This window comes from Magallana gigas, chromosome 3 (assembly GCF_963853765.1).
Source record: "Magallana gigas chromosome 3, xbMagGiga1.1, whole genome shotgun sequence".
Lineage (NCBI taxonomy): Eukaryota > Metazoa > Mollusca > Bivalvia > Ostreida > Ostreidae > Magallana > Magallana gigas.
Genome location: NC_088855.1, coordinates 32,837,170 through 32,955,066, shown reverse-complemented (window position 1 = coordinate 32,955,066; position 117,897 = coordinate 32,837,170). Strand labels below are relative to the sequence as shown.

The 117,897-nt window shown below is 32.5% G+C and overlaps 8 protein-coding genes, 1 long non-coding RNA gene and 1 other non-coding gene across 19 annotated transcripts; 7 read left to right on the top strand and 3 right to left on the bottom strand.

Moving 5' to 3' along the window:
• The first annotated feature begins 2,664 nt into the window (after positions 1-2,664).
• On the top strand, positions 2,665-9,597 carry LOC105337293 (uncharacterized). 3 transcript variants are annotated; one of them, XM_011441946.4, is made up of 8 exons: positions 2,665-2,820; positions 3,362-3,589; positions 4,429-4,506; positions 5,651-5,797; positions 5,973-6,071; positions 6,191-6,310; positions 8,587-8,692; positions 9,200-9,597. In XM_011441946.4, exons 1-8 carry the CDS (start codon positions 2,736-2,738, stop codon positions 9,297-9,299), a joined length of 963 nt encoding a protein of 320 aa, XP_011440248.3. In that variant the 5' UTR covers positions 2,665-2,735; the 3' UTR covers positions 9,300-9,597. The 3 variants fall into 3 exon arrangements, with proteins under 3 accessions (XP_011440248.3, XP_065933859.1, XP_065933861.1); XM_066077787.1 differs by lacking the exon at positions 4,429-4,506; XM_066077789.1 differs by lacking the exon at positions 6,191-6,310.
• A 2,128-nt stretch (positions 9,598-11,725) lies between these two features.
• On the bottom strand, positions 11,726-14,312 carry LOC105337296 (leydig cell tumor 10 kDa protein homolog). Its single transcript, XM_011441958.4, has 3 exons — positions 14,159-14,312; positions 13,955-14,010; positions 11,726-12,355 (listed from the first exon to the last, which is right to left on the bottom strand). The coding sequence occupies exons 1-3, from the start codon at positions 14,253-14,255 to the stop codon at positions 12,206-12,208; spliced, it is 303 nt and encodes a 100-aa protein (XP_011440260.2). The 5' UTR covers positions 14,256-14,312; the 3' UTR covers positions 11,726-12,205.
• Positions 13,029-29,683, top strand: LOC105337295 (NAD(+) hydrolase SARM1). 5 transcript variants are annotated; one of them, XM_066079356.1, is made up of 11 exons: positions 14,497-14,527; positions 14,630-14,674; positions 15,298-16,872; positions 17,079-17,255; positions 17,519-17,643; positions 17,783-18,015; positions 19,495-19,530; positions 20,944-21,067; positions 21,620-21,809; positions 22,177-22,298; positions 25,788-29,683. In XM_066079356.1, the coding sequence occupies exons 3-11, from the start codon at positions 15,346-15,348 to the stop codon at positions 25,993-25,995; spliced, it is 2,742 nt and encodes a 913-aa protein (XP_065935428.1). In that variant the 5' UTR covers positions 14,497-14,527; positions 14,630-14,674; positions 15,298-15,345; the 3' UTR covers positions 25,996-29,683. The 5 variants fall into 5 exon arrangements, with proteins under 5 accessions (XP_034338494.2, XP_011440259.3, XP_011440256.3 ...); XM_034482603.2 differs by lacking the exons at positions 14,497-14,527; positions 14,630-14,674 and adding an exon at positions 13,029-13,431; XM_011441954.4 differs by lacking the exon at positions 14,630-14,674 and having other exon boundaries at positions 14,400-14,527.
• Positions 29,684-32,339: 2,656 nt separating this feature from the next.
• Positions 32,340-34,729, top strand: LOC117692925 (proton channel OtopLc). Its single transcript, XM_034482498.2, has 2 exons — positions 32,340-32,565; positions 32,700-34,729. Exon 2 carries the CDS (start codon positions 32,702-32,704, stop codon positions 34,295-34,297), a length of 1,596 nt encoding a protein of 531 aa, XP_034338389.2. The 5' UTR covers positions 32,340-32,565; positions 32,700-32,701; the 3' UTR covers positions 34,298-34,729.
• A 1,183-nt stretch (positions 34,730-35,912) lies between these two features.
• On the top strand, positions 35,913-44,393 carry LOC105337297 (protein GUCD1). The gene is made up of 9 exons (XM_011441960.4): positions 35,913-36,059; positions 36,324-36,432; positions 38,646-38,711; positions 39,175-39,274; positions 39,616-39,707; positions 39,959-40,061; positions 43,106-43,154; positions 43,409-43,483; positions 44,143-44,393. The coding sequence occupies exons 1-9, from the start codon at positions 36,044-36,046 to the stop codon at positions 44,241-44,243; spliced, it is 711 nt and encodes a 236-aa protein (XP_011440262.3). The 5' UTR covers positions 35,913-36,043; the 3' UTR covers positions 44,244-44,393.
• Positions 44,394-48,083: 3,690 nt separating this feature from the next.
• Positions 48,084-82,572, top strand: LOC105337300 (putative cysteine protease YraA). The gene is made up of 5 exons (XM_011441963.4): positions 48,084-48,210; positions 49,383-49,520; positions 49,840-49,936; positions 81,147-81,261; positions 81,663-82,572. Exons 1-5 carry the CDS (start codon positions 48,157-48,159, stop codon positions 81,772-81,774), a joined length of 516 nt encoding a protein of 171 aa, XP_011440265.1. The 5' UTR covers positions 48,084-48,156; the 3' UTR covers positions 81,775-82,572.
• Positions 59,243-60,676, bottom strand: LOC105337299 (uncharacterized). Its single transcript, XM_011441962.4, has 3 exons — positions 60,156-60,676; positions 59,901-60,009; positions 59,243-59,777 (listed from the first exon to the last, which is right to left on the bottom strand). Exons 1-3 carry the CDS (start codon positions 60,391-60,393, stop codon positions 59,462-59,464), a joined length of 663 nt encoding a protein of 220 aa, XP_011440264.3. The 5' UTR covers positions 60,394-60,676; the 3' UTR covers positions 59,243-59,461.
• Positions 73,799-77,392, bottom strand: LOC105337298 (uncharacterized). The gene is made up of 3 exons (XR_010712049.1): positions 76,975-77,392; positions 74,392-74,500; positions 73,799-74,275 (listed from the first exon to the last, which is right to left on the bottom strand). It is a non-coding gene; the product is annotated as an uncharacterized protein (transcript).
• Positions 82,573-88,681: 6,109 nt separating the features above from the next.
• LOC105337301 (protein unc-93 homolog A) lies at positions 88,682-102,166 on the top strand. 4 transcript variants are annotated; one of them, XM_011441964.4, is made up of 6 exons: positions 88,682-88,828; positions 92,673-92,864; positions 94,891-96,053; positions 97,514-97,649; positions 99,125-99,256; positions 100,693-102,166. In XM_011441964.4, exons 3-6 carry the CDS (start codon positions 94,920-94,922, stop codon positions 100,917-100,919), a joined length of 1,629 nt encoding a protein of 542 aa, XP_011440266.2. In that variant the 5' UTR covers positions 88,682-88,828; positions 92,673-92,864; positions 94,891-94,919; the 3' UTR covers positions 100,920-102,166. The 4 variants fall into 4 exon arrangements, with proteins under 4 accessions (XP_011440266.2, XP_019926608.2, XP_065935426.1 ...); XM_020071049.3 differs by lacking the exon at positions 94,891-96,053 and having other exon boundaries at positions 88,685-88,828; XM_066079354.1 differs by lacking the exon at positions 88,682-88,828 and having other exon boundaries at positions 92,572-92,864.
• Positions 102,167-112,691: 10,525 nt separating this feature from the next.
• Positions 112,692-116,434, top strand: LOC105337302 (uncharacterized). Its single transcript, XR_010712047.1, has 3 exons — positions 112,692-112,848; positions 113,093-113,161; positions 115,131-116,434. It is a non-coding gene; the product is annotated as an uncharacterized lncRNA (long non-coding RNA).
• Positions 116,435-117,897: the final 1,463 nt, after the last annotated feature.

Genomic DNA, 117,897 nt, shown 5'->3' with positions numbered 1-117,897 from the left:
TATTATTAAGCAGCCAATATGTGCATAAAAACTTAATAATAACATATTTACGATATATATTAAAGTAAAATTGCATATTAATTCATATCTGTTAATTAATTTTCAAAAATTTACAAAGCAAAATTCTTTTTTTGGAATGTATTACGGTCTAGCTGTAGACATATGTCCCCTCCCCCCCCCCCCCCCCCCCCCCCCGTGAAACAATAAACCCTTTGGTAAAAATATGCTAAATAACAATAATTAAATCCCCTCAAAAGGAATTTTTGTATCACGGGGGGGGGGGGGGGGAAGATGTTCAAAGACATTTCCGTTTTCCGTTATTTTCTATTATGAAATGAGCTATTTTAACCCAAAATACAAAGTTATCTCTCTTTGTTTGACCAAATCATTTATATTAAATGAAAATATACATAAATGTTTGCATTATTATAAAAAAAATAAACTTTAATCAGACAACTTTCAAAAAATGACTTTTAGTTAGGCGGCTAGGCAATGCTATCGTTCGCAGTCCTTTAGAATTTACAATAGGACAAATATATGCTTAGACTCGAGTATTTACACAATTTATATTAGTTACATTTAATATCTTTGATTTATGGTAAGAATCCCTTAGTTGATAAGACAATCACTTAGCAAACGGGTATACATGTACACATAAAAAATTAAAACTGGAGAGGGGATCTTACAGAAGAAACATTAATTAAGAAAAACGGTTTATTTCCTTAACAAGCCCTTACGCTTGATATGAAATGAAGAACCGTAGAAAGTTGTTACCAGTTACGGCCAAAGAAACAAGTGCACCATAGCTTAAGGAGTGTGACTAACTTAAGACCTAAATTTTACAAAAATGAACATTCTGATTCACAAATAAAAGGCAACAAACAAAATTATTGTACATTTTAATAAACTAAACATCTGTTTTAAAGATTTTTTAGTTAAAATTCTTACACGTCGATCAAAGTAATCGTTATTGCCAACCTCATCGTTACTTCTTCGGCTATAACTTCGGGTTTTTTAATGCTTGTGGCTCAAAATGTACGACTAAATGATAAAATTCTTTTGATTTAGTCAACATTGAAATTAACTTTGTCCTTGGCGAATAAATGTCAAAGATTTAAAGAAGATAATGCTAATCCTACTATCTGTTTTTCAATCAGCTGATCAAAGAAGGTCGCATGTGACGTCACCGTACCTCGTGACACACTATCTAATTAGTGAATTGCTTTTAGGAAAGGTGCTATGAATTAAATTGATAATTTTTTTTGGTTAATTAACGCTTTTTACACCAAACAAACTGTTGGAAGTAATTACAGTAACTACAAACACAGGAGGGAAGGCAAAAAAAATGTCAAATGTTCCTTAATTTAGGAACGTGCGATAACTCCTCTAACATAAGATTCAGCCAAGCCCCCCCCCCCCCTTTTTTTCGGGAGTTCATTTTGAAATCAACACTCCTTTGTAGTTACTCTGGCAAAACAGAAGTCAAACAGTGTTTGGACCTAAGCACAAATCATCACCACTGACTTAGTACCGAAAGAAAATCGATTAAATTCAGAAGCATTATTTTTCAAGGAAACGTATTAATAAATACCCTGAAAATAGTCAAATTTTAAATGGTGCGAACAATTTAGATATTTTTGTTGTCGTATGTACTAGTATTCCTATGCCAGAGTTCGAATAAGTAAGCGCTGTTTCTACAGCGATAGCGTTTGGAATCAAGAGTAGATTACTAGTATCTAATCTAAAGCTAGAACTGGCGTACTATACTCGGCTTTATTTGTTATTACTTGTTTTTTTTAAAAATTGCTTGGATATAAAATTATTCAGAAATTTTTCGATAACTGATACATAATGCATCGTAGGTAGACTTTGATATATGGTGTTAATTCATTACACAACATGATTCATATGGAGTTTCCGTCTATAGCTCGGAATCTTTATTTTGGAAGACCCCGAGAATTCAATCAATTCATATTAGAAAAAAATATGCGAAATTATTCAAATACGGCTAAAAATCTTTTTGTCATGAAAAATTACACATATCGTTCATTTTGAAATAAATAATAAGAAGAGCATGTTTTGCCTACAAAGAGTCATTAAAATCAACTCCCGTCACTACTTCAGTACTTTGATTTTTATCAGCAGCTCAAGGATAGTCTTTTCTTCCGCAATGGTTTTTCTTATTTGTGTCCAAAAATGTGGACATGTGGTTTCGAAACTTCCTGCTGTGTACCTAATTATGTTTAAAATTACTGCTTTGTTTACTAGTACCACAAGTATTAATAACGAGGGGTAAATATCTGTTTGTATTGACCTTCATAAAAGCTCATACATTCCATCAAAAGCTCTTATACTTTCATTAAAAAACTCGTGTAGGGGAAATTAACAGGGATAACATTAATTCTTGTAGAATAACAATGCGGAAGTGTTAATTCATGTTCAAAAATTTCAAACCAATGAAAATGAAAATAAACAAACTTTTATATATACATGTATATATATATATATATATATATATATATATATATATATATATATATATATATATATATATATATATATATATATATATATATATATATATATATATATATATATATATATATATATATATAATGATTGCATACTTCCGATGCCCCTTAACAACATATTTTGAGATTTCACCAAAACGATACTTTTCCTGCTTTGAATTAAAATCGAGACTGAGTGAAATCTTCCTTTATGGTTTTAATTATATGTATCGTACCGTACATGTATTTTTCGGAAGGAACATGTTGGATATAAATTTGCTGTTAACGTTATGTTTATTTGCAGAGTGCGGTAGGTATATATGAGGTTAGAAGTGTCTTATACTTTTTCAATGCAAAGTCGGTTGTCGAAACTACTTTTTTTCCCCTTTTTTTTAAACCTTAGAATGTCTTGGAACCTTTATTTGTTATAAGTATACTATTTAAGATGAATGTAACGATTATAAGATCCAGTTTTACTGACAAGGGAAAAAATGTATGAAGATATACTAGTAGCTGAAAACAAAAGATAATTATTTACTTTACTTTGTTGTTTACTTGAATTATTTTTACACCGAACACAAATTTTAAAAAAATTAAGGATTGCTGATTGCGTTACTACGTGTGAATTTTTGTTTAAGTTATATAAATAAAGTTGCAGTCATTTGACGACGGTCAAAATACCGATAAATTAACGCGAAGAGAATTTGTACGATAAAACAAAATTAAGAGAGAGAGAGAGAGAGAGAGAGAGAGAGAGAGAGAGAGAGAGAGAGATATTCATCAATTTCTAAAATTGAGTTTTATCATCGTATTACTTAACATATATTTGTTTCTCTTGTTTGATATATTAGGATTAGTAACCGAAGGATTATCTTTCACTCAGCATTTTGTTTCGGATGATGTAATGTCATGGTATGAGGCAGACAGAGCGTGTCCTATCTTGTTTCATCCTGGTGACGGCACCATACACATGGCGGCGAATTTGACCTCTCAACCACAGCATATACAAGTGTTGAGATTCCTCAACGAGCAAGAGAGTGTTTGGCTCGACGGTTACCGTTTCCATCTTGGTTGTAACGGTAATGACAGAATATCATGAAAAATGAGACACTGCTAAATGTTTTTATTTCTTAAAAGTAACAAGTACATGCATGATATAAAACTATAAACACTAGTGTTTAAATTCAAGTATTTCAAAATTCCAGTACTTTACGAAATGTTTATAAATAATAATTATATTTGCATTTTTGTACTTTTTAAAAAATATTTTGATTGACGCATTAGTAATTGATGCAAAAGTTACGGACTCGTTTATTGGTACTTATGTTAATAAAGTTAACTTTATGTATACGTATTTATTTACATCTACCAAGTATTATTCCCTCTATATCTTACGAAAACTTATAGTTAATTCATAGCTCTATAGAAACAGCCAGACTGAAATATACATGCCCCATTTATTGATTGGTCGAGATCTACAGCGGCTGAAACTGAGAAGATATTGACAGGTCTGAAATTGACACGCCCTGTTTATCGATTGGTCTAAACCTTCAGCAACCTCCAAAATATCACGGACTGCACGAAGTAATCATGATGATTTCAGAATCAAAGTCTCACAGGAGACGATTTGGCTGTTTCTTCTAGCTAACGTACTTATGTACATTAACAGTAGTGATTTTTACTTATTTTTCATAATCAATTTATTAATTAGTTAAAAGAGAGATGTTAATATAAACAATAAAATGCTTTCTTTGATGATTCATGCGGGTTATGAAGGTAGCGATCATTGCAGGAAAAAATTACATAACCCGCTATCGCGGGTTGTGTATTTTTTCTGCAATGTCGCTACCTTAATATCCCCAATGAATCCCCATGAAAGCATTTTATTGTTTAAATATTTACCTTTTCTTTATACTAGACACAATGAAAACCTGCGAATATATCACTACCCAACATATAGCCACTAATCAAGAGCTGAAATCTATATGCATATCGGGTAAGAAAATGTGATTATTTTATGTATATAGAGGAAAGAACTCTTTACAATTCTTTTTAACAATATACATATGTAAATATATATTTTTAAAATGATTGAAAAATGATATGAATAATATAAATGTAAAGGATATCTGGTTAAATCGTTCATATCCCCCGGCCCGACATTGTAATTAACCATCTGATTTACATTTTGTAAAGACAGGGTGTATCACAGATACTTATGTAGTATGCATATTTTTTTTATAAGTTGAGGTGTTATGGAATCATCGTGTAGATCTCTCTCGCTCTCTCGCTCTCTCTCTCTCTCTCTCTCTCTCTCTCTCTCTCTCTCTCTCTCTCTCTCTCTCTCTCTCTCTCTCTCTCTCTCTCTGGGGCCGTCCGTTCGTTTGTTTGCCTCCCTTTATGACTCGCAAAAGATTAAATAAGAGACCACGTTTAGATTGCTCACGATCTGAGGTCATTTTTAACAAAGGTCAAGGTCAGGTCTTAGGTCATCATCATCATTTAGAATTAAGGAGGTGTGAGTCCTTTTTTGGATAACTGTATATCGTTTGTACTTGAAAATCCAAAAATACACGGCTTTTATGAATAACATAAAACGCTGTATCTTTCTATATCCTATATCACAAATCTATTCCTATGAATTCTGCAACATCACAATCCAAATTGTTCAAATGCTTAAAATTGTATGAAAATAGATATTATAAGACTAACTTATCACGAATAACGACCCAATAACATGATAACATAGGCCTATAAATGTTTATCAATTGCATTTAAGTGTAAAAATCATGATACATACATGTACATACAAGGAAACAAACCGCTTACACAAATAAAATCACTGTCCTTCTGACACATTTTAATTCTAATTATGAAATATGCCTTAAAGTAGTCATATTGCATATTTTTATTGTTATATTATCGTTAAATTCACATTATACTTGAAAAAAGTATTTTAAATAAGACAAAAGAAATCTTTCTTATGAATTATATATATATATATATATATATATATATATATATATATATATATATATATATATATATATATATTACATGGCATTGTGATTCCATCAAACATTCACACTGTACTTATCATATACGTAAATATATTGAAATAAAACTATATTGTATATTAGGTGATAATATAACGGCAGAATTTGACTGTAAAGGGTCCGGGAAGCACGTGTTCAACTTGACCAGCATAGCTGACCACCCTAATCTACTCAACCTTCCAGAATATGTCGGTGGAGAAGACCTCAAAGTAAACGAAGTGCACCTAAATGGTCAATATATATGTATAAGTATATTTTGGTCAATTCCTATGTGTATTTCATCAGGATGAATTGCGAAAAAACTTCGTTTTCACCCTATTTGTTTTTTTCTCTACTTTCTAATACCCATCCTCGCCCCAAAAGTTCGTAAATGTAACTTATATATGTAACTTTATCTTGAAAACAGGAATTATTACACACTGTCGGCTGGCCACAAAAACACCAGAAGGATTCAAGATCGGTTATGAAAACTGTGGTCAGAAACTCAAAGTTCTTTGTCAGAAGCGTGAGTAGAGTTTGATTTGAGTATCAGAGATAGCTGAAATTTGAAAAATCATTTCATAAATGAATTAATAAAAAATATTTCATTAACTTGATATATGATTAATTTCATGCCTTTTAAAGAGTACAACACATCTCTGATGATCGTGACAACTCTCACATATCAGCGCATTAAAGATGGAGATTCTGAAGATATTATATTGATCAAAGGTGATCCGAAAACAGATGACATTCAAAGCTTGAGTACGGGTTCTGATTGTGTTATTTGTGTCAGATTTTATATTTCATAATTTAATTTTAGTATACCCTACACAACGAGTTGTATATATTCTGTATGGCCTGTCTTTCAGTCCTTTATTTTTCAACTTTTCTTTTTAATACGACATGATAAAGCCGTTCTATAAAAACTTACAGGTTTCAATTCGTAATGTTTTGGAAGTTTTGCTCTTTACCAACTTGCCACCAAAGCCAAAGTTGAATACCGGGCATGGCACTGAAACAGACTGTTATCTAGAGCAACTTCTCTTATAATCCGCATTGAAATTTGATAAAATATCTTAGTTATTAAGGACTGCATACATGTATGTACAAGTTTGATTCATTTTTTTTTAATTTTGTTGAAAAGCATGTCCCATTTATTATGGTGTCCGGATAGGGCCATTTGCGTTAGCGCGACATCGCGTTCAGATAAACGAGACATCGCGCTAACACACAACACGCCGTCGCGCGAACGCAACTTTGCACAACACGCCGTCGCGCTAACACACAACACGCCGTCGCGCTAACACAACTTTGCACAACATGCCGTCGCGCTAACACACAATACACTATCGCGTTAACACACAACACGCCGTCCCGCTAACACAACTTTGCAAGTTTCACAGTCTAGTAGGAAGTCGTGTCCGGAAATATTAGACTGCGCATGCTGAAATTTGTAGGCCTGCATGCAAGCATGGATGAAAAATAAATAAAATGTACTTTGAAATACATATATTACATTCAATTATTATCAATACATATTTAAAAAAATTAAAATTACTAGTATGTCACTGTATAAGGATATGCTAGAGTGCATATAAATTATTAATAAATCTACCAATTGATAAATTTACCTTAAATATTTGATGTAATTAATTAATTCAGCAATGATATATTTTTAACATGTACATGTCACAAATTCATATTAGGTGCTCTGTATATTACCAAAGCAAAGAAATTTTAAAATGTAAAATTACAGGTATATTACATGTCACACTGGCGTCGGAAGCAAATTGAAAGTGGGGGGCTAGATTGATCCTCAGAAATATTGAGAGAAAAAAACCTAATTCCCAAAATCATGAAAATCCTAATCAGTGGGGGGTGGGGGGTTATGCCTTTTACTCAAACTTCTAAATCTTTCAAACGTACATTACGGAACAATTATGTTTCCTGCGAAAAAAAGTGTTTGGGGGTGGGGGGGGGGGGGCTGAACCCTCTATTCTGCTATGTTCCTAATGGTTAGGTATAACTTAGCAAAAAAAAAGAGGAGGGGGGGGGGGGGTAAACCCCCCCCCGGTTGCGACGCCTATGTGTCATGAATATATTATTGTTGATTTAATGAATTTTATTAAATATTTAAGGTAAATGTATCAATTGGTAGATTTTATAATAATGCATATCCTTATACAGTGACACACTAGTAACTATATTTTTATTCATATGCATTGATGATAAATGAAAATAATATATTATATTTCAAAGTACATTTTATTTATTTTTCATCCATGCTTGCGTGCATGCCTACATATTTAAGCATGCGCAATCTGAAATTTCCGGACACGACTTCCTACTAGACTGTGAAACTTGCAAAGTTGCGTTAGCGCGACGGCGTGTTGTGCAAAGTTGTGTTAGCTCGACGGCGTGTTGTGTGTTAGCGCGACGGCGTGCTGTGCAAAGTTGTGTTAGCGCGACGGCGTGTTGTGTGTTAGCGCGACGGCGTGTTGTGCAAAGTTGTGTTAGCTTGACGGCGTGTTGTGTGTTAGCGCGACGGCGTGTTGTGCAAAGTTGTGTTAGCGTGACGGCGTGTTGTGTGTTAGCGCGACGGCGTGTTGTGCAAAGTTGCGTTAGCGCGACGGCTTGTTGTGCAAAGTTGCGTTAGTGCGACGGCGTGTTGTGCAAAGTTGCGTTAGCGCGACGGCGTGTTATGTGTTAGCGCGATGTCTCGTTTATCTGAACGCGATGTCGCGCTAACGCAAATGGCCCTATCAGGACACCATAATTTGTATAGAATAATATATATGTATTGTTTCAAAAGCATTTTTCTCTGCAAAGTTAAGTCCAGTTGTACGGATAACAACAAATATTTTGAAAAGATGCTTATCAACAAGCATTATTGTGCCCAAGCATTACGTCTTCAAATTCTATATTGTTGTATACTACATGTATTTCAGCTGGGTGGGATAAAACTATAATATAAGTGTCTGAATGTAATACTATCTCAATAAACAGGCTATGAAAAATTCTCTAAATTTTCATTACAGATTTCTTAGACAGTATCTTGGAACCTAAATGGCTCATTACTATGTCTTTATCCGGAGTATCGTTTATTTTTAGCATCTCCATTTGCATCTGTTTGTGTTTTAAAAGGTAGGTGTTACGATAAACGTTAAATCAAAGATTTCTAAACTTACAGTTTTATATACGTTTAGAAATCTTTGATTTTAAACTGTTAACGAAACATAAGTTAACCAAAATATGAATTGGGCGATTTGTAAGTGGGTTTGTACTAATATCATCAGAATGTAGAATGTTCTTTTTTAAAATTAAATGGTAAGACGCAAACTACATATCTATTACTTCTCGCTCGCTAGATCCATCTCTCCTTTACAATTTTCTAAAAAAGAAAAGGCAGATCTCTCTCTCTCTCTCTCTCTCTCTCTCTCTCTCTCTCTCTCTCTCGCTCTCTCTCTCTCTCTCTCTCTCTCTCTCTCTCTCTCTCTCTCTCTCTCTCTCTCTCTCTCTCTCTCTCTCTCTCTCTCTCTCTCTCTCTCTCTCTCTCTCTCATACAAGTATTTTTGAAAAGAAATGTGATCATAATCTTTTTGAAAGTCTGAATCATGTTGATAATAAACAACTTTTGAATTTAATTGACAGGAAAAAAGGAACGCCAACTGGAGCCAGTCGGCGATCAAACGGCTTCGAGAGTCTGCGACATCAAGCGTTCGAAGAGAGCGTCCTGGGTTCTTCCTTATAGTTAATCGAAATTTATTTTTCAGCGCATCATTGGTTATTCAAATGATGTATGCAAAAAAACAACTTTAACGGAGGTTTGGTGGCTGCAAGCCAACATGTGAATTAAAGTAATTGAAATATTGCTAGTGACCAGATCTTGAAGAAACAAGGGGGAGCCTATCCTGGGATGTACTTAATACACATTTATTTTAAAGCTTACTTGATATTTCGAAGGGGAAAAAAACCATAATATCTTTTCATCTTTATCTAAGGTGCATAAGAGTTGATGAAACACACAGAAAAAAAAGACTATATATATATATATATATATATATATATATATATATATATATATATATATATATATACACACACACACACACACACACACACACAGGATAATGACACAAGGGTGCAAATGTCAAAAGAGAGAGAGAGAGAGAGAGAGAGAGAGAGAGAGAGAGAGAGAGAGAGAGAGAGAGATTTATGAAGGTGGATGATAGCTCGAAGAACGATAAATGCGAAATGTTTACAATAAATCTTTTTTTCTACACAATGTACGATAGAGTAATCTAACTTGATTTTGTTATGAATTTTAGCCGATGAAGTCATGAAAATTTATTTTTATCCTTACATCTAATTTTGACTGCACGCTTGTCGGATCCCTATCAAGCTTTCTGATGCATGCCTCCAGCCAATTCATTCTGGCTCAGTGCTTACCGATATTAGCTTTCTTAATGTTCATCACTATCAATGAGTTAGATTATTATCTTGTGCATCTTATCATGTAAATTCGTTATAGAAACGTTTGAAATAGCATTTGCTCAGTCAAGTCAACGGTAAGATTTTTTTATCGAATCCATCTTAACGTGATTTTTTTCTATGTACATGTTTATCGAATTTTCAGAAGATTTGATAATAAGCTGGTATATGTCTATATAGTTGTGATATTGAATAAAAAAATCGAATATAATTATCATTCAGTATTCTTCGGGTGTCTATATATTCTGTGCGATATAATAATTCGCAAAAAACCACAAGAGATTGTAGACACCCCCCCCCCCCCCCCTAGATTCACGCATGGACTTAGCAATTGAATATCTGCCTTATTCAATGCAACGCAGAGCAGAGGTCACTGTATCTGTACATATGTACATGTAACTTTAATTTCAAATTTTACTCTTAATTTCCAAAAAGTGGGTGGTGGGCAACTCCATGTTAATTCTCTTTTTTATATTGTCAATTAAGAAAAAATGTTCGCTACGAGAAAATTGTTGAGGGGGGGGGGGGGGGCTCCAGATTCTATGTGCCTGTTTTATATACTACACTGTACTAGTACATTTTCAAACAAGTTACCATGTGCGGATCGATAATTTTTTCCCCGGGCCGGGAGGGGGGAAGGTCATAAGCTATATTTATTTGCCGGTTGGGGGCATCCAAGGCGTCTTTTTTGGTAATTTTACTACATGTATGTGAATTCAATAAGCTTGGATTGTTTTAGGGCCTACCTGGGATCTAATCCTCTCTAGGTCCGAACATGAGTTACTGCAAATTTATCACAAGATATTATTAATTTCATGTTAAACCATTTCACTATGACAGAAAGTGGATTCTATGCCTTTTAAAACACTTTGGGATAGTAGCAGTATAATGTGTTGCTACTCGTAATTTGCTGTAGCTAACATGTACGTAAAATTGCATCAGTGTTGTGTCTATGTTTGATGTAGATTTAGTTGGGCTTGTAAAATAAATATCAGGACACCTAAAATGGTTCTTCTGTTAAACGTCTTTATAATACATTATAATATAATGTCAGTATGTCATTGTAAATGCTACATGTAAGTAAATTGTCATAAATTACATGTCATTTATTCTTTGTAAATACTAATATAGTCCGTTACAGTTTGTGACCAATTAGATTGAGTTTGTGACATGGTAAACATCATTATGTATGCCAGAAGGTCAACCTAAATTAGAGTAAATAAATGCATTGGCACATCTCCTCTCTGTAATAGCAAGATTGCATAAAAATTTACGTCAGTGAGGCACCATACAACATCGATTAATACGTAAATATGTCCGACTAAAACTTCAACGTCAGTAAATATGATACTCGAGATACTTGCATTTCAGTACCGACTTAGACTTAGTATATTTTTCATACTCAGATCTGAGCCAGGATTTTTTCCGAGGGAAGGGGTGGGGGTGAATATGGTTACCTTTCATCCCTACCGTTTGTTTTACCTAACTTTTACATGACAGCATACCATCTTACAATACACATATTTCTGAATGTCTTAAATTATGTCCAGCAAAATATGATGGAACATTTCAATCTATGCGTTTGGAAGCCATCTTTGAATATTATTCTGACATAAAAAAAATCCTTTCAGATACATGTCATATATACTGAATATATCTTTTTTAATAAAAATACTAAACAATATACTAAGTATAGAAAATTTGTTTATTGCATCTTCATAATTTTTCTAAATACACATACCGGTAACAATAATTTCATAGGGATTTTCCCTTTTCAAGTACATGCTGAAGAACTTACTCATTTTCACCACTTAATATGTTAAAAGACCTTTTCCTGCTTTTGATATACCGGTACATGAATACACTGAAATGTAAACCTTCCCAATGCAGAGTGTTCCGACATATATAGAGCTACCAGTATGACATTTAAAACAAAAGCCAACAGTCAAATATCCTATATAAACAGGTAATTACAATTACATTTTAGAAGTAGTTACCGTAGCTTTTTTTCCAGATATAACCTTTATGAGTAATCTTTTAAGTCATTACAGCATAAAAAGAGCTGAGGAAACTAGTTTTCATTGGAATATAAATCTATTAAAAATTGTTTGTAACATCACAGAACAGAAAAAAATCCTAACTTTTTATATACATGTATATCCCCAATTATTTCTTTTTGACATTGTTTCCTTTGTCTGTGGTGCTGGAAGAGGATGCTGCTGATGATTTGACGACTCTGAAATGTTTGGGTTCCACAGACTGGGCTTTCATTGCAGTTTCATGTTCAATGTTTGCTTTGATACTCCTCTCCAGTCCCTAAAATTGAACAAAAATATAATGATGTTCAGGGTCATTTTAGATACTGTAGATTCCTTATTTTATGTGTATTTGATTCCTTGACTCCTCCATTTTGTATAAAATTGCAAGACTAAAAAATCGTGACCACTGAATTTTTATACTTATTTCTCACAGGTCTCAACTCTCATAACATAAAAGCGAGATTTTAAAATCTGCAAGGGGTGCTTCTCGCAATTATACATGGATATTGATTCCTCGCATTTATTTAGGAATCTACAGTATGTCAGATTATTTTATTTACCAAATATATTATCATACATAAAATAAGGGTTCTTTCCATTCATATGAGATTTATGATGCACGAATAAATATGACAGTTTTATAGTACATGTAGCTCTTTAACTTTTTGTTTTTCTTCGATTTCAATTTTAAAATATTTGCACTTCTTTTCATAATTATTTATAAAAGTCATATCATAAACACACCATTTTAAAGGACATTGACGTTTAATGAAACTGTAATGGGAAGTGAAATACATGTACAATTATAACAAGTCTTTTAACTGATACTCCTTTTTTTAAAATGCTAATTACATGCCTTTTTTATGCCAACATATCACTGAGGCATAGCATATAGTGTTTCTTATATCCATCCATCCTTAATTAAGTCGTGCTTCACAATCAAACCATGTTACTATGTTATTGTAACAATGTAATTTTCTTAACTTCCTAAAGCATCTTTTTTGATGTGTAACAGGATGAAAGAAATAATGACGAACTACATCAGAATTTGAACCCAAGCCCCCTGAATCTCTAGTCAGGTGGTCCATTCACTGAACTATCTGGAGCCAGTATTCGAACTGGTCGGACCATCACTTTCCTCCACCCTTAAATGATTATTGCCCTTTGTATACAAAACTCATTTCCTGGCAGGAGTGAAACTGTCAGTTTCCGGGATTTGCACAGCACCAAATGAAACAGGATGGAAGATATAATGAGGGACCAGACAAAGAATCAAACCCAGGCCCCCTGAATCTCTAGTCAGGTGCTCTATCTATAGGAAGAATAATCTTACTGTGACCAGGCTATGCTTAGGTGAGTCAAGTCACAGTTATGAATAAGAATTAATCTAGCTGTCCCATACACAAGCAGCATAACAGTCACGAAGCAGATCTGCTTCACATTGATTTAATTAAAGTCTGCTAAAAATAATCAGCAAGGGAAAGATGCATATTCTAATGTTAAAACAGATCCACATGTCACCTGTCATTTTGACGTTAGAACATTTTATCTCCTCTATTTGAACCAGACGTCTGTCAATCAGAGATGACAGATGCTGAACTGAATAAAAAATTCTGATTATGACTTTCTGTGGCTCATCTTCACTAGTCAAGGGTGTATGATCTGCTCCAGAGGAGATATATATCATGAACCATAAGCATAAGCTGCATGTCTTATTATTTGTCTTTAATGATTCTATGATTTAAAATGTTAACATATAATAATTATAACTTCAGCAATAATTGCTTTCATAATAATTAACTTCAGCAATAATTGCTTTCATGCCGATTCCGGCTACAATTGTTGGCCACTGGGTTGATTTATAAACTCGACATACCTTTTTTATTTTATTTGCTTCTATTTGTTTTGTCTTTTTCGGGGCAATCACTCGAGCTTAAATAAAGAAAAATATTAATACAAAACACATGGCTTGGAAATTTGATCGGGTTTGAAATACCGACATTAATAATATGAAAATTATCGAAATAAAAAAGTAGGGTTGTTTAAAACATTGTAAATTACTAATTATTAAATATTTCACCTCCTCTCTTTGGTCCTGAGTTCTTATTTTTATGACTTTGTTTTCCTTTGACCCCTTTCGGAAGACTTCCCTTGGACTTGAATTTTCCTTGCGCCATGTTTACAGGGCGATTCCAAAGTTAAGGGTGTTTCTCGTTGAAAAATTTCGACGAAATAAAGATTCAAATCCCTTATTGATCGATATTTGTAAGAAATTAAGTATTAAAAGTAGCTTTGTGTTAAATTATTTTGATTATGGTGTATCTAAAGCATTGTTTGATAGTTTGTCAGTCAACACCTCCTTAAACCTAATACCCCCTTTCGTAAAATGAGTCAGTCCAAATTCAGGAAAAATAAGATGGAAACAGAATTGTGAATGACAGATGCTTTGGTAAGTATTTTCCTTGGATATAGTGCAACAAATTTAGAAGAGTGATTTATCGGAAGTAATAAATTAGTAAATGTCTTGCTCGACAGTTTTTTTTTGTTTCAGTATAGTGGAATGTTCGTTTGTCCTTTACTCAGCATCAAGGGATAGGTTAGATGTGTATTTCATTATTTGATTTTATATCGACTTATTGCTCAGCTACTGCAATTTAAGTATATATACTGTGATCGAATATAACGTATAATTTATGAGTTTTGTACATCTATGTAAGCAACTCAACCAAAACTGATTGATACTTGATTTTAAAATAAAATGTTAACACCTTAAAGAACATCTTAAATTAAGCTCATTGTCGACACCCAAGGGTTTTCTATCCGTAACACTATAACTGTACAGTGTAACGGATAGAAAACTCGTGGGTTCAGACGATGAATTAAGCTATATAACGTCATATCTATGAAATGTTTTATCTATATGATAACATAAGAGCTAACCTACATGTACAAATATATGAATTTAAATGCCAATTAACATTCACGGTTGAGAATAAAAGGAAATCAACCATTACATTAAAATCAGTGGATGCCAATGAAACATTTTGATTTCAGAAAGATCTGTTCGATCATTCAAATTTGATAGCGTTATATAGCATTGAATTTAACTGCTTGTAAGTCACTGCTGTATAGTTTTATGGTGTTTCTTTGTTGTATTTGTATATTTCTGTACAAATATGTGATGCAGCTTTAACACATATTTTCTTATTCTATTTCAAGATTTTAAAGCCTGTAATGTGAAAAGGTGGTAGAAGAAGAGGAAACGATATGGCAGAGACTAAAGAAACCATAGTTGTTAATGGATCCATGGAGCAGAAGACAACAGTGAGACGCATGCAGTCAGCAGGAACATTCGCCAGTTCATGTATGTCCAAACCTGGAGATGCACCTCAATTTGACCCATACAAAACTCTGGAAAGGTCCCAGTCAGAAGCAGCTCTGCTAAAGAACAGACACAAGGATGTAACAGAGGAGGAAGGATTCGGGGAAATATACTCAGAGCAAGAGATGGGAGCTGAAGGGTTGGACCTTGGGGCTCATAATGTGTCTGAATGTTCGAAGGTGTACCTTGATTTGTCCACAGCTGAAGCTTATGAAAATGCCAATGAACATATTCTTTATCCTACTTCACTTTTTCGTACTGGCTCAGGACGTCTGCTAGAGACAATTCCCCAGGATGAGGAATTGCAGACAGACGATGTTCGATTTAGTCTAATGGGAGAAAGGTCTGTCTCTACTGAAAGTAATTCCAGCGCAAGTAGTTTGGAAGAAAGGACCTCTAAGTCGCATATTAAATCGCTGACAATCAAAGAGGAATCTAGTCGATGTGTCGTTTCTAGTTCTTACTCTAAAGTGGGCAAAAGGTCACCTGATTACACCACTAAAGCCAAAACTAACATGAAGTCTACTTTTCAGGCCTTCTCTTTGAATATAAAACAGAAGATCAAGCAACTTCAGATGGGATCCGTTCAGGAGCAGATACAGTCGATGAGGGAGATAAGTGTCATTATAGATCAGGCTTGGGCCATTCCAAGCTTTGGGCGTGATCTAGCCTATGGCTTATGTGACATTCTGAAGAATGAAAAAGCACTTGATATCATTGTTAAAAACTGTGCATCACAATCCAGTGATTTGATGAGAGCCTCTGCTAAATTGCTGGACAAGGTTCTGACCACTGGGAACAGAAAGCGGGTAGCAGAGATTGGTCTAGAAATTGTGGTGAAAATGGCCATTTCATCTAAAGGAGAGACTGAAATGGCTAGAGTTGTCACAGGTATATTAGAAAGTCTCTTCAAGATATCTGAGGATGTCTGCGCAAAGCTGATATCCCTGGGAGGACTAGATGTCATAGTGTACTGGTGTAGATGCAACGACCAATCAACGCTTCGACACTGCTCTATGGCAGTAGCCAACATGGCATTGTATGGGGGCAAAGAGAACCAGGAAGAGATGACCAAGCATAAAGTCCCAGAGTGGCTCTTCCCTTTAGCCTTCAATGATGATGACGGTGTCAGGTACTATGCGTGCCTGGCCATCTCCATTTTGGTGGCCAACAAAGAGATTGAGACAGTGGTGAAGAACTCAGGTACGCTAGAGGTGGTGCTGCCCTTTCTTACCAGTCACACCCCAAGCCAGTTTGCTCGCATGGAACTGTCCCACCAGCAGGGCCGCTCCAAGGACTGGCTGAAGCGACTTGTGTCCCTGCTGTCCAGCAAGAGAGAGGAGGCACAGGCCTTGGCTGCATTCCACTTTGCCATGGAGGCTGGAATCAAGATGGAGCAAGGCAAAAAGGATGTAAGCAATTGTATACAAGTGTCCTTATACATGTTGCTTGCTCCTCATTACTTGTGCTATAAATTATCTGAAGAGTGTAACCTTTAATGAATGATTAAGTGTAACAGAAGCTGTTCATTGTTTTGTTTTTTTAAGAAAAAAATGTCTTTCAATACAAAGATAAGACTGTTGGAAAATCACAATAAAAATTTTAAGTTGAATTGTAGGTATTCTATGAAATTGGAGCCATCGAACCATTGAAGCGCCTTGCAAGCAATCCAAACCCTACAACTTCCAAGCTAGCTTCTGAGGCTCTGAAGACAATTGGTGAGGAGCTTCCTCACAAGCTATCCCAGCAGGTGCCTATCTGGACTGTTGAAGATGTAGTCTTTTGGGTAAACAGGGTAAGTTTGAAAGGAAAACCTCCTGTATTTCTTTTCATCTCTGTATGCAGGTAACAACTTTCTTTATTAAAATTGTTCAACTTTGAATGAGTGGATGTAAAAAAAATTTTGAAGCATTTGCGTAAAATATAATATGTGGTACCTCATCTTTTTGTAACTACCAAGGCTTATGCAGGAATGCAATATTTTGTTAAACAAATTTTAAAATTATGATAACCATTCACATATCAAATGTTTAAAATCTGAATTATTGTAAATTGTAGACGGGGTATGAGGAATTTGCCGAGTGCTTCTCCAAGTGTAAGGTGGATGGGGATCTATTACTGACGTTGAATGAAGATGACCTTGCCTGCAGTGTTGGAATGAAATGCAAGATCACTCAGAAAAGGTTTGAATAAAATGAGACATTGTTATATTCACTTACTTTGTACTAGTTTTATCTTACTAACGGTCATATTTGCCAACTTTCTGGGCCTTAAATTTAGTCACTTGTTCCCTGAAATAACTTCGGTGTTTGTGATCTGTAGATTTCAAAGGGATGTCAAAGACTTGAAGATTAAGGCTGACTACACATCATGTGATCCAACTGGGCTCAGTGATTGGCTGCAGGAAATTGCTTCTGAGTATAGACAATATACCTACTGTCTCGTTAAAAATGACATTGACAGAAATTTCCTGATGCTGATGACTGACCAAGATCTAAAGGATTGTGGCATAGTCAATAGCATACACAGAAAGAAAATCTGCCAAAAGATTTCAGGTAGTGTTGCAGTTGTATACTTCACCATTTTACAAGTATATTTTCTTTTAACATTGATTAAGAGAAAAGCATGTTAAAGCTTTGCTAATTTCTTTGTTCATTTTCTTTCGATGGGTTTAATAGTAAAAAATAGTCAGATTTATTATGTTTGTTTTTTTTGTTAAAATTGCAGGTAATTTATAACCTTTTCTTTCTTGTGTGAATGATGTTTTATTTTTATGGTGTATCTAAAGTTTTCCTCACACGGTGACTTTGTGACAATTTTTCTTTGATTTGCTTGATTTATATGTATTTATTTAGGGCCTAACTACATTCATCTAATTGAAGCAGAGGTATTGATGTGATTCTTTAACTGTTACACTCTGGTGGTAGAGGTCAAAGGTTTAATGCTACTGTAACAAATGAAAGGCAATCAAATCGAGAGGAGGGTAACACCATTACTGTTTTTTAAAGTGCTAACATTGTTCATAATTAACAAATTTTTTTCTCCAACATTTAAGAATTAGGTGTACATGTAGCCTAAGCCAAATATACATGTATTTTGCCAGAAAAAAATTACATGCTTTAATTTGGGGAGTAACAATTAATTTCAACATTATGTTGAATACTGGTAGGTCAAAAACTAAAATATAGTTACAGTATTATTCTTAAAAATCATTTATTATGATGTCACAAAAGCTGACTCTTTAACAGTAAAACCATAAGATATGCAAAAATTGCAAACTTATCAATTGAAAAAACCTTATTTTTGACATTAAATACCAACAGAAAGTGGCATAACCTTAAGAATTAATTTTGTTGGAAAGATGTTTTCTATATTCTAATAATTTTGCAAATCCTCTCTAGTACTAGTATAATCATGTAGTTTTGAAAATGGATGAAATTCAGGCCAATTTACCGGGTTACGCTACTCTTAAGGGTAGTGTTTTTTGTGTACCAATAAACAAAAATGATGTTAATCTTTTAATATGCTGAATGTTTACTGCTCAAATATTGCCTTGTTATGCCAGGTCATACCTATTGCACTAGGGAAACTGTAACTCATTGGATATGGACTGGTAAATATCTTCTTCCCACCAAGCTCCTCTACACTTCATTAGATAATTTTTCACAGAACTGTAGTTGTTTTTAGAATTTCGATCGAGGTTCATGTCATTGCTAAAAGCACAAATTTTAAGATTCTCAAAAACTATTAAAATATACATGCAACTATTTGAACAGTTTAAAGGAAATAAGTGTTATTGAGAACAATAACTTCTTTACAAGTGCAAAAATGACCAGCATTATTCATGTACCGGTAATGCTTCACAAAATTTTAACTTGCACAAACGTTGATCAACTCCCTATTTATAGTATTACTAGTTTCTACTGCTAAGGATTTCCATGATCCGTCTGGATTTGATTGCCTTTTTACGTTGATCGTATTAACACGCTCTTGGTCAGTGTGATGTTTCTTCTCTTTCCTATGCTTTCACGCAGAAGACTCCCCATACAATGTACAACTAACTGAACAAGGTAAAAGCACTGAATGTCATTATTATGAACAATTTTCCCTTTTTAAATCACTGGCAGATATCAATCAGGGTGTTAATTAGAGAGAAGAACACCTTAATGGGATTCATTCTCCTAATGACTTATGATTGATGTAATATTCAAAATTTGCATGATGGCTTCTTTTTGTTGTATATTACGTAAATTGAGTTTTAATGTGATGCTGTGAAACTTTAAGTATCGAACCTTTTCCTTTCTTTCAGAACCTTCTGGTTTTAGTTTCTGTCTTGACGTTTTGTTTGTGGTGACACTATGCCTTATAAAATATAGAACTTTCCCAGTTACATGTTGATAATCATAAAGTGTTAAAACATATGGTTTCAATTAACATGATTTAATGAAAAATTATTCATGTTATTTCATTTTACAATGATTTTATTTTTATTTAAAAAAAATAAGAGGGGGGGGGGGCAACTGTTTTTCCTCTATGATGAAAAAGTCTTGCTACCTTGAAATAGTTTGATGGAATTTACCTTATTCTCTTTTGAGAAGTGGACAGGCATAGCCTACATCCACATGTGGATGTAGGCTATGCCTGTCCACTTCTCAAAGGAGAATAGAATTACCTTTAATATGAACAGGTTGTACATTGTAAATGGAGTTTGTTAATGTCACTGCAATTTTATGACTAATTGTATAATCAGAGAAACTTAAATACATGTTTTACATACAAATATATCTCACAAATGAAGATAACATATGTTTATAATCCAATACCTGACCCATACCTGTGTATGTCTCCCCAGTTCCTGGAGTTCAATGTTATACATGTATAATATGATAATTATCTTCATTATACAAGACTGTAAAGCTACAACATTCAGTATCAAATAATTTACTGTTATCTAATCATACCATCTTCCATTTTTGTATTTATATTTAAGTTAACTTTATATTTTGGTTGCGGGTATATTGTCTTCAGTTTCAATGTTTTTATGTATAATATTATTTTGATAAGGAAACCATATATGTAGAGATCTCTATTTAATGTCAAGTACTTCTTCATTTAGTCTAATTACCAGTTCATTATTGTATATTATATTTTCATAAACATTTGCATTGTACAAGTACATGCATTATTAAAAAATATATATATTATGAAATTTCAAGTGTGATACTGAATTTCTGAAATCTGTTACCATCTTTAACATGCAGACTTGGAAAAAGAAGTGGTGAAGAGGGGTGTATATAGAATAAAAGCAAAGATATTGAATTCTGTGACTGTAACTAATAAGAAATACTTAATAAATGCTTTGAGAAAAACAGAAGAGAAATACAACTGTAAATGTTACAATGATATTTCATTTACGTGTATGAAAGATCTTTAATTTTAAAGCTATCGAGAGTAAATGACAGCTAGGTATCGATTGATTACAGACACTAGATCCTCTGAGAGTAGCAATGAGAGTGTGGAGTCTATGGACGGGTCGAGTGCTGCCGTCACACGACCTATTGATGTCTTCATCAGCTACCGCCGAGTTAATGGCTCTCAACTGGCCAGGTCAGTACAACTAGGTTCCTAGTCCTTACCTGGACAGGCCGATATATTGATTGAAGTTAATTAATCAGCTGTACTCTCAGACTCTGCAATGTTAAATTAAGGGCCAGTCTTTTTTTTTGGTTCTCCGTTACAGTGTAGCCTATAAAGCTATCATGTTTATGTTTCCCATTTTATCAGGTTTCATATCATAAAGTTTTGCGTTTGTTTTCATTAAATAATGTTATGACTTTATGCCTTTGACTTTCTTATTTAAAAATGAGTCACTACATGTAGTAGATTATTAAAAAATTGTGTTGAGATGAACTTACCACTTATTAATTCACAGTGTCATATTCAGTAAAGGATGTTGTAGAAATTCTTCTTTTAGTTAATCAACAATCAGTCACTATGCTCAATGACAATAAATTGGAAATCATTTGTATGTAATGCAAAGGTCTTTGATTCATTAATTGAACAAAGGTACCAGGTAATATCATAACAAATATTTATTACAGTCTGTATGTATGTTTTACAACTATATGATAGTAACAGTATGTATGTTGTCTTTTGCAGTTTGCTGAAGGTCCACCTCCAGTTACGCGGGTTCTCAGTCTTCCTGGATATTGAGAAACTGAAAGCGGGAAAGTTTGACGAGAATCTCCTCAGTAGTGTAAAGCTGGCCAAGAACTTCATCCTGGTCCTGACCCCTAATGCCTTGGATCGGTGTATGGGGGACGATGAACAAAATGACTGGGTGCACAAGGTATGTTAATGTATAACGTCTTAATGTAAAGTACTTTTGCGGATACATTTCATATAGTTCATGTTAAAATTCCACTAAATATTGGAAAGTTATTTTTCCTTGCATTGAAATGGAATTTTATTTTTTGTAATGAAAATTATGGAGAACTTAGAGTTAATACCATATGATTTTTTTTTATCCTGGAACAAAATATACAAACTTTTTATAAATCAGTTTTCTGCTCGTAAATTGATTTTCTTATTTGATATGTTTATTTCTTGTTAATTTCTTTTTTTTCAAAAAGTAAATGCAGATCTTTTCTCCTTTGAGTTATTGTTAAAGAGCAGAATTTCATTTCATTCCTTGTTGTATGTCGGTGTTTGTACAGGAGATAGTTGCTGCCATGGAATGCGGCTGTAACATTATTCCACTCCTCGACAATTTCCACTGGCCACAGTCTGAAAAACTTCCTGAAGACATGAGACAAATCACATTCTTTAACGGAATTAGGCAAGTTGTTTTGATTTCACTTTCTTAAGATACTATAGTATTTTCATTAAGAAACTTTTTCCAGCCAGTGTTATATAAATGTACGAAAGACGAATAGTGCCACATAAAAAATATTTTTATCTCGTTATTACGAGAAAAGATCTCGTTATTACGAGTTAATTTTCTCGTAATTACGAGAAAAGATCTCGTTATTACAAATTAATTATCTCGCTAAACAAGAAAAGATCTCGTTATTAAGAGTTAATTTTCTCGTAATTACGAGAAAAGATCTCGTAATTACGAGTTAATTATCTAGTAATTATGAGAAAAGATCTCGTTATTACGAGTTATTTATTTGTAATTACAAGAAAAGATATCGTTATTACGAGTTAATTTTCTCGTAATTACGAGAAAAGATCTTTTCAAAATGGCGCGTTTCATTATTCTATTCTTTTTATGTCAAGTGTATGAACTACTGCAATGTCTTTTATTATACACATACTTAGCATAATCATCGCTTAGTAGCATAAACAGAATTTGATATAAAATCGGACCAATCAGTTTTAACGAAATTTCAGAAGAAGGACCAAAGCAGGTTGATTGATGAATTGATTATTGATTAGAGGGATACATGTAATTTGTTTTCAGACTCCAAAATGTTGATATAAAAAATCAATTATTTTCAATATACATATAGGTTGTGTATGAACACAATTCAGGTAAAGCCTGTATATCAATGATCGAAACTACATAGTCATTAAAGTCAACTGTAACAATATAATTGTGTTTTTACAACAAGCCACCTGGTATTTACTTCGGAGTGGGATTATAATATATAAGATGAAAAGAGAATTACATGAAGTTCTTTCCACTTACTCATATAAGTTACATGTCAAATCTGATCATTTTATTTAAAAATTAATGAATAATGTCCGTTGTTATTTTAAAGGACAGGTGACACAATCACAAAAACATTGACCAACAAGTTGAATTGTGAGTGGGATACAATTTCTGCAAAATTTTCCTTGCTACTCCCATCTGTTTCACAGCTACTGCTGAATTACTGAGCTGATAAGAAGCGTGACCTCAATATGCATATCTGAAGCCTCTGAGATCGGAAACCTTCGGTGTGACGCAATAGCCAACACACTGCCCATTCGCTGTATCTTTCAACCATAGGGATTTCTGAATTGCTCTTATCTAAAATCTGAAGTCATTAACTTTTGCTCATTGCTATTAAAAGTTTGAGAACCCAGTACATAAACAGAGTTATTCTAAGCTTAGAAACCCCATTTCTGTTTCCTCAGCAATTATGAATAGGAGTAAAAATTGTGACCTGTACTGTTAACTTTTCATTGATCTATATACTTCATGCTGGAAAAAATATGTCAGATGTTGGATTTGTAAAAGATAAAAATCATCAAAACCATGGAATCATTATTTCTGATGAAAGGATTTTGTTTTGTCAACACATAGGAAGTGATAATGTATAGAGACTTTTCGTAACCAGGAATTTCACTGGATCTTAAACCCTAAATAAACCTTAAATAAGTTAATTGGACTTAATAAAGGATTTTTTGATTTAAGAAGTATTATCAGAAATCCTGGTACCTGTAAGCAAATATGTTTGTAAATTTTTTAGTTCCACAAAATCAGGGGTCTACCCTAATCCCAATACTAATAACCGAAACATCTTTTAATTTCATTTTTAGTATGGTATTTGATCATGTTTGTTTTTTGAAATTTAATTAAAAGAACTATATATATATATACCAATTTTCATAATCGGTAAAGACTGAAACAGTAGTTTTTTAACATAGTATTCAGGTTTTAAAAACGTATTAATCTCAGACTCCTTGAATTTTATCCAAATGTAATTTGATCTTTCTTTTAATAGTTTATGAAGATCATTTTTTGGTAGTACTTCTGAGTTGTGTATAATTTATTCTCTATTGATCAAACCTAAAAAAGAAACCCTCCCCCCCCCCCCAAAACGAGCTGTTATGCACACTGTTTACTTCTTATATACTGACATTGGATTCAGATGGACAATGAATTATTATTTTAACAGCAACACCAATTGTTACAAATAGTACTAGGCGATATAATAAAAATCTAACTCATCGTGCTCCCAGTTGAGTTTTTTTAAAGAAAAAAAATATTTAGATTAATATCAACTTATTCAAATCAATGTTTTGGATCTGCAAGATTGGATTAATATGCATATTCAAACAATATATTTCAAACTTAACTGAATACTGACAATCTGAACAAGTGGTTGCCTGTCTGGCTGACAAGATGATAATCTGCAATAAATGATTATTAATCACAGAATCTTCAGATTCATTCTAATTTAATTACTTTTTTCAATTCCTATTACCATTATCTTATGTACACAAAATTTCTCAAAAACTCCATTTATCAATAACACAACATGTAATCTTGTACATTCTATAATCTTACTACTTTGTTTTCAGGAGAGGGTTCATACACTAAACTTTTCAATAAAATATGCTTTTAATAAATTCACTTTAATCTGATAGTGCTTTATTTCAAAATCATCATTTGCAACACAGATACACTATCCTGTACGTGTAAATAAACCCTCGTCCATTGCTCTGTTTACTATGTAGCTGATAGCTGACTATGTCATCTTTGACGAATAACGCACAGGAGTTTCTTATCTCATTAAAGATCGGCAAAACTCGGAGATCTGCTGCAGCTGGGATTTTCAGCACACTTAATTGAGCTGTGTGTTCTTATCTGATTCTAGTCAAATGGAAAAATTGTTATAAACTGATTTATATTTATCAAAGAAAATGTTTTTAGAAGAAAATGATTTTGTGTCACCTGTACTTTAACAATAATCAGAATTGAATTAATGTTTATGGAAAGAGTTAAGTTGACTTGGAGGTGTTTTCAGAAATGCACCATTTATATAAATCTTTTTTCGTAATAACAAGATCTTTTCTCGTAATTACGAGATCTTTTCTCGTTATTACGAGATCTTTTCTCGTAATTATGAGATAATTAACTCGTAATAACGAGATCTTTTCTCGTTATAACAAGATAATTAACTTGTAATAACAAGATCTTTTCTCGTAATAACGAGATCTTTTCTCGTAATTACGAGATAATTAACTCGTAATAATTAGATCTTTTCTCGTTGTAAGGAGATAATTAACTCATAATAACGAGATCATTTCTCGTAATTACGAGATAAAAATATTTTTTTAAGTGGCCCTATTCGTCTTTTGTATAAATGGAACAAACTTGATTCATATTTATTGATATTATTCTTGTGAATTGAGATCATGTTGATTTATGATACTTATTTGACATTCAAATGAATAAAATATATTAGACCCAAGCGCAGAGACACAGAATCATCTCTCAGAATGAAATTATAAGATTCTTAACTGTTTTGAACAAATTCTTAGGGAAAAGTTTATATGCACGTTTCTGAATCAATTTGTGGTGAAATGAATATTGTTGTGTCCACAATTGCAGATGGATCCATGATTACCAAGATGCATGTGTCGACAAACTAGAAAAGTTTCTACGTGGAGAAATTAACACCAAACACAAAAGAGCAGCCCTCTTCCAGATGGGTTCCTCATCGGAGGGTCTGGTAGAAGGTGGAAAGTACACATCCAGTGGAGAGAGTAGTCCCAGCGTGGATGTATCGCCCAATCGCGATGTCTCTTACAGTAGTTGATGGCTTTGTGGCGACCTGTTGCCGATATGGGCACACCGATACACTGTTTCTTCACCAAACATTTACAGTGTGCATGTAGCATGTGTCTACCAACATCACTAATCTTTAACAAGGCTTGACAAGAATGATTTTTTTCCTTTCGCTCACTGAATGAAAATCAACTCCATGTACTAAAAAAAACAACTCCAAATACCGATGCATTTTTATACAGTCCATCTTGTTTGTAAAAAAATTTCCACAATTTTGACCGAAAATACTCCCTCTCATATGTACCGGTAATGTACAGACATGCAGTGTGCTGTAGAAGTTATTGACAATCAGAGCTGCAATGTATAGATTCCAATATTACATGCAGTTCTTTGCTTCAACTAAACGAGTTTATCGTAAAAACATTCATTTAAAATAATCTAAAACACATTTTACACAATTCTGTCTGATTCACCCAATGTTTACATGTTTACATTGTAGTATTTTGCATTAAGTGACCCACTTATTGTACATGCACATGTGATTGCATTTTACATGTAGAACAGAAACAAACTGCTTCTTGAATATGATATGTTACTCACTCTGCATAAAAGTTCACAGTAAATTCACATGTATCATGTCGCAGGATGAAATATTCATACTTTTGTTCAGATAATGTTGCTGAATACAATATACATGATGAGTTATGAGAAACATTCTTTACATATACTTATTACTTATGCATATAAGTCCAGGAAATTGTCTAGATGAAACTGCAAAAGGGTTGCAATCCAGAAAAATTGGCACCCACGAAATGTGTAATGAATACCGGTACACAGAAATCAGCACAACTGTGTCATGGGGAAAATATTTCAATGTTCACTTTTTTCTTGAAAATTTTTATTTTTTTGTTGTGTATCATGCATAATACTGATAGTTTCACCAAAGATTTTCAGTCCATGCAAATTAATTGTTAGGGTCTTCCGTCTTCACCGGAAGGAAAGATAAAAAATCTGTTTTTTCAACTCTTTGCTTTTTATATATTTTTCTAATTGGTTGATAGAGACTCTTTTACTGATTCAGAATATGTAATTTGTTTTGAAATCAATTGATGTATTCCCGAGATATTAAGCATCAAAGACCTAAAGCGAGAGTCCGAGTAGATCAGTCGTTAGAGTCGTGGACATGTGCCCAGGCCACCCGGGTTCAAGCTTCGGGTGCCGACATTTTGTTCCCTAATTTTTTGAGTTGATTATCAATTTGGTCTTAAAAGTGAAGGATTTTATCTCATTTACTCAAAAATCGGACGGAAGACCCACTCGTTGCTTGCAACGAGAACGATCTAGTTCTTTATATTATTGTTACACTGCTCCATAGGCTCAGCCAATTATAACAGGGGAGATCACTGATGAATCAGTATAATGAGGTTATTAATGTTTACAATTTTTATATGTGTTAGCATTTACTGAAAATAGGAAAAAATAATAGGTGTAGCTTTCTTACAATAAATAGGTCTAAAAAGGAATTTTAGATGAATCCTTGGTCAATCCTATTAAAATCAGATCCTTGATCTGCTCCTTATTGTTTATTGGTGCTTCACAAAAATCACCTTGTGTAGCGACATTAAAAAATAATAGAATTTTTGTTAAGATTTTTTTTTTTTTAGTTTTGATAATCACTATCAATTGTTGAAGCATTTTATTGAAACAAACTATACTGTGATACATGAGCTGTATGTATTTTTAATGTGATACAATTGATTATACAATCTCAAGTTTTATTTCTGTGTGTTCTTGAATGTGTAGTTAAACACAATCTGAAGTTTTGTGGAAAGGTCTGTAGATTTCATGCTTTCTTCAATTCATCTTTAAAACCTACATGCGCATGTAAAATGTATGATTTTATGAAACACAGACACATAAACTTGCCTGTATCAGAAAGGTGGAAAGTTTGATAGAATGGAATTAAAGCTACTAAATGAATAATATTTCAGTGACTGTGTATATAACATGTACCAATAAACATGTCCCAAAATTTTGTAGATGCAAAGAAAAATTATACAAAATTACACCAGGTACTGACACTAACCTTTGTCATTATACCCTTTGTTTTTGTATAAAGTGTGCAATATAAAATGTGAATATGTCCTCAGAATAAATTTGATTGAATCTCCAAGTAATCTGAGCTGTTGTAATAGACATTGATTTCTTTTCTAATTTTAATTTTTTTTTTACTTCTGAAGAAAGACAAAAATTATTTATTTATTTATCCTTGAGTTAGAATGAGATTTTTGTATTTTGTTTCAAATTTTGTGAATCAGGTTGAATTTGAGTAAGAGATGGAAAGATGTCAGATTGATTTTCCAACTCTGCAATATACAATTGCAAGTAACTCTTTTGATTGACAAAAGCATTACATTGTAATGTATTGAAATTAGCCTCAGCATATTATGTTTATTTTATGTTTTCTGATTTTTTTTGTTTTATGAAATAATTATGTTAACCATTATGAAGATTATGTTCAGGTATATCTCAAGATTCCTTGCAAAATGGTTACCGGTATATTTTACTTTGATTATTTTAATCAATGTTTTTTTTATTTGAGATTATTTTTTTTTATTTATATCATAGCATTGACGTGTTTCATCATACATTACTTGATATTATTTTTGGCAGTAGAAGATTAGATATTAATTCAATTTTTTGTTAATTGATTTTACTTAAAAGAACTGTGTTCGTTTTTTTTGGTTTTGTAAATGCAGAATTTTTTTATTGTTTTGTTGTTCATATGAATGCACTTAATTTTTCACAGTTTTCGAGAAATTTTCCGCATGCATTTATGTGAACCACTTACATATTTAAGTGCCGTAATTTGAAACAAATCTACATTTTATATTTTTTGTTTTCTTTTTTGTAATATGCTTATTTTGACTTGAGTTTTATGGTCATCTTTTATGACCCTGGACCATTTACACACTAGTTTTGAACAGAGTACTGAACTAAACATTTTGAGAGGACGAGCCATTTATTTTATTTCATAATGACATATATTGTCCAACCAATATTGTGGGAGTATTTTATTGAAGGTCAATATCACCATTAAAATGCATACAGTACCTGGCCATAATGCGTAAAATTAACGACTTGCAAATTTACTGGTTTAAAGGTTGTCAGATTTTATGACAATTTAAACTTTAGGTAATGTTTGTGCAATATCTTGAAAGCACTTTGCTTTAAATTATAAAACATTTTACAATAACCGCTTCGGTTGATTTTAAGTGTCAGAAATGACGTTCTTTGATCTTGGTTGAAGATTTAACAAGGTGATCGCTATGTGCACAATTTCGGCATTGCAAATCCACTCAATACCTTGAGAATTCATTGCTTTAGGTAATGTTTATGCAATATCTTGAGAGCTTTTAGCTTTATATTACAAAAAAGAAATATCATACAAGTATAACCTTAGATTGATTTTAAGCGTCAGAATATGACGTTCTTTGATCTTGAATAAAAAAGTAAGATTTACAAGGCTCCTGCTTTGTACATGTACATCCATTCAGTACCTTGAGAATTCATTGCATCATAATTTATCATTCTACTCAGGTCAGCTAATATAAGCAGATAATACTTTGGGGGTTTTGGTATATATATCAATTGGCAAGTCCACAGGGTTTGAAGTAAATGTAATGAATTTTTTATATCAAATAAAATGCTAAACTGAGTTCATGTTTAAATACAGCATTTACATGTATCTTATGCATTAATGTTTTCTCTGCTCGCCTCTTTTTATATATATATATATATATATATATATATATATATATATATATATATATATATATATATATATATATATATATATATATAATTTTTTTTTTTTTGGGGGGGGGGGGCTTTTATCCTCGTCCTAAGTTAATATCTATCACAACTTAATTTTAAATAGTAAAGATCACTTCGTTCAAATAAGACCAACTGGCAGTGGAAAACACAGAACATCTTAATCGATGATAAGGAAACAATTGAATAGTGTAAAGGTTTCTTGTCCAAACTAGTTGTTACTAATTTTACCTCTATTCAGTAAAACTAGTAAACAAATAGATATCATTGCCATATTTGATATGGAGCCATTTGGCAATAAGTCTGAAAATACAAAAATAAGGTTGAAAGTTCACTTTTAAATTGTAACATTGCTTCATTTTATTTCGTATTTTTGGCATTTCGACAATTAATAAAATAATGTTTCAACGGTTTCTCTCTCTCTCTCTCTCTTCCTCCCTCTCTCTCTCTCTCTCTCTCTCTCTCTCTCTCATTGCTTTTATTTTATTTTACTGTTATGAAAAAACCGGGTCTTCTAGATAGAGTTTTAAATTCCTGCTTCCTCATGCATATTTCGTTACTTAGAAGACAGGATCATGTTGAGATCGCGGAAATTTATACATGTACTAACCAAGATATTGCATGCGTGAATTGATTACATTAACTACATGTATTGCACAGCAGTAAAGGTGTTTTTAAATAAGGAATAAGGAATCATTCTTTGAGTATTATGAGGTGATAATTTTGGTCGGGACGTGATCATGCCCCGACCGAAATTATCACCTCATAATATTCAAATAATGATTCCTTATTACTTATATTTATATAATTTTAAACCACCGTACGATTATATATTAAGTATAAATAAGCAAACCCCGCTGGCGCCTCAATTTGCCTTTATGAGTGATATAGTACAAAATCGATACGTAGTGTTATCAAAGGCAAAGACACTAGAAAATGTAAATATATACTTTTACTAACTTATATTAATGAGGTTACTTAAGTTACTATATTTACAGATGTTTAATCTTGAAGGTACGCAGGATTTATTTATTGAATTATTTATGTTAAGTTACATGTATTAACATTTATATTATATACAATTGCTAGAAAACAAATAAATTTGTGTTGATTTTAATAATATTTTTTTTTTCTGACGGGGTTTAAGAAAACGCGTTTCCTGTCCTCTTTCGCAAAAGAAGGGGAGCATTTAACGACCCCTTTTTAAATGTTTAAAGGAAAACTAGAAGAATTTTGGTTGATTTTTTTTTTATAATAATCATTTTAAGGTGGAATAACATATCATCACTTAGCATGGCTGACCTCTGATCGAAACGGCATTTCGTTTTATTAAAAGGATATTATAGACGGCAACATATTACTAACTCCATTACCGAGTGGATAAAGTCTCGGGCTTGTGGTCCGTATGTAACGAGTTCGAATCCCGCAGGGACTTTTTTTTGTTACTTACTGAATTGAATTTTTTAGATATTATTTTATTCCCAAACTGCAAATATTTCGCTTATTTGATATACAATGTATGTAAAATGTATTTATCATTATATCTTTCATAATCAAATAATTTGCTGTTAATTTGAGTAATTTTTTCAGGTGTGTTATTCCACCTTACAAATTTGTAACTTTTGCTCCTGTTCTACTGGTATCACAAACTACGCGGCCATGTTAAGGCTGCCCGATTAATTTCACAGCGATATGTCTGTACTTCATAAGATATGACGTCATAGTTAACTTTGACGTCACGATCTGCATTCCTTACGATCGTTCTTAGGGAATGTATCGTAACGTAATAAGTGATATTCATTGTGCATAATAAAAACCGCTTCATTCCTTTACATAGACACTGTTGTAAATACTAGTGATACTAAATTCAATATCACCGATATGGATATAAAAAAATCAACAGTTTTAAAGCTTCGTAATAGGTAAATAACTATTCATAAACTAATGGTTTTGAGACTCCCCCTGCTACGTGTAATCTAATGAATGGTGATATGTATGTGCATATAAAAAACGGCTTGGCACAAGTGAAAGATAAAAACAATCTTAGTATATTTTACGTGAAATCGGGAGAGAAAATATGTACCACTGTGAATCTTGCTGGGGGAAACCTACCGATTGACCCGATTTTGTGTAAATCGAGCCTAAAAGGTAAAAATGTGCCTAATTTCGATGGCGGTGCGAAATGTTTTGACAATATTTCAAATAAACGAAATATTTATATGAACCCCCAGCAATAACTGCTAAATACATTACTTATCGAAGGATTTTTCATAAAAATATTTTTGATTTAATGTCATTATTCACTTGTGCCGATGCGATTTTTATAGATTATTTACCGTGTTAGAATACACCCGTCACGTGCTTAAGAAAAATATATGACGTCACAAAAATACATCAAATATAGTGTTGGATGCCACTGTTAACTTATGTAATAAAAGTTTAAAGAAACTCACTCGGTTAAAGCATTTTTTGATAATTAAAATAGTATCATTTTTCGATATTCATTTAGCTTCGGACAGCCTTAACATAGCTGCGTAATAAACTGAAGGCAAATGGATATTGAGCAGGAAGTAAGAACTGTTGAAGTTTCATTCAGGCCCAACTCTTAAAAAAATTCTTCCTCATTAATTAACATTGGTAAAACGGCTTTTCGCTTTATAAAATAGCTGAGACGTTACGCAACTTTTTGGATAAACTGAGTTAGAATAAACCTCGGATATCAAGGAAATCATTTTAGATATCGTAGATAAGATCATTGACAGAAAAGGTAGGGCGAACATTCTCTCTCTCTCTCTCTCTCTCTCTCTCTCTCTCTCTCTCTCTCTCTTATGATAGCTACAAAAGTTTACCCTCGAAAATTGAGAAAATACCGTCGATAATTAATTTCTTACATTCTTTCAGACATGAAGCAATACCAGGAAGTACTGTATGCTTTGTTCGCCGTGCCGTTTACGGCTGGGAATGGAATGCGGACCCCCGAGGGGTTACGTATCCACGACGGCAGTATCTCCACCGTCGCCATTGCCGTGTTCCTCGTCGCCATTGCCTGCGTCTCCATCTTTGTTTCCTCTTCGCCCATCCACACCGACCCGGACAACGCCATTCGATACGTTCTCATGACAATAGTTGCCGTCGGTATAGCCGCTCTTTCACTACTTTGGCACAAGTTCCGAAGACAGATACGCGAAAATGATAACACTGTGACCTATGCGACCAACGCAAAACCGACTGGTCTTAGACTGAAGTTTCTTTGGCTGTTCTGCATGGGGTTGATTGTTCGAACTGCGCTTAGTGTGGCTCGTAGGTTCCACAACATCAGCGTATCTCGTCATCTGGCTAGGTCGTACGTCAGCATCTTTTGGAACATTTCACTTTTCGCATTTGCTTGTCTGCAGACGGCATTTATTAGTTATTTTCGCAACACTGAAATCGTAGGATCGCTTCGTGTTCACTATGGAATGATTTTCATTATAGTTGCCAACATTTCCATCTGGTTTGACTCCATATTGTTACAGGAAAAGCGTTTCGTACTTTTTCACAATGAAACAACGCAAAACAACGGGGTGGAATCCTTCAACTGCACCAAAGAACCTTCAGTCGTATGTCTTGCCGAAAACGCTTTTCCATTTGTATTGCCTATCGTGGCAGAGTTCTGCCTAGTGTCCATCGGATTTCTTTTCCGGATTTGGTCGACCGCAAGAAAAACCATGATCAGAACTTTTCTTATGAATCTTACCGACCCACGGGAAGAACTAACGCCTCTCATGAACCAAAGCGAATACGTTGAAATCGACCAGCAGACACAGTTTCCGTATGGATCTCGCCGTAAATCGGCCCTGTTGTATCTGAGCGCCGCTGTTGGAGCAGTGTTTGTGATCGTTCTTGTCATCATCGTGATGGCAATTTTGACCGAAAAAGGCGAATTTAAACAACTAGATCTCTACAAGTCACTGAAAATCTATCGTCTGCTGTACACCATTGTCATGATTGGTCTCGTGTTTTTGGGGTTCGGGCTTTTGTACGGCCAGTGTGTACCCATTAATAATTCCCGCTCAATTTCGGCTGGAGAAAACATCCTGTTATTCAGTTTGCTGGGAACGGTCATGTATCTACTGTTTAGAGTGGTTGCCAGCATTCATTTTGAGTCCATTGGCTCTTTAAACATCGCGGATGACATTCTAAGCCTAATTCACATCTATTTCCAGACAGTGCTGATGCTGCAGTCCTACCGGTACCGTCGCTACAGACGACTAGAATTTCTGTCCATCAAGAACGTGTTCATGCTGCTATTTGTGATGAACCTTGGTCTTTGGTTCAACGACAGTTTTCTTCAGAACAGAACGCCGTTCATCAACACGGTCAACTACAAGATGTACAGTCAACAGACCTGGGACTTTGTCAACGGCACGCTATTTCCGGTTGTCGTTTTCTTCCAGTTCAATTGCTCAATGATTTTGTATGAGCTTCATCATAATTTCCGTTCTTTTGATGAAAGATAACGCCCATACGAAGACAATTAATAAAATTTATATCTAGATATGCATACTATATAAATTATTTGTTTTGACTTTATAGAGACATTCGACTTTTCCGGTGGTGTGTAATGAAAGTGGTATTTTTAATTTTAGATGTTATGGATCAGATTGTATACATATATGATGACAAAAAATTATGTATTTTCTATAAACTGGCATTTGCAGTGGAATTGACTTATATGCTCGCTCATATATGATACATGCGTACACTACATGTGTTTCCGTATAACGAAAGAAGTTGTTGGGTATATATATACCATAGACATTTAACGGTATATACATACATGTGATTCGTGTCAATTTAAAAAAAAGAATTCAAGTTGATCTTTTCAATTTTAAAGTACTATCATGAGTACATTTGTACGTGTTACAAAGATTTTCTTCAATAAAATGAAAAAGATAAATTCGCATACATCGTTTCTTTTTGTTTTTTGGGGTTTTTTGTTTTTGAGAGAGAGAATGGACGTCAAATCATTTGCTGGCAGTCAATCTGTCCAACCGTCATCTTTGTTTTTCACTTTCTCGACCATTTACTGGACTCTTTTTCAACCAAACTTCCTGCTTCTACGGTAATATTTTGTAGTAAAGATTATAGGTAAAGGAGAATTTGATGTGTTTTAAAGGCCTTTGTCGAACGAACTCGGAATTTTGAATTCGAGAACAATTTCCAAACTTTTGCATTAGCATTAGCAAAAAAAATCCCGTGTTCAGTTGTAATTTCCAAATCTCTTAGGGCATTGAATATCAAAATGTAGGATGATAGTGCACAATTTGAATTCATCAGCATTACAAAAAATAGAATATCATGTAGGTACGTAGGATCCCTACTACTGAAGAAGGAAATGTACGTCTTTGTTTAGCCAATGTACATTTATAAAAACATTTACTTTCTCTAGAATTAAAGATAGTCTCTCTTAAATGTACAACCCTTTGTGTACAGAAGATCGACAATAATCGGTCAACTGAGGGATGAGGATAAATGGAAGAAGAAAAAGAAGAAAAATGCAAGCCTGTTACCATGTTTACTAATTTTAACGTTATATATTCCAAATTACATGTATATAAAAAGCTGCAGCCGGCGCATTATTCCCTCAGATTGATTTGCCTAGTATTTTACCATTTTATTTGCATTCAAATACTATAATACAGGCACGTAGCATCAGGGGGGGGGGGAGCAGGGGGGCCTCCCCCCCCCCCCCCTCCACTTCTTCTCGCAGCAGCTAATTTTTTTAAATTTACATATAAAAAATTTAATGATCATGGAGTTGGCCCCCCCCCCCACTTTTTTGGGAGCATGTAAAAAATTGATTTGAAAATAAGGAAATAAGGATTGAAAACGAAGTTATATACTACACCAGCCCCCCCCCTCCCCCCCGGATTTTGGGAAAGTCATAAATTCCTTCCTTTTTTTTTTCTTTTTTTTTTTTTTTTGCTTGTCAAGATTTTTTGGATGAGTCTGCCCCCCCCCCCCCCCCACTTTCAGAAAGGATGCTACGTGCCTGATATATGAAAGTTATGAATCATGTTCAACGTCAATTTACAGCCTAACAAATTGTTTTCATATGGCTATCCTGAGGTGACGAAATATAAATTAGATCGGGCTCGATATTCAAAAAACAATTGGAAACGCAATTTGACAAGTTGAGAAAATTCGTTTACAAACAAAACTTCATAGATTTTATCAGACGACAATGACTTATTCAACAAAAAATGGCTGAGGGTAGAGGTGAATATATTTTTCACACTGTTTTGTAATCATTAATTGCTATATAATGCATATCCCGCTTCATTAAAAAACATACAAACAGGCGAAATATTGAGCATTCGTAGTAAAACCGTAAAAGTTAACGTTTCCAAAACTTTAAATTATGTTATCCATATTAATGGCTTCTGTCTTATTCAGATTGACAGTTGTTTCATTCACGATTTTGTGAACTTGGATATAAAATGGCTGTAATAAGAGAAATACGTGATTTTGATTAATTTTTAGATCAAATCCAAAAAGTTCCCCAGAACGAAAGACTAGTGTTAAAGTTGGATACATGTATTCAGACATACACATGGGACTGTGGGCTTGCTTGCTGTTGTATGGTGCTAAGGTGAACAACTTTAAAAAGAAGAATGCATTTAACTGCATGATTACCTTGAAATGAATATAATCCACTCAAGACTTTTGAAAGAAAAACAAATTGAACACGAAGTGATTTAGAATAGTACAGTATGTGGAGTCTTGGTAAAATGGGTAGGCAAACCCGGGCCGGGGCAAAATAAAAGCCGGGGCAGATCAATATTTTTCAAATTTCTTTGTTAATGATAAACCAATCTTATTGAAATTTTCAAGATATGTTCCCAATGGATATAACTGTGTTCGCTGTAAATATTTCTGCACAACATTGTATATTAAGAAATTTATCGACGATTGTTGATTTTCAAGTTGGTAAAATGGGTAGGCAAACCCAGGTCGACATTTTTCGGTTTTGTGGACTTATTTAAGTAAAAACTGAACATTTCATGTTTAATTCCGGTAAAACATATGAAATACTGATAAGAAATAGGCTTTTGTTGAACGGAAAATAATTATTCTTCGATTAATAACAGTTTTTAAGAAAAACCGGGTCACTAAAACCGGATCCGATCACCCGAGACAAACTTAAAAATTCCGAAATAGTTGCGTGTCTATGTTATCCCACGTGATTTTATTTATGTTAAGTTTTATAATGTTACTTTGTAATAAAGATCATAGATCATCATCATCATCATTTTATTTATTAAGGTGACATGTGTTACATCTTTTACAACTAAGTAGTATAAAATTACATATATCAAACACCCGGGCCATTGGACCTATAAGTCACTGTTAAACACTAAGTAATAATTTTAATACATGCGCGAGAATTTACTTTGTCTTAATTTAAATGCAGAATGTATAAAATTAGCAGTTTGTCTGGGAAAATTGCAAATGAGAGTTTGAAATAGATGTCTTGAGATAAATATGAATTATTCGAAAAATTAACACTTTTATAAAGTTCACTTCTGAGGTTGTTATATAGAGCACATTTTAGGAGAAAGTGGAATTCGTCTTCTATTTCGTCCAAGATACAGAATTTACACGTGCGCTCAGTGGCAGGTTCCCCCCGAAATCGTCCGGTCTCTATCCTCAGCGGTAATACCCCACACCGAAACTGTGCCATTGCTGACCTAATATGTTTAGGAATATTCATTGAAATATAATTTTCTAGGCAGAAATGTTCCTTTAAAAGTTTGTATGTTCTTAATTTAGGAGTTTTATGGATATCTATTTGCCATCTGAGTTCCTGATCTGACTGCTGTTTGCTGATAAAATAGGTTATGTGTAACACCAAACATTACTTACCTTTTCAATTTAATAAATTAGGCTCTAATGAGGATACCTCCTTGTGGTTAGAGCTGAGCAATGTCACAATATTTGTGAAAGCTAACATCCTCATAATATCGGAATTTTTAAGTTTGTCCCGGGTGATCGGATCCGGTTTTAGTGACCCGTTTTTTTTTAAAAACTGTTATTAATTGAAGAATTTTTACTTTCCGTTCAATAAATGACTATTTTTTATTAGTATATTATATGGTTTACCAGAATTAAACGTGGAATGTTCACTTTTTTCTTAAATAAGTCCAAAAAACTGTAAAATGTCGACCCGGGTTTGCCTACCCATTTTACCAACTTGAAAATCAATAATCGTCGATAAATTTCTTAATATACATTGTTTTGCAGAAATATTTACAGCGAATATACTTATACTAATTGTTGACATGTCCTGAAAATTTCAATGAGATTGGTTGAGTATTAACAAAGAAAATTGAAAAATATCGATCTGCCCCGGCTTTTATTTTGCCCCGGCCCGGGTTTGCCTACCCATTTTACCATTAAACGTGGAATGTTCACTTTTTTCTTAAATAAGGCCAAAAAACCGTAAAATGTCGACCCAGGTTTGCCTACCCATTTTACCAACTTGAAAATCAATAATCGTCGATAAATTTCCTTATATACATTGTTTTGCAGAAATATTTACAGCGAATATACTTATACTAATTGTTGACATGTCCTGAAAATTTCAATGAGATTGGTTGAGTATTAACAAAGAAAATTGAAAAATATCGATCTGCCCCAGCTTTTATTTTGCCCCGGCCCGGGTTTGCCTACCCATTTTACCAAGACTCCAGTATGTGACCATGTCATTATTCTTTTACAAGATAACATATGACAGGATTAGCTCATGATACAAATCGTAATGAACTGAATCAAAAGGAAAGTTTTATAAATTTCACTTTCTAGGTACTTGGGTAAAGACGATTCCTGTGTGTACACCAGTGATCTGGAGGAACTTCAATGTGGACAGAGGTATGATAGAACTAATGTATTTGTTTAGCAAGACCAAAGTAAACCATGTTACTGAAAAGTATAAGATTAGATAAATTACTGTAAATCCTCCCCAAAAAGAAATGAGAGGTAATTTATGTAGCAATGCACTCAGGCCCCCCCCCCCCCCCCCAAGGTAATATTTGTCGCAGCACATACATTTTTTTTAATAAAAAAAAATGCAATTAATTTCTCAGCTACATGTATTTCCAGGCATTACTATGTATAGCAATAACTTCAAAGTGGCACTAGGCTGCTATCACTAAAAAAAATTCAGAGTACACGTTTGTTTTTTAACAAAAAAATTTGCAGTTACGCATGATAAGCATAATTTAATTTCCTTTTGACATTGATGTTCTTGGATTCAGTTCATACAACTTATTTTCAAAATTAAAGATCCGTTTCAGTTATGCCTTATTAATGCTTAAATATTTTTACTTTTTAGCATATGGACAATTGATTTGGGATACCTTCTTCTGAAATATAAAGTGAAAGTAGAGTTCACCACTGTCACACTTGGAGTTGATGATCAGTATGCCAAAAAGGTACTAGTAAATCAAAACAAATTAAAAGCATGTGCAAAAGATGAGCATCTTTAACATGTATACACTATGAAAATGTTAAGCATACTGTATATCCGGTAATTTTCGCGATAATCTATTTTTTGCATTTTCGCAATCTCTTTAAAATCTCGAATTATTGAGTAAATTTTTTGACTCGCATCCCCTCCCCTCCGGGATTTATACAGTATTTGGAGTCCCTATTTATTAATGCATGCAGATATGATAAAGTATTGGCAGCTGCATTGCAAACTTTAAGGTTCAATAGATCTAGGTGAAATAATAAAAATAGTATGAGTCCTAGACAGTTGCTCATTCCATTTCAGCCATTTTACATGCAAAACTTTGACAAAGATGCAGACAGGGTTGGCAGAAAGTTTGCTGAAGCCTCTCAGGCTGGACTGGAAGTCTCCAAAAGGTACAATGTGTTCAGTCAGCACTTGTTTAAGAATGAATTTTTAATCAACGTGTAATTATGAAGCAAATGTTTGGTATCAAAATCAATATATATATCTTTTATTTCAACAAATATACCTATGTGCTAACTTTAAAATTTTCTTTTATGAAAATTGATATACACAAATAAATGATAAAAGTATCGTATTATGACAGAACAATACAGATAATTTGAGGTATTTTTTGACTATTTGATGTCATTATTTTTACCAGGTCACTAACTATGAGTGATATTGTTAATCACCTATCTGAAGGCAACCTGATGATATGTCTGGTGGACTGGAGCCTGCTAGAGTGCATTTGGTGTGACAGGGTGGTAAGTGGGTCATATTTATTAATTTAATTATTATTTAATTATTTATTATTTCAGACTTAAGCCAGAGTACAATGATGCTGTACTTTATGTATGAGTTTAGGTGGCTAAATGGTGATCAACAGACTGAAAGCGATGGTGTTTTATTTTGTCATTAGGTTATATAGCTACAGGGTTTTTACAAATTCCTAGATCTGTGGGAAATTATACATGTATATTACACTTTTTTATTAGCTCACCTGAGCTGAAAGCTCAAGTGAGCTATTCTGATCACATTTTGTCTGTCTTCCGTCTGTCCGTCTGTCTGTCTGTCCGTAAACTTTTCACATTTTCAACATCTTCTCAAGAACTACTAGGCCAATTTCAACCAAACTTGGCACAAATCATCCTTAGACAAAGGGGATTCAAAGTTGTGAAAATTAAGGGCCACACCCGTTTAAAAGGGGAGATAATTAGAAAATAATGAAAAATTTCGAGAAATTTTCAAAAATCTTCTTCTCAAGAACCAGAAAGCCAGGAAAGCTGAAACTTGTGTGGAAGCATCCTCAGGTAGTGTAGATTCAAAGTTGTGAAATTCATGACCCCCGGGGGTAGGGTGGGGCCACAATGGGGGGGGGGGTCGAAGTTTTACATAGGAATATATAGAGTAAATCTTTAAAAATCTTCTTCTCAGAAACTAATCAGCCAGGAAAGCTGAAACTTGTGTGGAAGCATCCTCAGGTAGTGTTGATTTAAAGTTGTGAAATTCATGACCCCCGGGGTAGGGTGGGCCCACAATGGGGGGTCGAAATTTTACATAGAAATATATAGAGTAAATCTTTAAAAATCTTCTTCTCAGAAATTAAACAGCCAGGAAAGCTGAAACTTGTGTGGAAGCATCCTCAGGTAGTGTAGATTCAAAGCTGTGAAATTCATGACCCCCGGGGGTAGGGTGGGGCCACAATGGGGGGTCTAAGTTTTACATAGGAACATATAGAGTAATTCTTTAAAAATCTTCTTCTCAGAAACTAAACAGCCAGGAAAGCTGAAACTTGTGTGGAAGCATCCTCAGGTAGTGTAGATTCAAAGTTGTGAAAATCATGATCCCCGGGGGTAGGGTGGGGCCACAATGGGGGGGGGGGTCGAAGTTTTACATAGGAATATATAGAGTAAATCTTTAAAAATCTTCTTCTCAGAAACTAATCAGCCAGGAAAGCTGAAACTTGTGTGGAAGCATCCTCAGGTAGTGTAGATTCAAAGTTGTGAAAATCATGATCCCCGGGGGTAGGGTGGGGCCTCAATGGGGGGTCGAAATTTTACATAGGAATATATAGAGTAAATCTTTAAAAATCTTCTTCTCAGAAACTAATCAGCCAGGAAAGCTGAAACTTGTGTGGAAGCATCCTCAGGTAGTGTAGATTCAAAGTTGTGAAAATCATGATCCCCGGGGGTAGGGTGGGGCCACAATGGGGGGTCGAAGTTTTACATAGGAATATATAGAGTAAATCTTTTAAAATCTTCTTCTCAGAAACTAATAAGCCAGGAAAGCTGAAACTTGTGTGGAAGCATCCTCAGGTAGTGTAGATTCAAAGTTGTAAAAATCATGATCCCTGGGGGTAGGGTGAGGCCACATTGGGGGGGGGATGTTAACATTTTACATAGAAATATATAGAGTTAATCTTTAAAAATCTTCTTCTCAGAAACTAATCAGCCAGGAAAGCTGAAACTTGTGTGGAAGTATCCTCAGGTAGTGTAGATTCAAAGTTGTGAAAATCATGATCCCTGGGGGTAGGGTGACATGGGGGGGGGTGTTAAAGTTTTACATAGGAATATATAGAGTAAATCTTTAAAAATCTTCTTCTCAGAAACTAATCAGCAAGATTCTTTATAATTGTTAAAACTTTGGCTCCAGGACAATTCTTCGGCCTCACAAGAAGGTTCAGAGTTTAATGTAGCTAAATATCCCATATATAAGCAATTGTAAAGGATTTTTTTGAGAACTGCAATACTCAACATGTGATGTGACTATAAGATTGAAGCAGGCAGCTATTTTTTCATTAGAATCTTTTTGTATTACTGTATTGAGTTGTTGCCCTTGATTTATTGATTCTTGATTATTTTAATTAATGCATCCACTGTTAACCAATTATTGTGATGATTATTTTTATACAATAATAAATATTCAATGTATATAAGTTGTTCTGCATAAGAAGTTTTGGGTAAGGCCGGATTCGTTTGTTTATTTTTGATTTCCAATTTTTAGATACTATGAATTATTTTAGGCCGGCACATATATAGGGACAGTGTCTATTGCATTACGATGAGTGACTGTTTGGGTTAAACTTGAACAGGTATGGGTAGATTGAGTGTGTGAACATCCGTGTTTTCTAGTCTTCGATACAAAGTGTGCGGTCATTCCTGCTCTATATCGCATTAATACAAGTGTACAGTCATACCTGCTTGTATTGGTGGTGGTTGAGGCGGAGCACTAGTGTATGGTCATCCCTGCAGGTGTTCAGACTTTCTAGCGCAAATGTGCGGCACCCCCTGCTTGCGTTAGGTTGAGCTGTTGGTGGAAACGTTGGTACCTGTTGAGTTTCGTAGGTGTGCGGTCATCCCTGCCTGCGTAACGTTGAGTTCCTATATATGTGCAGGAGCAGTGATTAAAGTCTGCTCTTGTAAATATTGGCAGCAATCAGGGCTATCCGAGTTCCAAGGGGGAAAATGGATTTTATTTATACAGGATCTACGTGTATTATTGTACATTGTCCAGATTGTTTGTATTATGACTCCATTAAGCTGACTTTATCATACCTATTGTTCCTCAGGTGAGCGATGTGGCCCATGGGCCTCTTGTTATCATTGGTATGAGCTTATACATAGTGACTGTGTTTGACTAAGTCTTGTACATTTACAGGTGAACTTTGGTACATGTATTTGTATACCATGCAATATACATGTACAAATGTATATGAAAGTAGGTTGGGAGTCCATATACACCGTAACTCCACATATTTATGCTAATTTATACAAATCTTGAATATCTCAATTTTTTGTTTCTATTTCAGAAACAGCAGTGTTTAAATTGGTGTGGACATTGTTGCAAATCCTACCAAGGTACATCTATATGTATTGCAGTTTATTATTATTTAATGAGATTTTGATCAGGCTATGATGTACATGTAGAATTATTAACAGTCTATTGTTATGTCTTACAAATGAAATAGATAAGCTTATAAGGGCATGACAAGACCCCATTCCTTCCTTTCAGTAGTGTTTTCATTTTATGGAAATGTTTTTCTTGCTTTTAGGTCACTATGTGGTGTTTTTCTTGCTTTTAGGTCTTTATGTGGTCTTTTTCTTGCTTTTAGGTCATTATGTTGTGGTTTGCGGTCATGATTTGAAAAAGAAGAAAATATTTTACAAGAATCCTTCCTATGATGAAGGTAAACATTTCTTATGTCAAAATAATTGTAAAGGTTCTGTGATTCCCATCCTGCAAAATTTCAAAGTACAGTGCATTGTTATCATCCCAAGTCAAAGATTTTATTCATAATTCATTCATCATAGATTATGTGTAAATTCAAATTCATGCTATGCAGGTGTATATCAAAAATGAAAGCATATTTGTCAAGTTGAGTTGTAATGGAATTGTATGGAAATTGAGATTGAATTAAGTTAAACTTTTGAACTGCCTATCGAAGGATAAACCCACATTCTTCAGGGTTCAGACAATTGTCCTTCCTGAAACCACCTCTCCAAAATCACTAAACTTAACGTTTACATTAACTGATTAGAGACAGCAGATGGTTATCACACATTTTTCAAGCATTAAAGTTATAAATGTGCTATGGGCTAAAAAATAAACAGACATTTAAGAGTTATCTAACATTATGAGGAGCAAATGCATATTATCTACGTTGCCGTAGTTTCTAAATGATACATTTTAGGGTTTCATCAAGATATTTTTACTCATGTCTAATTTAAAGAATTCATACCATAAAATTGCGATTATACATCTATGTACACTTAAAAAGGAGCTATTATTGAGTAGTGGAATTCGATTGATGTGTATAGAGTTGATTGGATGGTGGTGATTTTACAGAGGTTTGCTGCTCCAGAATGGATCGGTTTGACAAAGCCCGCAAAAGTCACGGCACAGACGAAGATGTCCTCCTGATATATACACAGAGTGGGGAGAAATAGGCGTGCCCAGCCTCTAGCTAGTCACTTTACCTTTGGATATTTGAGTATAGATGCTTTTGTACCAGAGGTGTTCATTTTCACAGTTATGAGTACATGTAATTATTATTAATATTTATATACATGTAATTGTCATTTGAGTTGTTTTTTTTTTTCAAAACCAATTTCCAGGTTTTAATTGGAATTTTAATTTAGTCAGGGAAACATTTTTTTTTTTTACAGTAGAATTCTATTCTAAGAGTCCTTCAGTCTTAATTGCATATAGTGCATTGATCAAATCTCATAAAAAAAATATTGATATGTTGAATTGAGAACTGCAAAATGAAATTGAACACTTAAAGGCTAACAAGTTTACCGGTATACACAAAACCACATAAACCTGTTACCATGAAAATATAGACATTATATTATATATTATAAGGTTTCTGATAGTTCATACCAGTAATGCTTAAATATATAAAACAGATTAGTAAGGTTTGGTCTACTTACATACTGTGAACCAACTTTTATTCGGTGATAGAAAGTTAACAAGAATGATGTGGTGGCTAATATTTCTCATGGTGGACCAGTTTATGCCTGAATTTGTCTATACAATTTCAAACATCAATGTTTTTGAATAAAACTTGGATTACAGTATGTTTGTGTACATTCAATGTTTATGTAAAGGTGACCATTTAATGCCATTGATCCATTATACCTTATAAGGAAAAATATTTCTTCAGTCTGCTGATGGATTCGTTTACATGTTGTATTCTTTTCATTAAAACCATTGTTTAGATGTTGTAAACTGTTATCTATTTATATGTACATGTATAATTATTATGTATTTTTAATAATAATGTAAATGACTCTTGGAAATTGGTATGCAATTGAAAATTAAGGAACAAAGTCAAAATTGAAATGATCCTTGGGAAATGCCTCCAAATTAATTTGCAAGTACTTCTACCATCAATAGCAAAGTGAAAAAAATTTCGAAACATTTGCATCAGGTAGTGGCAAATGTCAGCTTTATTTACAGTGTTCAGTCTTAAATACTTAACAAAATTGGGGATTGTAGATTCATTTTCAAATTCACTATGTAGCTAATATATTCATGGACCTTGCTTCAAAGTGTTAGCAATGAAATGATCCACTGTGACACTATGTATTTTAACTATGCTTGCATCAATATATATCTTTAGATGCGGGATTTTATTGATTAAGGTGCAAAACAAATAGTCATAATACATGTACTTCTATATTATTTTGATTCGAATATAGAATCTATTTTGTAATGTCTAGTAAACAATGTTTTCTTATTCAGCTACTGTAGACACAAGTGCCTAAAAAAAATTAATTTTAGCTGTATTTGCCAAAAATATTTCTGTTAGTTTCATTAGAAGCTTTGGGACAGTCTTGTCTCATTACACTGTATGAGGTTTCTGACACAAGTTTTTTCTTACAGTTATCTGTGAATTACTGGTATTTCTGTAAAAATCTTGACATTCTTTTTCTATGGTTTGTTGAATTAGAATTTTGAAATTGTACTAAAATATTTGTTACGGTACACTGACCCTTGGAAAATAGAGGCAACTATGTCTGTGGGATAAATTACGGTATGATTATTAAATATTGATTGGTTCAAAATTGAAGGTACGTAAAATAATCCCAAGGTACATGAAATAATCTATAGCTATTCTAAAAAATGCACAAATATAACATTGTGTTCAATTATAATTATGTTTTTTGTTAAAATCCATATTGCTGTTCATATATTTATATTTTGATATACATTGTATTATTGAGGATTATTGAAGTTCTTTTATATATTGTGACAGTTTTGTCATTGCAGGCACCCCACCCTCTTTCTACCCCCCTCCCCCCATAAAAAAAAAAAGTAATTAGAGTCTATCACCCGTCTCATTTTCTTCCCTTAAGCTCAAATTTTAAAGTTTGGTTGTTAAGATTTTCACATTTAAGTGATTCGTACATTGTACATGATGCATATATAATCAGTAAAAATGTGATTGATAAATATTAATGAAATATTGACATCTGAAGAAGAAAAAGATTAAGGTACCTCACTACACCCAACTTATACTTTTTAAGACACTACATCACAAGATGGCAATTTAAATGTTTTGTTAAATTGTTTATATCATTCAGTTCAGTTGTATATCGCTGTAGCTCATTGGTTAATGTAGTGGGCTTCTGAACAGCAGATCATGAGTTTGAATCCACCTGGAGCTTTTGTTCATGTTAACTGAATTAAATTTTCGAATATGTAATTTTTTATCCAAAATTGCAAATTATTTGCCTATTTGACTCGAATACTTCTTATCCATTATGATATCTATCAAAATCAAGTAATTTTCTTCTGATTTGAGAAAATATTTCAAGGTGTAGTGAGCCACCTTAAGAATTGGTTTAATTTTTGTAATTTGGTTTTTTTTGCCTCCTCTCTCTTTCTGTTGTTAATATTAACATAATGTAGTACATGTATCTTCAAACAGGGTATGTCTCGTTCTAAAATGTTTATTAAGAAACCTTAAATAGTATCAATTCTTCTGTATTCAATTATTCTAAGATAGTTTTTATGCCATCTGAGCTCAATCTTTAACATGTATATGCACCAGCAATTGATTAGAGACATTTAATTGTTGTAGGAAATGTATCCTCAAACCTTTTTTTATATTTCATCATTATTTACTGGTACATATTTATTAATTAAAGTGCTTGCTTTGCCAAAACTTCAAACAGATTAAGGAAAGGAAATTGCTTCTTCTTATGCAATTTTGGTTGTGATGTTAAAAAGAAATGAGATATATTTTTGTATATTCTGTTAAAACACATTGGTAATAAATTATTTGCTAAACTTCACTTCAATGTTAGTTTATTTGGTTGCTTTTTTCTTAGTTTTGTCTCTTAAGAGAACATTTGTGTAAATTACATTCAAACTTCGTATCTCAAACTTGATGGGACTGTTTAAAAACTTCGAGATATCCGAGTATTCGAGATATTGATGGTAAAATACTTAAAAAATAAGGGGTTGGGACTTACAAATCACTTTGACATATCCATTGTATTCGAGATACATGTATCAGTGTTAATATCGAAGTTTAACTCTATTAATTTTTCTTTTATCAGAAATAAAATCCGAAAGGTATTTGGTCAGAATAGTTTTGTGACCTTAACCAGTTAACATTAGACCAAACAATTATGATATTATTAATTAAAATTTTCATGAAGAACATGGGTGAATAAGGCATATAACATGCCAGTATTAGGATGGATAAGATATAGTTCAGGATACTGAAAATGAAAATATCAGCATATCTTATCATTCCTTATTCTGTTCCACACGTTGCATATTTAACGGAACATCGATTTTAACACTTAAATAATTAGTTCAGTACATGGAGTATATTAATTCAAACTGGTTTGCATTCCAAAATATTCAAATAGTGTCATATCTTAGAACTTTAAAAGACCCCCCCCCCCCTAAAAAAGAAAATGTGATGGTTTAGGAAAAAAACTATAAAAGTGCATGCACATTTGGCACGTCTAAAAGGGTACGCATCTCAGCGCGAAACAGAATAAGTGCGAACCATCTCAGCGCGAAACATGTTTAGGTGCTAAACATCCGGTTCGCACCGCAAAGTTTCGCATCGAATACATTCTTAACAATGGATGATTTATGAAACATGTACGTCTAAAAAACCTTGAAAAAATATATAATGCAAAACTACTGTATGAAAACCTTACTTTAAATTGCTTTGTGTGAATTTTGTAAATTGTTAACATTGTTGTAAATTTTACTGATTGTTTCTAATTCGATTAGGGTACACATATGATTAATTCTAGAAAAAACTGAAAATACTTTAAAAGTTAAAAAAACAAGAGTTATTTCCCGTTGACCTTTTCTGACTACACAAACATGACAACGAAGAGAGTGGGTATTTTGGCGGAATTCAATTATGAAGACCTCGAGGTAAGAATTCAACTATATAACGTGTAATTGCAATCACATTTTCCTTCGCATTTTATCATGCAGAAATCTATTGTGCAGCGGAATTACCCTATTACCGTTGTTAGACTGCATGGTCAAAGTATGCACTGTACTTTCATTTTTGCCAGTTAGCATTGGACCCAGTGTGATATTGAATAAGAAAACCATACAATATATAGATACCATACAGTATATTTGAAACAAAAACAATGATGTACACGTTCCAAGGGGGAAAAATCCATATTTTAATACTAGAATCCATATTTCTAGTTTCGATCTTGATAACTACGGTAGCTTAAAGGGATCACAATTGGATATAAAATTATTACACTATACTACAACATTATTTTTGCAAATATAAATGAAGTACTGTTAGCAAGGTTTAAAAGAATTCAGCCAATTTGAAGAAAATCTTACTGATCTTGACTGATGATATAGTTATACGTATACTATTTATTAAAATGTATACATTTAGGCATATAGTTTATTTTCACTGTACGACATTTCTCCAATATTTCTTAAGTATAAACCTACATGTATTGTAATTCACAGCGCTGTAGAAACTATTATAAAATGGTTGAATTGTAAATGATCGAGTTACTACCAGTTTATCGTATTGGTCGAAATCTTCAGCAACCTGATGAAAATTAAAAAAATGCACGGTTAGAATATTCATTATGATATCCGACTTCAAATCCCATATACGAACACATGACTATTTCTTTTATCGAATGTACTATGAACAATTTTCATCTTTGATAACACAGGTTTTGCAATTATTTTCTGCAATAATACGCTACCTTCAAGAATCACTAAAGAAAGCATAAATGATTGTTTTATTTAAATGTTTGCAAACTCGCTTTAAATTGCTCATGAAAAACCTTGCTTGAATTGGAATTGTACTATTGTTTAACGTACATTTAGCCCTTTTTAAAAATCACAATACTACATGTATTTCGACTTGTTTCGAACGGTAATTCTATTCAAAGATCGTTTTACATTCGATTCACCATTTTTCTGTTGCCTTTATTCACTAACGTTAAACTAACCAGAACATAGTAAATTCCATACTATGTCATTTTGATAGCTTTGAAAATATTTATGTTATTAAATGTTTTAACAATTATTAAAAAGATAGAAATTGATGTTTGCAGTTGTGGTATCCATATTATCGCCTGAGAGAGGAGGGGTTCGAGACCTTTACCATTGGTCCGGAGCAAGGCAAAACTTACAACTCAAAACACGGGTATCCATGCAAAGCGGAAGTAGGCATTGATGACGTCAACCATGAGGTATTATTCATGAAATTTGACACCGCTTTTTCTTCTTCTAAAAATTGTAAACATTTTAATAATAACCAAGTTGTTTCCCTGAAGTTAAAGTGTCACAATATTACAAACAAAGCTAAGGTACATCATTACCAAATATTCCACTACATTCCAAAGGTAATTACATGTATATGTAAAGTAGTTCATTGCATACGATATCAGCGACATTTTGTCATTCTTATATTATTATGACAGCCTACGAGAATCCACCTATATTAAAAAATAAGTAGGCCTACTATTTGTCCCCATCCTGATTTTCATATGACTGTATTTGTGAATGCAGGACCTGGCGGCCCTCATTATTCCGGGAGGATTCGCCCCCGACTACTGGAGAAGGGACAAACGGTTCCTTGACTTGGTGAAGAATATGTACCAGTCGGGTATGTACACACGTATAGCATTTAGAACAACTTAATGGCGAATAGATTTTACGTAGAAACATCGGATAGAAATCCCTAATTAGATCAAAGGGTTTTCATCCTCCTGTCGTTTTTGACGATTTGAATTTACTGGATTGGTGTACTGGTAACTCAAAATCTTGATAAGGAAAAAACCCCACTAACCTAATCAATCTTCAAAATCCTATTCTTTTGGTGTGTGAAGGAGAAAGAAGTATCCTATCTAAGATTTTTTTTTACCAAGTTTCCGTATTTTTAACTATGTCTTATAAAATTTCAAGGGGGCAGGCAGTTTGTTCAACATTCATTTTTCTGTATGCGTAGATTAAGAATAATGTCTGTTCCAACAGAAAAATACCACTCCACAATTTGCTACGTGCCTGGAGTTGAATTTTTAAAAATTTAGTAGTACATGTAGATTCTACAGCATAATTTTTGTTTGGTTCACTTTTAAAACCTAACATACGGTTTTGCTCATGAAAAAAAGGGTCTATACTAAATATTCTATCCACAACCTAAAATAAAAACCAAGAGAAACAAAACAAACATCATGACATCATTTTAATTGTCTGTGTAAAAAGAGAACCGTGACCGGAGACCACGTGTAGGCAAAAGGCAGTGAACTTTCATTGCAAATTTATACTGTACACGTATAGTACATGTACAGGTGAATTGATTTTCACAGAACGCTTTTTGAATTTTGCGCATGTACACGTGATATGTATATTACGATGTTTTATTTAAAGACTGAAAATTATTATTTTTGATATATGTCTTTGATATACGCATAAATAATGATTACGTTATCGACAAAGTATTTTCCGTTTAAGTTTCGTCCTCCGTTATTTCTAGACACTGATGTCAAATCCCAGATAACGGGCAGATTATAAATTATTCAAATGTAGATATAATTTGAAAACAACAAGGAAATATCTGTCTATCATGCGTGTTTATTACAATTATTGCATATACGTATCATTATCACAGGTGCTTGAGGACAGGACCGACCACCCCCTCCATCCCCCACCCCACCCCACCACTCCAAGTGTCTAGACCCCCGGGACTTTACTAATTTTTTAAAGTTATCATTTTATGACACATTAATAATCTAATGTATACAATCATTGCACAAAATTACTTACAATTTATATTACAGGTAGAAGGGATATGATTTTTTTTCAATATGTTTGTTTTAAGTAATTTCTCCTTTGAATCCATTCATTACTTTCCAAATGAAAGCTGAAAATAATAATACTAGTAAATAACAACACACTCTGTGGAATTAGCAACGACACGCTGCAGCTATTTAATATTTGGCATATTAAATGTACAAATACATATTTATGACATAAAGCTGGATCACATGATTTATTTACTTTAATAAAAAATTCTTAACATTTAAACTTTTCGTTGTACGTGTCGTCCTAAACTGGTATTTAACACATAAGCAATTCTTTATATAGCCTTGCTAATGCACTGGCGTCGGAAGCAAATCGAAAGTGGGGGGGGGGGGGGGGGGGGGGGGGCTAGACTAATCCTCAGAAATATTGAGGAAAAAAAAACTAATTCCCAAAATCATGGAAATCCTAATCCGTGGGGGGGGGGGGGGGGGGGGGTAGAGGGAGTATACCTGTACTTCCGAAAAAAAAAATCTTACCTACCAAAAAAATATTTCCCCCCAATCATGAAATTCCTTATTCATGGGGGTGGGGGGGAGGGGCTTGTATGCCTATGACTGAAACCTCTCAATCTTTCAAGGCTGAACCCTCTATGATGCTATGTCCCTAATGGTTATGTCTATCTTTGCAAAAAAGGGGGGGGGGGGGCTAAGCTCCCCCTAGCCCCCTCTCCCCGGTTCCGACGCCTATGTAATGAACCGGTTCCTAAGAACCAGGTGACACAAACAGGTATTCAATGAAAACCTTATATTTCCGGACAATTAATTCATTATTACACCAAGTAGAAATTGATTCCTGTCTAAATCCTCCCTCAAACGAAAGATATCATATTTTGTGCAATGAATGTATAAATTAGATTTTAAATATGCCACAAAAGGATAATTTAAAGAAAAATGGTAAAAGTCCCGGAGGTCTAGATACTTGTGGTGGGGGATGGAGGGGGGGGGGGGGGTCGGTCCTGTCCTCAAGCACCTCTGATCATTGTTTGTGAGAAGTTGCATTGATACAAGTTTAAACTAATGTTAACACATGCTTGAAATTTTAGTCTAGTACTTGTAGTAACTTTCAACACAGTATTAAATTTTCATGTAGGTTTAATATATCTCAGCCAAAGTTTGTGAATCTGCTTTAGTATGCATGCGTTATCGGGTGAAATTTATTGTTCATGACTGTTTGTGGCTCCGCCCAGCAGTGCAATGCATCTAGTAGTTAACTGATATTCTGTGGGTAAATAAGATTAAGCCATGTACCCGTGAAGACAAACGTGAACTCGGGGTTACATGTATAAACGGTTAACAATTGGGTACACTAAAGCCATTCGGTGATTCGGAAACAATCTGTAATGATGTTTTACTGTAAATCAAGAGGAGATCCAATACGGGTTCAAGTGGAGTTCAGTGCATATAGACTAACGTCCTTGCAGTGGTACTTGTTTTGTCTTCAGTGTAGATAGGCAAAAGTGGACGTCCCTTCACCTGTATTTATTGTCAGCAAATATTTGCGTTATTTTGCTTGACCTAAATGTAACACCTCTCTTCGTTAATGAATTTATTGGTGTTGTTAATTATTTTTGTTCGGTCCAACAGCACAGCCATGCGTATATAAAATAATTTAATAAAATTAAGACATCGCTTAATAATGGCGTGGTTCCCGAAAAAATTTATCAAATTCAATATATGACAACTCCGATGGTCTGAAACTAACCAAACCATTTAGAAAATTATTTTAAAAAGATATTTTTGTTTTTATTTATTTGATTCCTTTTATGTCCCTTATTATGGCAGTGTATGTAAATTATACGTCAAAAAACTACTACTACTACTAATTCCTTTTTTATTTACAAATTAGCCAAATATTAAGTTTCCTTCCGGTTTTGTTGTTGTTTGAGCATATACGGTTTGACTTACTGTATAAGATGATACATTTGGGGAACATGCATCAAATATAAAAGTTAATACATTCATGTCTTTTTCAGCTTTTGAAATCTACTGTTGTACACTTTTAGAATTGCCTTGAAATATAGTTTGGTCAGTTTCTGTTTGGTCAGATGAGACGGTCTTAATATATCTTTGAAAAATGAAAAGTCACGAGACATTTGACCTTTAATTGAAAACCATACTCTACTTATCGAATTTGACCGTTGAAACGATCTTAATGTATCTTTGAAAAATGAAAAGTCACGAGGCATTTGACCTTTAGTTGAAAACCATATTCTACTCATCGAATTTGACCGTTGAAACGATGTTGGTTTTTTCTCTAACTAATATGTATTCGGAATTCTCTTGAACAACTGTTCAGCAATTTGGAGTGATTTACCATTTCTTCTTGTCCGGTGGTGTCTAGCAACCGAATACTAGGGTTTTCGCCGATATCTGAATTATCTAATCGAAGGAAACGTTGGAGCAGGTGAGAAACGCGAAATATTAATGGTGATTCATGCAGGGTATGAAGGTGGCGACATTGCAGAAAATAAACATAACTTGCGTCAACGGGTTATGTGAATTTTTTCTGCAATCATCGCTACCTTCATAATCCTTAGAATCATCAAAGATGGCACTGTATTGTTTATATATACATCTTACAATTAACAAATTAATAAATGGGTTGTAAAAAGTAAGTGAAATTAATTCATTACTGTAAAAGTACATCAGTACGTTAGCTAAATGAAACAGCCAGATCGTCTCCTATATTTGAGTCTGACATCATCATGCTTATTACGTGCAGTCCGTGATGTTTCATAGGTCGCTGTAGGTTTCGACCAATCGAAAAACATTGCGTGTATATTTCAGTTCTGTTAGTCTGTATAGAGTTATGGTTTCCGTAAAAAATAGAGGGAATCTATGGTGTCATATCTCTGCCCCTTGTGTGCAAGTTATTTTTCTATCAAATATGTTGACATGCAAAATAAATATGTTGACATGCAAGATAATTATGTAAACATGCAACATAATTATGTTGACATGCAAGAAAATTGCAATCAGATAAGAATTATATGGTGGCATATCTCTGCCCCTTGTGTGCAAGTTATTTTTCTATCAAATATGTCGACATGCAAGATAAATATGTTGACATGCAAGATAATGATGTCAACATGCAACATAATTATGTTGACATGCAAGAAAATTGTAATCAGATAACAATTATACAAAATCTCAAAAAATCCCAAATATCGCCCACCTGTGACATCCAAAATGCTAGATGCTACCTTTTTATGTCGACGTGCAACTTATTTATGTTAACATGCAAGATAAATATGCTGACATGCAACTTATTTATGTCAACATGCAACTTATTTATATCGACATGCAACTTATTTATATCGACATGCATCTTATTTATGTCAACATGCAACTTACTTATGTTCACATGCAAGATGAATATGTTGACATGCAACTTACTTATGTTGACATGCGAGATAAATATGTTGACATCCATTTATAAGTGGCATGTCGACGTATTTATCTTGCATGCCGACATAATTAATAGAAAAATAACTTGCACAGAAGGGGCAGAGATATGCCACCATAGTTACCATATGCACATGGCAACTTTTACCGACTGGTGCATGCAACTTTACAATCTTGTGGTTCTGAAAAAATTCAACATATGGCAACTCTGATGGTCTGAAACTAACCATTGAAAACATTATTATAAAATGTTATATTATTTATTTATTTACAAATTAGCCAAATATTAAGTTTCCTTCCAGTTTTGTTGTATATTGAACATGTGACTTATTTTGTAAGATGATACATTTTGGAAACAATATTGCATCAAATATAAAAAATACATTGATGTCTTTTTCAATGGATTTTTTATAATTGCATTTTCAATTGCTTTTGAAATCATCTGTTGTACACTTTTAGAATTGCCTTGAAATATAGTTTGGTCAGTTTCTGTTTGGTCAGGTGAGACGGTCTTAACATAATTTTGGAAACATGCAGCAAATATAGAATACTTTGATGTCTTTTTCAATCGATTTTTATGATCGCGTTTTCAATTGCTTTTGAAATTTTCTGTAGCTCACTTTTAGAATTGACTTGAAATATAGTGTGGTCAGCTTCTGTTTGGTCATGTGATATAGTCATGATTTATCTTGGAAAATTCAGAGTCGAAGTCACGAGACATTTGACCTTCAGTTGAAAACCAAATTCTACTCATCGAATTTGACCGTTGGAACGATGTTGGTTTTTTCTTTAACTAAGATGCATTTGGAATTCTCTTGAACAACTGTTCAACAAATTGGAGTGATTTACCATTTCTTCTTGTCTTATGGTGTCCAGCACCCGAATACAAGGGTTTTGCCGATTAATCTAATCGAAGGAAAAGATGGCGCAGGTGAGCAACGTAAATTATTAAGCACTGGGTCTTTTAATGAAGTATCTACATCCTCATACATAGTTTATTAATTGGAACTTAAATATTCCTCTTATCATCTTTGATGTTCATAACTAATCACTGATTTAGGCGAATCAAAGTTACACGTAACTAACAGTTTTTGTTTATATATTAGAGAGAATCCACCATGCTAGAACAGGAATATAACTAGGGCTTTAAAGTCGAGTGGAAGCTCAGCGATGAATTTTTGGCAGAAGTCCATTGTTTTGAATTAATTTGATCTTTTGTAGCTATTTTTGTCAAGGACCTACAATATGTAAATGTACCCCAGTAAAAATACGTATGTAGCTACTTGTACTGACTGGTGCATGTGATATTATTGTATGCACCCTTTTGTGTTGTATCATCTTAATATTGCATAACTTTATTGCTGGAAACACTCATATCTGTCAGAATAATGCGAGGGAATTCTTGTAAAAAAAAATGCTCTCGTATTTCCTGGACAATCAAATGCTGATCTACATGTAAAATAATTTGCTGGAGAACATAGTTTTAAACTGTTTCGGGAAGAGATATCAGTTACATGGTCTGATTTTTTGAATACATAAAAAATGCACCCTCTTTTCCACCCTGTATAGTATATTTGTACAATTTGAATAGTAATTTTCTTGTTATGCAATACGATGATGTAACATCTATATATACATGTACATGTAGCTTGGATAGTATTGAAAGCGAAAATCAAAATATAACGAGGAAATTAAAAAACAAATTCGAATCTGCTTTAAAGATATGTTTGTTCGGTTACTATTTAAACCGATAATGACCAATCATGACCTAGATTTATATATATATATATATATATATATATATATATATATATATATATATATATATATATATATATATATATATATTTATTTATATCATCATCATCAATGAAATCCCCCCCCCCCAAAAAAAAATGTAACCTAATGTCTCTCGTTAGAATGATATGAAATTTCATTACATTAAAGAAAGCTAACGTACATGTAAAACTAGTCAGCAAATGCTACGTCATGTATATGGTTCTGTCATTGTTTTGTGAATGCCCTTACGTATGCTATACATTGGTGTAAAAGAAATCAACCGTTGAGAGTTTTATATTCAAAAAGTATTGCTTTCTTCCAATTCCACAACAAACAATTTCCTTCTTTACTTCAACACACTGATTTCCGACTTTGTTCATGCAAGAGGAATTATATTGAATATTGTTTTTTTCATCGAAGGTTTGTGAACATAAAATGTGAAATTATGTCGCTTTCAGTCATGCATCATTTAAAATATATATATATGATACATCTTGCTTACATATGGGGACCATAAATGCATTTTTAAAATGAGAAGGAAAAAAGATCGCTGAAAATATCCGCGGATTTCTAATCTTTAATAAAGCTGCTTATCACGATAATACACACTGGAGGTTATACGGCGGCGAGAGACAAACTGTCTGCATATACATGTACATGTAAATCTCTTTACCAAGCTAGCTACCTTATTCACTGCCGACTTACATGTAACGTGAAATGAAACCAGCCAGTGTGTATTATCCCACATTTCAGTTTTGTCACCCCCTACCCCTACCCCATATTAACAAAATTACACTCTTCACAAAATATAATATCATTACTAGTATATAAGTCATGTCACAAACATATAATATATGTAATTCTACATTTTCTTAACGACCAAGAACAAATAACAAGTATAGAAATTATCAAAAGTTTAATATTTCACTTAAAGCAATTAATTGACGATGTTTTTTCTTGAATACATGGGAAAATGTTTCCGAAATATAAAAAGAGAAATGTCACCTTTTTTTTTAGTAAGCTTCAGGTATTTCATTCACGTTACAATTGGGGCTCGGCCTCTGACTACGTTTTATTGAAGGGTGAGTGATATAATTCTGAGATGTGAATGGACAGTGGTCATTACGTGTCGGGTGTTAAATCATTGTCCGCCCTTTGATCTCATGGTCAAGACACAAGTTGAATCATAATTGACCGTTCAACGCTTATTCAATACCACGTGTACTTCTTTTTATCAAATGGTTTGGGGTGGGGGGGGGGGGTGTCTAGGAGGCATGAAGTCAATAAGGATTGAACCTATAATCTTTTATTATATACTTGACAGAGTCGTGCTGGTTCATAGATCGGGTGTACATACATGCTTTAAAAATAGATTACACCTAAACATTTAAACGAGTCCAATCGAGGGATTTCGCTTAAATTTTCGAATTGCAAAATATTAATGTTTCCTCGCCCGGTAACCAATTGAATGTATTGATTTTAACCGACCTTGAATTGGGATCAAATGTTGTTGTTATTGCCCTTTTTAACATTCCAGTGAGATTACCATATTCAAAGTGGTGTTGTTTTGTACGCATACGTTAGATTTTAACATCGATGTGTCTGTTGTGCTGCAAAACTTGTAAGGTTATCCCATTCTATGTGCAGTATTTTGTCTTTGATATCGTGTCAGTAACTGGGCTTGTTTATACGAAAGTGCATCATGGCCTTCGTGGTTTCACAATGTGATTCATGTTTCAATAATGCGTAGCATAGTATCGTTTCTAGCCAACTTTTAATCTTGATTTGAAAGGCGGAAAAAAATCAAACGATTTATATCTATTTACGTCGGCAATTATTTGCAAAAAAGCAGATAATATGTTTTGAAAAAGTGAACTTTTCTAATGCAGTAATATGACTTTTACATACTAAAATTTCAAAGGTTTTTATATACAAATGATTCGGTCTTACCGTTCTTTTTTTTTCAAAGGAGAGGGATATTCAAGGTGACAGTGTGCGTGACGAAGAGCACTCAATATCCCCTGAAGTGACGTATAACAATTCTGTTAACGGAATTATCCACCCCCTCTTATTTCAGCGATTGTTGTTGCAGGATCACTAAACTCTTTAACTAGCAAGCAATACGAAATTTAGATTGACTGATTGGTCAACAAATTACCCGTCAGATCTACCTAATTTAAATATGCTAATGTTTTTGCCATAAACTTTTTTTAGTAAAAAAAAAACCTACCCAAATATTGTGCTTTCCAATATCAAGGTTTTCCTTTACAGATCCCTTTGTTTCAAAATGATTAATGTAGTCTAAATATGGCCACAACCATCCAGTCCTCTGTGTAAGAGAGAGAGAGAGAGAGAGAGAGAGAGAGAGAGAGAGAGAGAGAGAGAGAGAGAGAGAGAGAGAGAGAGAGAGAGAGAGAGAGAGAGAGAGTATTTTTTTCTATTCTATCCTCATGTTTTACGGGCCGAAATTGAGCGGGGCTTGTTTTCGACATTTTTTTTGTGTCAATATGGTATTGTAAATGTTTTGTTTTTCTGCATCTTAGAAACAATGTAAACCGGATCCCTTTCAGAATCGCAATCTAGGGCTTGTCTGTATATAGATAGTACCTAAACGAATGGTCACAAACATGTACCCGGTATAATGCTTATAATGACAGTGACGTTTACTGTTTGAAAGTAAGCTGTACTCAAATTTGCTTATATTACTACTGATTCCATTGTTCGTTTTTTTTAAAACTCTAGCTCTTTCTTTACCATAATGACTGTTGTTTTCCATCTCTTGTGCTTTGATCAACACTCTACAACATTTGATCTCCATTAATATTTATTTCGTCTACATCAAAGTGAGAATTGTCAACCAATATATTTGATTGTTCGTTAACTTACAGTTCATTCAAAAACTTTTAAAGATTTAAAAAAAACTGTTATTTATATACATTTGTATTTATAGAAACATAATTACATTAAAATGTCACAATTGTGATATACATGAACATAACTTAATGTAGTGATGATAATGAAATGACGATCACAATAGGTATGATAATGAAGACAGCGAGATTCTAGTCACAGATAAAAGTGTAATAGAATGCATATTTGGCACATTATCTAAAAGCTTAACATGGCTAGTCTTTTGTTTGAAACTAGCAGCAGCTACAGCCGAGTTTGGACTCGGCCTTTGTAACAGCTTTTGAAAGGCGTGTTGTCGACAAGGTGGAAGAACTGACAGAGTTCTCACGCGACAGAAGTGTCTGCGCGACAGTTTTGACCAAATTGTCGAACACGTCCGAGATTTCACTATTGTTGTCCAAGTTCACTTCAAAGTAAGGCAAGTTTAAGTGGTCTGCGAACGACTGTGCACGTTCTGTGCTCACAACTCTCTCGCGGGAGTCTCGCTTGATTCCGACCAAAACAACAGAAATTGAAGTGCTATTGCAGTAATTCATCAGGTCGTTATACCTGTTTAAGTAAAGTGAAAAATTCTTAGTTCATATACAAAAATTGGGCATTGTTAAGAGATACAAAAACCTTCTTTCTGATATTTTGTTTTTTTTATTGTTGTCTGACGTATGTATCCCTTACCAGTGTTCAATATTGACGAAAGATGTCTCCTCCGAGGTATCAAATACAATTAGACAGCCCTGTGATCCTCTGTAGTAGGAAGAAGTAACGCTTCTGTACCTCTCCTGTCCTAAAAGAAGGTAAAACTGCGTTTTAAAAAACAACAAAATATGCAGATTGTGACACTAAACTATTTAATGGATAATGGGACATACTATAGGTAGAGATCCTAGGACACAGATTTCAGCAAAGAAAATAAAGTTACTGAATCCTTACCCGCTGTATCCACTATTTTGAGATTGCAGCTCCATTCTGCTGTGGTCAATGTATGTTGGTAACACAGTTGGCTGTTGTTCTGGTTTTTGTCTCGATCATAACCACAGTATTTCTCCACAAGCGTCGTCTTACCAACTCTAGAATCTCCGATTACTATAAATTTCAAATGCAAGTCCTTTTTGTTTCTTCTAAAGAGTCTGTCTTTGTTGTTAATGGACGTTGGTTTCACTGAATACATCTTGTAAACTATTTATTCGGATATCGGCGATTTAAATATGTACCCCGCATTAAAAAAGTAGATCGGTTTTTCTCACGTGAATTGCTTCAATAGACAATGAGCTTTAAAAGGAAACTGAAATCCGTCAGAGTCGTGTGTTAAAGGTTGAGGTAAAGATAACAATATATGACAGTCATACCTGCACATCGATACTAAACTCGGTATGTCCACAATTGATAACAAGTGCGTTATAAGTTATAATAGTACTTTCCTTTCGGCTTAGTCCTATTTATACTTTGAACAAAGGTGTATCGGGTAGCACAGTGGGAGGAGCATCGATTAAATGACATACGTTCGTCTCTTTGATTTTCCTGTTAACTTTTCGCACTATGTCCAGGTGTCGCTTTGGTCCTCAAGGCCACACGTAGCTTGTCTCAATAGGGGTATTATTTTTGGAAAGGGTCTGCATTAACCGAGATAAATAAGTTCATTTTACGGTTGACCTTGCACCTTGACGACAACAGTCCAGTACTTAAAAAGATAGAAAAATGTCCAGTTAAAGGCGTGTTCAAATAAATGCAAGTTAATCTGTCGCAAATTTTACATTTATATTATTTGTGAAATATTGTTCAAGAACATTTCTGGAAAGTAATGTTGCACTCTCAATGAATATTAATTAATTAAATCAAAACCACAATTACTCTTTCCATCAAGAGTTAATAGTTTATTTTTATTCTATGGATTCTCATTTAGTTGGGTTTTTCTCGAGATTAACCATTATTAACATGAATGTAACGCTTAGAATTAATAAACTTTTTTTCGGAATACTGGCCGACGTTCATTTTTGTTTCGGCGAGCAGCTATTTTGTTGGTTTTTTTTAGAGATAAGACAGACGTAGCCATCCTAAGGTGTTTTCCAGATTAATTAAGATCGCAAGAGCTACAGAAAGTACTTTATTAAATATACATTGACTTTTGCTAAAAAAGATTAGTCAAATTTATAATTAAAAGTTAATTTTGTTTTATGAATTGTAATTGTGCATTACATTCCATATAAATGCATATGTACATGCAGTGATGACAAGCAATGGAAATTTATTAAATATTTGTGTGAAATACTAGTAGTCTTTTTTTTTTTGGTTTAGAAGCAAATTCATACAAATCAGGGAGTATATACTTTTTATTCCAGAAAATTATCTGGAATCCTGCAAAATATCACGTAGTACATACCATGCAAATCCTTGAAGTGTTATCTTTGATGACCATTTAATATCAGTTGGTCGTCGTTGTTTGCTGTCCACCGTTCGTTGGCAATCAAATACGTGTATTCAAAAGGTGCTGTGTGTCCTCGAAGGTAATAAAGACATATCAGTTTTGCAAGAAAAGAAAACACCCCCCCCCTTAAAAAAAGTTAGAATCCATACATAACGTTACAGGTTATTTAAATAGGTTTCTTTTCTTTTCTCTTCGACATCTTGAAAATTTGACGTAAAGAAATACTAGTATTGTCGAACCCAAGACATTTTTAAACGGGATTCTAAGGTTTTGATCCACTATGCAAAGGACAGTAAATAATGATATTCTAAACAAAAGTACATATTGTTTCAAAGACCTCTTTTAATCCAAAATACCAAAATTGGATGCTCAAAATAAATCAGAAACCGTCTTTTGAAGAAGTTTAATGTCTTTTTTGTTTACCTATTTATACGTCTGTTAATCATTTAGGTTGCAAAAAGTCTGCTGAGAATTTTAATTTACAAAGTACCTGGTAGAAAAAGCATGTTCCATTCATTGATGTAAATTAATGGTGGTTTAAAAATGTTTAATCTACTAAGTTATGCAAAATGAGAGAAATTATACATTTATATGTTTTTTTGGGGGTGGGGTGGGGGGGGGGGTCAAACGTTTACTATAAAACTTCAATTTCAATCATTTTAGGTTTAGCTTAGTTTACTATTTGTGATATTAATTCTTTTAACATAACAATGTCATATTGAACTGTTATTGATATTTCTATTGACCTTGACTTCATTTTGCATATTTTTGAAATGAAAAAAAAAATCCAATGCAATTTCTTACTATGATATGTATTTGTGAGAACAATTTAAAAATGTTGTTATCTTTTTGCATTTTTTATTTCTTAATTTTTTTGATTTATTAAGTATTCATTATGATTTTCAAATGGTAAAATAAGATATTCGTTTGATACTGAAAAATATATTTACAATGTATATATTTTTATAATCGAAATAAATTGGAGCATTTGCAAAGACTTCAAAATGTCGTGCTCTACATTCAATGTTGGCCATATCACTTTTTTCTGGCACTGTGTATATATATATATATATATATATATATATATATATATATATATATATATATATATATATATATATATATATATATATATATATATTTGCAACTGCTAAGTTAACCCAGGCATATTCATGATTAAATATTCATTTTAAGATGTGCCAACTTTCATTTTTCTTTATGCAAGTTTGGATTAGTTGGGAAATGTGTTTAATATTAGTTACTGGTACAGTAGATGATCGAATCAGTGGTCTTTATCAAAAGTTACAAATATAAGACAAAGACAGAAATTAACCTTGAACTACTAATATATATGTTGTATCATTAGGTTTGTGAATAGACCGATTTTTAGGTGATAAGCGCATATTCTATTGAACTTAGCAAAAGATATTACCTGAAGGGTTATATCAATCTTAACCACTTACATATACAAGATACTATATACAAGTAGCTAAGTGAACAGACAGAGAAATGCAACATCATTGAGTCTGATTTGAACACTAATCCATTCAGTTGATTCTTCCCTGCTGTAGTTACTTTTCCTATATCAATAGGGTGGGAGGAAATATATTGCTATCATAGCTTATGATAAATAAAATATATTGCTATACCATATAATTGCGTGTGAGTACGAACCATCAGTGTAATGAAATTATTTCCGCTTTATATCTGGTTTATCAGGATCATTGTTTTTTTAATATTGATAGTTATAGGGTCAAAAAGATTTTTTACCCCTTTCCCATAATCAACAGGTAATATACGAATATATACGTATATGAAATATCAATTATTGGTAGAATTAACAACTAAAAATTTTTTAACTTAGATTATTTGGTCAGAGATAGATGAGCATGCATATTTAAACCTTGACTAATTTATAAACGGTTTTCTTTTTATATTTTGATACGCAAAAGAAATTCAAGAAGCTTATGATCAGTAGGATTTAATTAAAACAAGATACAAACGTTTGATGATAATGCTTGTACATAACAGAACTTGTTGACATTTCAACAGAATGATACATTAACTGTTTAGTTTGAATCGTTCGTAGAAAGAATAAAGATACATTAAGTTAGTAAAGTGATGTATGGTGAACTTGAATTGTTAGTTTGCCAATGACGGCTTCAGTGCAGTGATGCACATTCTATCCCTTTTGAACTCGAAAATGTTGCTTTAAAAATACTTTAAATAGACATTCATCAGTGCTTTTAATCATTTCGCCAATTCAAGAAATAATTGCGTCAGTTTGGTCACAAAAATGTTGTTTTAAAATGGTACTTTAAAACTCTTCTCATCACTTTACATGTTTTTTATTCCACATTTTGATCTTCTTTCTTAAAAGTATCCTGGAGTACGCCCAAGTTCGAAAAGGTGAAACTTCTCAAGGTAATAACGCATCGTTGACTCCTCAAAATAACCTTGTAACCGCGCCTAGACTGCCTGTCGACCAAACAAGATCAAACATGACCAAACCGCAATTGTCCTGGTCGTGTAATGAGATAGGTGAGAGTGAAGATGACTGATAAGGTTATAAAAAAAATTTGGCTCCATAACGTCTTTGTATCCTATTTGCTTGGTGATATATATCTTTTAAGCAATGATATAAAACTTGAGAAAATAAAATTCATTACAGGAATTGTCTATTTATTTTTATTCATATTCGGTATTATTTGCATGGACAATGCAAAAAAAGAAACACACGTTTAACAAATTATAATTTGTAGACTTGATACATTTAATTCACCCATTGTCTTTTTATATGTATAGTTTTTAAAATTTTATAATGTTTTGTCCAAGAATACTTTTCATATGAATTTTATATTTGCAGTTTTTGCCATGAGCAAGATTTAAAGAGCGATTTTATAAAACACATTATAAAATATATACATGTACATAATGTATCTTAATTATACAACTTGTAAAGTACTATTTTTCGCAAAATATTTTCAATGCCTGCTTTTCTTGCAATAAGAAAAAAATCAAATCAAATTCTTTAGAACACGAAAAACATATTATCATCTTGATTGCATTTTACAATTTAATTAAACTGCAAGCAACACTTATATTCACGATTAGCTAGAAAAGTAAATGTTGTCAATTATTCAAAAGAATATTTGACAAGATTTCTGTACATGCTTGCCAGAACCTTTGGCTTATATGCATGTGTATATATTTGTGTCAATAGTAAGAATTTGGATAGGTTGAAAAAATGAACATTCATTTGTTAATGATATAATAGATAGACGTGTACGGACTACTTTCATCCAAGTCTTACCCGATAAAACAACCTATCTTTATGGACTAAAATCCAAGTTTTAAAACTATTTTCGAGTGTTAATACAGCGTTTCTTTTGATTAACAGTGTTATATTTTACCCATATACATAAACTCGAAAATGAGTAGAGAGTACTTATACGAAATGAAGTAGTCAGAATTATTTTTTTCATTTGCAAAAAAAAAAATAATAATACAACAGTAAAAGTCTTTTACTATTATATACTAGAGGTTCTTAAAAAATTAGTGAACTGTAAAATGAATAGTTTAGCGATGTGTAGGCAGTGAGTTTACATGACAATTAGATCCACATTTCGTATCAAAATGTTAGTTTGTCTTTAGTGTGGGCCACCATCTACCGAATTCCATGTTACCCGAAACACTTTGTCGTTATCTAAACTTGTGCATTCTGAAGTCGTTTTAATGTTATTTTGGGGACGTGTAAAATAGCAGACCCCTTATCAGATAATATCACGTAAATCTTTGTCCTAGACATAAATAGTCGTGAACAAAAGTTGTAAAACATGTTCAGCAGTAACTTATTTATTTTAAATTTATTTGTAATCTTTATTAAAACAATCCAAGTTATGTGTAAAGCATCACCAATTTTTTCAAAGCTTCATCCACTTAAAGAAGAGAGAAAAAAATGATAATATGCATGTTAACGGTATCGTATTAGTTCAATGCTGAAAAAAAATCCGAATATTACCCTCTATAGTAGATTGTTGTATACCTTAAAACCGCCTTTGGATAAATTCAGAAGTCCATGTACCTATCACAATTATCTGATAACTTACAATATCTATTAGTTTGGCTCTGCATGTTTTTTAAATTGACTGCCAACGAGAAGATATTGTTTTCAAACTAAAACATGAAAGTAATGATTCTCCCCTATAATAAAGTAATTTTAAAACTGAAGTGTATTTTCATTGTGATCTACATCATGAAGATGTTGTTTTTAAGTTTTAAGCAAGATGTTTTCCCTCTCCCACACTGTTTTAGATGGTCATAATTTATACTTTCTTCAAATTTAAGTCATATACTCACTCTCAGCACTATCTTTTTACCAGACCTAGATATTTATATAAAGAATAGATTCGATATGCAATCTGAAGTTTAAAGGTTATTTTTCGGACACCTTCTAATGGAGTCATTGGTATGTTGCATATACGAAATTTAACCTTTTTAAACTAACGCATATCTTTGTCCTTGTTAAATACATGTAGATACTTGTCTTTGATAAAAAGATTAAATTGGAGTAATGGAAAATAAAGTATTGTTTAAAAACCCTTTCAGTGTGAAACAGAGCTGCATCGGCCTGTCGATTAAAGGTGCACATTCAAACTTCCATGAACAGAGTTCGTTTCACTTAAACGGAGACACAGAGGACAGTGATTAATTAAAACGATAAAACAAAATATCAACGAATATGTAGAAGTGACAGTTGTGAAAGAGAAACAAAAGCTGAAATGACCAAAAACATAATTTTGATTTTTTAACGAAAACTTAATTGACCAGAAACACTCTTTTAATCTCTACGAAAACTGAAATGTCCAAAAACACACTTTTAATCGCAACGAAAACTGAATAGACCAACGAAAACTGAAATGACCAGAAACACACTTTTAATTGCGACGAAATTGACCACACTTTTAATCTTGCTCTCGATAAGACGTATAAAATGATTTGGAATGAGGAAGAGGTTGTGATAGATTAAAATATTAGTATTTATCATGTTGTTTGCTGGAGAGCATTTAACTATGCATGCAAATACAGACACGCCTTTTTTTCTTACTACGTTTTGTTTTAATTCCACCTTAATCAAGTTATCAAAAATACGTCAATGTTTTTTGCATGTAGGCCTTTTACTTATTTGTCAAACATAACCTTTGTGTACTCTTGTCTGGATGGGGTTATTTTGAGGACAAGAAGTATTGCAATCTGTAAAGGGGTTAACATATTAAGGTAGAATAATGATCTTTCTATATCTCCCGCAAAATATAACTCTGAGATATTTAAAGAATGTTCATGTAGAGATTAGGGTGAAGAAGTTAACATATTAAAGAGGAACTTTTTTATTGTGTTTATCCATACTTTCACAGTTTTGTTTCAATGCTTGAAAGCATCTTGTGACCACATTAATATTTTGTTAAATATTAAAACGTATCATATGGCATGCGTATAGACTGAGTTAAGAGGTTTTTTTAGTAAAACTAATAGCAGTTTGTTGAATTGGTGCAGTCCTAAGATATAACCCACGGAAGTTTATGCTATAAAAAGTTTGGCAAATTGAAATTACACGAAACTGTAAAATTAGTTGAGTACGAACACGGTTATAGCGAATTATTGGATAAAGCGAAGTTTTTTTTAGTCCCCGATAAAATTCTTAACAAATCTTTGCAAAATTTTACGGTTATAACGAATTCGGATATAACAAACTTACGGATATAGCAAACTGATTTTGAGTCCCGTAGAGAGGAATAATAGCAAAATTTAACACTTTTATAACGAATTTCTTTACAACTTATGACAGACTGCACTACCATTTTACATAATAGTTTGAATGAATTTATCTTCATATAATTTTTTCAACTCCCATTCCGATCTTTAAAGGTATCAAATTAATGCATTTTTATTTTAAGCCTCAATTAGAAAAAGAATGGTCTGGTGAAAGAAAATATGTTTATAGTGAATTCGCTATAGATATTTTTACGAATTCGTTATATGGATATAACGAATTACGGATATAACGAAGTAAATCCATTGGTCCCAAGAACTTCGTTATAACTGAGTTTTACTGTAGTGAGTATGGAAAGGCAAGCTTTATCTTTGCCCCTTTATTTGGGCATTTTTAAAAATACCTTTTCACCTTTTCAAATCAATGTCATCGATAAAGACATAACCGTATTTTGTAAGGATAAATTTGTTTCTCTGTCATGATAAAATAAAAGCATACCAAAAATAATATTGCATACATTTCATAAATCATAGAACCGTACTCTTCTGGAGGTTTCTGGAAGTTTTCGATGTTTGTGCAAATGAGGACAAATAAATATTGATAAAAAATTTAATGACTTTTTGATTTGAGTTACTTGTTTTAGGTGTTTCATGAAAAAAATCATCTAAAAGACAAATGATATGTCTGTGCATGTTTGAATTAATAAATTTAAAAAAAAAATCTTTTTACAGCAAACTTTAAGCCTATAGATGTATTTTCAACCAAAACATTTTTTCCAGGTTTTTCACACAAAAAAATCAGCAACAATGATAAATAACTAAGTAAGACAAAATTATTTTATTTTTTAAAATGAAATCATAGTTTTGAACGATAATTTTAATGCGATAGTAAATTTTTGAAGTTTTGATTAAGCATTTGACAATAAGCTTCAAATGATTTAAGCAACTAGATACATGTAACACTTACCGTAGAAGCATCAAATTTTGTTATTGTTGCTATTGGTATTATATATTAGTGCATGCTATATTTTTGTGTAATGGCTACTTTAAGGCACTATCGTTAATTTAACATAAAAGTGAAGTGCATATAATTGCAGTTGTTGATCTAGCATACGTTCAAGGCGTTTTTGCCATCGCCAGTAAAGTAAATACTGAATACAGTTTGCACTTAATGCACCTAAAAGGTCGATTTTAGGTCATAAATTCACACGTGTAAAAATGTTATGCTATACACGTTTCAGATGGTCAACTATTTAAGATATGTTTGTAAAAAATATAAAGTTGTTGGATAACAGATAAATTAAGAAAGCTTAAGTGTATTTAAGGGACAGGTACGGCCAAAATATTAACATTTCTTGAAATAACTTGTTTCTGCCAAAGTCTGACCAAAATTGTTTAAAAATTAATACATAAAACAAGAAATACATGTATGAGGTTTTACATACTGTTTTTTATGATTATGCATACAAGTAAAGAACAATTCTTTTTGTAATCACTAAAAACTGCACTGCTGTAAACTTAGGTTGAAAATGTAACAATCTGAAAATAAATATTAACGAAGGTCATTGGTGTCCATTGTACAACCATTTGTTGAGAAAAAGATTGAAGCTTGCTTATTTAAATTATTCGATTATATTGCTATATTGGATCGAAAAATAAACACGTGCAACTGTATGTGTTTATGATGTGGCTTCATACAAGCACGATAATTTGGGGTGAAATGAGGGGCATATTAACTGATATGTACTTTGGCATTTCATGAAGTGATTGTCTGATTTATCTACAAACAGTCTAGTTAAATAGATACGCCATCTCATTTGAATGTCATGTTGTATTTTGTTTAAACTGATGTCTAAATGTATATACGAACTAAATCAAGGTCCAGTGAAACTATTGACAATGATTAATAAAGTAACGTCCTTATTGCACAGAAATAATTGTGAAATATATAATTTTATTTGATTGAAATGCACCGGTATACAGGTAAAATTGCAACATATGTTCAACATACGTTTTGAGTAACACATGTTAAAAATACGTTGAACATATGTTAAACAAATGAATTTATCACAGTATGTTGAACAGATGTTTGAAAAATATTGTTAAGATATGTTTGAAAAATATGTTAAACATATTACAGACTCTAAATATGCATAAGACATATGTGATACATGTTGTGTAAATAATACCAAAGGATAAAGAAAATGAGTAAACACAAAAATGAAATTAACATATGGTCAACATACGTTTAACATATATTTATAAACATGGTAATCATATGGTTATCAAAAACGTATGTTTGATATATGTTAAACATGTTTATGAACATATGTTTAACATATGGTGCTCGTTTTTTATTGCGAACATATGTTTCAGAACATATGTTCAACATATGTTAAACATATGTTGAACATATGTTAAACATATTTGCAATTTTACCTGTATACATCAAATAGTATGATCGCAAATGTTTTCATATGAAATAGATACCATTTAACTATAATTTTGGGAAGTCACCATCGTTTGTGGTGGCCTTTCAACTAAAACACTAATAAATAGCAATTAATAAATAAGCACTAGTGTGACACTTGTACAATAAAAACGATATTAGAGATCTGATATCCGATAGAAATCGTGGATCATGTTAGAATACTCAATATGAAATATTTCCGTGTAAAATTATGATTTTTAAAGTTCAAATAAAAATTGCCATAAGATGGAAAGTTACCTTTGGCACAGGTGTATTAAACACATGAAAATTCCAGAAGCCACAATTACATGATAAGAAAAAAAAATACAAAATGAGAATAACCATTAATAACGAAGTAGGAAATTCCATGGTCCTCATGTCTCCAGATCGACCATGTGTTGTTGCTACTCTTGTTGCTGAACACATAAGTTCCATGAATATGTGAGGGAAGATCGAGCGTTTGGGTTAGATACAATACTGTCCAAGGTCGACAAATAACACTTATTATTGTTCTCTGAATAAGTATAAGTCATAAAAGAGAAGCTGTACAGTTAATATTATTTCCCTTGCTATGCAGTTATTTAAGTCAATTCATACAATTGATGCGCTTTGAATTGCGTTTAATGCTAATGCTTCTTTTCCAGCATACGTTTGCAAGTCATCTCATCATATTTATTTGCAACGCTCTTATAAGTGCTTTGAAAATTTGGTTTCACATACTAGTATTTAGTTAATATGGCGACCCAGCTGTTTTTTTTATACATAAAAAGACAAGTTCTTTCTTTTTTTTCATTTTTGGGAGTTGATTTTTAATCAACTCTCCTATGCAGTCACTCGGACAAACCGAAAGTGAAACAGTGTTTGGACCTCAGCACAAATCATTGCTCCTGACAAGACTTAGTTCTTGAAAATAATTGATGAATGCGATGTAATGTATGCTTAAGCATTGTTTTTCAAGGAAACTTATTTACAAATACCTTAAAAATAGTCAGATTTTAAATGTTACGAACAGTTTAAATATTTTTTGTAGTCGTATGTATTCCTACGCCAGAGTTCAATATAGTGTCGTCCAACTCGACGCTCGGCTGTCTCCGTAAACCCTTGTCGGAGATTTACGGTGTCAGCTGAGCGTTTGGTTGAACGAGACTAGAGTTCAATATTGCTTGGATCCATACAATTTTCGAGAAATATTTCTACCACTGATACATAGTTTGATTGAATTAATTTTATCTTTAAATATTATTTAACATGATTCACATGGAGGTTTCTCGACATTCTAATCGAAAAAGTTCAAAAATTCATAATATAAAAAAATGCGTAATTCAAATTAGAAACTACGTATACATGTACTTGTCATGCAAAATAACATATCATTGATTTTAGAATAATAAACATCGACAAAATCAACTCCCGCCAGTTCTTCAGTACTTTGATTATTGATGTTTTACTTACAAGCTTAAGGTAGGAAACAACAATTAAACATTTCAGAGTATACACGTTAACGTATCTGCTCTCAACTTTTTGACCTTCAAACTAGATTCCAGGAGAAAATAAACACAACAAAGAAAAATGTAACCATTTCAGGACAAGAGTGTGAAAAGTTTATGACCTAAAAGCACTAAAATCTGATCAGATAAGGCACCACCTGTCCTGAAATGTCCGAACGTTACCTGAAAATTTTCTTTATAACAGCAAAACAAAGAAAGGATAAACTGCTTTAAACTGGTTCAAACAAGTTTTAAGAACCCCTTTTTATAATCCATCGAACAATTAATTTTTTCACGATTCTGAAGTACACGATGGAATCTGGATGGTCAACAGATTTCGTGAAGCTTCAAATTTTTAAATTGTCTTATATTTATGTACCGAGTTTTTCTTTTCCCGCCCTTGTATAATAAAAAATACATTTTAAAGTATTTTCTCCTATACTACTGAAGAATATCCGCTGGATGTCATTTGCATTGAGTAATAAATTCGATACGCATACCGGTATCTTCTTGGGTCCGGTTTAAACCGCGTTTAATCAATAAGTTAAAGGGGCATGGTTACGATATTGATCAAATTTCATTTTTCTATTTTAAGTGTTTATGATGCTATAGGAATGTATTTCTAATATTCAACCAAAATCAGAGTGTCAGTCGTACAGAGGTCACAATTCTTTGTCATGTAAACAAGGCTCGTGCCCTGTTTTTGTTTACATTGGTTCAATATACTGGTAGACGTTTTTTTTTCAAGCTAATTTCTTTTTTTAAATTCGTTTAAAGCATAAATAGATAATACCTTGCGTTTATCACATTCATTTTCGGTCTAAAACTGGAAATTTCCCTTCTATATTTAAACCGTAAACAAAGCTTTGTTTACATGGCAAAGAGTTGTAAGCTCTGTTTCTCGTTTATAACACGACGACTGACTCTCAAATATTGGTTGACAATTACAAACGCCTTTCAGAAGCATTGTAAACATTAAAACGGATAAATATTTCTTTTTACCAAAATCGTGAACATGCCCCTTTAACGAAATCAGTTAACGATAATTAACAGGTTATCAATTCTTTTCGCACACACACACCTTTGTGAATTATTAACACATTTTCAAGAATGATAATATCGATAGTATTAATGTTAAAAGTTCAGGGATGTCAAAATATTTTCATCTCCTTTTAAAGGGTTTTAAATGATAAATTAAACTAACTTAAAGGGAAAATATCCAATGAGGATATTAAATATGTGTCACATAGATGGGGTTTATGATCTTGAGGTGTGAATTTTTCATTGCCTATAAAATATATTTGGACGATAATACTATTATTAACAAACATACATTGTAACCCTCTACTGTTGCTAAGAAAAAACTTTGCATTAACAAATGACGCAACAACAAATTGAAAAAAATATTTTATTATGTTAATGTTATGTACAGTCTAGTCTTGTATTCAGAATTAAAATAATGAAATACATAGGAATACAATCTCTCTCTCTCTCTCTCTCTCTCTCTCTCTCTCTCTCTCTCTCTCTCTCTCTCTCTCTCTTTTCTCTCTCTATATTACAATTTAAGGCTCGTTGGGTAATGCAAAGTCTCGAGCCATTATCCTGAGTGCACATACATTATAGCTTTGACTGCTTAGTCATAAAATATCGTAAAAAATAGCGTCTGGTTTTAGGACGAGTTATGCTCGTAACATTTTAATACTAAATTTCGCGTATTAAACAACTCCTTTAAAGTAAGGATAATTTTCGTCTATGCTTAACTCACATTAACAAATGCATTAACGGCCTACATGTACGATATATCCTTTTGGTTTCAAGCAACTTCATATTGGAGAGAATAGTAATTTTTAACTGTGCTTTGCTACGATGAAGGTTGTGAGATTTTTAAGGGGTTTTTTTCTCCATTTTGTTTATTTTTAATTCAAAGACCTTAATATGAGAGTAGTCTCCAAGAATAAAAATATTTATTTCTGATTCTTTTTTACATGATGTGTACATGTAATTAAAACAACATCACTCCTCTTTTCCATATTTAGCTATACTAAGAGGTAGATGCAATTTCATTTAGTTATTGATAGTTTTTCAAAAATTTTATTAATTAAAAAATTCTGCCAATGATATTAAAACATACATGAAATGTTTTTGACAAATTAAGGTTTTAATTATTTAAAACCAAATTAAACTTGTATTGCCACAAGTATGACTATTTTTCCGTTGTTTTGTAGATAACAAAATAAAATTATGGCATAAAGAATTCCCTTTCAACTTTTGAAAATGTTTATTTACGTGAAACTTTCATGATAACACTCTGACATTACTACGGGCTCCTTTATCGAATCTATTATAGACCCCTAACAAAACATCAAGATATATAAATAATGAGTGTTTTGTTTTGTTTTTCTAATATTTTCTTCTTTTTGAACCATTATGCTGATGGGAAATATACCTCTAAAAGATATTTTCTGAATCCCGGTGCAGCGAAGTAGACTGGTAATAAACCTATCACTCACTTGACCTCATGTGAGTAATAGTACCACAAGAATTTGAAATGTATCATAGGTAGATCACATTGGCGTTTCTTCTTGTTTTGATTGCCGGGTAAAACTATCCACATGAACAGTAAGTTTTTTTCTGTTGATATTGAGGCAATTCCACCGGAATGTTTGAATGAAAATTGTTTTCTTTGTAAACAAGAACAGTCAGGTCCGCCAGCGATTCGAAAAGTTCTCGGATATTATTCTGGCTTCCAAAGTTGACCTCTTTGTACGAAACCCCTAGATGGTCAGCCAAGCTTTCCGCCCTTTCAAGGCTGACTGCTCTTGATGATGACCCTCGTTTTGTTCCAACAAGGATTTTTATTATCTCTTCTGGATTCGTGGAATTTTCATCTATATTCTGAAACCTTTATGAAATTCATCAACAAAAACATCTGATTTAAAAAACTGAACTCAAGATGTACGTTTATGTCAATATTTTTTTTTGTAAGCATAGGACAATATCTTATTTCATTTAACTTACCATTCCTTTACATTTTGGAAAGAGTCTAAACAGTTGACATCGAAAACAACGATGCAGCAATGAGCCCCTCTGTAGTACGATCCAGTCAGACTCCTATACCTCTCCTGACCTAGTGTCCAAAACATATTGTTTAACATTTAAAAGAAATTAAATGAGCATCATCCTATAGAAATTAATTTCAGAATTGATTTAGAAAGTATATTGATATATTCATCCGTAAATGTGACAATGCATAGATTTAGACGACATACAAAGTGAGGTAACTCTATGCTCATTTGTGTAACTGACATCGTGCGTCAGACGTTTGTTTACAAATTAACTCAAACTAAAACCCCAAGGTGAATAAAAAGTGCATTGGTTTTCACGTTGTCGTAAACTATCATGTTCACAACTCGAAATGATTGACTTGAGTTACGAACAGGATAGTTTCAACAACTTGGAGGCCAATAAAGTTCTTCTAAAAACCACAAGGGTATAAGAAAGAGTTAAAAGTCAGATTATATCCAATCTGTTGACACCAACGTCCACTTTAAAGGGATAGAGATGTATAATCATGTGCATTGTATATGCTTGTATAGTTAGAGTCAGTAACCGTTATGATATATCTTGTTTTATATAATTTAACGAATATTCCTACTTTTGACTTCCGTTTGTTTTTATGTAATTAAGCCGTCCGTTTTTACAATATGAGTCAAAACGTACTATTATGGCATTTCAGGTATTCCTTACTTTCTCCTTGTTTGTAGTTTTTTAATTATGTAATTATTTTTATTCGTTTTGCAAAAGTGTCTGAATAACTTTTGTGGACTGAAACCAGGATACTTTTTATTAACGTGAAAACGTGTAATTGTTGCCATTTGAAAACGAAAAATTATATATTATGGTTTATGATTTCCGTTCGCTTGCAAAAAAATTTAAAACAAACGAGTAACGAGAAACGTTAAAGCTGCTTGGTCCGATTTTTTTGTTATTACAGTGTCAAATAGTTTTCCATGCAAACCATTTATCTTTGAAAGTTATGGACTTTCTCTTAATTACACCAGCAGAATCGGTCTCCTTTCAAAGTTAGAAATTTTTAAAGTAAATAAAAATAATTTCTTTTTGGGCAAAAAAACCCACCCAAAATGCATCATGGGATGTTTACAACAAGGAACCGTTTGGTTTCGTCCCCCAAAAGATTGGGGTTATTCAACCAGCATGCTATGCATTGATTGTAAACAAAGCAAACTTCAGAAATATTAGCGAAAAAAAAGGTACAAAGGTTTATTTTTAATAACCCTGAACATTGCGACCTTTTAATTTTGGCGATGTCAAAGTTGTTATACAGCCATACCCGTCTTGACGTCAGGGGCGAATTTTAACATGAGGGAAATATCACGATACCCTTTTATGTCGTTTGATTTGTTAAAAAAATTTGAATATCATTTTTTATATTGAAATTTGGCTTAATTTACTGGGAAAACTACTGCAATGTCTATTATTATACATAAACTTAACATAACAATCGTTTAAAACGTGCACAAAATTTGATATAAAATCGGACCAAGCAGCTTTAAAATGATGTTGCGATGAGTTTGTGGTTGCTAAGGGTCAACGGTTGTAGGCCTAGGCAAGTTTGTTAGCTTACCAGGAATGAAAAAAATATATCATTAACTTCCACATTTTCACGTTAATAAAAAGTATCCTTGATTAGTATCTACTGAAATTTCAATTACATGTATATATCTTTTTTCCATAGGGAGTAAGAGTTAATGTCTCAATAATTTCCGAACAACCCTCGTATATTCTATATACAATTTATCTTAAAAAAGGGAAGCAGTCCTTTTAACCTAATAAAATATATACCTGCTCCAAAGAACAGTTCACGATTTATGTTGTGTTTTTTTTTTAAACAAAGGAATACGGTAAGCGTTTGTATATTACAAGAAATTTCAATGAATTTTCGCCTTGCGCTCTGTTTTAATTGAACAATTAATCATAAACAAGATGGGGGTCACTTGAAAATGACAGAAGTTTTCAAACCATTTGTGAGCAAGATACAACCGACTGTCATGTTGTAAATTTTTTATTTACTGACACCCGGTAATTTTAAAACGTTCAAGTATATTTTACTATTCAAATTCAAATACTTAAAAAAAAATTATTTGTTATTTCCTGTACTGTAGATGTGCAATTTGTAATAATTGACGATATATTTACAACCATATATCTAGAAAAGGATAAAAATCAAATAAGCAAATATTCAGATGTATGAAATATTTGAAATCAGTCAATGAGGTAACTGTTTTTAATGCATTAAATATCAATATTGTGGTTCATTTTGGCGTACTACGGTCTATTATAACATTTAATCTTAGGTCATATTGACGAATAGTTTAAATTCAATTGTTAAGTAAAGATAGTCGAGTTGATCTCTTTAATGACACTAGTTTATTTTCAAAGTAATATTTTACTGTGAATCGATATTTATAAAAAAAAAAAAACTACCAGTGTTTTACTTACATATAACAATGTACAAATAATGAAAAACGTTTCCAATTATTACCAAAATTACTTTTTCAAATGTAAAAAATATATCCATACCTGCAGTGTCCCATATGGATAAGCTCACGATATAAGATGCCATTTTAATTTCCTTTTGCCACATGCTCTTGGGTTCAGCAGTAATACTTCTGGTCCGGGGGCCTTCGGCAAATGATCTTACTAGCGTTGTTTTCCCAACTCCTAGGTCCCCAACTACGACACATTTAAGCCTGTATATTGGTTTGACACCATTAGGATTGTCATCATGTTCTTCAGATGTGTCAGTCATTTTGAACAGTTTTCAGACATTATAGTCAAAAATGGACCTGCTTCATAGAATACACATATACATCCACTTCCGTGTAGTATTACAAAAGGGTCGGGGTACTCTGACTTGATTCGGGGAAGTTATAGTGATCCTCTTGTTACTGATATGATGTCAATCATGCACCTACTGTCAATATTCCCGATCAAAGTTATATGAGATAAAGTTACTGCGGAGTAGCTAAGCTATGTAGACAAATGGTGTTAACTTTTATGTACGATTGTCACAGTCGGATTTGTATCTATTAATCACTACACCTGTAATAATGTGTATAAATCACTGATAAATGTTTATTTAAACCAATCTCTGTGTAATGAAATTCACATACTGAGATTTTTTTTTAGAAACCTATTTTTCTAGTGAGGACTTTCTCAAAACCCTTTTCAATTAATCTTTTTCTCCACTCTTCATAATAGTTTTCTTTCACTAGAAACAGTACTTTTACTTATAAGCCCATCATCAAATCTTTCAAATCCTCGCTGTCAAGGATTCTGTAGTAGTTTTTTTGTTTAAAAACCATTAGACTTATTTAAGGCGCCTCGTCACCCATCGATTGGGTTACATTCTGTTTGACAATTCATGTACATCATAGATTGTATACCCAGCGAGTTATGAAACATGCGCTCAAATTATAAAGCATTGAATTATTAATTTGAAGATGTCAAGCTTGATTGCAAGATATTTTGTAAATAATGTTTATGTGCAAAAATGAATTATTTAAGAAATAAACAACGTTATTTAGTGAACATGGCGTTATGAATAGCAACTGCTCTGCTGGTATATCTCATGATTCGCGCTAGCGCATCATGGAAAATACGCCATGTTCACAAAAGAAACGTTGTTTATTACTTGTATTTGCATTTTACCCCTTGCAAATACCCTGTTTTAGCCTAGACCTTGACATTAGCTATTGCATCAAAAATAATCATTCAGACGGTAATGTTTCTTTTTAATTCACATAGATTTATTAACAGAATCAATGATATGTTATAACAGTAATTCGTTTAAAATGTTATTATAAGACATGTTTTAATATTAAATACATCAATTTTATGGAGTTGGAGAAAAACACTTGATGTATCGTATAGTTGTTTAAATCTTTAAGGAAGTTGTTTACTCAGGGTTTGAATTTTCAAATCCGGATTGTTAAAAAGTTTAATTTCATGAGTAAAATTTGTTTTAAATACAAAAAGTATTTATGAAATGAATTATTATTGACATAACAATCGATATTTTTACTAAATTATGGAATAAGGCTCTGACAAAGTTTGACTTTTAGCAAACCAGAGGAAATTCGGACTAAATTTTTCAGATTTTGTTTTCCACTGAAATATTTTTGGTAGTACTGTAATATTTAAAGCTAAGATTTTATTTGTTAGTCAACATAATTTTGCATATTTTTTGTTGGTGTTATCTTGCTTTTTCGTTTAGATAATCGTATGGAACACACTACAAAAATATTGAAAAATGCCTAAAAATGATTAAAGACACCATATCTCAAAATTTTGATCATTGACCTCATATAAATTTTATGCAAGCAGAGAAAGGTCAATATACTTAGTTTAATACCATGAATGTTTTAGCATTATCATCATTCAGTTTTTTTGTTATATTGAATCAAGAATGGGTAGTAATTTGAAAACTGATAGAGGAAATTCGGACTAGAATATCTATAAAAATTGTGAATGAAAACTTTATGCTTTGTATTTATTTAATGTCACTACCATTCATAAACTGTATTTCAGTTAAGCAATTTGTTTTATTTTCACAATTAAAAAATCTCAATCTTAGTGTAAAATTTTTATGGATTTTTCTTTAATTTTCAAAAAATATTCAATCGCCATTAACTCAAAAAGTAGGTCATTGACCTACTTTTTTGAAAGTGAAGAATAACACTACCATGTAAGGTCTATAACACACAATAGTTGGTTTTTCATTATCATCAGTGGAATTTTTTTTCATTCTGAGTAAACGTCATCCTTAACGTCATGGAAAAGAATATGACGCAAACCTTTATGACGTCATAGTATACAGACAGAGCAATTGCGATTATTTAAGTATTGAATCCTTATTTTTTGAAAGATATAGTCTCATAACTGCAACGGTGTGTGCATACAAATTGAATGACGCGCGGTAGCGCGTTATGAAAATTTGTTTGCACACACCGTTGCAGTTATGAGACTATATCTTTCAAAAAATAAGGATTTAATGCTTATATTTACATTTTTTTTTACCTTCTTGTCTTGTACGCAAATGCAAATTATACCTCAAAATTATTGTATTATCCTATGGGTAAGTTCAAATAAATGGAAGAGCCACAGTAACAGCCACAAGCGTGATCTTTGATTTTCGCTTGTGACGTTGTATTTAGCAGCGTTAAACGTTTGTGACGTCACAATTAAAACTCGTGATTTAACCTATTAGTACCCTGTCTGTGTTATGGTGCTATATCTGCGGTAGCTTTACATGCAAAATATATGTGGATTCCGAATGTAAATATAGAAAAATAATTGCAGTTCCTCCGTATGGACTTACAGTGGGAAAGAACAATGGAAATGCAAATATTTAAGAAATAAACAACGTTATTCAGTGAACATGGCGTTATGAATAGCAATTGCTCTGTTGGCATATTCCATGATGCGCGCTAGCGCATCATGGAAAATATGCCAGCAGAGCATTTGCTATTCATAACGCCATGTTCACTAAAGAATCATTGTTTATTACTTATATTTGCATTTTACCCCTCGCAAATACCCTGTATTAGCCTAGACCTTGACATTTAGCAATTGCATCAAAAATAAACATTCACACTGTAATGTATCTTTTTAATTCACATAAATTTGTTTACACAATCAATGATACATTATAACAGTAATTCGTTTAAAATGTTATTGTAAGACATGTTTTAATTGAATACGTCAATTTTATGGATTGGAGAAAAACACATGAAGTTTCGTATAGTGGTTTAAATCTATAACGTCTTGGAAAAGTATATGACACCACACCTTTATGATGTCATAGTATACAGACAGAGAAATGGCGATTATAGAAAAATAATTGCAGTTCCTCCGTATGGATTTCCAGTGGGAAAGAACAATGGAAATGCAAATATATAAACATAGGTTCAATATACCATCATTTTAAACTGATTTGACTATGTTCTTATTCATTTTAAGCATAAAAAACACTTCTTAACGTTTAGCACATTCATTATATGTTTAAAACTTAAATTTTCACTTCAACATTTTTAAAAAATGTAAACAAAAGCTTTGTTTACTTAACAAAGAACTGTAAGCTCTGTCACTCGTTTATATCTCAACGAATGACTTTCAAACATTGGTTATCTATTAAAAATGCCTTAGTACTAAAGCATTGTAAACATTAAAATTGGAAAAATGATTTTTGACTTAAATCATGACCATACCATGACCATACCCCTTTATTATACTTTTACTCTATTGCACCATTTTTTGCAACAATTCTGTGGTTACGTTCATAAATCCAACGAATTGCTCCCAATATAATGTGCAAGTAGTTATTGTTTTCCAGCAATGATGGCTTCTAATAAACTAGAATTGTCCTGTTGGTAAACTTATCATAATGCAGCAAAGCACATCATGGGATATGTCAGTAGCCCAATTGCAGGTCATATTGCTTATTCACTGGAAAACGATGTTGACTGCTTAAGCATGTTGTATATTAACAAGTTTAAATGAATGTAAGACTTTAATGATGATAATTGTAAAAGTAATATATCAAAAGTTCAGGACCTTAAGTTGTCGTTGACTTTCCTTGCTGCAAAATATTCTGTAAATCAATTTTTAATTTCAAAATTATACCACATGAATTTTGATTATTATACATATATTGTACTTTTATTTTTTTATTTTTTTTTAATGTAACACAGGTAAACCTACTGCGGCGATCTGTCACGGGGCTTGGATGTTCTGCTCAGCAAAGATTCTGAAAGGGAAAAAACTGACCTGTTTTGTTGCTATAAAAGATGACGTCGAAAATGCAGGGTAATTAAAATACATGCATGAACAAAAACTGATCAACAAATGAAACTTAGTAATAAATTATCGCCGACTTCTCGATTCTTAAAACAAGCTGGCCCAATTTCTCATCTTAACATCTATCAAAGTTAAATATGTTATAAATGCATTTATAAAGATGTTTCATCTCCATTAATCATGACCCTAATAAATGAAGCGATTGATTTAAAGTTTTAATCATAGTATTGTTTTTACTACATGTATATGAAATTAATTATTAATATTTAGATTTTATGTAAGCATGTATTCTGCAATAAGTCTTAATATAACAGAACACAGTGAAACCTTATCAGATAAAATTTTGCATTCAATTCCATGTGTTAACTTTATATATTAATATGGTACTATACCTTTTTATGGTTCTGTAGAGGGATATACGAAGATTCACCAGTGGTTGTCGATGGGAACTTAATCACTTCTCGCCTGCCAAAAGATTTACCTGATTTCTGCAAGGCTATCATCGCCCAGCTTAAGAAATAACACCCACATCAACCAGAAATTCTCAGACATACTTTCCACAACAAAGTTGATTTCTGAGTAATTCTGTTATGATAGGAAACCAGCAGAAATAGACATCAGTTTATAGTTTTTCTCGTTTGGAGATACGTAAGAAAGGAAGGTGTTAAGTTTATAAGAATTAAAGGGGCATGGTCACGATTTTGGACAAAAATTTGTTTTTCGATTTTAATGTTTACAACGCTTCAGTAAGGCATTTTTAATAGGCAACCAAAATTTGAGTGTCATCTCTTGAGTTATAAGCGAGTTACAGTGCTTACAATTCTTCGCTATGTAAACAAAGCGTTTGTTTACATTTTGAATGTTGAAGTGAAAATTCCAGTTTTAGACATCAAATAAATGTGTTAATCATTAGGAACTGTTTATTTATGCTTAATATGAATAAGAAAATAGACAAATCAGCTTGAAAAAGAATTTTTACTGGTATATTGAACCTATGTAAACAAAAACAGGGCACGAGCCTTGTTTACATGACGAAGAATTGTGAGCCCTGTATCTTGCTTAAAACTCATCGACTGGCACCCAAATTTCATTTGATCATTAGAAATGCATTCCTAAAGCACTGTAAATATTAAAAGCAGAAAAATAAAATTTGACCAAAATCGTGACCATGTCCCTTTAAAATAGCATTGTATACATGTCGTAAAAGTTAACGAAATGGAAGTTTTGAAGAAGGTGTGTTATCAAATAAATTGATAAGTTGAATTACTTGAAATTGAGTTAAAATAATTTCCAGAAAAATAAATAGTTTTTATCTTTAAAGTGATTGAGAGTGTGTTTGTTTACTAACAATGAAATGCTTTCTTTTGTGAACCATGCGAGAAATGAAGGGGCGACATTGCAGAAAAAATAGCGGGTAATGTGGGGTATTTTCTGCATTGATCGCTACTTTCATACCCCGCATCAATCATCAAAGATAGCATTTTATTGTTTATATTTACATCTTTCAAATTGATCGTAAAGAGTAAGTAAAATTAATTTATTGTTAATGTTCATCAGTACGATAGATAAAAGAAATGGCCATTTGAATTGACTTCTATGGGAATTAGAGTCTGACATCATCACGATTGTTTCGTGCAGTCCGTGATTTTTCTTAGGTCGATGAAGGTTTCAACAAATCGATAAACAGGGCGTGTAGATTTCAGTTATGTCAGATCTTACAGAGCTTACAATTACAATCAATTTCCGTAAGAAATAGAGGGAATCATACTTGGTGGATGTAAATATAATATTTTGTGTTTCCCATTGGTATCATCTAATCATTCTCTACTTATATATATTGCTTGGAAGAACAGCAATATGTGCTGTAACGTTTGACTGAACTCGCCAAGTTTTGTTAGTCTTTGCAAACTCTGACGAAAAAACTGCTTGATGTCCTTTCAAATATGTCAAAACGGCGCTATCAAAAGTTCGTCTTCTGCCGCGGAGTTAAAATTATCTTTAAACCATAGAGATCACTACAAACATAATAGGCGAAGGCGAAAGTGCAAAGGCAAGAGTGTGAAGGCGAAGAATCGATAGTTGTATCGCTCCTTCGCTTTCGCAACTTCGCACTTTTGCCTTAGCATCTTAACGCTTCGCCATCACATCTTCGCATTTTTGCCCTCGCAACTTCGCACTCTCGTATCTTCGCCCTAAAGGCAAAATTAAGTACGAATGTCGAAATGGCCCCATCGGAACACCGTAAAAGATAACTACATTACCACTACTAACTGCTTGTTTTTAAGTATGATAAACACAAACAGGAAATGACATGCTCTTGATAACACACTTAGTTCATTGTCTTATGATTTGTTTACTGCATGAGTCTGACTACTTAATGATTAAATACCTATCCAGTTAATGCTGTTACAATTCTACAGATCGCTCATTATAGTTGTCTTTTGGGAGTAATATAGACTGGGGTATTAATGTTTTATGACATTCCTCTCCCCTATGTTAGTTGTACCGCCTAGATGAAGTGTTCGTTTTCCACTTTTCCGATATCGGGTTTTTTTTCCCCCTTTCATTTTATGGTGGTAAAGTCAATTTATTTATCGTTACATGTAGGTGTAAATTCTGATCCACTGAAGTCATCAACAAAGAGACTTAGATCTAGCAAAACCATAAATATCTTATTAGTTATTATAGTGAACACGAAAATACAGTGCACTCATTTTGAATATTTCTATCTCTTATAAGATAATTGTACATATTAGAATGCACGATTTATTTTAAGGAGGCTGTATACATTTGGCACTCCTTGTAAAACTTGTCTAGTATTCAATTATGAATTAAGGAGGCTGGATAGTCAACAAATTAACCACCTGATCTACCGGGAATTTTAAGATATGAATTAACTATAAACTATCATTTAGTGAAGAAAAAAACCATATAATTAGTCTGTTCAAATTTTCGGTATTTTCTATATTTTTATACATCTATAGAGCTCTTTTTCTATATAAAGGAGATCAATAAAGTCTAAAAATGGTCACAGCCATCGAGCCCTCTCAAGAATGAGATTTTAAGATAGAAATACAAATGTAAAATGATTTTTAAAATCAAAGACAAAATTTTATTATTTCATATATTGGATAACGATCTTTAAGTTTTGTTCTTTATATCCTCCCAATGCAACAAGCTTCCCACAGGATATACACGTAGCATCGCTATTTAACGTGTGTGACACGGTGTGTTTTTTGGATGGCTAGTTTTTAAACTTATACGAAATCAATTCTTATTTGATTAATTTTTTCTTTAGCATAGCCTCTAAAATAAGAGTTAGCTCGTTTTGATTTCCAATTAATGGACAGTGATCTGTAGGTTTTATATGTTCGAGATCAGCTGCAGTTTTTACTATCTTGGGGGGGGAGTTGATACCTGTGCGTCGATCGCTATTGAATTGAGGTTTAACTGAGCGCTCGTTGATTAATAAAGGGGTAACATAAAATCTATATGTAAAAATTATGACATTTCGCTTATAAACTACGGAACGCTGGCGCCAGAGTAACTGCTTATTTTGTAGTAGTGGACACGCTTTGACGGATCCAAGTCAGAGGGAGTTTGCATCAAAGTATATACTTGCAATGAACAGTGAATGATTACGCAAAGTGAATAAATTTACTGGTTACACCCGTGTAACGTGATTAAAAATACCGAGAAAAGAAAGCTTTTTTTTTTGGAAGCCCCAAAATTGCGGCGTTATAAAGAAAAAAATGTTTTGAATTTCTTTCTTCACTATATAACGAGGAATCGACTAAGAAAATTTTAGTCGATGGTCGGCGTGACCGAGCGATAGTTGAGTACCAGTTGATATTCCATGTTTAAAGCCAAGGTGTAGAAAGTTTCACATAAAATTGAGAAATATAAATCTACATTGCGGAGACTGAAATTCTTTTAGAAAAATAATGAAAGATATATAGTAAATTACAAGTTGAAAAGATGTATAAAAGGATACATTTATAATTTACAAAACTTGTTGCACTTATTTTCCTAAGAGAAAATGTCGGTTCGCATCTTCTCAGGCTTTACCAGTAGAGGTCGGAAAAACACCTCGAGTATATTGTTAGAATTTTTACCGTTTTTCTTGGAAAAAGTGTTGAAATAATTTACAGTCTCCGGGTTGTGCAATTCCTCTCCTTTGTGATTAGTAGAAAATAAATGATGTGAAAATTTACATTTATTTCATTGGTTGAAATACTGTTCTGCGCAAGGGAGATAAGTTTCTGATGATCGTTTTTACATACTACTTAACAATTTTCGTAGATTTCAAATCTTAAAAAGAACCAAAAAATGGCTATTAATGAAATTCAGGCTTTCATTTTTCAGTTTACTAGTTGAGAGCAATATTCTGTAATATCTGTTGAAATAATTTGTTCTTTTTTTTTTTGATTATACAAATACCAATGAAATCTTATACAGTATGGCGAATATTAGTAAACAAGTTTGTATATGAAATACGGTAAAACTATTATCAGTAAAACTGATTAATACTGGATGCAGTTGTATTGACTTTGATTTTACTATAGTGATACGACCCTTCCTAAGATCTCTTTTTAGCTCACCGAGACGAAGTCAAGGAGAGCTTATGCTATACCCTCGGCGTCGGCGTCGGCGTCCGGACCTGGTTAAAGTTTTTGTTGCAGGTCCTGTATCTAAGCTATTACTTGTCCTGTCTTCACCAAACTTGCATGGATGATGCATCTGGACCTACTTATGGACTTGAAAGACTTGGATGCTGAATCTGGGTCCTAAATTTCAGATGCTGGAGGAGGTTAAGGTTGTTGGACCAGGTTAAAGTTTTTGTTGCAGGTGCCCTTTGATAGCAATAACTTAGTTACTGCTGGTCCGTACTTCACCAAACTTGCATGGATGGTGTGTCTTATGATACTGATGCACCAGACAGGTTTGAGTGCTGAATCTGAGCTATAGGTTGCGGATGCTGGAGGAGGTTAAGGTTTTTGGAGCAGGTTAAAATTTTTGTTGCAGGTACCCATTGATAGCAATATCTAAGTTACTACTGGTCCTAACTTCACCAAACTTGTATGAATGATGCGTCTTATGATACTAATGCACCTGACAAGCTTGAATGCTGAATATGAGCAATAGGTTTCGGATGCTGGAAGAGGTTAAGGTTTTTAGAGCTGGTTAAAGTTTTTGTTGCAGTTGCCTGACAGGCTTGAATGCTGAGTGTGAGCCATAGGTTTCGGATGCTGGATAAAGTTAAGTTTTTTGGAACAGGTCACAAGTTTAAAAGATGATAGTACTATTTCAAACTTGCATAGTTGATTTAACTGTAATATGAATGAATCGCAGAGGTAACTTCAGATGCAGAGCTTGATCTCCTTTATCAAGGATGCTAAAAAATAGTTCTTAGTTATTACAGGTCATAACTTCACCAAACTTGAATGTATGGTGTGTCTTATGATACAGATGCACCTGACAGGCATGGATGCTGAATCTGAGCTATAGGTTGCGGATGCTGGAGGAAGTAAAGGTTTTAATTGCTAGTGCCCTCTGATGATGATATCTTAGTTATTACTGGTCCAAACTTCACCAAACTTGCATGGATGATGCGTCTTATGATACCAATGCACCTGATGGGCTTGAATGCTGAATCTCAGCCATAGGTTTCGGATGCTGGATGAGGTTTAGTTTTTTGGAACAGGTCACATGTTTTATAGATGAAAGCTTGCATAGTTGATTTAACTTTATTATAAATTAAACGCAGAGGTTGCTTCAGATGCAGAGCCTGATCTCCATTATCAAGGATGCTAAAGAAATCTCCTACCTCACTCAAACCAGCTTGATAGATAGATGTGTTTGTTGATAAATGATATAACATGATTCCTATGATATTGTATGATATGAAACAATATTGTTTGATATGATATAATATGATATCATATGTTATATTATAAAAAGTTATACGATATGATATGATATTGCATCAATTTTTTTGATATTTTATGATATGATATTGTATCATGATATTGTTATGTATAGTATTGTATATTGTATAATATTATATTGTATTTTTAATATATTATTTTATCACATGGTACAATTACATAAGATATTGCAAAATATTATATTGTATCCTATGATACAATATTGTATATTCTATAATATTGTATCATACAATATTGTATAATATGATATTGGTTTCAGTAATATAGAATTACATCACATGAAATTGTATCATATGATGTTGTAATATTATATAATATTGTATCATACGATATTGTATGATATGATATTGGTTTATATATTATATTATCATATCACATGAAATTGTATTATATGATATTGTAATATATATTATTGTGTCATATGATACGATATGTATAATATAATAATGTATTTTATAATATTTTACTTTATCACATAATATTGTATCATTTGATAAGATACAATGTTGGAATCAAATTATATTGTATTATATGATATAATATCATATAATGTATCAAATATGTTTCAGTGTCACTCAATACAATATCATACTATATTATACAATATAATATCATGTTTCAATGTTATGATGTATTATGTAATATGATATTGTAATATAATACTATATTGTATTATATTTTATGATATTGTATTATGTGATCAAATACAATTAGGTATAACACAATACAATGTCATATCATACGTTACAATATCATATCTCATTATTGTTTATTACGGTATTTTATTGTATTATATGATATATATTATAAATATGACATGATGCAATATTTAATTTTATATCATTGAATTGATTAACATATGAACATATGATTATCATAAAAAAATTTATCAGATGATATACGATATTTTGTCAAAACAGAATCCATGAATATCCAAGATCATAAAGTATGATTTTCATATAAAATGATAAAGATGGTCTTATGAAGGTGATGTCTCATAAGGGTGATGCTCCGTCTCGGTGAGCTTAGTAATCTATGATTACCTATGTTTATCTACTACAGTCGATCTCAAATAAATAACACGCTGTAAACAAGTTTAAATTTTAAGCACGCACGCTTAAAATGCACATATTTAAAAAAATGTTCGGCACGCCATTGCATGAAGAAGGAGGTGACATTTATATAAAAAATAATTAAATTGTCTTTGATATCTTATTTCTGTTAAGAGTTTGCTCTGAAGACGGTAATATAAGCTTTTTTTAAAAGGCTAAACTTGTATACAAAATGAAGTCGCATTCCTTTAAATTAAGAATCGGCTAGGCAGCCTTGTATGCCACTTCTATGGAATATTGTAGGGTTCATGTATATCATTTATTAAAAAAAATTAAGTGTAGCGCACATATCAACATATAGTTAAGTGTGTTGCATTTATATCAAGTTTGATACAAAGGTGGTTGTCATGGACGCCTATGCAATACAATCGAGGTGTGTTTTCGAGTGTTGCCGGAAGACCCGAGAGTATGGGTTTTCCACTTTCGGTTTGGAATGAATGCAAATACCTTTTAAAACAGTTGCGTTCATAGTAACAGTATCATATCTACATATCTTGTATCTTTTTCTGCAATTGCGTAAGTAAAAGATTCTTTAAGTGTAATATACATGTATGTGTTGAATAATTAATGTATAAAATATATTTTTTTTTAACATGAAATGGTCTACAAATTGGGTCATGTCGTTTGTTTGAGTCATCAAATATTTTGTCGATTAACACTTTTTTCATTCATCGATAGTAGAATTATGTTGTTATTCAAATGACAACAAAGTACTGGTCCAAAGATATTTTATTATAATTATACGAATACGCTATTTTTTTTACAAGTAGAGTTAATGTTTAAAAATCTTCTCAAAAACTACAATGCTACAATTTGTGATATTACTACACAAGCATTCTAAGATAGTGTAGATTCTAAATTTTTAAAATCGTGACCCACGGACTAATACTGGCGCCGCAAGAGGGGTTAAAGAAATATATAAGGAAAATGTTTTAAAACTTTCTCAAGAACAACAATGCTACAATTTGTGAGATTACTTTAAAAACATCTTAAGATATTGTAGATTCCAAATTATTAAATCATTTTTATTTAAAGAAGTCAAAAAAATAAGAAAATATAGTGATCAATTTGTCATATTCAAATACATGTAGTGGGGTTATAATTTTTTAGATTAGTCATTTTAAATTTCGATCCCGACATAAATGAGAAACATAAAATCGTTATCGCAGTTCTTTATGGGAACTTGGACACGATTTGAGATCAAAAATTTCATTTTGATTTTTTATGTATAAAATGGTTAACTGGTGCATTTTAAATGATTGACCAAAATATTGAATGTTAAAGTCAAGTTACAAGCGAGATACAGAGGTAATAATTGGTTGTTATGTAAACAAAGCTCGAGTCTTATAGTTGTTTACCAAAAATGTAATGTAGAAAATTAGCATTTCTTAGAAAAAGACATGTAAAAAAACAAGTTAAACTAATTCAATATCTTCCTAAATACTATTATTAACAAAAGAAAGTTACATTTGATCGATACTTACACCAATACAACACATATGTAAAAAAAAAAAAATGACAATATTGAGCTTTGTTTACAAAACAAAGAACTATGAACTCTGTATCTTGCTTAAAATTTGATATTTGACTTTCAAATTTCGACATAGCATTATAAACTTCTATATTTATCAGCAAAAACATTGAAAATGGAAAAATAAAATTTGAAAATTTTAAGTCAAAACGTGTCCAAGTCCCTTTAAATTCAAACAACTTTAAAGGTGTGGATCTAAGTTCTTACGAAGTTTTGAGTCACGATTACACATCAGAGACAAAGGAACAAACGATAGTAAAGATTATGGAAAGAAAACGGTATTTTTTTTTTTTACAATGTAAGAATCACTGATAGACTATGATGACTTTCCATGTTTAGTTTAGTTTATAAAACAGATGAGAATGCATTATCCAATGACAAACAGTGAAGGTTCCTCGAAATACCAATATTTTTTCGATGGATCAAAAAAGATTATTTTTTTAAAAATACGATTTCACAAAACAGGGACGAATACCGACTCTCAATTATTTAATATGAGATTACTGTATGTTTATTTTAAATGAAATGAGAAAAATTGTTTTGACTTCAAATAGGGAATTTCAGACCTTAAAACTTGGCCGGTCTCATTCGATGTGTAATAGAATTGACTATATTTTTCCGTAAGAAAAAGAGGAAATTATACATGGTAGATGTTAATATATGTAAATCAATTAATTGTGTGTTCGATCTATTTCCTCTTGAAAATGAAAATCGTAGGTAGAAATGAAAAACTTTTAATGATAAGCCCACTAGTAACGCTTCATAAAATACGGCAAAGATTCTGAACGTAGATTTTAAAATTTCCATGAAAAGGTGTTAGTAAAGTCTTTTGTAAATAAACACAAGTATTCACGTGATGGTAGAACGAGTCTTCTATTTGATGGAAGAGCTGCCTGCTTGAAGTTTATGTGTTAAGTAAAAATGCGGTCAAGAAAATTGGAGACTAAACATTTCCCTCTGAAATCCAGGGAAAGGTTAAAGAGCACCTGACCAAACATCTCCAATGCTCTCGGCAAATCAAATCCTATAAAATGTTACATATTACGTTTGTTAAAAACGACAAATGACGGTTCTTCCCCTAATATCTATTTAGAAAGAATAAAACTGTTTTGTTCCTGATGAAAGCTTTTATTTCCTACATTATGTACATTGACTCGGCGCGTCCGTGAACAGGATATTGTCTCGTATGAATAATTGGTAAGTTATTGCTGAAGCTTTAGAAGTTGAAACGATAGAGTTGTTATATAATTGCTGACTTTAAAAGAAATTAACAACAACAAACTAGTTCAAACAGATCATTTTTATATATTGTTATAGCCTAATTTAATAACGAAGATCGATAGGAAAGTGCACTTAACATGTGGACTTGGCCTTTCTGTTGTACACATCTAGGCAAACCTTATTGTCAGATAATACACACAGAAGTAGGTCAGTATGGCATACATAGTGTTCATGAGAGAAATATAAATTTTCTTGAAAATACCAAAAAGACACAAGATATTTTCACTTTTTAACAATATTACTGCGTATGGTTACAACGCTTAAATATTTTCGCCTCGAATTAAGAATTTGTATATCGGTGAAATAAACAATATTGCAGTTTCAAAAGTTCCTAACCTATAGAATAATGTCTTGTCAGTAATATTTATCACAGTGAGAACTTCGAAGGTGTTTGGCATATAGTAACACTTAAATTGCTTAATGTGTTCCCCAGCTATATGCTCCCCCTGATGCCATGCAAGGGAAGAATTAAATCATTGTCAAAGTTACTATTTCTGTCACTCTTTGAGACTGGTGGAAACAGCATTTTATTACAATAATTTCACCTAGCCAGTTTTTTTATGTTTTCGTATTACTTGTTTGCGTTCAACAATATTGTGCAGTCAAGATGCATGATGTAATACGGTACATTGTGTAACAAATTCATGTACACGCATAACGAATATCGACTTCAATGCTTATGCATTGCCACGTTCGCATCAGCAGTTAATGAATTAAAATAAATATTCACATTATAAAATAAATTATTTTAAATCAACACATGTCTAATATGACCAAATGTCCTGCATTCTCCATGAAAATAATGAGAACGAAAGGTCGTCCAGTTTCTTTTTTGCCCCTTTAACCCTATTAGGCAATCTTAATTTTTTCATACAAATATTTACAGTTTTAATTAGAAAGATTGAGCGGCTTCAAAACGGGGCGAAACCGTTTGCAACTGTAGAAAAGCGAAAAACGCGGGGCGAAAATATTAAACCCTGTATACAATATTTTCATATCATGAAAACTGGTATAATATCGAAGGAATGAATCAGCAAAGAATACACAGCACTCGACAAGGCTGTTGTTTAACATGTTACAAAGGACTATCGACTATTTCCTCTCAAAAAATACATACATGGCCTCCAATATTGATCTATAATTAATTTAAGCTGCCTTAATTACTGTGTCAAGGTTTTTATTAAGAGACATACTTGTCTTTTTATTTTATTAATCACAAACTAAGCCTTACATGTAAGTATATTTTGTTCTGAACTTGTTGGAAACATTATTTGATCGCACTAATGCCAAAAACCTCATTCCGTTTTTACATTGAAAGTATTTCTCCATTGCATCACCTGCCCTACCTGTATTAATGATGCAGCATATCAAATACGCAAGTATTTACCCATTCCTTTTGACAACTTCATTCTCCTAATTTAAGTATCATCTCTAACATTTCAACAGTACAACCTAATAGCATCCGGCTACCTGTCACGGATCAATATATCGATTCAAGCCAACTTTAATGATCTCTCCGGGTTTTATGATTTTTTTTGTGTGCTCTAGATCACTGCAGGAGGAGTGATCGGGCTACACATCCAGAGATCCAGCGACTAACGAGGGGAAGACTTGTGTGAGTCACGGTGCGGAAGTACCTCCTCGGAAAGCTGCATCTCTCAATACGCTGCACTGTGTAGCAATGGATGGCTTACCTACCGGTCCACAGTATATGAGTTCGTTAAAATAAGATTGATAAAAGTAAGTGATTCAATTATCATGCTTATTGGAAAAATCGGAGAGAGAGAGAGAGAGAGAGAGAGAGAGAGAGAGAGCATGCATTTGTGTTCGATGTTTTGTATAAGAAGGAAACTAAACTGATTAGCGTGTGTGATAACGTATTAATTCAAAGAGCTGATAAAATATAAGTAATTGTTATTTCGTTTAAATTACCTACAATATGGGGCGTTTCAAAGAATTTACGTAATCTTGTGTTAACATCGAAACGTATTGTGGTTTCTATTTTTAGATCAACGCTAGCAAAAATGTTGCAGCATGAGAATAGGACCGAAAGCTAGTGCATGTTCTAGTAAATTCAAAGTTTATTCAAACAAGTTGTCATCATTTTGATTTTACTTTTAGTTAAACTACTATGCAACAGCAAACATAATTTCAAACACGTATTATTTTGTATGCAGCTTTTAAAGCAACAAGGAAACAGGATGTGAAACATATTAACTTGCTTGAAAACACAAGAATGTAATTAAGACTTTGGCTTGATTATTTTTTACCTTATTCACTTTTTGTATAAGTTTAGATTTTTGATAAACCCTCTAAATAGACAAGGACTTTTGTAAATTAAATAAAAACGCCCTTATATGGGCTTTATGACCATATGATGAATCTGTGGTACTCAAGTCGCTTTTTGTGGATTTATTGAAACGGTGAATAATTATACATGTACACAAGAACATCACATTCAATTTTAAGCTCCATTTCTTCCATTATTATATCTAGCTTTTAGTTGTGTTATATGAACGAGGCGATTTTTGTATGAACCTAGAGCTTTGACAGCATAATGAGATTTCTCTGGTTGTCTCACACAGAGAGATAAAAAATGATGAAACATTACACGTTAAGGCTTCTTTCCCGTCTGGGGCTACATTTGGCTGTCAGTTTTCCATTTGTTAGTCAATATATCTTATTAGCATTCGATCCCATCGCGATGCAAAGTACAGATCTTGTCCAAATCCACAATATCAAACTGGAACTTGTCCGTATGGTAATTTTGGAATTTTCCTTCTTTCCTGTCCTTAACGTGTCGTTCTATCACACCAGAAATCTCTTGAGTGACGTCACAATTTGCCCACCTTAACATTATTTGTGTCAGAGTTCAACACCCTGAATATGGCGTGGTTCGAGAAGTACCAATCGCCATAGTTAAAACCGTTTCTCCTCTGGGATTTCTGTTCGTTAACATTTTGCATTGAATCAATAAATCTGACTTGCCCGATCTACTGTTTTGTTTTCCCCACGACATGCAAAGATGATGATTCTGCGCTGCCGCATAAAAAAGGAAGAGTTCCCCTTAGGAAGTCTGCACGATGCTTGATTGAAATCATGAAAATTTGATTAAAAATTGCCGAGGATCTCTAGATTTTGGGCATTCTTTGGGACTCCATTTACCTGCAAACTTGTGTACTTGCAGATTAGAATCGATATAAATTGGACTACAAGTAGCTGTGAAGGGTTAAGTCATCGATATTAGTTATTTAATCCTATGCTCGGAGCACATAATTCATTGCTAGAGGAAGACATTATAGAATCAAATTAGACACACACTTTGATATTAATTTTGTTATTTTATAGTCACTGTAATGGAAAGTTATTATCGAATATCTCTTGATTGACCTTAGGCCTTTTCCTCACAATTGAAATAACAATGAAAATGCCAAAATACCATGCTACATGTGAACCGCAAACTAATTTTCCATAACCATTTAATAGTGGATCCAAAGCAACATTAATTGCAGAACTGTTCAATCAATGAGTTTCATAGTGAAAATGGCCGTCATAGATCTCAGATCTCCCGGTTTCAAAAGCATAAAACTGTAGCGTTGTATTGATTGCTGCAGCAGACACACAAAAATGTTCGAGTATGGAATTTGTTAGTTTCCCGATAACCGCGTCCGATGGTATCCATTCGTTATCAGTGATATAATTACTTGGGTTATTGTTGATGTAATCTTCAAAGTAAGTAACATTTAAATTTAAATTTCTGTTGCAGAGGTCAGTGTGTAAATTTTGAAAACAAAAATGATGGCGAAGGAGAGCGAGGACGAAGACCAAATCACAGACGTTGTTTCTCACGCCGAGATGAGAGCCATGCTCTGGGGCCGACAGAGAGAAAAGAATGTCAGTGATAATTCAATGTCGTCTAAAGCAGACGACCAGGTGACGTCACATCGGGCGGAGAGACCCACTAGTCTCAGCGAAGAATGGAAGGAATTAAAGCGGCTTCGTAGTACTGACGGAACACCAGAAAACCTAAACATGGGGCCACCGAAAACGCACACTAAAGGCTCCGTTTGGAAAAATTTTGTCGCTTTGTGTACCGGACTAATGTTGGCTTTTATGTCCTTCTTGCCGCTTCGAAACATTCAAACCAGTATATTTTCAGACTATTATCTTGGCACAATTTCACTAGGACTTATATATGGAAGTTTTGTAATTGGTTGCATGATTTCGCCGTGGTTGGTACAAAATGCTCGACCGAAAGGGTTAATTTTACTTTCCTTGATTTCACATGTATTCTTTGTGACATCTAACCTGTTTCCCTCATTTTGGACGCTTTTGCCGATGTCAGTGCTTTTCGGATTTTTTCAGGCCCCTTTGTGGTCGGTTCAAGAACTTTTAATTGGAAGCTACGGAACGAGTTATTCAACTATAACAGGAATTAGGATAGAACGTTCGATTCATCAATTTCAGAGCGTTTTTGTCGTGTTTTGCCATACTGCACAGATTCTTGGAAATTTAATGCAAAGCATTACTCTAAGATTTGATGATAATTACAGTCATGCCAAAATTCCCACCGAGAAAAACCATATAACCATATGTAATAACTCTTCTATGTGTCAAGAAGAGTTCCACGTGACTTACGACGGAGATTTCGGCCAGAAATTTATGCGTTATTTTGCGGAGGATTTTGAAAAACTCGATTATTTGCAAATCTTAAAGTTGTTTTACTTGTGTCTGGCATGTTGTTCAGTCATTCTAATAGGATGCTGCCTGAGGAAGCCAGACATAATTATAAACAAAAGAAAAACACCATTTTGGGATAAAATCTGCGATGTTTCGAGCTTTTTTCGAACAAAGACATTTCTCATGCTTGGTTTATTGATGACATTTACTGGTATGCAGCAAGCCATTGTTATTAGTGACGTCACGAAGGTAAGCACCGCATATTTATAACTGTATTGGAAAATAGTGGGCTTTTTTTAGTTTTATCTTGTGCAATTTCAAAATATGGCTCGCGCCAATTTTTTTGCAAGTAAAATTTTCACACAAAAGCTCTGAAATTAATTTAATATTGCTTAAAATACAATTATCACTATTACCTAAAAATGGTGCATTAAAATAAAGGTTTCAAAAACATTATGTTAATCAAATCTTATTTGCTGAATATTTAAACTTCTTCCAAATTATGACATTTATTGTACATATTGCATCATAACATTGCAGTTCCCCCGTTGTTATATTTAACTGCAGATACCCCTAACTACCCAAAGGCGTAGTGTAAAGATAGTCCTTAAAATAATTGAATAAGGGACCAATGAGACAACATATGACGTATCCTATTTCGCATTCACATAAAAAATATTGCTATCTATGCATGTACCACTAAATATGAGTTGTTTCCAGCTTAGCTTTATTTCTGTATGCCGTTGACCTTTTGCCTGGTTCTAAAAATATTACATTAAGCACGTTTTTGCCCAAAAAATAATATGTATCTGAATTACCTTAGATGCAATATATGTACATGTGCTTTCATCATCATTGATGTCTAAAAGTTTGCTTTTCCATCATAGATTCCATTCATTTCTTATTGTCATTGTGTGATGGATATTTCATTATGTTGTGGATGTAGATATCTTAAATATTTGTTTTTTTTTAAGAATCTTAAGATTGCATTTCTCTTGAAAATGAAAAATACTTTCTCATTACACTCATTATTTCAGCCAATTTTTTAATTTGATTTAATTCTACATATCTAGAAACTTTCTTTCAGAAAGGCTAGAAAAAAAGAGACTCGGGTTACATGTTCCGATCAGCTATATGATTTTACGAAAAAGCACGATGTGGATGTAAATGCATCAGGGTGCTATATGAATATTCATTGACCCATTCCAATGGCGTTAAACTGTCAGAAACGTTTTGGATTATAACAGGGCTAAGTGTCTTGTAGACTGAACTTGTTTCGTTCAAATAATGAGACCCACATGACACATAACAGTTCTTGCTCGTAAAATAAAGAGTCTTTAGATGGGTCCTCGAGAGACTGAAGTTCACGATTTGTATTGGTTTTGCGTTTAACATTCTGTTTTATTCCACAATAAGATTTCCCTTGCTATTAAGCGTCGTTAACAGATTTCTTGGTTTTGTTTTATCTTAAGTCTGCTGCACCAACCCATTAATCTTAAGATCCAGCAAAGTTTTACAAAAGCATGGTTTTAAATCGATCATCGAGCTCATATTTTCCCTCGAATGCTTCAAGGGTCATCTGAATTGATCTAGTGATAATCTTGATACAACAACATAATCGAAACGTTTTGTTAAGAGTGTAACCACAAGACTTTCAAAAATGTTTATGTACCATAACCACCATAATGCTGATTTTTGTTTGTTTCCAGATGTACGGGACGAACACATTAGGACTGGGAATGATTGGGTACATCATGATGTGCTATGGAACCTCTCAGCTGGCCATGTTGTTAATCATTGAAAAACTGCAGAAGAGACTAAAACCAGTTGTGTTTGTTCTGAAAGGTAAGGGGATATAGTACTGAATGTATCTACGCAATAATAAAAGGTCTTAGTTAGCAACACTGAGTGCACAAACAAGGTGCCAAATATTAAAAGTAGAAAAATAATTTTTGTTTTAAAGACTTGCATTTATGTATTCATGTAATTTAATGAAATATGATTGTGTAATGTTATATAACAAAAAAATCTGTCGTTGGCAGTTTCATTATTTTGCCATAAATGTACAATATGAATATTGATTTTATAGACCATGAATGAATCACTATATATTATGACATATCTATGCAAACAACGGCCAATGAATTATATACATCCTTATCATACAAATATCGATTTTCACTGGTACGCCGTTTGTGATATAAACATTTCATTAAATATGCCTAAAAGTTTATCTAAAAAAGATTTTTCTTAATACGGAGACATGGTGACACAACAATTGCTTAGTTCCTTGATACAAATAAATTTAAAATACCTTATAAATCTTATGTTAACATGCTCATTCATAATTAAATGCTTAAATTGGTTAAGCTTTTCTGACTGATTTGCAAAATCAGAGTTTTACAATAGTATACGGAGTATACACTATATGACGATCCGCAGAAGTCGAAACAGATGCTACAATTGATGGATTTTATGTGTATCATACCTCTCAAGACTAAAACATCCGCACGTACGTTTTCCCGCCAAAAGTGCAATTTGTAGAATATTCAAATATGTCACCTGATATGACATTGCTTGAAGAGTTTATTACCTTGGCACTGGCATTATCATCTGGCACAGTGGTCATTGTTTTTCCGTTCCATCATATTACAGGATGCAGCACTCCTTCAACTCTATAAGCATACTATGATTCTAAATCGTTAATATATCATGTACCATATCATTCTCTCGTGCAAATTAGTTCTATCTAAATGGCGAATAAAGTTGTTAAGAAATTGTTTTCTTTGAATGATAAATGAACATTTTTTTTTATTGAAGAGCAAAGCAAAGAACAATTTTGCGTGAAAATTAAATTGTATATGTTAATGTAAGAAAAATTATAATAAAAACCGGTTATGGGTGCCATTTTGCACTACGTGTATATCTATATATCTAACGAAATTTAAATTTCAAACACGTGACGTATATATCAAATGACCTAACATTATTCTACTTTGAAGCTAAACATATTTATATTATCTATTTAAGTAAAGAAAAGGGGTGCATAAGGTTTAATCAAGATTTACAACAACTAGAATTGAATCATAGATCGCTGTCCTCTGGAACTTAGCTTAAATGAATTTGTTTCCTGTGAGATTTTCTTTAGGAAGCTTATTGATCGGGTATATGTTGTGAGACCAAAGAAAAATCCGACAATCCCTGTTACTGGTCGATTTCCTTTCGTGAATATACAATCAACTGCAAATTGAACTAAAACGTACTGTAGAAATGCGAGTAATTTTTTAATGAAATAACATGTACATTTAAACTCTTTGAAGGTTTCCTGGTCACACAAGGTCTTCTGCTTGTGCTTTACATCTGGGAGCCTCGTTCTGATTCTGTTTACAGTATTCTAGGATTTATGTCCCTTTGGGGAGCCGTGGATGCCGTTTGGCAGTCGCAAGTGCAAGGTAAGGACCGCCAAATAGTTCCCATATCTATCTTTACCAATATTGTTTCCATATCACCTCCATTTGTTTCCTTGTCTGATAGAGTTACACTTGCAATTAGCAATATCTCATAAGTCATACGTTGGTTAAGTGCTGCAGAGGGGCAACCATTTTGTATAATTTGGCCATTTGTTCGGCTGTTGTTTTGAAGAGCATTTCTGCTCACATGTAGATGATTGTATATTCATATTTTATTTTACATTAGGCTTTTATCTGTGTAACTTACATCATGCATTTTATCTAAGCAGTATATATTTTGTTCCGTCTCTATAGGTCGAACCTGTTGCCGTAATTACTGGAACTTTTATCCCATTTGTTTCAATATTAAGATATTCAAAATTTTTGACATCTATTTATTTTCATTCATCATGTTGTCAAAATGTATAATGGTTTAACTGCCCTTTCTGCCTTGGCATTAATAATACCATCTGACAAGTTGAAACAGTCGACAGAGGGAACTTCTCTGAAAAAGAATTTCATCTCTGCCTAATGTCCATTTTATGGCACCGATCCAAAATACTGTAAAATACGCAGCAAAAAATATTCCTTTCCGGGAAATTGATTGCGTCGTTCGGAGTGAATTGTGAGGAAATAAATGAGTCGCATTTAGAATAAAGTTTCTATCAAATCTGACTTTACACGAGAATGGATTCACAGGCAATCGATAAATTGAATTACAGATCGCGTACTATATCTTTTCTCAGGGGGAACGAATATTAAGCGGTTTTAGCATAATAAATTGGTAGAAACTGCGTTTTTTAGTTTTAGCCTTCTATGATAAAATTTACATATATTTTTTTTTCTCATTGACAGTTAGATACATACTTATCTGCTGTTTTGTAATTCATTAGTATTTATTTTTTAATAGTATGTGGTGAAGATTAAGTGTTATTTTATTACACAGTTTACAAGAGTATTGTAGTGGAGTAGGTTAAATCACGAAGATTTAGCTTGTGTTTTACATTAATTAAAAAGGTTCGCAAAACTTGGTGTTTGTTATTAAAGGATACAAGGAGTATGTTTAGTTAGGGGATTCAATTTTACCACAAATTGAAAGTTTCCAGAATGTTAAAAAAATAACCGATTTTTGACTTCCTTATACCGGTATACATTTGAGTGTTCCTTATCCGGAGGATATAGCTTTGAAACTTTCATCTCCATGTAACAAAAGTTTTCATCATCGTGGACATAATTTTCACAGAGTCCATGATAAAATGACATAACTAATGTCAGCAAAAATTGAGTTATCTTTCTTTACTCATATTCTACTGTATACTATGTCTATACAAGATATTTTACCGCAGATAAAACACACAACAAACAAACAAACAAACAAATGCAACCAGTCAGGTCTCTGACTTTTGCATTTTTGATTACCTTGCTCTTCTCTGTTGAAGGTATCTTGGTGTCGTCTGCTGCGCGGAAGGAGCCGGCTGTCATCTGCTACAGGGTGTGTCAGGGAGTGGGGCTTTGTGTTGTCTTCTTTTCCTCCATCGTACTCAGTCTCCTGTACAAAGTTTGTTTGATCGGATCTACACTTGTGTTAGGAGTCATTGGGTATCTTGTAATGGAGGTGTCTAATAACCCAGTCACACCGCAGGAGAACCGAGCGTTCAGTGTATAACTATATTTGTTTATGTTTATATTTCCTTTAATTGTTTCAATCTCTTTATCACGATTGGATTATTGGTTAAAATCATGTACATTTTACAATACATTTTTTTAATTCCAATCCTTGAATTCTAATCTAACTGACAGTGTCACATTATTCGTTACACGTAACTGGGTAGATCAGTAGTTCTTATTAAGCAAGTAGGATACACAAGTAGGAATCGAAAGGATAAAAACCATTTTAAAAGCAGTACAAAAGTAATAATTTTGTGTCTGAAACTTGTGTATTAGACATCAACATTTGAAAATCAACGTATTGTTTTAAAAAATAAATTGATATCTTTAGTGTTTATTGTGAATATGAAGGTAGTAAACGGGTTATGTATATTTTCCTCCTACGTTTGTTACCTTCATAGCATGTATGAAACAATAAAGACAGCATATATATCTAATTCATTTTAATAACTTATTAATAAAAAGTGGGTAAAAGTACGTAATTTGTTTTGCTGTTGACCAGAACCTTTCAAAGAAGGAACAGCCAATTGTCAAATTATATAAAAAGGTCACCATGGTGATAACAATATCTTTGACGTCTTCAGTCTGTAAATTCATGATCTCAATGTAGCTTTAGTTTCATTTGATCAAGAAATAATCCACACATAGTCAACTCTTAAAGTGCAAAAACGGACATCAATGAACGGTGTAAGAATTGTTTATTTTATTAATTAAAGTTGACGCTTGATTATAATAAAATAAACTGTAGATTTTAATATAATGTTATTTTATCTAAATTAGTAGAACAAAAGTGACAGCACATTATATACAAGACACATTTTCTAAATATAATTTTTTTTCAGTTCGTACATGAGCAATATTATTGTAAGCTTGTCTTTTAGCAAGTATTTTGCTGCTGTATATTTATACATTTTTATCTTTTTTTCATGCAAAGGTAATACACTCTGAGCTTTGATATACACTGTCTAATTTTAATTTTGCCTTTGGAACTTGTTCAGATGTAAATTATATGAGTTCTAAAAAATATTAAAGGGGCATGGTCACGATTGGTCAAATTTTATTTTTATGTTTTTATTATTTACCATGCTTCGGAAATGCATTTCTAATGATCAAATTAAATTTGAGAGTCATTCGTAGAGTTATAAGCAAGATACAGGGCCCACAATTCTTTGTCATGTAAACAAGGCTCGTGCCCTTTTTTTGTTTACATAGGTTCAATATACCAATAAAAAATCTTTTTCCAGATTATTTGTCTATTTTTTTTTCATTTATTTAAGCATAGATAAACAGTTCCTAATGTTTAACACGTTCGTTTTAGGTTTAAAACTGAAATTTTTACTTAAACTTTCAAAATGTTAACAAGCGCTTTGTTTACATAGCGAAGAATTTCAAGCTCTGTAACTCGCTTATAACTCAACAAATGACACTCAAATTTCGGTTGCCTATTTAAAATGCCTTTCTGAAGCATTGTTAATATTGAAATCGGAAAAATAATTTTTGACCAAAATCGTGACCATGCCCCTTTAAAAGTTGACTCAACTATATGTTAATCCGGACGCTTCTTATTATATTTCCATGGACTAGAGCTTTCATTGATTTAACTTGTCATATGCAACGAATACAAATAAGTTTGGCTTTTGTTATACAATTTTTATTTGGAAAATAAATTGTATCGTATTCGTTATGAAATATGTTTTTTTCTCCACTAATGTACTAAATGCAAAGAATTCGACTTCAAAGAAAGCAAATTTATGAGTTGTTTAAACCAAAATAAAAATATTGTTATTGAATTCACGCAAATAATGCCCATCGGCCAAACGTGGATAAAAATCAAACACCAAACAACGCTTATAAACTCATAACTTTTTCTTGGTCTTTGGAGTCATTAAACAATAACATGTAATTTTAAAATGGCGAAAAAATCGTACAATCTATTTTATGTGTTGGATGCTGCCATGGATCTCATGTTTCTTTAAGATATTTTGACATACCATCAGAACCTTGAGCTTTAAAGTAAATGAAAAAAATTTCAATTTGTCTTCTGCTAAAATCTTTTAAAGACAAGTGTTTTACTGTCAGTAAATAATGCTTTTTGTTCTCGTAATCACTTAAGTACCCAATGATTCATTTCTACAGAAAGAGGACGAATTCTGATACCCGTCCGGTAAACATTTGCTGATATTGATTTCCTAAATGGACACAGTTTAAACCAAATCAACCTTAATTAAGACAAACAACATTTATTCTTACTGTTTTGATTATTGACAAACTTTAATTTGAGTTTCTTTTTCATTTTTTTTCTGGATGGTGCAAAATGTAAGATTAATCATACAAGATAATGGAATTCGTGATCTTTTATATACATATATCACATATTAACAACTCTTACAAAGTTTTTAAAGTTAAGGTCCTATGTAATATACTTTGGTCATTATTTGATTTTAAACGTTGTGTACTGGTATTGGTTGACCGAAATGGTTTGATGACATCGTAAAATTGCCAAGTCGTATGTTAAGGTGATTACATTTACGTTAATATTTAAAATAATTATAAATTGATTAATGTTTTTAAAAAATAGGAAGATTACACTTAAATAAGAAGGAATTAAATTTGTTTTCTTTATATTCTTCGAGTTCTGTGCTTTCTCGTCCCCAAGCAGTACACTATTTAAAACCATTGAACTACCAACCTGTTATTTTATTTACATTAATAAAGAGAGAATGCTGTGCTGTTATAAAATCATCCATTGATAAAGAGAATGTTTGATTTGAATATGACTGAAACTCCTCATTCAAATTGTATCTAATTCTTATCTGCGATCGTTAAACCAATAAAAATTTATATCGAAATGAATTTCAATAATGAGATCTGTAAATATACATCATAGTAAAGGACATTCAATGCTATTTCGTATAAATGCCAATATTTTATCCATTTTGAATTTGTATTTTGGCTATAATCCAATTCTTAAAACCACCTTTTGGTGTTATGATAACAATTTAATTAAATGTTCAAGTATCTTGAGTTGGTTTTAAAGGTTTACTTATAGGATGCCTTAGAGAGCACACTATTGTTTTCCATTTTTCTAATTGGCATTTCATCTAAATTAAATACTTTTTCATATATCGTTTTTCTTTCGATTTATTCTATTGACAACAGGTAAACGATATATTGTAGTCGTTTAAGAATATGATGATCTGTAGGTGCCTACTGGATGGTTTGGGTCAAGGCCCATGTGCTCATATAAAGCAATCTAATATCGCTTATCGCCAAAATTATTTTTTGAATAAAGAATAAAGATTGTATGATAACCTTAAACTTCATGGAGTGCCAAAACAACGTTCACTGTACTCACGAAACAGGATTGCCCACAAACCTCTATGACACAAAATTTAAGTGCAGTTGTCACGGCTGCGATTGTGCACGTGACAACTGTACTATGAGTGGGATAAATGTTATAACTACTTTTAACAAAATAAATCAAAGTACTGAAGTACTTAAAGCAGGGCTCTTTGGTGTGTCTTTATGCATATTGTGTAGTAAAGACTGAAAATCAAAAGCTAGCTCTCTCTCTCTCTCTCTCTCTCTCTCTCTCTCTCTCTCTTTCTTGCTTTTAATGTCGAGAAAGCGTCAGAGAGCGACCAAATTTGTTTGCGGCTATAAACAAAAATATGTCTGTCTAGTAGAAAAAATTCAACAGTTGATGCCTTGAATTTTGCAACAAGCGTTATATATTAAATCCCCAATTCTTCAATGTGCAGCAAAGTAGTTTATGGAAATTCATTCGCATTGTATGTGTCCAAAATGCATAGTCTTGTTTTTTAAAACACATTATTTAATATTAATAAGAAAACTAAAAAAAGATAGACAATTCTCTCGGAATTAAAAAAAAAGAAACAAAATTCCAAAACTTTTGACAAAACGTGGCTCTGTGTAACTATTTGGTATAGCGGAAGCTTTTACCATGACGCTGTTTGGTTTTATGTTTACGTTCGAAGTTGTGATATTTATAGTAACATTGGCGATTCGCCTGCCTACAGCCAGGACTCCGCTTTCAGCAGAGCCCGGCTAAAAATGAACAGAAGAAAAAGTGTGTCATGTCATCGAACAAAAAGTATAGAAGACCATTATTCAAGGTTTTCTAATAACCATTTTGAAAGACAGTTACATAAAGACCAATGAGCCAAACTTTGCGAGTGCATGAATTTCCTCTTCAACTTGTATTCTACAGGAAAATGCTAAAGAAATATTGAAATGTGTACCCGAAGGAAAAGGGTTTTCAATTAAATTCTGTTTTCAAATAGTCAAGAAATATGTCATTTAAATCTGTTTTTAAACAACCTAGCATTTAACCTGTTACACGTTCATCTAAGAAAAATAGACTTATAGTTTCCATGATTCATATATGACGAATCAATTAACCGGCATATGAAGTCAGTTGTTCACAACAACTTAGAGGCTAGACAACATTAAAGAAAATTACAATCTTCTATACTACTATATTAAAATAATAGACTCGAATTTTTAGTCTTTAATACTGAGAAATCGGAAGAATACTGTCTTTTGTTTTATATATTTTAAACATCTTTGGTACTTGAAGAGTACCAATTTGTTTTTATTTTTTCTCAGTTAAGCTTCGCTAATTAATAATCAACGAAAATTCCTCAAAAAATCCCGGAAATCACCTGGATTTTTTGGATTTTACAATCTTGCGCTTGCGCAATACATTCACGCTAACGGGATCTTTAGTTTATATTTGTTTCCACAATATCACCTCTCCCTGAATAAACTCAGAAATGATAATACAAATACGGGTAAATTTTCATTGGACTTTTGCTATATATTCTGTTCATATAAATTAATGATTTCTTACGAGAGAAAGTATAAAATAACAAATATACATTTCAACTAAGCACTTACTTTCATCTTCGTGATGAAAAAAAAATATTGATTACATGCAAAAATGTTACATTATATTTGTTAGGAGAGTGAAGATAGAATATGTTTTATCGTAAAAATGAATAATGTCCTACAGACCCAGTTTTACGAAGAATATACGTGTACGTTGGTGAAAAGGTGTTGAGTTCTTCCATTCTATGGATTAGATTTTTTAGTTGAAAGAGATTTGCAGTCTCAAAAAGGTTTGTTGTGATGTATTTGACTGTTATTTTCAATGCAACATCATTCATCAACTTTCTCCAAAATCGTTCCGGAGCTATTCTGCAATTTTCTGCTACTTTACGGGTATAAGTAAGGGATGGGCCTTTCTCGAGACACAGTTAGGTTATTAAAACTAAGGAAAGTGTAATGAAATTAATAGCATTATTGTAGGCTTATAGCTTTGTTATGTAAATGTCAATAATAAGGTGTATCGATGTACCTATTTCTAAATGTCCGATATGCAATGTCAACCCGTGCACGCACGGGTCAAAGTCTAGTGTAAATTAAAGAAACACAGACCATCGTATTATCTTTCTTACTTTTTGTTTTATATCGATACATATAAAAGTAACCTACTAGTATTTAGGTACTAAACTTCAGTAAAGTGCATTGATACTCTTTTTTTAATTCGGCATTTAAGCCTACTTTAATTGATGTACAGACTGGTGTAAGATTGAACAACCATTGCTTAATAGTTACAAAGTATTTTTTGAATATTAAGGGTTTTTGGGGGGAGGAAAATTACTGATCAGTTTACATCAGAGTGAAATCATTTTTGTACATATCCCAAGACAGATAATAGAAAACACCCCGTTTACCATACATCATATCATTTGGAGTAGTATAGACAGAGGACTGGTATTTGTTTTGAACATTTTAAATGAACAATTTCAATAATGTCTGGATTTTAAAAATCAAAGATTTATAACCCTTTTCCATTTCATAAACACGTACCCGTAACCTTAGATTTAGGATTTACCTTGTATAATTATCACATTAAAAACCTGTACACGTATAACCAATTGAAAACGGTAAAAACACGTTCCTCACAATGACCTATACAAAACACGTGTTCGATAAAGTCACACACATACACACGTGTCACTGCATATATCATGATTATAAATATAATTTATTAGAGAGAGAGAGAGAGAGAAAGAGAGAGAGAGAGAGAGAGATGACGTGTACCTAGAAACGAGGTCGAAAATCCTTATCAAAAACCAGATGGATAAAGTTACTATAATTGTTCAAAATAAAATCAAAATAAAACCCTTAAATCCTTGACACAGGCCATGTATTCATTCAAGGTGGTTATAATCAATAAAGGGCATTGAGTCCAGGTTTGTTCGTAGCAATTACTTAATGGAATTCAAATCTAAGATATGTATATGATGTTTTCATGATTGTTCGTTCATTTCAAATGTGATTTAAATTTTCTGTCAATAATTATCATTTATACAATATATTTTTTGTCCAATTTAAAATAAATGATCATGTCAAGTATAGAATAAAAACACAACAAAATGCAATGTGTTTCACAAAGCTGTACAATCATCCAAACAGAATGTTTTTAAATAGTTTTGAAAACTTCAAATAAAATATATAATGACATATTTAAAATGAGCCATCATATGAATTTGATAGTTTTATAAAATACTATAATAAATTGTTTAAAAAAATATAATGAATTAAAATTAAAATTATTTATAATAAAAAGTAGGTTTAAAAATAAAATGATACCAAATCACTTTATATATATTTGTACTTGTGCTGGACTATTGTATAATCCCAAATAATATGACACTTGACAATCAATGGAAAACAAAAATCTAAGCTACAAAACTTTATTTTTAACATATGTATACTAAAAGGGGTTTCCGGAAAGGTTTGTCATCGGGGCAAAATATATAAAAAAACAAATGCAAAAAAAAAAAAAAAAAAAAAAATTCAATTCTTTACTTCACTCCTTTAAAGTAGGTCCATTTACCATGAACTCACATTTTCAGATGTAAAATTCAATCCTTAACCATTGTTTAGTTTAAAGTACCCTCTGAAAACACGCTTGCACATTACTGGTCGGAAAAATCTAGTTTAAAACATTTTCCAGTTATTTCTGATATCCTTTTCACTAACTGTTAAGGGGCAGACCCAGCTAATAGTAATAGGTATGGGTACTGACGTAAAGGAAAATTTAGGATAGCATACCTTAGGACTATTTTTTTCTGAATTGAACAACTTGCATTTAATGATAAACTATAAATTGCACTTCTTTTGAATAGTAAGTTGCTATTTTGATGTTTAACTATTTGGAATTTGAAATGGAGTACTCGAAAGGACATATCAAAGATTGTTCAAAAGACCCTTAAATGTCCCAGTAATTTATAAGAAAAGAAGAAAGCTTGACACTTTCCGGTTTTTTTCTATAACTATATTAGAAAAGTTTTATCCTATTCATGCGACCACACTTATCATAAAACAAATGCTTTTCAATAACTTTCTTGACAGTTTGAAGGGAATCGTTATGTAATAACAAGTTTGGTGACTCTTGACATAGAATTCTTTGGTGTTTAGCCGAAATGCTTTTTTTCTTATAGTTTACTTAATTTTCTCCTTTTTTACTTTCATATATATATATATATATATATATATATATATATATATATATATATATATATATATATATATATATATATATATATATATTAATTCATTCATTCATTGTATACCGGTATTCTGATTAGTATCACTGCTTTCGTTTTGTAAATGGAAGAAAAAGAGTAATATACATTTTAATTGGGATACTTGAATAAAGGAAATATTATTTTATTTGATGTTGATAAAGTTACTTATATGCACAATTTGTAAGTGAAACTACATCTACTAGCATTCAATTTTATTGAATTCTATCAAATGGAAATTAAAAAAATTGTATTTTTTTTTTTAAACTTTTCATAGTTTTTATTTTAAAACTTCTAATTCTTTTTTTTTTTCTCAATAAAAGTAGCTGGAATTATGTTTGTGATAGCTACGTGTCTTGTTTATACATGTAGTCCGCAGGTAACGCAGGTAATGTTGTAATATACAATGTATGCACAAGTAAGAACACTGTCGGATTTTAAAAATGGGGAAAATGTAATTAGATGATTAATAAGATCTTTTTAATTATAGACAGAAGTTATTGGAAAAACAGGAATGGATTACTGAAAAGATGGAAATAATATAAATTTATATTTCAATACAGAAAAATGTTAATCCGGTAAACACTTGATTTAAATGAAAACATACACGTACGCGTACACTCAGAGAACAATCAATTGGTTACCTTTATCACCGGCTAAGGTCAGATAACATTTATCAATCTCTAATTTATCAGATATCTAAATTAATTTTCTAGCGAGATAAATTATCTTTGGGATCATTGAGACAGTCTCAATTTCAGGAGTCACCCTACCACCTCATGTACATTATGTAACCAAGAAAAAAAATTCAGATGGAAGTTTTTTCATTCAGGCAACTTAAATGTAACCTACAGGTATATGAATGGCACCCTGATATTCAGTCACATTTTCAGACCTTTCAGTTAATATTTAGATGACTTTATAGCCGAGGTTCATCCGGTGTGTATCCACGCTGGCAAAAGAAAAATCGATACAATGAATTGCATGCACCCTTGCCCGTTGTTATCAATAATTATAAAAAAACAAATCGAACCCGTGTTTTGATTTCGAGCTAAATTGGTGTAGATTATTTGGAAAAATATGTATTTAATATTTGTATCTTATAATAAGACTTATATAAAATAAAATTTCTTTAATAATAATAAAGGAATATATTTTGGTGTTTAAAGGAGTGGTCTTTTCAATTAAACGCATACATATACAACTTATCTACATAATCGTCTAAATCTTTTTATAAGAAGGTTTCAGAAATACTAAAATGAAAATGTAGTATTCTATGTTTCCCAAATCACATGTCAAAAAATTCATTCTAACATTTTTACCCACGTAATGTTCGAAGAACGTTTGTATCTCGTTTATTTATGGTAACAAAAGGATTACGTGAGTGGAAACCGAAATATTTTGAAAGGATGTCTTGGTAGTAGATACTTTAGGACATGTATATAATATTAAACTTTGGTGTCTCTCTTAGTTTGTGTGCATTGACTTAATAAAGAAAAAAATCAAATATGTTTAATCCCGAAAAGATCGATGCAATCAAAATCATGTTTTCAAAATAGGAAACATGCTTTATCAAGAAGCTTTGTAACAAGGTGTACATCTATTAAGGGGATGATGAATTATACCGTAAACACCGTGCCGAATAAGTACGCAAGTACCAAGGTGGATCGTTGCATTTAAAGTGGCTCAATGCGCATTGAAATAGTTTCTCCAATCAGCAGAAAACTCAGTGCTTGATAATGATTGATAGCATGATGATTAGGAATGATAAAAGTAAAATAGGCGGAAAAATGTGCAACTTTGAATAAAAAAATATTTTCAAAATTTGTTATGAAAATATAATTTCCAATTGAATAAAACAGGATGTTATGAATTTCTTAACCGAATTTTTTAAAATCCTATTGCAAATTAAATTCCTTAAAGGATTGAAACAGAAATCCCATATGAGTTTAAAACCCTATCCGAGAGTTTAATTTCCTAGATTGAAAATACCTCTCTGAATTTGATTCCTAACGGAAAAAAAACTGTTATTCAAAACGAAATATAATATCTTTTTAAACATCTTGCGAGAAAATTATTTCTTCCTTAGGAATCATTATTTTACCATATAATAGAAGATTGATTTTTTAAAGGTGAATGCATTAGCTGTTATGTAAGACGCTGAAACCAAAAAGGTGAATTTACTCTCTGAACATTGGTTTGTCATTAGATATGTTAAATATATATTTATAGTATATTTGATATGTTTACGAAATTACTTATAAGTGAGTGCAAAAGACCAACCTTACCATTACCATTATTTTTTCGACACAGTATTAGTAACAAAATAATTTGTAAATGATGTCATATTAGAAAGTAATGTATATACACGTGAAATCAAAGTGAAGTTTCGTAAGAGATCTGAATTGTTACCTGCTGGGCGGATTTCAGTCCTTAAGTTTATCGATTAAATTGTTTCAATAAAAACAAATCAATTGATTGCTAATAAGTTTTTCTCAAACTATTTTATTTGGATAACTTTGTACGCAACGTTCACTTGTCCCAAATAGCAGATCCTAAATTCGATAGACTCTCTCTCTCTCTCTCTCTCTCTCTCTCACTCTCTCTCTCTCTCTCTCTCTCTCTCGTTTTTTGTTTTTGTTTTTTTTTGTTTTTGCTCTATTCCAATCAATACACGATTGTTTAAACCATATGCTTGTGTTTATGGCTTTTGCAATCACTCATCGTTCATCTCAACCTTACGTTAATCTTTTTTGTACTTTTTCATCCAAGAAAGTTCATACAATTTTTTTTTTTGTATGGAAAGATTACTTATTCAAATCATGCCGGCTAGCACCGTAGGACATTGTTTGTAGTTTTAAAAATCGATATTCTTTCATTTACCTCGAGCTCTTATCCTAAATTGATAATTTCACTTTGCGTTGTCTCGGGCACAAAGGATAAGGTAAATTGAAATGACCAGCGAAACCTGTAAATCCATAATTTGCTCATAAGTTCAGTACTAATTCTCTTTGGAAGCGAATACAAATAAAGTGAGTGGCCCCGCTTTAGTGTAAGAAGAATTTATATCTCCATTTTTAAACCACATGTAAATATAACCTATACCCTTGAAGTTGACCGATCCATCTCTAAAATTTGATTAGCTTTATTATCAAGAAATGAATATTTTGGCCCTTCTCCCGAAAAATATTTTTCAATTAGGGTGTCAATAATTCACCCCTAAATCATTTTGATTCAAGAAGACATCAATATATTTTCAGAAGAACATCTATCGTGACATTTCGAATTAATAAGTTGAATAAAGAAAAATACATGTAATTAAAGTTAGCAAGAATATCTTTCTGTTCAGTATCTTTCTTTTTTGCATTGCATTAAGAGTTTAATATGAATTATCTTAGATACATGTCACTTTTCTAAAAATGGAGAAATACAATGTGTTTAATATACATGATTATGTTTCACTTCTCTGTATGATTAATTTGTTATTAACGGGGCCAAAAAATTAATGGTTGATCTAGTGTGGATAAAAATACTATCGGCATTGTTCGTGGCTTTCGTGTGTAACCCTTGCCCGCAGTTCACATATACAACCATTTGTTTAATATTTTTTCTAGAATTATCACGATTACACTACTAACGATATTACGTCCCCACAAACCAGGAAAATTTCGGCTCCCCACGAACACTGACCCCCACGAATAAAAATGATTCCACCGTGTTTGATATCCCGTGCTTTTCTATTTAAATCATACTTTCTAAAAAAAAAAAAAATTTAAACTGCGACTATTTAAGCAAGTTTAAAAACTTTAAAAATTGAAAATAACAGGCTTTCTAAAATATTTAACTAATACTATAAAAGACAATATGAAATGCATTTTGTAAATGACAAACATGCAAATTCAAAATGCTGAAGTGGTAAAGCAATGCAAACGAGACATTCAACAGTATATGTATTCCAATCTCATTTCTTTTGTTAACACTTAATTTAATTTTTTTTCTTTTCACAAGCCTGTACCACGTTTTGTTTTCCTCCTAGTTTAGATCGTGAAACCAGTGGCATTCCAATCAAAGGGGGTCCCATTTATTGAAGTCATTTTTGGGTAGCTGTTTAATAAGATTAAAATCAATTCTCGGATGATGCGTAGTGCCATACTCTAGCATTATCTATCAGCCGGAGTGACAGTTCATTCGAAGCACCCCCTTTACAACACAATCTAAGTTTAAACAGTGTCAGTTCTATCATAGGCGCACCACGAAAGATCTTTATGGCGTGATTTAGCCATTTTTATTCGCGGCATTGAATTGCAGGTATATTTAATAGACTTTATGTACTAAAACTTTTTTTTTCATATCTCAATTTTTATATTAGTCTGTCAAATTAAACAATATTGTGTTTCAAATTTGAACAGTTTTCCATCATCATGTAATTTTTAAATATAGTATACATAATTTTGGGAAAAGGGAAGTTAATTCTATTCAAAAAGACTGTATAGTTGACAAGTGAACAATTATGTTAATTAATGTTTTACTGACTATGTTCATTAATTTTTAGATAAACAAAAGAGCACAAAGAGAAAGATGACATATCTCCTAACGTGGGTTTTTCTATTTATTGGATATGGTGGGTAAATTTTGTTTATATTTTTCAAGTTTAATTTTTATACATTTTTGGTTTCATTTCAAGGACGCTTAAACACGTTAAACTTTGCGATTAAGATATATATAAATTCTAATTTCCCAATCAATATTTCAAAGTCGAATTGAACAAACAAAGCTTGCTCAGTTTTAAAATCAATGTGTATGCATTTTACAAAAAAAAAAATCAAATAAAATCAATGCAGCTCATGATAAATGTGAAAAAAATATAAGAAATTTTTTTGAAGTTTGTCTACGCAAAAGATTAGAAGGATATATTTACACAGTACCATGGTTGCTTAAAGTTGAATTAAAATTATATCAATTCATTCCTGTTAAGAACGATTGTCATTACAAGTGACGGTAAAGAGTTTGTCTTGTTTTAGTAGCATGCCATAATTCATGTGTCAACGCATTTTATTTAAAACTTGTTCTAAAACTTTGAATCTGAAAAAAAAGTTACAATAAAAACAAAACAAAAGTTTAAAAAAAAAAACAACTCACTTACGCCAAAAAAAAGGGGGGGGGGGGTTAAAAAGGTGAAAAACACACATTTATCGTTATAAGAAAGGTTTTGTTTTAAAAGTGAAACAACATTATATAAATAGTGCCCGTTTAGGAGGGTAAGAGTTGAAATGGACCCCCCGAGAAAACTATTGTCAACCGACGCAAAGCTGAGGTTAACAATGGTTTTCGAGGGGTATCAATTTCAACTCTTACCCTCCTAAACGGGCACTATTTATTTTATTATACTGCATGTCTTAATTTTAAAGAAAACGTGACTTCTTTTATATATGAATGACGTGAATTCTTTGGCGAACCGTACGCGCATAGTTTACGCGCATGTAACAATTCGTTGTGTTACCCGTTGCTAACTGTGTTGCTAACGCTGAGGGTAATAGAACGGATTATCAACTGCGTCTAAACGAATCAGATTTCAGTATTTAACATGAAAGTATAATACTATTTTTTATTATACTTTTACGTTAAATACTGAAATCTGATTCGTTTGGACGCAGTTGATAATTCATTCTATTACCCTCAGCGTTAACAACACACTTGGCAACGGGTAACACAACGAAATAATAAAATAATTAGTGCCTGTTTGGGAGGATAACAGTTGAAATTGACACCCCTCGAAAACCATTGTCAACCTCCGCTTCGCGTCGGTTTATATAATTTATTATAATTTATATTTATATAATGTACAATAATTAACTGAGCAAAGAGTAAGTCGCCTTTCATGTTAATCATATGAAACTAATTTATTTATTTGAATTTTTACAATTTGAACATAAAAGAATTCAAACAATAAATATAATAGAGACATAATAATAAAAAAAACACTAACTTTTTTCGTACATAAAATCAGGGAATATCCTCCTTTTCTTTGTTTTGTTTTAGTTATCAATGGTATTTTGATTTGTGAGGTCGTAATAATCAGGTTTAATATATTACAGTATGTTATAATTTTGTTTCTGTAAAGTTATAAATAGTTTAAATTAAAACAATTTAATACTTACATTACATTTTGCAAAAATGTAATTTTTTACACGTCAAAAAAAGTGCGATGTAAATTCCTATAAATATATTCATATAGCGTTAACAGAATTTGACGTGAAATATACCGTTAAAATGGTCATAGAAGTCTCTATGCGACAGTGGGAGCCAAAGATACGAGAAAACTTGTACATAATTTATTGTTCGCAATATACGTATGAACGGTTAATAAGTTTTATCCTCTTTTTATATATAGATTTTATAAATACTTTAATATAGGCGTGGACTTAAATGGTATTTATCAAGTCTTTATAACCTACGGTTGTATCTACACTAAGTAAATTTAAGACACATATTGCATTCTTGTTTTTAAATTTTGAGCTTATATGAGTTATCTAGGACTTAGGTTCATTGGTTTTAAGTTGCAATACACATTGACATTTCTCTTTTTACAGCATTGGAGACAGTGGTATCGAAAAATATCGTTGACTTCGAAGAGCCGCGCGAGAAACGAAACGCTCAAACCAGGACAATAATTCAGACACTGCCTCCTAAAGTAGATGACAGTTGGAAACGAATCCACTTGACACCCCTCGAGATTGCTACCATAGCAGCCCTCTGTCTGCTGGTCGTTGGTGCATTTCTATTTTGCATCTACAAATATTGCGTCTACTGCTGGCGGAACAATAAAAGTCCCAGAAAAACGATGCGCGTGCGAGAGGCAGACGAACGAGTAACAAGTCCTCGTTCCTTGGAAGAGGTCAAGCGTGATCATAGAGGATGGGATGACCGTCGGGGAAGCTCCACATCATTCGTCGGATGGGATGATAGACGCGGAAGTTTACTTCCGGTCGGACGCTGGGATGATAGACGCGGAAGTTCGCCATCTATTGGAACCGGAAGTAAACATGATAGTCGATCAGGAAGCACAGTAGGCTTGTTTGAAACTTCCGGGAGCAATAGATGGGCTTTCGCTTAACAACAATTCACTCTCTCAACAGGAACCCTTTGCCGTGCGTTTTATAACTTTTTCACCCAGGAATTTTTATTACAAGACTTGATAAAAAAAAAATTAGTGCACAAAGCTTGAGGATTTTTTCAATCATGATCTGATACATATGATCATTTACACGTTGTTGCTTTTTTATTTATTTGTTATAAAGATTTGTGTTTGGTCCTCTTTAACATACTGTGATTTATTTTAGAACATTTTCTCTGTTGATTTATCTTTTTCAAAGAAAGAGATTATGATTTTAAAAAAATTGCAAAAATAGATTTACTTTTGTTTTTAGAGTTGAAATATCAAACTAACGTTATATGAGCAGTGATGTTATTTAGGTACCCAGTGGCCAATAACAAAATGTGCGGATCCACGGTAGGGAGAGGGAGTCGGGGGTGTCCGAAGAGTCCGAGCCCCCTTAATCTTTGTAAAATTCACACTTCATAAATTCAAACTGTAGTAAAAACACAAAAAATATCTCTTGACCCCCCCCCCCCCCACACTTTCCTCTTTGAAAACTTTTCTATATCCGCGAATGAACACTCGTTTTTGTATTGATTTTAAATATTTACACGTACTTACTTTTTCTATTTAAAAGTTTAATGCCAAACCGTCAAGATCTTTTAAATTGATCTTATGCCAATAGACATGATAAAGTTATTTGACTGTCAAAACTGTAATGCATTGCAAATCGAAATTGTTTTCTTCGGATCAAACTTTTGCTATTTGTTTAATAAAAATTTGACAAAGTTTTCAATTTGTTCTTCTGTAATTTGATCAATAAAAAATAATAATTCATAAAAATATTTTCGTCTCCATTTATTAAAGGGACAATTTTTCCAAACGTAGATAATAAATTACTGTTAACTTTATCTATTTATTTCAACACATATGTCAGAACGGATTTTTTAAAATAACTACACAACCAGTTGGAAATTAACAATTCAAATGATAACGAAAATGATAACTTACATGTAAGATCATTTTTTTTTTAATTTGAATTTTTAGAAAAAAAGTAAAGTTAGATAAATTGAAGATTAGATTTTCAATACTTTAGACAATACTTATACATTAAAATGGTTTTTTTAAATTTCTTATTTGACAAATATATATCAGCATGTCTGATTTGACTTTTTAGAAACTGAAAACGTGTATAAAAAGTGACAGAAATTAGCCATCCCTGACAATGTTTCCAAAAGAGAAGGCTTACATAAGCTCTGCCTGCTACATAATCCTTTTATGTAAATATATTTATGCATAATAAAATATGTTCAAATTAAAAAATTTCCAAAACGTACAAAATCAATGCAGTCATATAAATCAAGTCTTATCCACTACCGCCACCCCTTTCTTCCTAACGAAAGAGAAAACAAAAAAATTAAACAAGTTTAAGAAATGCTTAAACGCTTTCTTCAGATAAGATAAAAGCTTACATACCATTTCAAAATTAAATGAAAAATCTAAATCATCCTTGCATGATAGAGAGAATTCTTAAGATAAGGCGTACATAGCAAAGTTGATTTGACACAGTATTTCATTACAGGAATGCAGTTTGGTTTATATTGAAAATTCGAGATCAAATCGTAAAACGTATGCATAACACTCTTTCCAAAACCTCTCCAAAAATCTGTTTGCCTCTGTGTTCAAAGTTCATAAGAAATTAAGACAATATGCTATCAACTGAAAAATATTTTTGTTAGTTACATGCACTTGTGCATTGAAAATCTCGATTGAAACAATCTAATAGGTCATTTTTGTGAACCACACTTACATGCAAAAAGTGTGTCATTTTTCCCCTCTATATTTCATTGAAATCAGGACTTATTTTTGAAAGATATTCTGATGTTATTTTTTTTCAGATTTTTAAGAAATTATATAGATTACAGTAAATTCAATTTGCACTTTTTGACATGCATTGAAATAGTTTTTTGACCACTCATTGGTAAAAGATATTTCAAACACAATACTTACATATTTTTTAAGAGTTCTCCTATATATCTTTTGTAAAATGCTAGTCAAAAAATCTTACTTTGGATTATTAATATACTATATCAGAAACAGAAGGTTGGGAAAATATTTAAATATGATGCAAAAATAGCTACAGAAATTTTGAATTTATCAATCCAGATCTTTTAAAATTTGGTTAAGGGGTTACTTTTCAAAAAGTCTTTGAAAAATGTTGGTTTTCAATGAAATGCACAGGGAAAAGAAATAAAACTGGC

Bases quoted from the DNA above. Each gene is read 5' to 3' on its own strand.
- LOC105337297 (XM_011441960.4), top strand. The intron at 39,708-39,958 runs GTACAATGTGTT...TATTTTTACCAG, and splicing joins GGACTGGAAGTCTCCAAAAG to GTCACTAACTATGAGTGATA. The intron at 43,155-43,408 runs GTACATCTATAT...TCTTGCTTTTAG, and splicing joins TTGTTGCAAATCCTACCAAG to GTCATTATGTTGTGGTTTGC.
- LOC105337299 (XM_011441962.4), bottom strand. From the start codon at position 60,393: ATGTATTCAGTGAAACCAACGTCCATTAACAACAAAGACAGACTCTTT. The intron at 60,010-60,155 runs GTAAGGATTCAG...ACCTTCTTTTAG, and splicing joins CAAAATAGTGGATACAGCGG to GACAGGAGAGGTACAGAAGC. The intron at 59,778-59,900 runs GTAAGGGATACA...TTACTTAAACAG, and splicing joins TTCGTCAATATTGAACACTG to GTATAACGACCTGATGAATT.
- LOC105337295 (XM_034482603.2), top strand. From the start codon at position 15,346: ATGGCAGAGACTAAAGAAACCATAGTTGTTAATGGATCCATGGAGCAG. The intron at 17,256-17,518 runs GTAAGTTTGAAA...TGTAAATTGTAG, and splicing joins TAGTCTTTTGGGTAAACAGG to ACGGGGTATGAGGAATTTGC. The intron at 21,810-22,176 runs GTATGTTAATGT...GTGTTTGTACAG, and splicing joins AAAATGACTGGGTGCACAAG to GAGATAGTTGCTGCCATGGA.
- LOC105337296 (XM_011441958.4), bottom strand. From the start codon at position 14,255: ATGGCGCAAGGAAAATTCAAGTCCAAGGGAAGTCTTCCGAAAGGGGTC. The intron at 14,011-14,158 runs GTGAAATATTTA...TCTTTATTTAAG, and splicing joins CTCAGGACCAAAGAGAGGAG to CTCGAGTGATTGCCCCGAAA. The intron at 12,356-13,954 runs GTATGTCGAGTT...GTTCAATTTTAG, and splicing joins AAGCAAATAAAATAAAAAAG to GGACTGGAGAGGAGTATCAA.
- LOC105337293 (XM_011441946.4), top strand. From the start codon at position 2,736: ATGTATCGTACCGTACATGTATTTTTCGGAAGGAACATGTTGGATATA. The intron at 3,590-4,428 runs GTAATGACAGAA...TCTTTATACTAG, and splicing joins TTTCCATCTTGGTTGTAACG to ACACAATGAAAACCTGCGAA. The intron at 8,693-9,199 runs GTAGGTGTTACG...TTTAATTGACAG, and splicing joins ATCTGTTTGTGTTTTAAAAG to GAAAAAAGGAACGCCAACTG.
- LOC105337301 (XM_011441964.4), top strand. From the start codon at position 94,920: ATGATGGCGAAGGAGAGCGAGGACGAAGACCAAATCACAGACGTTGTT. The intron at 96,054-97,513 runs GTAAGCACCGCA...GTTTGTTTCCAG, and splicing joins TTATTAGTGACGTCACGAAG to ATGTACGGGACGAACACATT. The intron at 99,257-100,692 runs GTAAGGACCGCC...TCTCTGTTGAAG, and splicing joins TTGGCAGTCGCAAGTGCAAG to GTATCTTGGTGTCGTCTGCT.
- LOC117692925 (XM_034482498.2), top strand. From the start codon at position 32,702: ATGAAGCAATACCAGGAAGTACTGTATGCTTTGTTCGCCGTGCCGTTT.
- LOC105337300 (XM_011441963.4), top strand. From the start codon at position 48,157: ATGACAACGAAGAGAGTGGGTATTTTGGCGGAATTCAATTATGAAGAC. The intron at 48,211-49,382 runs GTAAGAATTCAA...TGATGTTTGCAG, and splicing joins TCAATTATGAAGACCTCGAG to TTGTGGTATCCATATTATCG. The intron at 49,937-81,146 runs GTATGTACACAC...AATGTAACACAG, and splicing joins GAAGAATATGTACCAGTCGG to GTAAACCTACTGCGGCGATC.